Source organism: Cryptomeria japonica, chromosome 1, assembly GCF_030272615.1.
Source record: "Cryptomeria japonica chromosome 1, Sugi_1.0, whole genome shotgun sequence".
NCBI lineage: Eukaryota > Viridiplantae > Streptophyta > Pinopsida > Cupressales > Cupressaceae > Cryptomeria > Cryptomeria japonica.
Window position 1 is genome coordinate 565,582,715 of NC_081405.1, and position 144,179 is coordinate 565,726,893.

Sequence of the window (144,179 nt, forward strand, 5' to 3'; positions counted from 1 at the left end):
GAAGTCCAAACTATATTTGTTCGGGAATGTTTTTAGCCTCACATGTACTGAACCCATAGTTAGCAATGTTGACCTTAAAGGGGAAAATCTTGAGGTTTTAAAAGAGAGGGTGTTCAAGGGAAATGAAAAATATTTTGGTGTGGAGATTTTGAGTAACAGCCTCATAGAAGTGACAGCTTTTCCCCCAGCCATTCCTTGCCCAGAATTGATTCGGGAATGTATCGCTAGATACGACCTAGTCTCTGAGACCATTAGGAGAGACAATGGTGAAACCCTTCTGGCCATAAATCATGAAGTAATTTCCTCCATCTTCAAGATACCTGATTACCAGTTCTCCAACTTTTCCCCTGCTCAGTCAATCATCGAGTTCAACGCAGATAGAACTGGACACTGTAATAATGTAGCAAAATTCTAGTTGAAGGTCCCTCAAAGAGGTGGTTTCAGGTTACCCAAGAATCCTGATAAGAATCACATGTTGCCTCACATTCATGATGTTATTCTTTTGTTGCACCAGGGCAGAGGGTTTGCTGAAGCTTATAGCTTTGACAACTGGATTTATTGCTATGTGCAGCTGGTTTTGGAAGGGAAGCAATATCTTGATTGGGCTAAATTGATTGTTGATTCAATGAGAGAACAACTGAGTATGGCTAAACAGTTCAAGCAGAACTTCTTTATGTCTTCATATCTCTTGTATTATTTGGTGTGTGTTAAGGAGTTAGTTGGAATACTAAAACAACTCACTAAGGAGGATGTTCCCATGTATGAGTTCTATCCCATGCTACAAAAGGATAAGGCCTTGCAGGATTTCAGAAGGGTGCACAATGCTTTTCTGGGTGACTTGCACCATGAATTGAAGAATATGAAAGCCAAAATGATCTATGAGGATGCGCAGACATTGATAAAGAGGTTTGGTAGTTTCTATATCCAATTTCCACGCTTTTGTTACGTAAGGATAGGCAGTTTTGAAGAGGAGCCTTTCAAGCTCCCTCATTTTTGTTCAGATTGCTTTATTCTGGTAGAGATATGTAGGCAGCTGACTTTTGTAATAAAAAAGGCACAACCCAGGGATAAATGGGAGGGTCATTTTCCCATCCAATTGGGCATGTTGTCCTACAGTTAGATGTCTGACACTCTGAGTATTGGAGCAGATCTTAGGAATTTCAACTTTTCCTTGTATCCTGAAAGGAAAGGTTTTGATAATAAGGGTTTTTCCCAAAGTCTTGGTCTAATTCCATACCTCCCAATGCCACAATTGGAAGACTTTTGGGAAGACTGTAGCGATGAGCTTGAGGTTTTCAAAAAGGAAAAATATGAGGATGGTGTTAGAACAAGTTGTTTCATTACAGGTAAAGTTGGACACTAAGGGGCTCGAAGAGGACTATCTAGAGCTATTCAAACTAGGATACTTAGCCCATGCAAAAATTGAAATGCCTCCAATTGACTGGGATGATGAAGCAAAAGATGATATATAGTTAAGGACCAAAGGAGTTTTGGAAAGGATCGTAGCATGGGTTGCCAGGAAGAAAGCAGCAAAATTAGGCATTAAGTCTAATTTTGCGAGAAGTAATGAGCTCCCTCTACGTTCACCAAAGCGTCTTTCTAGCAATGATTCTATGCCTGTTCATGCAGGTAAAGATAACAAGCCATCCCAACTTAGACATAGGTCTAATTTAGCTTTGGATTTCTATACTCCTCGGCATACCCGGTCCTGAAGTGTCACTCAAAGAAAGATGGATCAAGCAAAGGATATAGGGGTGAAAGATATGATTCTTCATGCCCAAATATTTGAAGTTGAAGTCTTGGATAGCAATGTTGCTAATGCCCTAGATTCTCATACGGTGACCATGGCTATGACACCACCTTCCAAAGTGATCGAAGGAACAACCAGTTCCAGTGCAACTCCTAAGTGGTTGACCACTTTGGTCAACAGAAATCAAAATTTTCTTCTTGTGACTATTCCAATTCAAGAAATGGTCGTTAAGTACAGAGAGAAAAGCCCCAAGCCAAAAAGGTTCAAAACCGCCGCCCGCCTGGACAATGATGAAGGAACTAGAAAATGGGTCACTGAAATCACCTCATACAAACCCAAGGATGAAAATAAGGAAGCTAGCCCCGATGATTTTGAGATCACGAAGGTGGAACTAGGAAATATGAGTAGAGACTCAGATAATCATTTCTTCCAGGAATCAGCAAAGAAAATGCTCACTAGATCGGAGAAAGATGGGCAGGAAAAGAGAGAGCTAAAGCGACACATAAATGTTCTTGCCCAGTTCATCGACAGTATTGGTTGCTTTGGGGCACTCCTAATATCTCATGCTACAGAGAACTTTGACCCAACTTTACCAGAAAATAAAAAGTTAATGAGTCAAGTTCAACGGGCCAAGAGTATTGCAGAAGCCGTGGAGAAATGGATTGAGGGAATAATCAAGGACAAGGAGAAGTATATCATCGACTCTAGGAAATTATGTGACGAGATACAGAGTCTTATTGCCGAAGTTCAAAATCAGCTTATGTCGTGGGAGAAAGAGGAACACAAGTGGCAGAATATCTTGCCTTTGTTTGCCAAAATAGAAGAATATGGAGTTACCAGGTTTCTGATGGAACACTTAATCAAACTGGTAGCGGATCAATGTCAACTCTTTGTGCTGAAGAAAACCATAATGTGGCGGGTGCTTACCTTCAAGTCTGTGATCTTTGATGCTAAGACCTCTGTTTATGAGCTCTAGGATCTCTAGTGTAGTATAGTTAATGATAACAAGGTGGTTAACCCTGACCATGATTGGCGATTGGGAATTTGCGGGTTGAACACACAGGATGCAATCAGGGCTTTCCGGATAAAAATGGAGAAAATCAAAGCCAAGGGTAATTTCACTCCGAAAGATATAACAAGGGTGGCTAAGATTGAGTCCATGACCTTCATTGGAAATGATCAGTTGCCGAAGCATGCTGAAAAGATGGTGAAGCACCAGTGGAATAAGGAGGCGGCGAAGGCAAAGCTCAATGCGATGAAGGTTCTGAACCAATCTATTATTCAAGAACTCACAACCGCCCACGACACCCGTGAAAGCGGAGAGGATTATGATGATGGGAAAGTGACATAATACATTGATCTAGGCTCGGTTTCCTTTATTTTTTATAATTTCTCATGTTTATGCAAAGACTTCGAGACATCTGTCCCAAAAATACATCTCATTGGTTTCATAACTGTTCTGGGGGAGGTCGTGTTTTTAGGGAGACCTCCCCTGTTCTAAAAACTATAAATTAAGGAAAGATAGATAGAATAGGGGTTAGATTTGGTGACAAATTTTGGGTTAGATTTTGTTTTTCCTCTATTTTTGTAAAGTTTCTATTTTGTGGAAGGAAGAATCAGACTTTAAATCTGGAATTGAAAAGGATTTATAGATGCATTATCATGCCTTTGTCGCATAAGAATATATATAAAGATCATACTATTTTTGGGAGAAGGAAAATCTGTGGGTTTTGAATCTGTGTAGACACATATCTTTGCATATGCTTATCTAATCAAATAATAGTAATGACCTTTCTATTGTAGAAAATTATTATTTTTCTAGTACTCCTTCCTTTGAATGTTTGTTTTCTTTTAGAAAAGATTTGTGTTTGAGAATAGATTCGGTTTCTCTTATCTGTTCGTTCCTTATTGAAATTGTGGAAATGGTGTTCTGAACTTTGATTCAGTTAGTTTCATCTCTTGTATTGAAAAGATTGGAAAGATTGTTTTTCTTAGAAATATGTGTGAAATATTGGCCTCTCATCCAAGAATGAAGTAGGCAGCCTTACATGCTTTCAGGTCAAAAGCTACTACTCAAATAAAATTAGTTAAATTATTCCTTGAATAACTGAAATAGGGAGCTGTACCTATGGAAAATTCAGAGGGAAGTGGTTTATACAACACTTACCCAGCTGTTTAGTCGAACACTTGTCTTTAAAAGAAGGCGACAAGGTTTAAAATTGATCATTTTAAGAAAGGACAAATTTGTTCACTAACAGATATTAATGTAGTCGTTAAGTTATTTGATGGATTTTCTTGTGCTACTATTGCTTCTATCACACTTCCTATTGAGGTTGATACTAAATCTATAGATGTCAACTTTTTTATCATTCCTTAATCTGAACAATTCGATGTGAAGTTAGGCTACCCTTGGCCATCTTCAATGAAGGCTATTGCTTCTTCAATCCATAAATGTTTGAAATTTCCCCACAATGGAGAAATCATAACTATTACCCATATCTTATTTTGACCAACCAAAAGAAGTCCAGATGTTCCTATTGATTACTTTTATCTTCAACAATTTGGATCCCTTCCACCAAGAAGTGATGATCTCTTTCAATCTTATAAAAAATGGAAGAAAGATATGATCTTGTCCTTAAGCCAACCTAGAACTCCAAAACTTGATATTCCTATTATTTTTGAAGATGAAGTTCTTCCCCTAATGGATAGGACTAATCTTACTCCTAAGGAAGATATCCAACCTATTCATATGGATGAGACTATGCCTTCTCCTACTAAAAATAATAATATTCCTCCAAAGGTTAGACCTAGTCTCCTTCCTACACCAAACATTCCTCCTTTATATGGTGTAGTTTAGCCTCCTTTCTCTTATAGAGAGAAGAGACCCGCCTCTCCTATTTTTCAACCTAAAATAACTCAACCTAACCATCCAATTACCAATGATTAAAATGTTCCTCCTTCAACAAATATACCTCAGCCTTATCATCCTTCCGCTAAGACTCAATGGAATCGTTGTGCAAGAGAACACCGATGAAAATCTCGTGCTAGAGCTCATGAAGTTGTTTCTCAAACAATTCAATGTCCCAAAACACCAATAGTTGACATGATTCCATTTTCTCCTCAACAAGATGTTTAACCTAAATATCCAAATAATAAGTTGAAAAAACATGTGATGGTTCTACTTCTATTCATGTTAGAGCTCCTCTTTTTTATAAATCTTGATGAAGAAATGGGTGAAAATGTTATTCATGATGGCACTACAACTCCTAATGCTTCTGATAGTTGTATTGAGTAGTCGGATCATAGTCTCTTACCATAAAAATAGTTGCATGTGCAGCAGTGCCAACTATGAGAAATCCACCAATCCACATATGGTGCGTGAACAGAGACAGTTGGGTACCATAGTCAATAGCTAGATATGGATAGGGAGGTATAGAATACATATGGTGAGCTATGAAAATAGTTAAAAACCCTAACATAGCTAGGTTAAGAGCTAATTGAGCATGCCATGAAGTAGTTAAGATCTCGTAAGGACCTTTATGTCCTTCCCCTGTAAATGGACCTTTATGAGCTTCCAAAATATCCTTGAGGTTATGACCAATAACCCAATTGGTTCTATACATATGACTAGCGATTAGAAAAAGAACTACAATAGCTAAATGGTGGTGTGCAGTATCGGTTAGCCATAGAACCCCTGTTACTGGGTTGAGTCCTCCGCAAAAAGTCAAAAAATCTGAATATTCCAACCAATTCAGGGTGAAAAATGGGGTCAATCCCTTAGCGGGGATAAAGTTGAGCTAAAAGCTCATGATTTAAAATAAACTCATGAGGAAGTGGTATCTCTTTAGGGTCCACTCCAGCATCTAAGAGTTGATTAATAGGTAAAGAAACATGTATTTGGTGTCCTGCCCAAGATAGAGAGCCAAGTCCTAGTAACCCTGCTAAATGGTATAGGGAGTCACTGTTTATGATACTATGCAATACATAACAGGGGATGTATTTACAATAGGCGTTGGGTTAAATGCTTCAATGGGAGCTTTCCTTCTACACAGGGGGACGTTTACTAAATGGGTAATGACCCAAAACACATCAATTATGATCCACCAACCCCATATGTCTCCTTATGATCATCGTGCCACTTCAATAGAATCAAGCTTCGATTCAGAGTATCTAGGCCTTTTGCGTTCGTATGTTGCACGAACTTATTTAAGAAGAACAAAGCAAGATTTTGAACTAATTTGTTATCTATTAGAATGAGATATTTATATGACACCAGAGCAAGCAGTAGAGTTTGGTCGATAAATATGAATATGTTGATGTTGACAAACATTTATCTACAAAAATTTCAAAAGCCTTAATCCTAGCTCCTAGAAACGAACAAAGTGACTTAGCACATGAGCATAGTCCTTGTTTGGATCTTGTGATATCTCCATCTATTATGCTCAATGTCACTCCTCTGGTGTGTTTCAAGCCTTCCCAAAATAGTGGTTAGCAAGATCGAGAGGTGGATGTTGTGCTAGACTAGCTACATTGGAACCATGGATCCTCTACCTCTCTCCTTTCTTTCTCTTTTGTGACCACTATTCTATGTGTATCCCTATACTTATATTTTTTTTCCCTAGTAATGTCTACTTGAGGATGATGCAAAGCATTAAGATCTCTTTTGGTCTCTTTCATGTTGACTCAAAAGACACACGTGTTCCCTTTCTTCCAAGGTGGTTTCCTTTCTTTGAGAAATGAGGAATATTCTATGCATATATATACATGATATACATGTGTTATCATATAGCATACTGACCTTGAGGAAAGTGAAGCCACCTTGTGCTTTGTGTTTTGTGTTCATTATCCTTGGGTTTATTCCTCGATTGGGGGATAAATCCTTGTGATAACGTTCTTCCTCTCTTTCTTTCTAGGTGTATCTTACATTAAAGCAACCACTCCCGATAAGGCATGCATGATCACTTTAACATGGGGGCATACACTTCACTCATATTTTCCTTCTTGATAGTTTAAGTTACTTGGCGAACTTTGGCTTTGATTTGTAGTTTTTTGGTATCCTTTCTTTTCATGACTCATGGTGAAGGAAACTTTACTACTTGTACACATGGTTCTCCCTCTTGATCTTCCCTTTTACTTTGTCAATTAAATTCATAAGATCCTTAGTCCACTAGGGGCTTGGTGTATCTTGCCTCCTTGATGTGGTGAAAATATTTTAATCTTGTCTCCTTGTACTTTACCGATAGTATTGGTGCATGCTTATACTCCCACTAAAGTGGGATCTAAATGTAGTGTTATAAAATTGTGACCCTTGCAATTTTAGACCACATTTGGGTCTTTTCATACTGGACGAATCCCTAAGCCTAAATGGAGACTTGAGACATTCTCAAAACATCCAAAACTTGCATTTTTTACCATTATGCACTTCCTATTATCATTGTTTGTCCTAAATTAGGGCAAGATAGGGGCATGGAGGCCCTATCCCCCCTAGGATAAGGGTGTGTCACCCCTGTCCTCCTAGGATAGGGGAATGATGCTCTTGTCCTAGCCCTATTTCGGGCCTCCTTTGGTCCTATCTTGCATTGGGCTTGTCAATTACTGAGTGGGAAAAGTTTTCCTATGTTGGCGTAAGATGGAAAATTAGCTAAACACCCCTACTTGGCACTTATATAAAGAGCACTTCCCCTCCCATTTGCATAAGTTGATCATAAAGTTTGATAAGTGATGACAAGATGATCATAAAGCATAATCAAGTGCAAACATTCAAACATCCAACCATTCTTTCAAGCATTTAGCATTTCAAGTCTCCTTTCAAGGCTAGGTGTTGCATTCAAGTCAAGGATTCAACTATTGGAGAGGAGATCTCTATCAACACTCAAGATATCCTATTTCACATATCCTTATCAACATTTCAATTACATCCCCTTCTTGAGGTGGATTTTACTTTAGACATTTCCTTTCATTTACTTGCAAGTATTTTTCAACCACTTGGTTAATTCCAAACCGGGGTTTGACCTAAAGGAAAATCCCCAATCCCAACAATATTTTCCTCTCTTTTATGTGTGTAGGTTGTAGGTTTAGGCTTTATTTTCAGAGATGGAAAACCCTTTTTGGCGCATGGATTTTTCGAAGGACCGAGTGCAACTTCAACCCTGTCTCTGCAATTTTTGCTCAGATTTTCAAGGAAGCTTCATCTCAACATTTTACACCTAATTCTAGGTGCATAGTGATGGTATGATTAAAGAACAAGGATCTGGTATCTCTGAAATAGCCTCTCAAGTAAACTTAGAACTATCAATGCAATATCTCTATCAGAATAAAAGTGTCAAGATAAACCAGTTGATTGTTTACAACAAAAAACAGTAAACAACTTGTAACTCACAAACTTCCAAATACTTTTACTGACATAAGTAAAACTTCATTCCATATTGTTGTTACTGGTTATGATAACTTATCAAAGTGAATTAAGTACTTAAGAAATTCAATCATAGAAACATAACCATAAAAAACATTTACCACTTGACACAATATTTTTGACGTGGAAACCCAAATGGGAAAAACCATGGTGAGATGAGACTCACAAGATAACTTGTTGGCATTATGTGAGCCGGTATGAGGACATAATGACATTGTATGTTGTCATTGATGTCAATATGTTGAAGAGGTGTGAACCGGCATATGTGAGAATCGGTATAACACTGTGAACCAACATTTGTGCCAAAGTGAAGCGGTGTGCTTGTTCATGATGAACCGACATATAGTTATGGGAATTGACATATGGAAGTATTGTATGACTACTAGTTGGTAGTCTCAACTTTAGGGTTTCTGGTTGATGTGCTTCAAGCCTATGTGGCTCAACCGATGATATTGTGTGATGAGTTAGCATTGTAAAGAAGAATAGATCGTGTTGCCACGTAAGCTTATGTGTGTGAAGGATCTTGCATGAGGGAGATTGTTCCTATCTACCTCGAGAATGTGTGAAGTCTGTAAAATGGTGATAACTTGTGATGGGTTATCAGCCGCCATAAAATCGGTGGAAATGGACGATGGAGAATGTCTTGAGTTTGGATCAAGATCTGTTGCATTTAATGCAGTGTGCTCAATGGTCAGGATTGAACCGTTTGAATTCCTTAACCTAACAGGTTTAGGGTTTAGGGTTTATGCTACCAACCTATCTATTTTCCTATAAGGTTGATGTTGTGTCTCTTTCTGAGGTTGTTGGCAAAAGTTGTGTGTGTGTATCCAAGAGAAGGGATATGTGACTCTTGCCAGACCAAAAGGAGAGAAGTGATACTTGCAGAGTGTAAGCGTAGAAGGTGAAGAGGAGCTTAAGTGGATCTGCATTGGCATTGAGTGTTGTTACTAGATCATTGTAATACCTGTTGATCACTAACCACCTCAACAGCTAGAAAATCCCTTAATAGGGTAGCCTTAGCTAGCTTGCTGAAAATCCTTTAACAGGGTAATTCAAAGCTACTGAGTTTAGAATCCTTTAGCTATTGAGTTCTTGAAATCCTCTAACAAGGTAACCTTTAATAGGGTTTAACCCTTAACTGGGTATTGTAGCCATCCCTTAATAGGGTGATCCCTAATAGGATCGGTTCCTAACAGAACCTGTTGTAATGTCTCTAACTAGACAAGGCTTCTAACAAAACGGACTTCTAAAGAGTTCAAAAATAGCTTGTTGGTATTCATCCCCACCGTGGTTTTTCCCAGTTGGGTTTCCACATGAAAAATATGTGTCGTGTGTGATGCTTTTATCTTGTGATGCTTTGCTATTATCTGTCAAGCATATGATGGATCTATTTTTATGCATGTCAATAAAACATGTTGAACTAGCTGTTATTGTGGTCTGATGATAGATTACCTATTTATGCATAAGGGTGAAATGGTAGTGTAGTCTCGAGTTGAGTGAAAAGCTAAGTGAGTAACCGGTTAATGCTTGACTCAGACATTCTTAGATTTATCGGTCGCACTTCATTTCAAACTGGTATCATTGTCTACCAGTCATTTGAAGTGTTTGTTGTCAAACCGGTTTTGGACTGTATTTTTGCCTGTACTAATTCACCCCCCCCCCTCTCAATGCCGGTTTGGTACTATTCGCTCATCATTGAGTTATCATAACTATCTGAACTCTTTTGAAGTTTGCCTTGTTAAAGCTTTTAGAAAAAGTCTTGTTAAGAACAGATCCTGTTAGGGACCACCCGATTAAGGGATTGACTATAATGCCTTGTTAGAAGAAATACCCCGTGAAGAGTAACCTTTGTAAAGGATTTAGAATCCAAACTAATGGATCACTTTGTTAGAGGATTTGAATAACACCAAGCTTGTTAGAGATTACCCAGTTAGGGGATTTAACTATTGTAATTTTTAGAAAACAATAGGAGTTTGTTGATCTGTTTGAATAGCACTTCACTTGCTTGTTCAGATCATTTTCATGCTCCTATCTACCTTTACTCAAACTATAGGTACATCATGTGGTTCAGAAATCACACACTCACTACAAATTTTCCAACCCATAAACTAAAACCACTCATCAACCTTAATTTACAACTCAATTAGGTCAGTAACACAACAAAAACCTAATTCTCATAGATATTACAAGCAAGTTGGTTCAGCTATGACCATTGGATTACATAACAATCTCTACACATAATTCAAGAAAGCCTCAACCACTCCTTGATCACCACTTCATTGAACTTAGTAACTCATCACGCGCTTTTCTTGCATGCAATATACTTGCTCATTCCCTAGGCAAAAATCTTTAACTCAATGTGCCAAAAACCTCTTTGAAACTCTCTTCCTACATTATGCATACGTGTCATAATCATTTCCGCTCATTACCAGATCATAAACCAATATAACAAATTCACCAAACTTGATCAGTTAGGGTTTATCAAAACAACAGGTAGGGTTTACTGGTTCAACTCTCCAAACTTAGCAATATCGGTTCACTCCACAAACTTACCTACCGGTTACAACTTCCTTTCACTTAGCTCTACCTACTGGCTACAAGACATTATTACAACAATAATATTGTTGGCATCTTGAGTTTCTTCACATTTTGCATAGAGATTGCATTAATGATATGTTGTCATTGATGTCAATTGAACCGGTAATGGTATTCATGCTATTGTTGATATTGTCTAGTAACTGGTAAGAAGAGCTTTCTGGAAAATGTTGTAAACCAATATGTAAAGTTTGTGAGTTGAACAGGTAAACTGGTATAAAGGGTTAAACCTTTCTATGCAATGTAACCGATAAACCCTTTCAGTTGTTAAACCCTAACCGATCAAGTTTGTTGGTTTATTATCTGATGAGCGGTAATGATGGAGATAATTGTGATCATTGTATGAGGATAATTTTTGGCGTGTTTGAATATTGTCTAGGGAAGGATAAAAGTGGATTGCATCTAATGCACAACACGTGATGAGTTACAAAATCTGATGAAGAGTTCAGATAGCTATCCTTGTGAGTCTCATCTCACCGTGGTTTTTATCTATTTAGGTTTTTCATGTATAAATATTGTTTATGGTGAAAATGGATACAACAATGATGAAAGACTAAATGAATTCAACCACAAAACCCTAGCCTAACAACAACAAAGATCCACCATAACATATGAAGATTACCTAAGACAATGCAAATAAGATGAAATCACAAAGTTTATACCATCACATGTCCAATAGGGTTTTGGATCTCCATTCTTCCTATCTCCATTGATCTTGCTTGATACATTTGCTCTCAGATTTTATGTGCACAAGAGGTCAACAAAGAATGGAAATGTGGTTGCAAATAGGATCTCATATGAAAAGCGTAGTGTAGTCAAGTACATAATTGATTATCTAGTTAGGGTTTTATAATAAAGGAAGCATCTCCTTATATAGAAGACACTATATGAAATGGAGGGATAAGATTGAGAGGTGTAAAAGAGGTCAGCTATGATTAGAGGGTAGGTAGAAGAAATAATAAAATAATGAGAGGGGTAGGTAGTGTAGGAATTAAGAGATGAATGACATGTGTCATGGGTAGAAAAGGCTAATGAATTAATTAAATAAATAAAGATTTATTTAATTAATAGAAGAAGTGGGATAATTAAATAAATAAGATATTTATTTAATTTAGGAAAAGGGGAATTTAAATAAATAAATGTATTTATTTAAATGAGAAATAAGGCTAGAAGAGGATAAATGAATTAATTAAATAAATACAGATTTATTTAATGAATAGATGAATTAGGCTAAAATAATTAAATAAATAAAATATTTATTTAATTAGACATGACAATTTTAGGTGTCTACATTTTGCCCCTCTTTGAGACAATGCAGCTTGTTGCGATGTTTCAAAGAAGATAATATGAACTGATACAAAGCTGGCCCAAGATGGGAATGATATGCCCCCTCGAGAGATTGGATGAATATGTCTGGAAAGATCGTAGACAATCTCTCAATAAGAAATAAAGGCTAGAATGGACTGACAGGATAAGATAGAGTGACAGAGTCACGGGATAAAGAAAACTGACTTGGGAGACTAGGACTAGGGCTAGGGCGAGGGAAATCTATAAAATAGACCACAAGGGGAATACATCCTCATTGTCATCCACACATCCAAGAGATCAAAGTGCAGAGAGAGAATAGAGCAGCAGTAGTCAGCAGTGATGGCATTGGTTCATAGATTTGATTGCATTCATTGATTTCAGAGGCCAATAGATGCAGGAGAGCCGGTAAGTACCATAAAACCTCCTTGTACTTTGTAGCAATAAATATTGTCATTAATGCATGTCAAGTAGAGAAATAAATGCACTTTAGGATAATGTCAAAAACATGGAGGCGTGTCTGCATAGGTGCCAGGTGCGTCTGGGTTGTCTAGGTGTGTCTGCTTTTGTGCTAGGCACGTCTGTGCCGATAAAGGCGTCTGTGCAGGATGCGATCGTGTCTGCATTGTGCAGGCACGTTTGTGCTAGGCAGACCCATTTGTGTCTTTCAGGTGCGTTTGTGTAGAGCATAGACACGTCTGTGTCTTTCAGGCACGTTTATGCAGAGCATACACGTTTGTGCAATATGTAAGTGCGTTTATGCAATGAAAGCGTGTTTATGTCTTGCAGGTCAAATCGGTAGTTCTGTGATGAACATACGCTATCGATTGGATAAGCTGCTAAGAGGATTCACTCAAGCAAGTCCTCTAGGGAAGATTTAGGATAGGTTGAGGCACTTTGTGATGAACAGTGAGTACCAAGATAGAGTACTTTGTGATGAATAGTGAGTACCAATATGAGCAGCACTTTGTGATGAACAGTGAGTGCAAATGTGAGTAGCACTTTGTGATGAACAATGAGTACCACTAGGATAAAAGCAACACTTTGTGATGAACAGTGAGTGTCACTAGACGTAGTACTTTCTGATGAATAGTGAGTGTCACTAGACGTAGTACTTTGTGATGAATAGGGAGTATCACTAGGATAGAAGCAATACTTTGTGATGAACAGTGAGTGTCACTAGACATAGTACTTTGTGATGAACAAAGAGTACCACTAGGATAGAAGAAACACTTCGTGATGAACAGTGAGTGTCACTATAACTGACATGATTGATTTGCATTTTTGCAAGAGTACTTGCCTATGCTGGAGTCATGGGAGAGATTCCCATCGACTCAGAGATTGCGAGTTGAGCTAACAATTGATGAGAGAGCTGCTATTGGTGCTATGGGCTTACGCCACATTTTGTATGTGCCTGAGTTTCAGATGAACATGGGTTTGCTGATTGCATTAGCTGAGAGGTGGCACTCTGAGACTTGTACTTTCCATTTGCCGATGGGTGAGATGATAGTCACCTTGGAGGGTGTATACAAGATTTTGAGGATATCGATCGATGGGGAGTTGATTCCTTATGATTGAGAGGGAGATAGGGAGGCCCTGAGATGAGTGTTTCAGGATCCCGGACTAGAGATGAGAGTTGGACATGTGGCATGGGATACCATGACACAGACTAGACTAGCACTACCAGTAGTGCTAGAAGGAGTGATCAGTGGGTTCCTATGTCCAGAAAGGGCGACACAAGGATTGGTTGTGGGCTAGGGGAGCACCTTGGAGACACTAGTTACACAACACACCAGATATGCCTGGGGACCATGTGTGCTGGCACACTTGTATTACGAGCTGCATCAGTTTGTTTATCATGGATCTGTGGGATTGGGCTATGGAGTTACATTACTATAGGTTTGGGGCTATGAGCATTTTCCGGTTACCCGATTGAAACACTTCAGGGGCAGGGGTCATGGATACAGTTTTGTGCATTTATATGATATGATTACCTCACAGCCACGGATTGACAGGTTGGAGTACTGGCGTCGAGTCTTGGATGAGATCAACACTATGATATGGAGGTCATACCTTGGGTGCGAGTAATGGAAGGATGATGCAGTAGAGTTACCATACACCTTCCAAAGCCAATATCTGATTGGGCGGATGCCCTATGTATTGGAGAGGCAGCTGGTAGACAGAGTGGGCAGATAGTTTGGCAGGATTTAGTGGATGCCACGGGGTTCTGGGATGTATGCTCGGATAGTCAGGGATCAGGAACACTTTGAGCCACTATTGTCGTATGATCAGGCCATGATGCAGCTAGTGGAGATGGTTCCCTTGCCATGGGATATGTGGCCAAATATTGAGGATGCAGGTATGGATGCAGAGTACACTGCATATTGGGCTGAGCATCCATTCCCACGAATGATAGACCTAAGGGAGGTGATAGATGGAGATGGTGGGGGGGATGGAGATGATGATGGAGATGGTGGAGGTAGAGGTCGACGGAGGAGGTGGGGTGCAGTTGGAGAGAGGGTGGGGAGGAGAGACAGGCTCGGGTGGTGAGGGGTCATGGTGGATTGCCACTATAGGTGCCAGTAGCACAGGGTCCTAGATAGGTTTAGGGATAGGGGCAGAGGCAGGTACAGGTATAGGCACAGGCACCAGTACAGGGGGAGCCACAGGCAGAGGCACAGGGGGCCGAGGAGGAGGAGGATGAGCTGCTTGAGCTGAGGGAGATCTGTCAAGGATAGGCAGATGAGATTGAGGACCTGAAGAGGGAGACAGCTAGGCTCAGGAGGCAACTGAGGGAGATAGAGCATGAGCAGGATCAGGCTATCCAGTGCTATACTAAGGCTAAGACAACACTGAGGACTAGGAGGCAGGCAGAAGAGGATATAGGGGCTGGATATGCCTATGTTCTATGGGCAGGGGAGGAGATAGGTTACTGGCGAGACCTATATTATGGGGCAGTGCCACCAGAGCAGTAGGCGAGGAGCTTCCACAGACCATCGCGGACAATGACAGCTATAGGAGGGAGCCAAAGGAGACAGGCGTCCAACGGTGGGGTTATGGGTCCTCCACCACCACCAGATAGAGGGGACAGGAGAGATGATCCTGGGGCGGGTCCTTCTAGGGCTCAAACTCTGTCGAGGCTAGGTGGCTCCGAGGGAGGGAGTTCATCATAGCCATAGAGGGCTCCCTATGTATCAGTGTGTTGTACCATTTTGTATTATGATGTAGACACCTTCGAGTGACTTTGTAGCCATATGATTTTGACATCATTGTATCATGACACTTTATATATATATATGAGATGATTCATCTTTGCGGCAGCTATATGCATGTGTACCTATGTGATGAGATGTTTCTATGTGATGCTTATGATATGGATGCAAATATGTACATAATGAAATGCAATATTTTTATTCTTTTATGTTTTATATGTTATGCCAATGCAAATGTGAATGTATGAAATGCAAATGAATATGATGAGGATGTAAAATATGCTAATATGTGTTGTGTGCAGGATGTGATGCAATTGTGATATCTATATGTATGTATAAAATGCTTATATGTGATAATGCAGGTGCAACTACATGAGATGCAAATGTTTTTGGCATATCATTATACTCAGTCATGTGATAAAAGGCTACACAAACTCAAGAAGGATGATGGAAGTTGTGTGGGGGAAAAAGCGAGACTAGGTTAATCATGCCCTAATCCTACCTTTTGACACACATTACGGAATACGAAAGAGCCTAGAGATATCGCACAATTGGCTACTTCTTTTTGTGAAAGAGAGAGCCATGGGATATCTATTAGGATTTCTATTCCCTTGTTGAAATTGTAAGATCAAGTAATGCAAGTTCAAACCCTAATCCCAAAATGCAAGTATGAACTAATAACAAGATTGCAGAATTGAGATTAAACAATGAACAGCTGTAAATACAAGGATGAAATAAGAATGCAGATGTGTACCCGGAGTCAAAATCAGACTGAAAATGTGCGGGACGGGGGTGCGGGCGCCACTGTCCTGAAAACTACACCGGAAACTGTCGTTCTGCACTCTGAAACACTGTCGGGAAGCTGTCTGAAAGCTATCTGTCCGGAGGACCAGGGCACCCAGCGCCTCTGTCCCAGGGACCAGGGCACCCAGTGCCCCTGTCCTAGTAGGACCAAGGTGCCCAGCGCCCCTATCCCAGTCTTCTGCTCTGCAATTTGATACAGAGTGCTGTCTCGACCTTCTCTCTCCGGATCTGTATCCCGCGGCGTCGTCTAAATCCCGAAACCTGTAATGATATCTGAAAAAGGGGGTATGGGTGGCTATATAGGGTTTTGCCTTAGTCAAACCCCCACTTCGGTGATTTCCACCTCCATGAATAGCCAAGTTGTTTTGTAAAATGTATTGTGTGTGCAGACCTAGTGTGTGTGCAAGGTCCTAAAATGCAAGAAAGCAAACTAGAGCAACCTAGAAAGTAAACCCTAATTGCTTGTAAATGATAATGTAAATGCTCTAAATCAAGATGCAAAGTGATCTAAAGCATGAATGAAGGATATATTGAAGCTTTATGCAAAGAAATGAAAACAACATGAAATCATACCCAACCCTCAAGGGAGAGGTACAAGCCAATCTTCAGTCGGTAATCTCCTATTGTTCTTCAATGTCTTCCAAGCCCTAAATGGATGAATGAAATTGATGAATGCTTGATAGAGGGATGTTGTAAGAAGTTGAAGTCTTCAAAGATCTGCTCTTTCGCTGCATATGAAGTTCCTGGAAACAAAAATCCGATCCCTTCAAATGAAGAAAGAGAGCTCTTATGTATGAAACCCTAGGTCGCAATTTCATCTTTTGGCCGACCTAGAGATTGAAAATCCCACCAATTTCTTGGGGTTAAGCTTTATTTTATGATTGGATCGCGCTCCTAAAATTTTGGGAAAAATGTCCGGGACCGTGTGCACTCCGGGCGCCACGGTCCCGACAACTTTTCACCAAATTTTCAGGGCCGTTAGATATGATGATTTTAGAGAGAATCCCGAAGTTACAGGTGATTTCGAGATGTTTTGACCCCCGAAATCAAGCCCCCAAGCTCAGAATAGGGCCTAATTAGGGTTTTTGATTAAGTGATGTATTGGAGGAATAAAATGAAAGGGGCATGCTTTAACGAAAGGGCCCGACTTTGTGATGGTGGAAAATGGTGAAATAGAACCTTTAGACCTAATTAATTCGATTAATTAAGTGCTAAAGGGGAAATGCAATGCAAAGTGCAACTGCGCCAAGGTGGGTGCTAAACTAGGTGTTAAATTCTACTGCTTTAGCAAGTGCGTACAATTTATGACGTTACATTTAGCCCCCACTTTAGTGGTCATATGAGTACTACGTGCATATGCAAGCTAAAGTACAGAAAGTAAACATTAGTTGAAAAAGGATATATCCATAAGTTGTCGGACGAAGCCCCCAGCGGCATCTGTAGTACACAGTTAGGAACCGCACCCTACAAAACACACGTTAGATCACAAAAATCACCTAATGCTTACTAAGGAAAGTGATGAAATTTGTGAGTAGCTGTATGCCCCCCCTGTTTTGACTTTCTTATTAGGGAGGTGAAATAGGGTAGCATGTTTACTTACAACAAATTGTGTAAGAGAGTATTGATGAGAGATGTTCCCTGAAAAGGCTTCATCAGAGCACTTTTTGGAACATCCCGAGAGTAGGGGAATGAAAATACGATTCCTGCACAACAAACGGTTTGGAAATCGCATCTCCCAAACTCAAGTTATGATGAAATGAGTGAAAGAGGAAAATTAGGGTTTTGAAAATAAAGGTATAGGAATGAACGTATATACCTTGAAAGAGACACTTGCATTTGTCACTTTGTTGATTCTGAGTACTGTTCATTGTAGCAGAGCCCACATAGCTATCATCATGCCTTCACAATGACCGGAGCGTCCCACGAGGGTTGAGATCCTGCACCAGGCCGTGATTGACGATGAGCCACTGGACAAGGTGAGTTGACTGAACTTTGACTTTTGATTTTCTGCATTTTGACTTTTCTGTGATCGTATGCGGGCCCTGAAGGCTGACCCGGGGCCCACCCAGGGTGCCATGGTCCCTGTGGGGCGCCTTGGTCCCCCCAGGGCGCCATGGTCCCTGACAAGGGCGCCATGGTCCCTGACAATGCGCCATGGTCCCCTCAGGGCTCCATGGTCCTTGACAAGGCGCCATGGTCCCTAACAGGACACTATGGTCCCCAATCAGGGCTTCGCGAGGGGTTTCAGGACTAGCACACGATGTTCGACAGTTTGCATTAGCGATTTTGATGATCGAGTACTGATTACGGTTATGTTTTTGTGTTGCAGGGCCTTCCGTACATGAGAGAGCATATGGCGGGACATATTCTTCGCAGTTTGCGAGTTCAGATTCCGCGGCTTACTCAGTCAGAGAGAGACACACTGTCGATAGTAGGATTATGGTATGTGATCCTCATGCCAGCCATTCGGTTCCATCCTGCGATGCTGATGGCATTGATGGAGCGATGGAATCCTGACACATGCACATTTCATCTTCTAGTAGGGGAGTTGACGGTCACACTCAAGGATGTGTACCGTATACTTCGTCTTCCTATCAGAGGAGCGACTGTTACATACGCGACCGATCGGTCTGCGGAGGATCATCAGAGGGAGCAGGTGTATTGCATAGGGAGAGTCATGCCGAGCGAGACGAGAGGTCGCATCATGGTCAGCTGGCTCTTACATCCTACAGGGGAGGTACCCCTTCTGAGACGCCTTATGATAGCCATCATAGCACTAGCCGTCTGCCCTAATGGGTGAGGGACGCACATGCATGGGGGTCTCACATGGTGTATCAGAGCGATGGAGAGACATAGGAGAGTGTATGCTTGGGGTTGGAGTATGCTTGCACATCTCTATCACGACCTTGAGGAGTATGTATTTGGACAGGGGTTCAGTTTGATGACATGCACACTTCTGCAGGTGTGGATTTTAGAGCACTTCACATGCACCAGGCCCGTCGGCTTTCCAGTGAGTACAGTGAGTGAGCGACCTAGGGTGTTCGCTTATCCACTTACCAGCGAGTGGAGATTTGGAGATTTGTTATATTGGAGAGTGATTTTTGATAGACTGACAGCCGAGGTGACAGTGTGGAGACCTTACCTACGGATGCACAGATGGGATGGTATGGAGAGACAGTTAGCATGCCTATAGAGGAACTGCCTACTGCGACGACGATATTCACACATCATAGTCCCTTTCTACTTTGACCGAGTACGGAGGCAGTTCGGGCTAGAGCAGTGTGTTCCAGCCGATGTGCCCATCTATACTCGACACTCACGGGTCCTTCCCAGACCTAGAGCAGTAGCGAGACTGACGATAGATGACATCGAGACTACGGATATAGAGGGATCTGATCAGGATGTAGTCACTGATTATTCTACAGAGCCTGGAGCACAGCGTAGGTATGTCTCATGGTTTATGAGATCATATCCAGGTCCTATCTTTCCACCAGTTCACCCGACAGGCCATCCAGGCCCATGGAGACATGGAGACCGAGATGAGGACCAGGGATCCAGGTCAGAGGAGCCAGAGGAGGGAGAGGGTCATGAGGAGGCGGGAGATCCTGATCCACCTACAGGTGATCGGCCCAGCGCCGAGGAGGAGGAGGACACAGATGGAGATGAGGATGAGGAGGAGAGAACTGATGATGAGGAGGAGTCAGATGCAGATGAGGATAGAGATGATGAGGAGGAGTCAGATGCAGATGAGGATAGAGATGATGAGGAGGAGTCAGATGCAGCTCCTCACCATTCAGGGGATGATACCATAGCTCTGGATCCTCCTCATATTTCCCAACAGGGGGAACATGAGGCGATACGGAGACCTGTTCCTAGTACCGCCCAGCCTACACCCATCATGCACAGATTAGTCGAGCGAGGGGAGCCTAGTAGATCCCAATCATAGATGCTACCGTATCATGATCCCTACTGGCGCGAGGGAGACCCAGGTATAGTAGGTTTAAATTGATTATTAATGTTTTGATGATATAGAATGGTACTAATACAAAAAATCTATTCTACTGCCACAGCTAATGTGCAGGAGTGGCATTCCTTGATTCAGCAGGCAGTGACAGACATTTCCACGATAGCACAGATCCCCAGTTCCTCACAGATTGCCTATAGGCCTCAGGGGAACGCGGGTCGGCATGAGGACTTGTTTTCCCCATTCCGAGTTCAGGTAGACATATGGAGGGAGAGAGAGAGAGTCCTATCAGAGGACCTTTAGCGGGCGCGGCGAGATCTAGTAGCAGCTCAGGCCGAGGCTACCACCTATCATGCAATCCTTATGGATAGGGATCGTAGGAGTTCCTCTCGGAGTCACTCACGGTCTGTATCGCGCTACACACCCATGGGTCCACCTTCACGGCCAGATCAGGAGGGAGCATCCAGTTGACACTCTCCAGCCACTAGTCCTAGGGATAGGAGATGATTTTATGATGTAAAAGAGAGGTCACATTTTGGATATACAGTGACCTATATTTGTATACGATCCACACATATATATATGTATATATACATGCTTCTCTTTTGTCTCAAATGTGTTATCTTTAATGCTTAAATGTATATTTTGTTTTGATTAAATCTAATACATTTGGTAAATGTACATGTATGTTCAGAATTTAATTTCCATGTGATTGATTTCTCAATGCTCCATGATTAAATTGATACATGTGTGACTTAATTAAATATTTAATCAAGTACTACATTGATGATAAGCAAGACATATGCATTAAGTCTAAGAATCATATAACTAATGTGATTTAATTCTGAACTTAAACACAACATGATACGATTCTACTTAACACATAAAGACACTGTATAATATGCTAGCATAATGGAATGTAAATCTTTCACAATTTACATAAATGAATTCAAGACAAAACCATAAAGTAAGAAGACACGCTTGTCAGGAACGAAGCAATATAGATTAAACAACATAACATTTAATTCTATTTTTCTTTAATTAAGAGACACTAACATATTATCCAATGTTTGAAGAATTGAAAAGAAGATAGATGAAGAACGAAGAATTAAGCATAATATCTACGCAAGTGCATAGAATTGATAGGTTCTTTAAGAGGCGTACCATCTACATCTGCTATTTTGTAAGCACCTGATCCATAATCCTCAATAACGATATATGGTCCAAGCCAATTAGGACTAAATTTTCCCTTTTCTGTAGGTAAGGCATTCACATTGCGCTAATTCTCATAGAGGACTAAGTCACCTACTGAGAAGGAACGTTGAATAACCTTATCATTATAGCTTCATTGTAGAGTTTTGTGATACGCTTGAATATGCTCAAGAGCGTTTATACACTGTTCATCAAGCATCTCAAGCTGTTGAAGTCGTTGTTCTGTATAAGAGTCATCATCTACTATACCTTTGAGAGAAACCCTAAGTGATGGAATCTCTAGCTCTAAAGGCATAATAGCGTCAGCACCATAAACAAGATTATAAGGAGTAGTTCCTGTGGCAATTCGTACACTCATTCGGTAAGCCCAAAGAGCATAGATTAGCTGGTTACTCCAATCCTTACCATGCTTATTCACGGTTTTGCGAAGAATTTGTTCAATTATCTTATTGGATGATTCGGCTTGACCATTTGACTGAGGATAGTATGGTGTAGAAAATCGATGTTTGATATGATACTTCTCGAGGAATTTCTTCACGTCCTTATTCTTAAATGATGTCCCATTATCTGAGATTATAGTAGAAGGTATCTCGAATCGAGAAATGATGTTTTCTAGAAGAAATTGACAAATCACTTCAGCAGTAGTAGAGCGAAGGGGAATAGCCTCTACCCACTTCGTAAAGTAATCTGTTGCGGTTATAATGAAGGTGTTTTCTTGAGATGAAGGAGGAGATATTTTTCCAATGAGATCCAAACCCCATGCGGAGAAAGGCCAAGAAGCTACTTGAGAACAAAGTTCTTGGGCAGGAGCATGAATCAGGTTATTATGTTGTTGACATTGATGACATTTTTTAACAAATGAAAAGGAATCCTTCTGCATAGTTTGCCAATAGTATCCCATATGAAGCAATCTATGAACCAAGGATTTGCCCCCAAAATTCCCCCCACAGGCACCTGAATGTGCCTCTTCAAGAGCAATAGGGATTTCCGACTTGTTAAGACAATGAAGGAGAAGACCATCATAACCCCTTCGGTAAAGGACATTAGAAAGAATGATATACCTAGCAAACAGCTTGCGGATTCTAGCCCTAGTGTTCCTATTAGCGGAATCAGGAAAGGTACCATCGATCAAATATCTTACGATATGCGAGTACCATTCATCTGAGTCTATAAAATCACAACATTTTACCAAGCTAGAATCGTCTACAATAGCTGGAGAAATAAGGTTGTGAATAATGAATTTAAGATCGACCACAGGGTCCTCTAAAGATACCAAAGAAGCCACACATGCCATTGCATCCGCATGTCGATTATCTTTTCGAGGAACGGGTTCCATAGTATAAGAATCGAAATTTTGTAATAAAGAGATAGCAAGGTCTTTATATTGTGATAATTTGTCTTGTTTTGCTTGATATATTCCTGTTACTTGTCTTATAATCAATTGCGAATCTCCATAGATATGTATGTGTTTTATGTTCAGAGCTAAGGCTGCTTTTATTCCCGCTATAAGAGCCTCATACTCAGCAATGTTATTGGTACACAGGAGATTTAGATGATAGGATAAGGGAATGGGTTTCTTTGTAGGAGAAATCAGAACAACACCTACCCCCGATCCCGTACGACACTTAGAGCCATCAAAGTATAACTCCCAAGTTTCATCTTTCTCTATAGAAAGAATGAAGTCGTCAGGAAAGGACTCAGGGTTAGGGAAGGAGAAAGGTGAAGGGGCCTCAGCTAGGTGATCGGTCAATGCTTTCCCTTTAATTGCTCTTTGTGAAACAAATTTAAGGTCAAATTCAGTTAACATCATAACCCACTTAGCTAGGCATCCTGATAAATCAGTTTTAGAGAAAAGATGCTTCAACGGATCAAACTTTACCATGACGTGGACTTCTGAGTTTAAGAGATAATGTCTCAATTTCTGAGTCACAAACACCAAGGCCAAGCATTGTTTTTCTATTGCAGAATATCGGGTCTCATAATCGAGTAAGGTACGACTTATATAATAAACCAGACACTCCTTACCATCTTTATCATGTTGTGCCAATAATGCTGCGAGAGCATGAGAGGAAGCAGATGTATACAGAAGGAAGGGTTTAGAAGGTTCGGCAGGTTGAAGAATAGGAGGACTAGCCAAATACACTTTTAAATCTTCAAGTGCTTGCTGACAATCCTCATTCCATTGAAAAGTGATATCCTTTTTAAGAAGTTGAGTAAAAGGAAAGGTACGATCCGCAAGCTGAGACACGAACCTACGAATAGCTTGAATCTTTCCTTGTAAGCTTTTAAGTTGAGACACATTTCTAGGAGGTGGCATGTTGACAATAGCATCTATTTTCTTAGTGTCCACCTCAATCCCACGATGCGAAACTATGAATCCTAATAGTTTTCCACTATCCACACCAAAAACACATTTTCGGGGATTCAAGCGCATGTGATATTTATGAATCCTTTCAAAGATTTGATGAAGGATTTTAATATGATCCATGCGAAGAAAGGATTTGGCTAAAATGTCATCAACATAATCCTCTAAAATCTTATGCATATAATCATGAAAGATAAGGGTCATCGCTCGTTGATAAGTTGCACCGGCATTTTTAAGTCCAAAAGGCATCATTATCCAACAAAACGTACCCCAAGGAGTAGTGAAAGCGGTTTTGAATTGATCTTGAGGGTTAATAAAGATTTGATTGTATCCTGAAAAACCATCCATGAAGGATAACAAGGCATGTCCTGCCGTAGAATCAACTATCATGTCAATGTTTGGAAGAGGAAAATCATCTTTTAAAGAAGCCTTATTTAGATCCCGAAAGTCGGTACACATTCTTATTTTGTTATCTGGTTTAGCCACAGCGACAATATTTGAAATCCATGGGGAATAGTCAATAGGGCGGATAAATCCAGCCTCCAATAAATTTTCAATCTCAGCCTTAACAAGCAAAGCTACCTTAGGATTCATTTTTTGAATCTTTTGTTTCACGGGCTTAGCATCAGGAACTAAGACAATGTTATGAGTAACAATCTTAGGATCTATACCAAGCATGTCAGAGTATGTCCAAGCAAAGATCTCGGGGAATTCATGCAATAAATCTTCATATTGTTTTTGTTCCTCTTCATCCAAACATTTTCCAATTTTAATAACTTTCTCTTTATTGCAAAGGTCTATCTTAACATCAGTGGTATCACTTATGAGAAGATTACTTTGTTGAGGAGTATCCTTTAACTGAGGGAATTCTTTCACAATCTCATCGTTATCAATCTCTTTTCCAAAATAGGCTTCAGTGTTCAAACAATAAGGGAGTCCCCCATTGTGATGATAACGAGGAAGAGTGTCATATGCTCCTAAAAATTCAGCTAAAGCGTCATCGGTAGGGAAAACGTCAAAAGCACAAGCACACGAAGGATCCCCATCAATGTACTCAGGGTATTGATAGAGATGTAGAGATAGCATTAACACTAATGCATGGTCTTTTAGAAGCTTTAGTACGTCTGCAGGGATTATAGCCAAGTCCAAAGGCATAATTGTGAAAATTAGTCTCTAGAGGAACTCTTATCCCTTGTTCATGAGCACCACAACCTTTTCCATGATACCCATGCTTAGCAAAAATGCGAAAACCACGACCATAATGATCAGCCATTTCAGGAAGAGAAGGTGGTTTTTCATAAGACAAAGAATCAAACTCTTCATAATTAGAGATGTGAGGAGAAGAAGTTTGAGAGGCGGCCACAAAATTATTACTCATAGATTCAGGTAAGGTTGATTGATTTTTAGCTTCTTCCTTCTTTTCAGCTTTAAGCTCTCTAGAAGGAACCTTATATTCACCCACAAAGGTAGGATTAAAATCAAGGGATCCCCAATCGTCGTCTTCGAGGATCTTCCCAGGATCAAAATCCTTCTTATGTGTAGTTTCAAGTCGAGAAGAATCTTCTCCAAGAGCTCTAGACTCATCCAAAGAATTTTGATCATCGGCGAGTGGGGATTCATTGATAGGTATCTTGTTTAAAGAGTCATCACTAGACGAGGAAGGCTTAGAAGAACCCCCTTTGGAAGTAGATGTTTGCAAACAAGCTTGAAAATTGGTATCACCTATCAAGGTATATGTCTTATTGTTGTAGATAAACTTAACTTGTCTGTGCAATGTAGAGGGGATAGCTTGCATACTGTGAATCCAAGGTCTCCCTAATAGCAAGTTGTATGTTATATTTCCTGACATAACATGGATAGGTGTAGGCAAAGTAACAGGCCCCACTGTGATGGGTAAGCTGATAGTACCTAATGAAGTTTTAGCCACATTATCAAAGCCTCGAATAGGATGAGAATCCGGTTCAATTAAGGATGTATCCACATTCATCTTATGCAAAAGATTAATGCTACACACATTAAGACTGGAGCCATTATCTACTAGTGTTCGCCTTATAGAAGTGTCTTTCATGATAACCACAATCATCAAGGGATCATATTGTTGTTGAATTTCACTAGTAGGCAACTCATCTTGGGTAAACACAATTTGAGCTTTAGGATTCATCACAGAGTTAACCAAAGATGCTATATTACTAGATGTATTCGGTGGAGGAACATTCAAATCTCTCAAGGCATCTTGTAACATTCCATGATGAGCGGAAGAAGTTTGAATCAAATCCCAAAGGGATATCTTAGCAGGGGTAGCTTTAAGTTGTTCTATGAGATCATATTCCTTACTAAGAACTTGCGAAATACGGGGAGCTTGTGGAAGAATTGGTTGAGGATTCGGAAGGGAAACTGGGATAACAGGAGGAGGACTAGGTTGCCTATTATTTCTGGTATGATAAGTATGGGCAACCTCATGATAACTCTCTCTAGTTATTTGCTTGGCATAATTATAAGGACTTATAGGTTTTCTTCCTTGCACCGTGATGATTGGTTTATTCGGAGTACAAAAGGAATCATGATCATACCCTACTTGGACAGTAAGGAGAGGTGTCTTAGGACCTTGAAAGGTGGGAGAAGGATAAGCTCCTTGGACTTCAAAGAGAGGCTTTTTATGCTCATTCAAGTTTATCATGTTAACTAATTTAGAAGTTTTGTTTTTGTTTCGAGATTTCGATAAAGCCACAAAGTCATCAAGAGCATCATCCAACAAAGCATGATCATATCTATTAAAAGGTTTATCTTTTGATTCAAAAGGAGACATCTCCTCATAGAGGGGATTGTTGAAAACAACCATGTTACTAGATTTAGTGGAAGAGTTGATAGGAATGTACCCTTGAGAGGACTCATTCAACTTATCTTTCTCATCACAACGAAATGGCATAGTAACAAGGTTTATGAGTTTTTGGTAAAATGAAGGTTTCGCATCTTTAGGGTTCAAAAACTCATCTAAAGCTTCATCTAATTCATCTTGGCTATACTCATAATAATCATCGAAAGCATGAACATTTTGCAAATAAAAATCTGACATTTTGAAATAAAAAGTGCATGAAATTTAAACACACAATGCAAAGAAACACACTCTTTTTTTTTTTCTTTTTAATGAAAATGAAATGAAAACACACTAAATCTGGAAGCAATGATAGATTCACGTCGGGTTCACCAAAATGTGTGGGGGAAAAAGCGAGACTAGGTTAATCATGCCCTAATCCTACCTTTTGACACACATTACGGAATACGAAAGAACCTAGAGATATCGCACAATTGGCTACTTCTTTTTGTGAAAGAGAGAGCCATGGGATATCTATTAGGATTTCTATTCCCTTGTTGAATTTGTAAGATCAAGTAATGCAAGTTCAAACCCTAATCCCAAAATGCAAGTATGAACTAATAACAAGATTGCAGAATTGAGATTAAACAATGAACAACTGTAAATACAAGGATGAAATAAGAATGCAGATGTGTACCCGGAGTCAAAATCGGACTGAAAATGTGCAGGATGGGGGCGCGGGCGCCACTGTCCTAAAAACTGCACCGGAAACTATCGTTCTGCACTCTGAAACACTATCGGGAAGCTGTCTGAAAGCTGTCTGTCCGAAGGACCAGGGCGCCCAGCGCCTCTGTCCCAGGGACCAGGGCACCTAGCACCCCTGTCCTGGCAGGACCAGGGCACCCAGCACCCCTGTCCCAGTCTTCTGCTCTACAATTTGATACAGAGTGCTGTCTCGACCTTCTCTCTCCGGATCTGTATCCCACGGCATCGTCCGAATCCCGAAACCTGCAATGATATCTGAAAAAGGGGGTATGGGCGGCTATATAGGGTTTTGCCTTAGTCAAACCCCCGCTTCGGTGATTTCCACCTCCACGAATAGCCAAGTTGTTTTGTAAAATGTATTGTGTGTGCAAGGTCCTAAAATGCAAGAAAGCAAACTAGAGCAACCTAGAAAGTAAACCCTAATTGCTTGTAAATGATAATGTAAATGCTCTAAATCAAGATGAAAAGTGATCTAAAGCATGAATGAAGGATATATTGAAGCTTTATGCAAAGAAATGAAAACAACATGAAATCATACCCAACCCTCAAGGGAGAGGTACAAGCCAATCTTCAGTCGGTAATCTCCTATTGTTCTTCAATGTCTTCCAAGCCCTAAATGGATGAATGAAATTGATGAATGTTTGATAGAGGGATGTTGTAAGATGTTGAAGTCTTCAAAGATCTGCTCTTTCGCTGCATATGAAGTTCCTGGAAACAAAAATCCGATCCCTTCAAATGAAGAAAGAGAGCTCTTATGTATGAAACCCTAGGTCGCAATTTCATCTTTTGGCCGACCTAGAGATTGAATATCCCACCAATTTCTTGGGGTTAAGCTTTATTTTATGATTGGATCGCACTCCTAAAATTTTGGGAAAAATGTCCGGGACCGTGTGCACTCCGGGCGCCACGGTCCCGACAACTTTTCACCAAATTTTCAGGGCCATCAGATATGATGATTTTAGAGAGAATCCCGAAGTTACAGGTGATTTCGAGATGTTTTGACCCCCGAAATCAAGCCCCCAAGCTCAGAATAGGGCCTAATTAGGGTTTTTGATTAAGTGATGTATTGGAGGAATAAAATGAAAGGGGCACGCTTTAATGAAAGGGCCCGACTTTGTGATGGTGGAAAATGGTGAAATAGAACCTTTAGACCTAATTAATTCGATTAATTAAGTGCTAAAGGGGAAATGCAATGCAAAGTGCAACTGCGCCAAGGCGGGTGCTAAACTAGGTGTTAAATTGTACTGCTTTAGCAAGTGCGTACAATTTATGATGTTACAGAAGTCAATCAAGAAAGGGGATGGAAGATAGAAGATATGAAAGTGAAAGAGCTTCTTGTGCGTTATCATCATTGAGCTTTATTATGGCAAGTAGGTTATGACAATTGAGGCCTATGTTCAACCTAGAAAGTCATTGTACTTGTTTGCATGGAGATAAGACAATTGCAAACAAGGAATGCCCTAGTTCATACTAGACTCTCAATGTCCTCATATCCTTGGACAAGTCATAGAATTACTAAGAGACAATCCATAGACAACAAATACAAATAGGTTACGATACCCCATCCTCGCCTTTCTAGTCAAAGACATCCTGGAGATAGAATCTCTAGTCAAAGACATCCCAGAAAAGCTAAAAGACATGTCACCAAAAGATAAAATCAAAAGAAAACCAAGACTTGACACCAACATCCACTGTAGTCCTCAAGTTTAGTGTCTCTTGTCACTTGTATAAGTCTTATTTGATTGTGGTCACAGTGTTTACTTTCACAAAAAGGATAGATCACACTGAACCATAATGTTGTCTAAGTCTATTGAAAGATTTGATTTGTTAAAGCCCATTGTTGCTGATGTGTCTCATCTAAAACTGACCGAATCCATGAAATCAATACTTTATTGTAGAGAAGACGAAACTTTATTGTGGATCGATGATGCAAGTGTTGTTTTATTGCGGATTGTGCACGGATAGACTGAAGAAAACTAGAAGAAACTATACTTCTCACAACGTGTGATGCTCTTAGTTCCACACCCATCACTAGATGTAGGATTTGCCTTAGCCACAGATAGGAGCGGATTTATTATGGATGGAAAAAGGGGTGAAAATGAATGTTTATTATGAATGACTAACCAATCTTGGGTAGATCAATAACAAGCCATGATGGGAATGTGTAAGTTTTATTATGGATGGATAGGTTGTGAGTGTGTGCAAAGTGAAAGGATGAAAGTGAATCCTGAAGGAGGGAGGAGCAATGTCTCTACACATGGCGTTGGTGACCCATTTTTCACCATGGTACTTGCCCAAGGCGCCACTAAAGTGGTTTTCACCATTGGACGAGTTTTCTTATTTTTTAATTTTTTTACTTTTTTTTTTTGTTGTTTCACAAGGTGCCTGTTTGCCAGGTTTTCACCAAGTAATGATTTTTTATGTTTTTACGATTTTTTTTTTTTTTTGACTTTTTTTGATTTTTTTGTATTTTTGAATTAGGATACTCTAAAGAGATATGTGTAAAACCTGCGAAGGTGCATGTTGTTGATAGGATCCTCTAAAGGTTCACCCTCTATAGTTGAGAGCTGATATGCACTAGATCCATATGCTGTTGTGATGATGTAATGACCAAGCCAGTTTGGTTCGAATTTTCCCTTCTTCTCTTTGTCTTGTTGTTTTTAGGATTTTCTCTAAGAACCAAGTCACCTACCTCAAATGTGCAAGGCTTGACTTTATGATTGTAACTGCATTGTTCCTTGACTGAGTGATATGTAGCTCGAGTGACTATCTTCCTTGATGAAGGAACTGAGATAGAATTGCTAGTGTGTGGACTACATAGTCCCATATGTGTGTCACCTAAAGAAGTTTGGGAATCGCTGATAACAAAGTCCCTTGAGGAAGCTCCATTAAAGGTCCATGATGTATCGCCAGAAGGGAAATGATGTGCAGAACAAGTGGATGAGTGATGGAGGCTTATGATTGGGAAAAGAAGTGAAAGTAGGATAGCATGATGGAGACTTAAGATCAACAAGTATGCTTTTTGACTTGAAATTTTAGAACTTTTGCCCCCAGTTATTTTGGTATTAGGGGAGATCATCTCTTGTTCTTTTTTCTTCATGGGATTTTTATCCTTGACCTTGATTTTTGCAGAGTCCAATAGCTTTTGATTTTGATTTAGACTAAAGGACTTTTCTTTATTTTTTACTTTTGGATTTTTCTTTTCAAAACTTGATTTTTGATCCCCAATGAGTAAGGGCTTTTGTAATTCTTGTTGATCCAAGTCTAGAAGTGGAGTGGAAATGGAATGAATGGATGAAATGGTAAGGCTATGTAAGTTATCAAGAGGGCTAGTGATATGCTCAATAGATTCTTTGTTGGATCCACTCTTGGGACTATTGATATGAAGAGTTGATTGCACCACTAGAGGAGATTTGCATTCAAACTTAGTAGCCACAACACTAGGTGGTTCATACCCAATTCCTTGCAAATTGTTTATAGATTATTCTGATCAATTGAATACCTTAGGAGATAGTGGGAGTTGATCAACATGAAAGATATACTCACCACATCCCATATCTTTAAACTTGAACTTTTCTTTGATCTCTGCCTGTTTTGATGTAGAAGCTTTTAAGGATTCTGGATCAACATATGCTGATGAAGGAACAACTTCTCAATTGACTGGTATTGTTATTTCTGATCCAGGTCGCAAATTGTTGCAATATATGAATGGATTTGGGTCAGCTTTCACGGTCACTTCAACTCCATTGTGTGGAAACTTGATACATCAATGATATGTAGATGGTACTGCGTTCATCTCATGAATCCAAGGATGTCCTAGTAATATATTGTATGTGAGATCGAGGTATAGGACTTGACAAACCACATCTTTTTTAACAAGCCCAACTCTGAGAGGTAAGGTGACTGTGCCCTTGGATGAATGCTCTTCATCATCATATGCTTTGATGGTAATTTTGTTTGCAACATTCACAGCTTTGTCTGAATATCCCAATTGTTTAATAGTGCTCAATGTACATATGTTAAGACCACCTCCTCCATCTATTAGGACTCATTTTATTCGATGTTTGTGTATGAAGGCTTCAATGTGTAATGGTGCATTATGTGGCTAACTTACAGAGGCATCATTAGCTTCTGTGAATGTAAGGGAGTGTGGAATGGAAAGGTATCCCACCATGGCTTGAAACTAGTCCACATTTAGATCAGTAGGAACAGAAGTATCTCTCAAAATTTTGCCAATAATAGCTTTATGTGCGAGGGATATGAGTAAGAGCTCTAGGATGGAGATGAGCGCGGGTGTCTTCCCTAACTGTTCTACAAGGTCATACTCAGGCTTAGTTGATGAGGAAGCTGTGTTTTTAGCTGGAGCTCCTTGCAAAGTGAATTTACCACAATGAGTTGTGACATTACATTCGGAGGTAGGTTTGGAAGAAGATCCGACGCCTTTTAGGACAATCTTGGGTCTCTAGGTAGAATTCTCAGGGGTTTTGTCCTTGATTATAATAGTAGCGACATAATTATCCATTGAAATGTGATTGATAGTTGAATCATAGTTATAGGATGCTCTGGTATAGTTGGTTTGGTCATCTGTGGCTGCAACTTTTCCCTTGTCATGCTTTGGGAATGGTTCCTTAAACATTTCATGTTCTTGATTGGATGAGTGTCCTTCAATCTCAATGTCACCTCTATCAATGAGATCTTGTATGATATTCTTTAGTCGATGACAATTTCCTATTTTATGACCCTTGCTCTTGTGAAATTTGCAATACTCATCATCATTCCACCAATTTGGTTTAACCTTTGGTTCATATGGAGGCAAATCTGGAATAGTGATTACTTTGTTTGCCATTAGCTTCTTGAAAACTAACTCAAGTGGTTCTCCCAATGGGGTGTACTTCCTTCATGATCTAGAAGTTGTTTGAGTATTCACTTGATTGTTTGTAGAGCTTGATCCTAAAAAAACAATTTTGGGTCGCACTGTATTGGCATCAACAACACCATCATTGACTATGTTCTTGTTTTTATTCCAAAATCTTGGCTTGTCTTTTCCTTTAAAGTCATCTTTGTTTTCCTTGAATATCTTAATGACTCCTTGTTCAATTAGGACCTTTTCTATCGCTAAGCCTTTTTCAATGACATCCTTGAAGGTGGACAAACAAGCTTTCCTTAGATCATAGCCAATATCTTTGTTAACATTCTGGGTGAACATCTCTACCATTTTTTTTTGTGGAATTTCACAAGAGCATCTGCTGGCTAGATTTCTCCATCTTTGTAAAAATGATGAAAAAGACTCTCCATCCTTTTGCTTGGTGTTGCACAAAGTAGTGACTAATATGTCTATCTCTATGTTGTAGGAGAAATGTTGAATAAATGCCTTTGCTAAGTCACCCCATGACTTAATACCAGGTGGAAGTTGGGAGAAGCATTCCATAGCTTGATCACCTAGGCTTTGTGGGAATAATCTCATTAAATATGTCTCTTCTGAAGCTACCTCAATGCAAGCTATGAAAAACTATCTTATGTGTGCCTTAGGATCTCCTTTTCCTCTATACTTATCAAACTTAGGCGTCACAAAGTGTGTAGGAAATGGAGGCATTGGAATGCTCTTGTCAAATGGATAAGGACATATGTCCCTCATTGTGTATGTTGGCTTCGGTGTATTTATGTCCTCCATTTTCTTTTGTAAGTCCCTGATTTGTTGCTCCAAATTGTTCTTCGGTGGAGACCGATTTCTTGGACCATACCCCATGTTTGAGGCACCAATTGGAGGAGGAGCATGTTGCATATATGGATGATATTGATCATACACATGTTCATATGGAGGAGGTCTATAATGATGCTGCATATATGGACCACTTGGTATAGAGTCATGGTGAGGGATGGAATATCTACTTTGTCCATGTATACCATACTCTATAGGCATGTCATGAGTTTGTTCTAGTGTGTTGCCCCCAAATTTGACACGGGGTTTCCTTGTGTCCAAATTTTGAGCATGCCTTTGAGTATCCAATTGCTTTGGTGGTTGATCCTTAGCATTGGTATGTGTTTGAGCATATTTTTTTGTATAAGACTTCCATAATGGTCTGCGAAGGTGAGTATCATATTCTTGACCATGTGTGTATGGGACCTCTGGTTTTTGAAACAAAGATGATGGTGATTCAAGTACAATATGTGGTCCTCTATTGCCTCTACTATTAGGCCTCCTTTGATCCATGTTGAGGTGAGTTTGTTGCAAAGGTCGATTTTCCATTATTTGAGACATGTCAAAATCATGAGGGATCTTGGCTCCACTTTGTGCCATCACTTGTAGAAAGTATTGCCTATCTCTCCTCATTATTTCCTCAATCAATCGATTGAAATGAGGATTCATAATGGTGTCTTCCACTTCCACTGAATGTATGGAAAAGATGTCCATATTGTCATTGTGTGTATCATTGTTGTTTGTAGTGTCCATGTTCTCAACATTTGGAATGTTTCTATAAGCATACATGTCAGGTAATGTAGTATGATCTGAATTGAAAAAGATATCATTGTCATACTCATAGGAACTCATGTTTGCGGACTCTTGAGCCTCTTTAGCTTCTCTCCTAGATTTTTGGGAACGAGTTTTAACCATGACCTAGGTATTGACCAAGATGTGTGAGATTAGATGAAAATGGAAAGAGTATGGAAGACCAAGAGTTGGATGAAATGTAAATGAATCTGAGGTGTACTTGTAATGTCCAAAATGTAAGACCAAGTATGTATGTAGTAGAGTAGGTGTGACTTCCAAAGAGAGGATAGTTTCTCTTAATGAGGTAAGTTGACCTTGACTCTAAGTAAGACCAAATGAGACCCAAAGGTGATAGACCTTGATGAGGGACCACTTAGCAAAATGTTGTTGTGTGTAGTGTGTTGACAAAGTATGATGAGGACAAGAAAGTGACCTTTTAACTCAAGTTTAGACAAATGTGAATGTAATGTAAGGTGTAAAGCAATGATGGACTTTGTGAGACCCAAAGATAGGTTGAATGCTAGATGAAAATATGAAGAGATAACCTAGGAAGCTCAATAAGTCTGAAACTGACTATTCCTATTTGTTGAATTATGAAAGTTTTCAACCTTGAACACAGACATGCCTATATACTTCACAGACGTGCTTAAAGGACACAGATGTGTTTCTGAGATGTTTTAATGTTTCTCAAGAGACACAGACATGTTTCTGCCCTTCACATACACAGTTATATGACAGAGATGGTATTCTGTCAGACACAGATGTGCTTCTGCAAACTTTGTGCAATTTTTCCTATCTATGAAGTTTTTGTTGTGACCAAATCTGAATGTTTGACTATTTTTTGTGACAAGAGGACACAATGTTAATGAAGACTCAATGTTTGCAAGTGTTTAGACTCCCAAAATGACTAAAAAACAAGTGTGTTGTTTGATGTAAAAATGTTTTGCATACACTTGAAGACACAAAAGACACAATGTTTGTTGTTTGGTCTTGAATGTTTGATTGTTCAAAATAAGTCAAGCACAATTCTTATAGCTAGCCAAGACAATAGTTGTTGATCCCACATGGAGTTTCCCCCCAGGCTACGCTATTCAGAGTGGATACTTAGATGCTTGACCCCATTGGCTCCACCCTCGGCACTCACTTCTTGGGGTAGCCAAGCATTAGTCCCCACAAAAACTCCTTGTGGTGAACTTTGTATCTCTACTAAGAACCGTATGTGTGTGGGCTACTACCAGAGGTTCAACCTCCTGCCCCAACAACTAGAAGGATTTGGGCTTCTAAAACAAAAAGGTGCTAGTAAGGGCATCCACTCGTGTGGCCATACATGTGGCACTTTCAGCTCTATAAATACAGAAGGCTCCCAGCCGGTAAGGGTTATGCCCTACAAATGATCAAATAAATATGATCAAATGGGTTTATGGGGAGACATAGTGTCGGTATGAACTAATCAGCACATGTTATTCATAGTTTTCACCATGAATACAGTTATTTATAGTGGTTTGGAAGAAGATGGCTTTTCTTTTGCTACCACTTGGGTTGTTCTCTCCTCACTAGTAGTCCTAATGACCACACGGGGAGACAGGGCCTCTAAAGATTAAACAAAAAGAGCCTATTGCTCAAGACACAAAAGACAATGGTTCAATTTTAGTGCACCAATTGAAGTTTTTGCTAAACTATGAAAACAAGGCACACAATAAAAATCAAAAACCCTTGCCAATGTCCTGCAACAAAGATCTATTAGTAGTTTGGATTGTTTCAAATGATCACCCCTTCCTGCAAGCACACAAGTTAGGTAAATTTTAGATCCAAAAGGCTTTGTGAAAATAGGGGCCTTCAACAAAATGTTTTTTCTTTCAAGACAAGCTGCACCAATTTCGTTAGCTAGATCTGAAAATGTTAGCTCGAAATAAACCAGATCTGAAAAACTGAATGACTAAAAACTGAATCAATGAAAACCCCAAAACAAAATTAGTGCACACAGACGCAGTTACCATAAACACAGACACTACTTCTAGATGTAGATGCACTTCTATGAAACACAGATGTGGCTCCAGAACGTAGATGCGGCTTCTGGATGCAGATGCGCCTGAAAACCCCACATACGAGATTAGGGAACACATACGCGATTTCCGGAATCTGCAAAAAAATAAAATACTGTCGAGGGTGTGGACATGATCCTAGATGTCGTAGATGCAGCAGAAAACCAAAAACGTGATCTGAAAGTACGCAAACGCGAAAATACCAAAATACTGTTGAAAATGTCAGATCTGCAACTTCAAAACACAAAGTCTGGAACAAGGATGTTAAATGAAAAAGGGACAAGAGTCCCACCGGGTGTGCCAAAATGTTTATGGTGAAAATGGATACAACAATGATGAAAGACTAAATGAATTCAACCACAAAACCCTAGCCTAACAACAACAAAGATCCACCATAACATATGAAGATTACCTAAGACAATGCAAATCAAATGAAATCACAAAGATTATACCATCACATGTCCAATAGGGTTTTGGATGTCCATTCTTCCTATCTCCATTGATCTTGCTTGATATATTTGCTCTCAGATTTTATGTGCACAAGAGCTCAACAAAGAATGGAAATATGGTTGCAAGTAGGATCTCATATGAAAAGCGCAGTGTAGTCAAGTGCATAATTAATTATCTAGTTAGGGTTTTATAATAAAGGAAGCATCTCCTTATATAGAAGACACTATATGAAATGGAGGGATAAGATTGAGAGGTGTAAAAGAGGTCAGCTATGATTAGAGGGTAGGTAGAAGAAATAATAAAATAATGAGAGGGGTAGGTAGTGTAGGAATTAAGAGATGAATGACATGTGTCATGGGTAGAAAAGGCTAATGAATTAATTAAATAAATAAAGATTTATTTAATTAATAGAAGAAGTGGGATAATTAAATAAATAAGATATTTATTTAATTTAGGAAAAGGGGAATTTAAATAAATAAATGTATTTATTTAAATGAGAAATGAGGCTAGAAGAGGATAAATGAATTAATTAAATAAATAAAGATTTATTTAATTAATAGATGAATTAGGCTAAAATAATTAAATAAATAAAATATTTATTTAATTAGACATGACAATTTTAGGTGTCTACAAATATTTGTGTCAAGTGGTGAATATTTTTGTGGTTATGATCTTATTAGTTGATTTGATTAACTTTTGATAAGGCATGATAACTAGAAGCATTGAGAGATGAATATGTTGAGTTATGATTAAGCATTGTTCATGTTTACAAGATTGAAGTTGTTTACTGCTAAGTAGTCATAACAGTAAAACTGGTTGATGTCAAGTATTCTTGTGAATATTGATCTTGACTGAGATATGTCTACTTTGTGTGACTCAGTTTGAGTTTGGGAACTTTGTATTATTTTTTGAATATACTGATTCACCCCCCCTCTCTCAATATTCTATTGGATACTTATTCTTTCATCATACCATCAATTGGTTTCAGAGCGTCTCAGGTCCTTTTAAACTAAAATCCTAACAACTTGATGAAAAGATCTTATAGATCATGATGAAGAAAGAAGGTTCATAGTTCAACAAAGATAATTATAGAATATGGAGTGATAGAATGAAGATTTACATTAAGAGTCTTGGTAGTCAGTATTGGGATCATATAAGAACTAAGTATATTACACCTACTGGAATCCTGACTGATGATCAGAAGAAAGAACAACAAGAAAATCACCAAACATTAGACGCTATTATCAGTTCTCTGTCTGATGCTGAATATGTAGATGTTCATGTTCTTGGAACTACATATGAAGTGTTGCACAAAATTGAAGAGATTTATAGCAATGATGAACATGTTAAGATTGCCAAAGAGGGGAGTTTAAGAGGAAAGTTTGATGACATGAGAATGTCTGAAGGTGAGAATATCTAGCAGTATGGTCAAAGGATTAAAGAGATAGTTGGTGAGATAAAGAGTGCAAGAAGGAAAGAGGAAGATGCCATAGTAATTAGTAAGGTACTGAGAACCCTACTACTAGTCTATGATATCCGAGTTGCAGCTATTCAGGAGCTAAAATCCATTGACAAGACAAAGGTAACTCTTGAATCTATTATTGGCAAACTTACTACTTTTGAACTAAATGGCTATGATGGTAGTGTACAGAAATTAGAATCTGCATTCAGAGCTTATGTCTCTAACCCATCTGTGAGAAGAAGTAGAGATACCAGTCATAGCTATGAATCTAGATTTAGCAGAGATGCTGAAGATGAAGACAACTTAGTGGAACTTGAAGCATTGTTGGAAAAATGACTAGCTAGAGGCACTGGTAAATAGAGGTAAGCTACCTTTAAAAATTTTTGCATGCAACAAGATTGGTCATATAGTAGCTAATTGTCCTAATAGTGAAAATGAATACAAGAGAGACAAAGCTAAGAAGTATAAGGGTAAAGGCAAGAGAGATTGTCTTGTAGCTATTAATAGTGGTATTACTGATGAAGAATCTCATGATGATGTTAGTGAAGATATTGTGTTTGTAGCTATTAAGCAAGAAATATCAGATTAGAAAGCACTAGTATCGAAAATGGATAACTCTGATGATTGGATCATTGATAGTGGTTGTTCACATCACATGATCGGTGATCGGAGCAAATTTATTTCCCTAAAGGAATTTGATGGTGGCGTTGTCAGATTTGGCAATGACTCACCCTGTATGGTTAAAGATAAGGGAGTTATTTCTCTTAATGGGAAGAGTAGTGTTGATGGTGTCTATTAGGTTGAAGGCCTAAAGCACAATCTTTTTGTAGCATCCTAAAATTGTGACACTTGCAATTTTGACCGCATTTGGGTCTTCACGATGGCGACACAACACCGAACCTGAATGGAGACCCCGAAACTTGCTCATGACACCAAAAACTGCATTTTTCCAGCACCCTGCCTGATCCCTCCTTGCACCCTGCTGTCCCGGGAGGTGGGACCAGAGCGCCCAGCGCCCTGGTCCCCCAAGACCATGGCGCCCAGCGCCCTGGTCCCTGGCCCTATTTTGGGCCCGGTCTCCTATGGGACTTCGGGTCTTTTTGTTTGCAACTTGGAAAATAACATTTCCTGGTCGGCCTAAGGTCAGGAAAATCAGTCTATCAACCCTAATTGACAAGTATATAAACTACATTTTCCTCTCCCATTGGGGTAGATGAAAGGAGGAGGAAGGACATATGTGTACAAGACGCGAAAATGATATTCAAGCATTCAAGCATTCCTTCAAGCAATTGATCATTCTAAGTCTCCATTCAAGGCTAGGTGTTGCATTCAAGACAAGGATTCAACCATTGAAGAGGAGATCACATATTACAACATACAACATACAACATACAACATAGAACAACATCTATACCTTCGCATATAAGGATACAAACATCCTTACAACAAGGTATTAGTACTTGTTTTACATTACATTTACAAGCATTTCTCATTTCTTGGTTAATTCCAAAACTGGGGTTTGACCTAAGAGCAAACCCCTAATCCCTAACCCCCCAATCGTCTTCGCTTTTCTGTGTGTAGGTTGTAGGTACGCGGCTAAAATTGAAGATCTGGAATCCTTGTGCAGAGACGAACAGATCCCCCTTCGTTTCGCGGATTTTTCGGAGGACTGTGTGCACGTCGGGCGCCATCGTCCCGTCAACTTTTGCTCAAATTTGTAGGACAGTGCCGTCTCGACATTTTACTACTAATTCCAGGTCCACAGCTTCATATCATATCCCTATCTCTATTTATAAGTGAATCTTTCTCACTTTCTATGCATTCCTAGCTCAATCTTTCTATCTACATTCTTTACAAAAGAGGGTATCCTTGCTATCACAACCCTTGAAACTCATATAGAATCCAATCTTGCATTGCGTGGGATTGGATCTTGTGGGTTTCAACCCCTCTTTTGAATGTAAAGTCCCTCCTAAGTGAAAACCATCAACCCTAGTGACTCTCCCTTCTCTCTCCTCGGAGTTGGGGAGGGGAGAACGTCTAGGGTTCGATTTTTTCGCTTTACATTTTGGTGAACCCGACGTGAACATCCTTTCTGATTATTCATAGTTAGATCTGAAAATTGGATTCCTTGGTTACATTTCCATGTTTGATCTTTTGCGAAATTTTAGAGGTTAATTGCATAAAAACCCTAAATTTTCTTTTTAAGTAATTAAACTTGTGAAATGTTTAATTGTTGATGCTTGTTTCAGATCTGACCTTCTATTACAAATTATCAATTCATATTTGTGCTTTAATTTTGAAAATTAAGTGGTTAAGTGTCAAAACCCTAATTTTTGAAACCCTCTTGATTCAACCTTTGTCCGACAATTTCACTGATCAAAACATCTCCAAATCGGCTGTAACTTTGGATTCCGCAATAAAATCACAATATCTTTCATCCTTGAAAATTTGGAAAAAAGTTGCGAGGACCGTGTGCACCCCGAGCGCCATCGTCCCCGACATTTTTTCCGAAATTTCGGGAGCTAGATCTTACTATATTTTTCTGCTAAAATCCAGAATTTTGGCTGATTTTATCAATTTTAACACCTTCAAAATTACAGTCAAAGTTGGTCTAGTGATTGCTTGGATTGAGGCTTCTAATCATTCAAAAATTGTTGAAATTGAAATTTGTGTCAAAATTGTGTTTCTTACAGTCCTAAATCTGAAAAGTGTGTTATCATTCATTCGAAATTTCAGTAATTTATTCAAATTTTTGCAATTTGTGACTTTTGAAATTAAGTGCTTAATTACAACAACTTTGATTTCCGCTTTCAGAATTGAATTTTGCGTGAAATTGAGTCAACTTTCAAATTTCAAAACTTGCATTGCTTTTGGTATTCCCTCTAAAATCATAAAATTCAAAATTTCAGGTTCCCTCTCTTTTTCAAAATTCAAATTTCTGCATTTTTCGACAATCTTGGTAGGGTTCAATTTTGAGATTGCAACTTTAATTTGGCCTATCTACAGATCGTAAAATCACTCAATTTTTTCAGGTTAGCTGTAAAATCATCATAACTTTCATCCCTGCAAATTTCGAAAAAAGTTATGAGGACCGTGTGCACTCCGAGTGCCACAATCCCGGACATTTTTTTCGAAATTTCGGGAGATTGTCATGATTGTATTTAACAGTTTAAATCTAGAAGATTGGCTGGTTTTACTAAAATTTGCTACCTCTAAAATTCAAAATCTTCTCTCTTTCTTTAGTGCATGAGTTTTACAACAATAAGCCCTACTTACACTATTCCTGTTAGACGAAGCCTTAGAATTAAGTCCTCCCAAGGTTTAATTACTGAGGAGATGGAACCTAATTTGAATGGTCTTTTTAACGAGGACATGGGTAATCCCTCTAATCCTCTTAATGATGAAGAAGCTCTCCATGAGGTTTCTGTAGAACAACTTTCAAAATTGGATAACCAATTTGATGATTTTCGACAATGGATGTCTCAAGAATACCCTGATAGTCAAGCTCTTCCTTTAATTGAGGGTCTAAAACGTATGCTTCAAAGTGATAATAATGGAATTGATATTTTGCGTGGTATTGCACACATTGTGGATTCAAATGTGATGCCTATGAAAAGTTGTGCCGAAACCTTAGGTTATACACAACCTCCTACTCAAGACAATCATTCTATTCCTTTGACGACTTCTATTGCTAGTATACCTACTTTTACATCAAACATAATGACTACTTCAACACAAGACATTCCTCCTATGATCACCAGTCATGGGGGCAATCCCTCTTCTTCAATCAACCCTCTTCCTTCATTCAATCCAACTTCTTCATTCATTCCTTCAGTGAGTGTTCCTCTTATATCTCCACAAATGAACATGACACAAGGGGGCAATTCATTTAACCCTTCCATTCCTCCTTGTAGTGTTCCTCCTTTCCAATCATCTCCTATGACTAACTATCATAGTGTCCCACCACCTTACTCTCTACCCTCTTTCAATAACATAACACCTCCATCACAATCTAACACGTCTAATATGAACTCTTCGACTGAAGCGACCATTAACAATCTTGCACAAACTGTCTCTTCTTTACAGCAACAAATTGCCTCTATGAATCAATCTAAGTTTAGTGTGCCCACATTTGATGTTGCGAGCCCACTTTCTCTTGACATTGTCCGAGCTATTCCCCCTAAACATGTTGAAATTCCGCATTTGGAGCTTTATAATGGTAAGGGTGATCCTCTAACACATGTTAAGACCTTTCAAACAATATGTATCGATTTTGCTTATGACCAAAGGTTGCTTGCAAAACTGTTTACTAGAACATTAAGAGACAAAGCCCTACAATGGTATTGCTCGTTGCCTTCCTATTCTATTACTTCTTTCGAACAACTTGCAAATGCTTTCATTCAACAGTTTCAAAACAATATAAGTCCTAAAGTTACTTTGATTGATTTAATGCATTGTAAACAAGGTGTTAAAGAAAAAGTGACTGATTTCATTGGTAGATATAAGCATTTGTATGCTCAAATTTCTTTTCCAGTGCCTGACAATGATATTCAAAGAATCTTTATTTCTAATTTACAAAAAGACATTAGAGAAAAACTCTTGTTTTCTGAGTTTACTTCTTTCCAACAGTTGTGCGCAACTCTTCACAATTATCAACTGACTGTGAGTCAGATGGAACAATCACATCCTATGGCTCCGAGTGATAAGGGTGATAGTAGTCAACAACCATTTGGGAACTTTAAACCAAACAGAGAGTCCATTAAATTCAATGAAAACATCATCAACAACAATGTGCTTACTCTTCCTCCTATAAGGCAAATTGATCCTGCAAAAATTAATTCACCCTATTTTGATAACAAATCTTTTTGTCAATTTCATCGTCAACCTGGGCATGATACTGAAAAATGTTTTGCTTTAAAGGGGAAAATTCAAGATTTGATTGATAATAATACTATCTCTGTTTCTGGTGTGAATGATAAAGGCAACACATCTGTAGCTCCTCCTAACCAAAATCTTCAGATTTTTACTGATCCATTGCCTTCTCATACCTCTAATGCGATTGATACTACTGATTCCTCTGTCTCACCTGATGATCTCGTGTCTATGACTCCGAATGTGATTAACTTTGTGGAGCAACAGAAAATCCCTAAAGAACCTTCCATCACATTTGATTCCAGTGAAACTATCAGGGCACCTGATGGTCCTTTATATATAGTTGCAAAAGTCAAGAATACACCTTGTCGTGGAGTGCTTATTGATCCTTCTTGTATGGTTAATGTCATTACTGAAGAATTTCTTTTTACTTTGCAATTGAATCAAGTGATCTATGATGAAACAAATGTGGTTGTGAAACTATTTGATGCATTTTCTTCTCCTGCAATTGGTTCTATTACATTACCTATTGAGGTCCATAACAAATCCCTTGATGTGGACTTTGCTATTATTCCATCATCCGAACAATTTCGTGTGAAGCTAGGCTATCCTTGGCTATCTTTCATGAAAGCTATTGCTTCTCCTATTCACAAGTGTTTGAAATTTTCCCATAATGGTGAAGTTGTTACTGTCAATCATAGTCTCTTTAAACCAGCTGAAAGAACTTCTAGTGTTCCTATTGATTACTTTTGGCCTAAACAATTCCAATCTCTTCCTCCGCGAAGTGATCATCTTTTCAAATCTTATCAAAAGTGGAAAAAAGACATGATCCTATCTCTAAGTGAACCTAGAACACCCAAACTTGACATTCCTATCATTCTTGAGAAGGAAGTTCTTCCTTTGAAAGATAAAACTAATGTCTTTCCTCAAGAAGATTCCCAACGCATCCCTATGGATGTGACTATGCCTATGCCGAATAAACTTTCTAAGAGTAGACCTATACCTCCTCGTCATGATGGACTTGGTCTCCTTCCTAAACCAAATATTCCTCCCTTATATGGAGCAGTTCCTCCTCCTTCCTCTTATGGAGAGAAGAGACTTTCCTCTTCTCCTAGTATTCAACCTAAGAGACCACAACCTAAACACCCAAGTGATAAGGATGAGAACATTCCTCCTCCTCAATCTTCGCAACTTCCTACTAAGACTCGACGGAATCGTTCTGCACGTGAACGCCGACAAAAGCATCGTCTTAGAGCTTAGGTAGCTACTTCTCAAACTTTGCAATCCCCAAAAACACCTTCAACAAGCATTATTCCATTTTCTCCTCAGCCGACGATTGAGCCGAAATCTCCTAAACATAAGATGCATGATGGTCTTGATCTTGTGCGGGTTAAAGATCCTATTTTTATAAATCTTGATGATGATATAGATGAAAATGTTATTCATGATGCAAATGTTACTCTTGTTCATTTTGATAGTGAATATGAACTTGTTGATATTGATAACCATTTATCTAATGAATTTTCTAAAGCACTTATCCTAGCTCCTAGACAAGAACACCGTGGCTTGGGATATGAACATAGCCCTTGTTTGGATCTTGTGATAGCTCCATCTGCTGTGTTGGATGTTCCTCCTCTAGCGTGTTTCCTACCTTCTCGAAACATTGATCAGCAAGATCGGGGGGTAGATGATGTGCTAGACTAGTTTCATTAGCATAGCAGATTCTCTCCTCCTCTATTTCTTTTGTTACTTCTTCTATGTGTTATTCTCATTCTTCTATTTGTTGTCCTTGGTGTTGTCTACTTGAGGACGATGCAAAACATTGAGATCTCTTTTGGTCTCTCTCATGTTGACTCAAAAGACACATGTGTTCCCTTCTTCTAGGTGACCTTCCTTGATTGGGGAATGAAGAACAATTATGCATACATACATATGATATACATGAATTATCATACAGCATACTGACCCCGAGGAAAGCGAAGTCACATTGTGCTTTGTGTTTTGTGTCTATTATCCTTGGGCTTATCTCACACTTGGGGGCTAAATCCTTGTGATAACGTGCTCCTTTCCCTTTTTCATTTCTTATATGTATCACTACCTTAAAGAAATCACCCTCGGTGAGGCGTGTGCGATCGCTTTAACGTTGGGGGGCATACATCCCATCCATATCTTTTCAAGATACTTGACAAATTTAGCTTTGCCTTGAAAATTTTTGATATCTTTCTTGCATGACTCATAGTGAGGGAACCTTACTACTGACAGTCATGGTTCTCCCTCGTGATCTTCCCTTTTACTTTGTCAATCAAAGTCATAAGATCCTTAGTCCACTGGGGGCTTGGTGTATCTTGCCTCCTTGACGTGGTGAAAGTTTTTCAATGTTGTTTCCTTGTACTTTACCAGAAGTATGAGCGTACGCTTATACTCCTGCTAAAGTGGGGGCTAAATGTAGCATCCTAAAATTGCGACACTTGCAATTTTGACCGTATTTGGGTCTTCACGATGGTGACGCAACACCGAACCTGAATGGAGACCCTGAAACTTGCTCATGACACCAAAAACTGCATTTTTCCAGCACCCTGCTTGATCCCTCCTTGCACCCTGCTGTCCCGGGAGGTGCGACCAAAGCGCCCAGCGCCCTGGTCCCCCAGGACCATGGTGCCCAGTGCCCTGGTCCCCCAGGACCATGGCGCCCAGCACCCTAGTCCCCCAGGACCATGGCGCCCAGCGCCCTGGTCCCCCAAGACCATGGTGCCCAGCGCCCTGGTCCCTGGCCCTATTTTGGGCCCAGTCTCCTATGGGACTTTGGGTTTTTTTGTTTGCAATTTGGAAAATAACATTTCCTGGTCGGCCTAAGGTCAGGAAAATCAGTTTATCAACCCTAATTGACAAGTATATAAACTACATTTTCCTCTCCCATTGGGGTAGATGAAAGGAGGAGGAAGGACATATGTGTACAAGACGTGAAAACGATATTCAAGCATTCAAGCATTCCTTCAAGCAATTGATCATTCTAAGTCTCCATTCAAGGCTAGGTGTTGCATTCAAGACAAGGATTCAACCATTGAAGAGGAGATCACATATTACAACATACAACATACAACATACAACATAGAACAACATCTATACCTTCGCATATAAGGATACAAACATCCTTACAACAAGGTATTAGTACTTGTTTTACATTACATTTACAAGCATTTCTCATTTCTTGGTTAATTCCAAAACTGGGGTTTGACCTAAGAGCAAACCCCTAATCCCTCACCCCCCAATCGTCTTCGCTTTTCTGTGTGTAGGTTGCAGGTACGTGGCTGAAATTGAAGATTTGGAATCCTTGTGCAGAGACGAACAAATCCCCCTTCGTTTCGCGGATTTTTCGGAGGACCGTGTGCACGCCGGGCGCCATCGTCCCGTCAACTTTTGCTCAAATTTGCAGGATAGCGCCGTCTCAACATTTTACTGCTAATTCCAGGTCCGCAGCTTCATATCATATCCCTATCTCTATTTATAAGTGAATCTTTCTCACTTTCTATGCATTCCTAGCTCAATCTTTCTATCTACATTCTTTACAAAAGAGGGTATCCTTGCTATCACAACCCTTGAAACTCATATAGAATCCAATCTTGCATTGCGTGGGATTGGATCTTGTGGGTTTCAACCCCTCTTTTGAATGTAAAGTCCCTCCTAAGTGAAAACCATCAACCCTAGTGACTCTCCCTTCTCTCTCCTTGGAGTTGGGGAGGGGAGAACGTCTAGGGTTCGATTTTTCCGCTTTACACTTTTAAGTGTGGCACAACTTAATGACAGAGGATACCCACTGGAGTTTAAAAATGGAATGTGCAAAATCTTTGACAACAAAGGTGAATTGATTGCAACTGAGAAACATACCATAGGTAATCTATTTCATCGCAATCCTAAAGTTAGCAACTATTTGATTGCAAAAATAGATGATAGTTGGCTTTGGCATAGGATATTTTGTCATATAAATTTTGACAATACTGTTAAAGTAAGAAAGTCTAAGATAGTAAGAGGTCTACCTCAACTAGACAAACCGGTTAATGCTCTTTGTAAATAATGTCAACTAGGAAAGATGACTATTTCAACTTTCAATAGAAAGTCCTTCTCAGCAGAGCACTTGTTAGATTTGGTTCATACAGATCTATGTGGACCAATAAGAATAAGAAGCATTCAAGGTGATAGATATTTCATGATCTTCATTGATGACTGTTCAAGGATGATGTGGGTCACATTCTTGAAGGATAAGAATGAAGCTTTTGGTAAATTCAAGGCATTCATAGCCTTAGCTGAGAAAGAGAGTGGAAAAAAGATAAAATGTCTAAGAATAGATCATGGCGGTGAATTCACTTCTTTGGAGCTCACTAAGTATTGTGATGATAATGGTACCAAGCGGCAACTTTCTGCACCAAGGACACCATAGCAGAATGGTATAGTAGAGAGAAACAACCGATCAATGGTTGAAGCTGCTAGGACTATGTTGATACAAGGAGGTGTAGTAAAAACATTTTGGAAAGAATCTATAAGTACAATTATCTACACAATGAACTGAGTTCTGGTGAAAAGAGGTAAGGACAAGACCCCTTATGAATAATGGTATGTGAGATCACCTGATGTTAGCTATTTTATGACATTTAGAAGCAAATGTTTTATTAAAAGAGGTGATTACATAAGTAAGTTTGAAGCTAAGAGTGATGAAGGCATATTTCTTGGCTATTCCACCAAGAGTAAGGCCTATAAATGCTTCAACAATCGGACACAGAGAATTCTTGAGAGTGTTGATGTTCGTGTAGATGAATGTCCTGAAGTTTCAGAAGGAACCAGTTCTGAGAAGAAGGATGAAGATCCTTGCATTTTTCATTTGGAACCTAAAACTATTAAATCAGAAATCGGTAAAGCAAATCCTAATGTACTTGTTCAATCGAAACAAATAAATTCAGAAGAAAATGATAATGAAGAAGCTTAACCTAAAGAGAATGATCATGTTATTCCTAGGTATGTGAGACTAAATCACAATCCTAAACATATAATTAGAGGTGAGGATGTCGGTGTACTAACTAGAAGGATAATAAGAGAGAACTCTTGCATGATATCCACCTTTGAACCTAGAAGTGCTAAGGAGGCATTCGGTGATGATCATTAGGTGAAAGCTATGGAGGAGGAGTTGGAGCAAATTGAGAAGAACACTTGGACCCTAGTATCCCGACCAGTAAACAAGAATGTTATAGGTACTAAATGGGTGTTCAAAAAAAAATTAAATGAATATGGTGTTGTAGTTCACAACAAGGCAAGATTAGTATGCAAAGGTCATGTGCAAGAAGAAGGAGAAGATTATGGAGAAAATTTTGCACAAGTAGAAAGACTGGAAGGTGTCAGAACATTACTTACATTTGAAGCTCATAAGAAGTTCAAGGTATACCAGATGGATGTTAAGTCTGCATTCTTGAATGGGATACTAGAAGAAGAGGTCTATATAGAGCAACTTGATGGTTATGCATTGATAGATAAGGAAGACATGGTATGCAAATTGCATAAAGCTTTGTATGGATTAAAGTAGGCACCAAAAGCATGGTATGAATGACTTCATACTCATCTGATGAAGATAGGCCTTACTAGAACCAGTGATGACAACAACATTTATCTCAAGTCTGAAGGAGATGAAATACTAGTCAGTGAAGTATTTGTTGATGACATTATATTTGGAGGTAATGATGACATGAGTAATTGTTTTGTAGATGAAATGAAGAATGAATTTGAGATGTCATTAGTAGGGGAAGTAAAAAATTTCATAGGCTTATAGATACAACAGATGAAGAATGGTATTTTCATTACTCAATCCAAGTATGTGAAAGAGGTTTTGAAGATTTTTGGTATGAGTGACTATAAACCAGTTGGAACCCCAATGGTTATAGGTTGTAAATTGTCCAAGGAAGGTGCATCTAAGTCTATAGATGAAAAGGAATACAGGTCAATGATTGGCAAATTACACTATGTTGTTCATAGTCGACCGGATATTGCCCATGTAGTTGGTATTGTTGCTAGATTTCAGAAGAATCCAAAGGAGGCACATCTAATGGCAACCAAGAGAATTTTTAGATATCTAAAAGGTACTATTGACTATGGGTTATGGTATTCATATGGTGGAAATTTTGATTTGAAAGCATACACAGTTGCTGATTGGGCAGGAAATATTGATGACCAAAATAGTACTACCAGTGGAGCATTCTTTCTAGGAGGAAGGCTAGTCTCATGGAGTAGTAAAAAGCAGAGTTGTACTTCACAATCTACTATTGAAGCTGAGTATGTAGCAACTTATATGAATTGCACACAAGCTATGTGGATGAGGCACATTTTGGAAGGTTTGAAGATGGAAATATCAGAACCAATAAAGATTTTGTGTGATAATACAAGTGCAATAAACATTTCTAAAAATCATATTGCACGCAAGGACTAAGCACATTGAATTGAAATATTACTTCTTGAGGGAAAAAGTTCAAAGTAAAGATATTATCTTGGAGCATGTTTCTACCAAGGAGCAGATTACAGATATCTTTACCAAACCTCTACCTAAGACCACTTTCGAGTATCTTAGAAGTCAATTGGGGGTTGTCCCTCTTCATGAAATTAGTTGAGCATGATGCTGATTACATCAATCCCTGAACCACTTGCATAATTTTACATGGATTGATGAAGAAGTGGACATATTCCATAGGGGGAGCATCAAGTTGCAGTATGATGTTGATGCACAATGAGAGCAGAATTACATGTTTTTTATTTTCACTTTGGCATTTCTCTCAAAGGGGGAGAAGAATTATGTGTCTGATTAGGTGAACCAACACTAGGCTGAAGACAAACAGAGCACGGTGAGTACTTGGTAATGTAAACCAGGATTCCTATTCACCAATCTCAGCAACAATCACAGGCATTGATATTTGTATTACCATCAATGCCAAAGGGGGAGATTGTTGGCATTTTGCATAGAGATTGCATTGATGATATGTTGTGATTGATGTCAATTGAAGCAGTAATGGTATTCATGTTATTGTTGATATTGGTGTTTTTGATATTGGCTAATAACTGATAAGAAGAGATTTATGGAAAATAGTATAAACCGATATGTAAAGTTTATGAGCTGAACCGGTAAATCGGTGTAAAGGGTTAAACATTTCTATGCAATGTAACCGGTAAACCCTATCAGCTATTAAACCCTAACTGATCAAGTTTGTTGGTTTATTATCTGATGAACGGTAATGATGGAGACATGTGTGATCATTGTATGAGGATAAGTTCAAATTGTTTTGGTGTGTTTGGTTATTGTCTAGGGAAGGAGAAAAGTGGATTGCATCTAATGCACATGGCGTGATGAGTTACAAAGTCCGATGAAGTAGTGATCATGGAGCAGTTAGAATTGTCTTGAAGAATGTGAAGAGATTGTCATGATTTCTAATGGTCAAGGTTGTATCAACTTTTTTGTAATCTCGATGATGAGAATTAGGTTGTTGTTGTGTTACTGACCTAATTGATTTGTATTTAAGGTCGATGAAGTTGTTTGTAAAGGTTGTTAGCAAGATTGGCAGAAAACCTGTTGAGTGTGTAGTTGCCTAACCAGTGAATAGATCTGTACTTTGAGTGAAGGGAGATTGAAGCTTAGAAGGATCTGATCAAGCAAATGTAGTTCTATTCAAACAGATCAAGAAAACTGTTGTTTTCTAACAATTATAGCAGAAGTGAAATCCCTTAACTAGGTAAGCTCTAACAAGCTTGGTTACTCATTAAGTCATCTAACAAGGCGGTCCATTAGATTGGATTCTTAAATCCTCCAGTGAGGTTACTCCTAACATGGTATTGTGCTTTTCATCAAGGCATATTTATAAATCCCTTAACCGGGTGATTCCTAACTGGAATTAGTTCTTAACAAGACTTATTATAAAGCTTTAACAGGCTTGGCTCCTAACAGGGCAAACTTTAGAAGAGTTCAGATAGCTATCCTTGTGAGTCTCATCTCACCGTGGTTTTTACCTATTTGGGTTTTCCACATATAAACATTTGTGTCAAGTGGTGAATGTTTTTGTGGTTATGATCTTATTTATTGATTTGATTAACTTCTAATAAGACATGATAACTAGAAGCATTGAGAGATGAATATATTGAGTTATGATTAAGTATTGTTGATGTTTACAAGATTGAAGTTGTTTACTATTAAGTTGTCATAACAGTTAAACCGGTTGATGTCAAGTATTATTATAAATATTGATCTTGATTGAGATATGTTTACTTTATGTGACTGAGTTTGAGTTTGGAAACTTTGTATCATTTTTTCAATATACTAATTCATCCCCCCCTCTCAGTATTCTATAGGATACTTATTCTTTCATCATACCATCAAACATTATCGATGAATTGACATCAATGATAACATAACATATTATTAATGTAATCCACAAGCAACAATCTCCCCCTTTGGCATTGATGGCAATACAAATATCAATACCATTGATTGCTGTCATTGTGAATAGGAATCTTGGTTTACATTTCACCATGTACTCTCATTCTCTTCAACTTGTCTCTGGTTCTTCTCCTTGTAATCACATAGTTATTCTCCCTCTTTGACAACAATGACAAATTGAAATTAAAACATGCAAAAAATTCACTGTTTAGCATCAATAACATGCAACTTGATGCTCCCCCTGTGGAATAACTCCACTCCTACATCAATCCTAAAAAAAAATTTTGCAAGTAGCTCTGAGATTGATTTAATCTACATCATGATTAATTTACCTCATGAATGGGTACAACCCATAGCTGACTTCTAGGATACTCAAAATTAGTCTTAGGCAAAGGTTTAGTAATATATCCACAAGTTGCTCCTTTGTAGAAACATTCTCTAAGATCACATTTTTACTCTACACTTTTTCCCTCAAGAAATGATACTTCAATTCAATGTGCTTGGTTTGTGAGTGCAAGATAGGGTTTTTTGAAATATTTATGGACACGTTATTGTGACATAAGATCTTTACAGGTTCTGTAAACTTTATCTTAAAACCTTCCAAAATGTGTCTCATCCAGATAGCCTGGGTACAATTCATATAAGCAGCCACATACTCAGCTTCAATCGTAGACTATGAAATACAACTCTTCTTTTTTCTACTCCATGAAACAAGTCTTCCTCCAAGAAAGAATGCTCCACCGATTGTGCTTTTTCAGTCATTATCATTACCTGCCTATTATGCATCTGTGTACACCTTCAAATAAAAGTTTCCATCATATGGATACCATAATCCATAGTCAACAATACCTTTTAAATATCTGAAAATCCTCTTGGTTGCTATCCAATTTGTTTCCTTTGGATTCTTCTAGAATCTAGCAACTAGACCAACTGTATGAGCTATATCTGGTCTATTGTGAACAACATAGTGCAATTTTTCAATCATTGACTTGTATTCCTTCTCATCAATAGATGTGGCCTTGTCCTCCTTAGATAATTTACAACCTGTAACCATTGGTGTCCCAACTGGTTTATAGTCACTCATACCAAATGTCTTTAATACCTCCTTAACATACTTAGATTGTGTGATGAAAATACCACTCTTCATTTGTTGTATTTGCAAGCCTATGAAATTTTTTATCTCTCCAACTAGAGACATTTCAAACTCACTTTTCATTTCATTTGCAAAGTCATTGCTCATGTCATCATTTCCTCCAAATATGATATCATCTACAAACTCTTCACTAACCAATATCTTGTCTCCTTCAGATTTGAAATATACGTTACTATCTTCATTGGTTCTCTGAAAACCTATCTTCATTAGGTGTGAGTGAAGCCTTTCATACCATGCTCTTGGTGCCTGCTTTAATCCATATAGTTCTTTATAAAACTTACATATCATGTCTTTCTTATCAGTCAAAGCATAACCATTTGGCTACTCAATGTATACTTCTTCTTCTAGTATTCCATTCAAAAATGCAGATTTCACATCCATTTAATATACTTTGAATCCTTTATGAGCTGCAAAAGCCAATAAGGTTCTGATACCTTCTAGTCTGGCCATTGGTGCAAAAGTCTTTCCATAATCTTCTCCTTCTTCTTGTGCATAACCTTTGCAAACCAATCTATCTTTGTTGTGAAGTACAACACCATCTTCATTCAACTTGTTCCTGAAAACCCACTTAGTACCTATAACATTTTTATTTACTAGTTGGGGTACTAGGGTCCATGTGTTGTTCTTCTCAATTTGTTCAAGCTCCTCCTCCATAGCTTTAACCCAATGATCATCACCAAATGCTTCCTTAGCAGTTCTAGGCTCAATAGTGGAGATCATGCAAGAATTTTCTTTGATTCTTCTTTTGGTTAGCACTCCAACATCCTTATCTCCAATAATTTGTTCATGATTGTGATTGAGTCTCACATACCTTGGAATAACATGACCATTATCATCAAGTTCATTTTCTTCATTATCATCATCCTCTTCTGATTCTACATGTTCTGGTTGAACTGGTACATCAGTATTTGCTTTACCAGTTTCAAGTTTCACAGGTTCTTGTTCCAAGAATAAAAAGCAAGGATCTTCATCATTTTTATCCACACTGGATTCTCCTGAGACTTCAGGATACTCATCCACTCGAACATCAACACTCAGAATGATTTTTTGTGTCTAGTTGTTAAAACATTTGTAGGCCTTACTCTTGGTGGAATAGCCAAGAAATATACCTTCATCACTTTTAGCTTCAAACTTGCTAATATAGTCACCTCTCTTAATAAAACATTTGTTGCCAAATATCTTGAAATAACTAACATTAGGTAATCTACCATACTAGTATTCATAAGTGGTCTTGTCCTTACCTCTTTTTACCAAAATATTGTTCATTTTGTAGATAGTTGTGTTGACAACTTCTCTCTAGAAAGTCTTTGGTACACCTCCTTGTATCAACATTGTCCTAGCAGCTTCAACAACTGACCGGTTGTTTCTCTCTACACTACCATTATGTTGTTGTGTCCTTGGTGCAGAAAGATGTCATTTGATACCATTCTCTTCACAATATCTAATGAATTGTTCAGAAGTGAATTCTCCTTTTTGATCAGTCCTCAAACACTTGATCTTCTTTCAACTCTCCTTTTTAGCTAAGACCCTAAATGCCTTGAACTTACTAAATGCCTTTTTTTAATCTTTCAAAAATGTGACCCACATCATCCTTGAGCAATCATCAGTGAATATCATGAAATATCTATCACCATGAATAATTTTAGTTCTTATTGGTCCACATAGGTCAGCATGAACCAAATCTAATAGATGCTCCACTGAAAAACATTTGCTCTTGAAAGTTGAGGATGTCATCTTTCCCAATTGACATTACTTGCATAGAGCATTAACCGGTTTGTCCAATTGAGGCAGACTTCTCACTGACTTAAACTTACTCACATTAACTATGTTATCAAAATTTATATGACAAAATCTCCTATGCCAAAGAATAATATCATCTATTTTAGCAATTAAATAGTTATTGACTTTAGGATTCGGGTGAAATAGGTTACCTTTAGTCTGTTTGTCGATTGCAATTAGTTCATCTTTGCTCCCATAGATTTTGCACATGCCATTTTGTAACTCCAATGGGTATCCTCTATCATTGAGTCGGGCAACACTCAAAAGATTGTACTTTAGACCTTCAACCTAGTAGATATCATCTGCACTGCTCTTTCCATTAAGAGAAATAGTTCCCTTACCTTTAACCATGTAGGCTGAGTCATTACCAAATCTTACAAATCCGCCATCAAATTTCTTCAAAGAAAGAAATTTTCTCCAGTCACTGATCATGTGATGTGAAAACCCACTATCAATCCAATCATCATAATTACCCATGCAAGAAACTAAAGCTTTCTCATCATATGTCTCATATTTGATGGATACAAACACAATGTCTTTATTAGCATCACCATCAGATTCCTCATCAATGACACCACCATCAACTGCAATAAGAGAATCTCTTTTTCCTTTTCCCTTGTACTTCTTGAACTTGTCTCACTTGTACTCATTATCACCATTAGGACAGTTAGCAGCTATGTGTCCAATCTTGTTGCAATCAAAACATTTCAAAGGTAATTTACCACTATATTTACCAATACCTCTAGACAACCGCTTAGCCAACAATGCTTCAAGCTTGACTAAACTGTCTTCATCATCAATTTCTCTATTGGATCTAGATTCATGACAATGACTAACATCTATGCTTTTCCTTATAGATGGGTTAGAAACAGAAGCTCTAAATGTTGATTCAGATTTCTAAACACTACCATCATAACCATTTAGTTCAAAAGTAGTAATCTTACCAATGATGGAGTCAAGAGTTACCTTAGTTTCGTCGATATATTTCAGCTCCTGAATAGCTGTAACTCAGATAGCATAGACTGATAGAAGGGTTCTCAACACCTTACTAACTACTATGGCATCATCAATTTCACCACCAACACTCTTGATCTTTCCCACTATCTCTTTTATCCTCTGACCATACTATTGGATATTCTCACCTTCAGCCATCCGCATGTCATCAAACTTCCCTCTTAGACTCTCTTCCTTGGCAATCTTCACATGTTCATCACCACTATAAATCTCTTCAAGTTTGTTCCATACCTCATGTGCAGTTTCTAAACCATGAACATTAACATATTCAGTATCAGACAAAGAATTGATAATAGCCTCCAGTGCTAGGTTGTTTTCTTGTTGCTCTTTCTTCTGATTATCAATCATAGTCCCACTAGGTGCAACATATTGAGTATTAACATGTTCCCAATATTGATTTCCAAGACTCTTGATGTAAATTTTCATTCTATCACTCCATATCCTATATTTCTCTCTATAAAAATTTGGACCATCCTTCTTCATCATGATCTACAAGATCTTTACCTCAAGTTGTTAGGCTTAGAACTTGGAGGACCTGACAAGCGCTCTGATACCAATTGATGATATGATGAAAGAAAAAGGATTCGGTCAACTATTGAGAGGGAGGGGTTGAATCAGTAGATGGAAAAACTGATATTAACTTCACAAATCTCATAAATAACCTCTCAAGTAAACTTATAACTATCAATCCAATATCTCTATTAGAATAAAATTGTCAAGATAAACCAGTTGATTGTTTACAACAAATAATAGTAAACAACTTGTAATTCACAAACTTCCAGATACTTTTACTAACATAAGTAAAACTTCATTCCATATTGTTATTACCAGTTATCATAACTTATCAAAGTTAAATAAGTAGTTAAGCAATTCAATCATAAAAACATAACCACAAAAACATTCACCACTTGACACAATATTTTTGACTTGGAAACCCAAATGGGAAACACCACGGTGAGATGAGACTCACAAGATAACTATCTGAACTCTTCTAAAGTTTTCCCTATTAGGAGCCAAGCCTGTTAAAGCTTTTACAAAAAGTCTTGTTAAGAACAGATCCTGTTAGGGATGACCCATTTAAGGGACTAACTATAATGCCTTGTTATAAGCAATACCCTATGAAGAGTAACCTTTGTAAATGATTTAGAATCGAAACTAATGGATCACCTTGCTAGAAGATTTGAATAACACCAAGCTTGTTAGAGCTTACCCGGTTAGGGGATTTCACTATTGTAATTGTTAGAAAACAATAGGAGTTTTCTGATCTATTCGAATAGCACTTCACTTGCTTGTTCAAATCCTTTTCATGCTCCTATCTTCCTTTACTCAAATTGCAAATACATCATCTGGTTCGACAATCACACACTCACTTCAACTTTGCCAACACATAAACTAAAAAAACTCATTGACCTTATATACAACTCAATTAGGTCAGTAACACAACAAAAACTTAATTCAAATAGAGATTACAAGCAAGTCGGTTCAGGTATGACCATTGGATTAGATAACAATCTCTACACATCATTCAAGAAAGTCTCAACCACTCCTTGATCACCGCTGCATAGAACTTAGTAACTCATCATGCACTTTGCATTACATGAAATATACTTGCTCATTCCCTAGATAAAAATCTTTAACTCAACGCACCAAAAACCTCTTTGAAACTCTCTTCATACATTATGCATACATGTCATAATTATTTCTGCTCATTACCAAATCATAAACCAATATAAAAAATTCACAAAACTTGATCAGTTAGGGTTTATCAAAACAATAGGTAGCGTTTACTAGTTCAACTCTCCAAACTTAGCAAGTCCACAAACTTACCTACCCATTATAGTTTCCTTTCACTTAGCTCTACCTACCAGTTACAAGACATTATTAAAACAATAACATTACTGGTTAATTGACATCAATGACAACATATATCATTAATGTAATCTTCAGCCAACACATAGCTGTATCCCACATCTCTATCTCAAGACATAATTGCTTCTTTGTTATTTCTACACTTAGTCTCAATTTGCTTGATTCAACCTATCTATTTTAAAAGAGGGTTAAATTATTTTCCTTATATATTCCAAATTTCCTACAATTCACTTATTATTCAATCTCTTTCCATTGGGATTGGATCTAGTGAATTCAACCGCTCTTTTAATGTAATGTGTGTGAAAATTTGAAGGGAATCCTTTGTGAAACTTTCATCCCTTGTTTATGGGGAGTAAAGCTTTTCATTTGATCTCCCCTCATCGATTTTCACCATATTACATTTTGGTCTCTTTCATGTTCACTCAAAAGACACATATGTTCCCTTTCTTCCAAGGTGGTTTTCTTTCTTTGGGGAATGAGGACTATTCTATACATATATATATGATATACATGAGTTATCATATAGCATACTGACCTCAAGGAAAGCAAAGCCACCTTAGGCTTTGTCTTTTGTGTTCATTATCATTGGGTTTATTCCTTGATTGGGGGCTAAATCCTTGAAATAACATGCTCCCTATCTTTCTTTCTAGGTGTATCCTACCTTAAAGTAGCTGCTCTGAATAATGTGTGCATGATCTCTTTAACGTGGGGGCATACACTCTGCTCATATTTTCCTTCTTGATACTTAAAGTTGCTTGGCAAACTTTGGATTTTCTTTGTAATTTTTTTGTATCTTTTATTTACATGGCTCATAGTGAGGGAAACTTTACTACTTGCAGTCATGGTTCTCCCTCTTGATCTTCCCTTTTAATTTTTCAATCAAAGTCGTAAGATCCTTAGTGCACTAGGGGCTTGATGTATCTTGCCTCCTTAACATGGTTAAAATCTTTGAATCTTGCCTCCTTGTACTTTACCAACAATATTTGTGTACTCTTATACTCCCGCTAAAGTGGGGGCTAAATGTAGCATGTAAAATTGAGACCCTTGCAATTTTGGACTGCATTTGGGTCTTTGCATTAGTAGATGAGTCCGTAAGCCTAATCGGAGACCCGAGACATGCTCAAAACATCAAAAAAATTTATTTTCCACCATTCTACACTGCATATCCTAAATTAGGGTAGGATAGGGGTGTGGTGCCCTTTTCCTAGCCCTATTTTGGGCCTCCTTTGGTCCTATCTTTCATTGTTCTTGTCAATTGTTGAGTAGGAAAAATTTTCCTATGTCGGCCTAAGACAGAAAATTAGCTAAACACCCTTAATTGGAAAGTATATAAGGAGCACTTCCCCTTATATTTGCATAAGTTGATCATAAGTTTGATAAGAAAAGTGATGATAAACAACAACAAGTTGATCATAAAGTGAAATCAAGTGCAAGCATTCATACATCCAAGCATTCATTCAAGCATTGAGCATTTCAACTCTCCTTTCAAGGCTAGGTGTTGCATTCAAGTCAAGGATTCAACCATTGAAGAGGATATCTCTATCAAAACTCAAGATATCCTATTTCACATATCATTTCAATAAAATTCATCAACTTTTTAGCTACATCCCCTTCCTGAGATGGATTTTACTTCAAACATTTCCTTTCATTTACTTACAAGCATTTTTCAACCACTTGGTTAATTCCAAAATGAGGTTTGACCTAAAGGAAAATCCCCAATCCCAACAACATTTTTCTCTCTTCTCTATATGTAGGTTGTAGGTTTAGGCTTCATTTTTAGAGATGTAAAAACCCCATTTGACGCATGGATTTTTTGGAGGAACAAGTGCGACTTCAACCCGGTTCCTGCAACTTTTTCTTAGATTTTGAGGGAAGCTTCGTCTCTACATTTTACTGCTAATTTCAAGTGCACAGCTTCATCCCGCACCTCTATCTCAAGATATAATTGCTGCTTTGTCATTTCTATACTTAGTTTCAATTTTCTTGATTCAACTTGTTTATTTTAAAAGAGGGTTAATTTACTCTCCTAATACATTCCAAATTTCCTACAATTCACTTAGTATTCAATCTCTTTCTATTGGGATTGGATCTAGTGAATTCAACCACTCTTTTAATGTAATGTGTGTTAAAAGCTGAAGGGAATCCTTTGTGAAACTTTCCTCCCTCCTTTGAGGGGAGTAAATATTTCCACTTGATCTCCCCTTGTCACTTTTCACCATATCACACTACCATTCTACCTCCTCCATCTCAGGATCCATTATCATAGACCATCATCCACATCATGATCCTACCATACCATCTCCTCCATCACATGACATCTTATCATACTTCCATCCAAATAAAGATCCTCCTATCCCATTAAACCTATTGCATGATCCTTCACCATTTTCTCTTCAAATCATGCCACCACATTCACTCTATCCCCTTTATTCACTTTGTTAGTCCCAACCGATGTTGAGAGGGGAGGGATGAATTAGTAACTGACCGGTTTTGTCCAATTAAAAATTTTTAACTCAAGTTTTTACTAACTTAACATTCATTAATATAAGTAATTACTGTAGAAGAATATGCATGCATGAAAAGATACACAGTGACACCAAGATTTATCTCATGGAAACCCAAATGGGAGAAAACCACGATGTGAGTAGGAACTCACAAAATTTGTACTCTTCTAGAGTATGCCCTATAAAGAGCCATCCCTATTAGGAGATTAGAAAGACACTATAAGGTGCCACCCGGTTAAGGGATTTTGTTTAAGGCCTGTCAATGTCTTTACTTTGTTAAAGATATCCTTGTTAAAGGTCTTAGGATCATCAATTAAGATGACACCTTGTTAAGGGATTTTTACAATGGGACCTGTTAAAGTCCACCCTAATAAGGGAATTTAGTTGCAATGGTTAGAAAGAAACATAAAGATGATCTACTATAGTAGCTACTGATATCTTGATCAGATCACACTTGAAAATCAAACTCTATCTAGACCGGTTGTATCTTCTCTGCATAACACCAGTTTTCTGCCTATACCTTTAGCTCTACACTCTGTTAGTTCTCTAACCCTTGGCTCTGCACTCTACCAGTTTTCTGATCCTCGGCTTTGCACTTTGTTCTACTCTCCTTGTGTTCACACTTTCACAAATCTCTTTTCACAGTGATAACATCCTCATCACAAATGAGTTATGTGAATTTATTACACTTTAGATCTATTGCAAACTTTCCCTCCAAAACATCAAATTCAAAATTTTTGTTACCACGCCATAAATCACTCTCCATAAATCATTGTAGGAAACTCTATCAAAATAATCGTTCATGCCGATAAGTCTACCAGTTGACTAGAGAAAATTGTCGATTTAACTGGATGTTAACTGAAAGTTACCAAGTATGTCGGTTACGGACTCTACTGGTGTACCAATCAAAATGAACTTAGTCGGTTACCTCCTATATACCAATTTAATAACCACTTAGCTGATTATACCATTTTGTCTGTTGCTTATCTAGTTTACCTCTTCTATGCTAGTCTACTCACTACTTATAGGTTGGCCTCCTGTGTGTCAATCTACTCACTACTTACCGATTGGACTCCTGTGTGTCATTCTACTCATTGTCGATAGACTATGAAGAATTGGAAGATGATGTTGCCAACAATGACAACCATATAATTTACCGGTCATACAAAATGCACCAAAATTCCAACAAACTCCCCCTTTGGCATTGGTGGAAAACATTACAAAAAGTGATATTACAAAAATGTGCAGCAATTCTCCAAAACTCCCTCTTTCCCATCAATGACAAAGAATATATAGCATAATTTGTCAAAGTAAAGAAAAAATCTCTTTGAAATTTTCTTCAGCTATTTTCAAAGAGGATTCCTATGAATATTTTACCTGTTTCATGGTGGTGAAATGTCCATGCAAACTACAATAAAAACCTCCATGTCATCAACTGTCTTGCAGTTAGGTTCACCTATGAGGTGTTTTGCTTCTTTAATATTCCTTTGCATGAAAAAAATAATTGGTGTCAGATAGCACTATAGCTCTAACAGACTAAGGCCTCATTTTTCATTTTCTTCTTTCAACATTTTGATTTTGTAATTAAGTTGTTTGACCTTGCCAGTAAAAGTTGATGCTAAACTGGTAAGAGGATCAAAAGAACTTATCAGATCTTGAATTTCTTTTTGAGTCTGATTTCTTTTGTCTTCTAGATCTTTTATTAAGTTGGTATAACTTGAAGATTTGACCAGTAATTGACCAACTTCCTATAGTATATTTTTTACTTGTTTTGTTTGAGTGGAGAGGGCCACTTTTCCAACTGATATTTGTTCCATTATATTTTCTTCTCTCTTTGATTCATATTGCCTCACTACAACCTTATCCAGATCGGTTGCCTCTGAACCAATTATTGTTACAAGAGTAATCAACTGGTCAATGATGGGTGCAGTATCATCAACAACAATGTCAGGAATTAGGTCAGAGAGAATTGTCTTGGTAGAATTGAGAATTCTTGCCTTCTTTTTCTTTCCTTTTAGTTTGGCCTTTTCAACTTGAATTCTCAGTTTTTATGAGACTTTCATCAATTGCTTGGGAGTTAATTTCTTTATATCAATTGCAGATTCTCCCTCTTCCTCCTTCTCTATTTCATCTTCCTTTTCTGTAGTCTCAACCTCTGAACTCGCTATGGTGGAGGGTTTTACTCTCTTCTTTTCACTTTCCCTTTCCAAGACTAACTTCCTCTTTGTTGGAGGAGTATCCATCACTGCACTCTTATTTTCTTCTTTCTTCTCTTCCTCTTTTCTCTTATTGAACAAAATAGTATTTGGTGCCACTAAGTTTCTGTGAGGTGTATCCTCATAAGGAATGTCTTCAACTATCACTTCATCTTTACCAGTATGCTTAGTATGTTCAGTTTTCTTCACTGGTGTAGTATGAACCAGTTGTTTGACACCTTTTGTCCAATTGGGAATATCTGACACAACATTTCCTATGGTGTCCTCAACTGAGAAGACATCAAAATCTTCAGTGGAGTCTTTTTCTTTACATTTTCCTTTATCAAGAGCAACTACACCTTGGTCCTATTTAATTCCCTTTTCTATTTCTTCTTTAGCTTCCTTTTGTCGATTCATAATTTTATTCCACAGGCAACACCTTCTTTGTGCACTGCTTCAACTTCACCTACTGCCACTCTCATAGTTCTATTTCTTATTTTGAAATATTGAATGCATGCTTCAGCCACTAGTGAAGCTTGATCAAAGTCTAAATCATGTTGCACTTCCATGAGTGCTTTTTTCTGTGTTCCTTTTTAGTAGCCAGAGCCATTTACCATCTTCCTTTAATTTGATCTTGCAAATCTGATGGGATTATACCATATAACTTACTGAGATTCCTACAAAATGTGTGCAAGTTCTAGATCAAAGCTTCATCAATTTTCCTTTTGTCTTCTTCATTACTGAGGGAATATTTTTTCCCAACACCAGATAGACCTCCAAATTCTTTGATCCCATGGACCAATTCATCTACTGTTGGGGCTTTGTTTCTTCCACTTTTTTTAACCTCCTTAATTTCCACATTTGATTGCATGTCAGTGATATCACCCTCTTTTTCATCCTTTTTGAGCTTTGTATCGACTTTACCTTCATTCTTGTTTATTTTATAAGTCACTCCTACCGGTCTACCTTTACTCAGAGAAGATACATGAGTACCTAAATCCTTTTCTTTTGTATATGTTACAAGCTTGGTTGTTGTAGTCCCCTTAGGCCTTGTCTTTGACACTTTCTTCTTTTCACCTGTTAATTCTTCATATTTATTATGGTTGACCCTTGATTGTTCACTAACATTGGTGGAGGTAGTGGCACCCGATGCTTCACCTCCATACTTTTTATCAAGAGTATCAATCATTCTTCTTACTTTTCTTTTCATGATTGGCACTGGTAGTTCCTATTTTATTTTGGATCTTGCCTCCTCACAGGTTCCAAATCTCTTTGCCTTTGGGTCTACCGGTTTGGATAGTAGCATGATAACATGTATCTTAACAATGTCTACTGCAACCTCATAGCCCATAGGAGGAACCCAAAAGGTTTTGGATTGAACTGCTTGCAAAATACAACAATCTATGTCTACAAGAGAGAAAATCTTGTCTTTGTATTTATGCACTATACCGATTGGAATTATTTCCCTCTTGTGCATCCTAATTTGAAATTACTTAAAGTATCCCCACATTGTTTCACCAAACCTATCTCCCAAATCTCTAATCATTTCTCCTATCTGAACCATGATAGGTTTTTCTTCAGACTATACTTCATTACCCTTGCACATAGAAAAATATGCATACCAGTAGTGACCCATATTTGAAATATTACTTCTTGTCCTTCTTGATTCTCTCCATGTTCACCATAAATTGGCTTCTAATCATCTCATAAATATCATAGGTTGCATCTTCCTTGATAATTCAATATGCAACATGTATGGCACCGGTCGACACACTATTCATCTGGCTTGATTGATATACCCAATAACCCAACACTATAGAGGCAAATTTTACTTCAACATCCTCAATATGAGTGATTCTCATTTCTCTACTATCACAATGGGATTTGGTTAATTGGGTGACTTCAGTTGATGAAATTGTTCTTCGGGTTAATGCTTGATTGGTTGCACTAAACCCTGTAAGTCTTCGATTCACTTTGTTTGAGATCTTGATCGATGCTTGAGTTTCCAGCCACAAGAATTGATCATGAACTCTGCTTAGTACATACCTAATCCAATCGGCATGAAACTAATTAGGAAAATTGATAGCATTAGATAAACCCTTGGTCTTTAGAGGTAGATATTTTGTCTTCAAATAGTCGTTAACACAAAACCCTTTAAATTCATTATGAATGAATTTGTCGACAAGTTCTTCCAATTTGCAATGGATGTAGGAGATAATATCCACAACCAATAATACATCGGAGGGCATAGATGATAAGGCTCCAATCATGTCGATCTCACCAGTTTTTAGCGGATGCAGCTTGAACTTGGGTTGGGGTTCTTTGATAGCTTCAACCAACACAGGAGTTGATTTAGGTGTTGCCATGATCACCTTCAAACAAAATTTTGTCAGACGAGGTTGAATACCTTCTCCTTAGAAATACCAAACACCACTATTGCTTTGCTTGAACTTTCCACACAAATATTACTAGCAAGATTCCAATCGCCTTTGATCACACAAGAGCTCGAGAGATTTCACAAGAAAATAGGATAAATGAGAATGTGTTGATATTTCCTTATTTATTGATTAAGATTTATTGGTGTTATAATACAACGGTTAGATTTGAAACTTGCAACTTAAAGTACACCGATTTTCCTTTTACCAGTTGATTATTACTGATACCAATACACAAACAATTAACTCACAAGATATTTCCCAAACAAGAACTTTAGGCTAAATTTTATGCATCTCAACTATGTAGATAGACATAACCTTATACAGGTAACAGGGTATTTAAAACTAAGCTTACTATATGTGCTCCCCCTGAGCATTAGTATGCCTAGTTTGAAGAGGAACTGCCATCACCGGTGGATGGTGACTTAGTTTTTGGTGGACTTTCTCCTTCTTTGCTTTCTTCTCTCTTAATCCATGTCTTTTTCATTTTGTTCTTTACCTCTTCAATTGTCTTCTTTCCTTTCAATTCACTTTGTCCTTTCTTCTTGCTACATTGGTTCTTGTCTCCATATCAGTTATATGATTGGTTACTACACTCTCTGGCTAAGTGACCGATCTTATGACAATTGAAACATGCCATACCAGTTTTCCTCCATAGTCCTACATTATTTCTCTTCCCCAATATTACTTTGCAATTTGCTGCAACATGACCAAAATTACCACAAGTAGAACATGTGACATTGAACTAGTTATTCCTTTTATTAGGACTAACCGGTTTGAATGGTGATCTTGATACATTTGACTTGAGCCTGCATTCTTCAGATTTGTGTCCCAGCTTATTGCAAGTAAAACAATGTCCATTGAATCTTCTTCTATTTGACATACTGCTAGATTGAGATCTACACTCATAAGCAGTATGACCATACTTATGACAGTTATGGTAGTAACCATCAAAGTTGAAATCTTCTTTTGATTAATTGGTTTGTTTCTACAGACATTAGACTTATGACCCAGTTTACCACAATGATTACAAGAAGATTTGGGAAACTTCATACCTTTCTCTTCTGAATGTTTCCTTCTATCATCTTTTATCCTTTTGGATTTAGATGATTCTCCAGTTTCCATAGGACCTGTACCAGAGTAACCAAGATCGGTTGTTTCCTTTGTTCTTCTCTGAGCCTTCAACTATTTATCTATCTTCTCAGAGCTTTCATTGAATTTACTCAACTTCTCATTTCTCTCATTTACAGATTTGAACTTACTCTTGAGTTGTTCAATCTATTTCACCATCTTTTCCTTTTCTTTTGTGTTGTCATGTAGTTGCTTATGTATGTATTCATTCTCTTGAGTGAGAATTCAGATTTCTTCATCTTTTTTAACCATGATTGCATCATTTTCTCTTAGAGCATCTTTAGCAATCCTTTTCACTCTTTCATCTTTTGACAAAGCTTCTTCTGCATCTCTTTTTCCTTCATCAACACTCATGCTGGATTCTAGTAACTTAGTCATCCTTAGGGCCTAACTTTCATGTTCTCTTTTGAGATGTGTAATTTCTTTAGTCAGCTTCTTCAGATCCACTCTATTTAGAGAGTTGATCTATGATGTCCTGACTCTCATTTAACTACTAATCTAGTTCCTTTCTATTTGTAAGAGATTTTATCAGTCTCTCTTTCAACTGAGCAACAATTTCATTTGATTCATCAATCTACTTCTGATATTGATATTCTTCCATGATCTTTACCTCAAGTTGTCGAGCTTCACTTCAGAGGACCAGAGCTCTGATACCAATTGTTAGACCCAACTGGTGCTGACAAGGGAGGGGTGGATCAGCACCTGACTGGTTTTGTCCAATTAAAGGTTTTTAACTCGAGTTTGTACTAACTTAACATTCATCAATATAAGTAATTACTACAGAAGAATATGCATACATGAAAAGATACACAGTGACACCAAGATTTATCTTATGGAAACACAAATGGGAGAAAAGCATGGTGTGAGTAGGAACTCACAAAATTTGTACACTTCTAGAGTACGCCCTATAAAGAGCCATCCTTATTAGGAGATTACAAAGGCACTATTAGGTGCCACCCTATTAAGGGATTTTATTTAAGGCTTGTCAATGCCTTTACCCTATTAATGGTAGCCTTGTTAAAGGTCTTAGGATCATTTGTAAGATCGTAGAAAAGAGAATGCGAAAAGGATTGCAATAAGGTATATGCGAAAATAAACAGAGCTATACACATAAACATCATTTGAAGGTTGAAGGAAGGATTTTGTGAAGGAAATCAAAACTAAACCGGTACTAAATTCAGCATATGAAGATGCTATTTTGAGAAGTACATTATCTTTGGATTTAACCATCCAATTGTAGTCAATGTGACTCTCATTTTGTGATTGAGCAGTGAACTCTAGGCAAGTGGCCTTTTTGCATGTGCATAATACATATTGTACACACATACTATCTATAGTAGTATCATTTGATTGTGGGTAAGGCTTCCCACCATGGTTTTTCCCCTTATAGGGTATCCACGTACAAACATTTGTGTTATGTGTTGTGGATGTTATTGTCTTTTTGTTTTATGCATTAATCTTTATCGGTATTGCAATTAACTATTAAGACTGTCTGTCGGCATAAAGTTTGGTTTACCGATATTAAGAATTAAGTTTTGGTTAAGTTAATTTTGGTTGAACTTATTGGACAACTGATTAACACCCCCCCCCCTCCCCCCCCCCCCCTCTCAGTTGTCTCTGGGACCTAACAAAAAATACACAAAAACCTAAAGATTACCATGTTCCCTCAAAGACACAAGCTCAAACAAAGAAAAAATTTATCAAAAAATGCAATAAATCCCAAAGGTCACAAAGCCCCACCAAATAAAAAGTAAATTCAATGTGGACCCCATAGAAAAAAGAAGCAGTGCATTCAAAAGTAAAATTTCCCATGGTATCCAAAGATACTAATCCACAAGTTAATCATTCCTCCCCTCCATCTCCTAAATCTATTTTGGGTCTCTATGTCCCAAAATAACCCATCATAGCTCCTTCATCAGATCCATTTCCTCCTCCACTCTGTTAACACCTACCACAATATGTACCAATATTGGTCTTGACAATATCCTCCCATCAAATTTACTTTCCATCATTCCTTCCCAACACTTCCCACTACCATATCCCTTACATCACATATATCCACCATCAAAACCATCTAATCAATTCCTTTTCATAATCCACTAACCCTAATAAGGTTGTTCCAACATCTAATGCTCACTCAAAATGGGCTCCTATTACCTTGATTTGGAGCTTGATGCTTGAGTCCTCCATCCATTGCCTCATATTCAAAACTCATTTATCCACATCCATCACCATCCGTAAACTTTTTCCCACAGATTTAAAAAATTCCAAAGTAAATTCGAATGGTGAAAACCTATCAAATAGGTGCCTTGGACAATTATGAAAACTTGGCAAAGAGGCATCATGTCTAATCCCTCCATCCTTTTTCTCTCCACACTCAGGAGCAAGTTCTTCTAGCTACCCATCTGTTGTTTCATCCATCCATCCTACCTACCATACCCATCATATCTCATCAATTTCACTTCCTCCATCCCCTTTTAGATCCTTATATACTTAAAGGTCACCATGTATAAATGATTTGGACACCTCTTGGCTTCCTTTTCTCCATCACACTTTTTATCCATTTAACACCCTAGCTACCCATCTTTCCTCTTATCTATATAATCCTTCCACATACCTTCATAGTCCTTATCCACCCATCATCCTATCTTCCATCTACAAACCTCATTCTCCTATCACACTATAACCCACTCTATCATATCCCTTCTAGTGCCTCATCACGAAAAACATATACTAAGTGGGGGCATATTATTTTCCTTTGTCTTGTAGTCCTTCGAAACCCTATCACACCCACCAACCATCTACTGATCTCATCATCCATTATCTTTTCATCTCCCAATCCTTCTTAGCTACCATCCATCCACTAATCCCTTCATCCTAATACTTTCATCTCCCATCCAAATTCATAATGCTTCTCGTATACGGTGAAAATGGATTAATGGAAACAACAATATTGAAAGACTAACAAGGATCAATCACAAAAACCCTAGCCTAACAATGAAAAGAATCCACCATAGACAAATGAAGATACCTAATACCATAAAAATCAACAAAATAAACCAAGATATGCCATTCACACATCTAGAAGGGTTTCAATCTCCATTTATTCCTATCTCCATTGATCTTGTTTGATATATTTGCTCTCAGATTTTATGTGTGCACAAGAGCTCAACAAAGAATAGAAATGTGGTTGATAGCTTGATTGCAAGAAGGACTAATTGTATAGTGGATTTGACAATTAGATGATTAGGGTGGATAATGAAGGAGAATATCCTCTTATATAGAGACTATAGGAAATGGAGGAATAAGATTGAGAGGTGTAAAGATAAATGGTCGGCTAGGATACAAGGATAGGTAGATGAAATAATTAATTGATAAAGGGGGTAGGTAAAAGAAGGATTAAGAGATGAATGACATGTGTCATGGGTAGAAAAGGATAATAAATTAATTAAATAAATAAAGAATTATTTAATTAATAGAGGAAGTGGGATCAATTAAATAAATTAAATATTTATTTAATTTAGGAAAAGGATAATTTAAATAAATAAAATTATTTATTTAAATGAGGAAAGGTTTAGAACAATATTAATGAATTAATTAAATAAATAATTAATTATTTAATTAATGGAAGACTTAGGATAAAATATTTATTCAATTAGAGAGGACAATTTTAGGTGTCTATATTTTCCCTCTTTGAGATAATGCAACTTGTTGTGTTGGCTCAAAGAAAATAAGATAAATAGATAGAAATTTGCCCCAAGACAGGAATGATATGCCCCCTCTAGAAATTGGAAGAATATGCTTGAAAATATCACAGACAATATCTCGATAAGAAATAAAGGCTAGAAAGGATTGAGAAGATAGGGTGACAAGGTCACACAGGAAAAAGACTAATACAAGAGACTAGGGTTAAGTAGCCTCTAAGATAGGGCCACAAGGAAAAACATCCCCATTTGCATCCTTACACTTAAAAGATCAGATTGCAGAGAGAGAGCTTAGAGCAGTCAAAGTAGTCAATGACGATGGAGAGAATTCACAAGTTCAAATGAGTTTGACGATATTAGAGACCAGATGACATGGGTGAGCCAGTAAGTACCTTGAAGCCTCTTTGAATTTTTTTTCATTTATTGTTGTCATTAATTCATTTTATAGTAGATAAGTAAAACCAAAAAATTGGTATTTTTCACTAGGAACATGTCTAGGTCAGTGCCAGGCAATTCTAGGTAGGATAAATATGTTTAGGTCAGGTTTGGTCGCGTATGTGAATGTAATCATGTCTATGTTTAATAGGAATGTGTCTATGTGCAAAGGGAAGGTCTATGTCATAAAGGTGTGTTTGCGAAAGAAAAGTATGTTTATGTGAGACAACAGTGTGTCTATGATATATAGGTGCATCTAGGGAAAGCAAAAATGTTTGGGTTGATAAAAACCACGTCTACATTGTAAAAACATGTGTGTGTCTAAGGAGGCTCAAATCTGTAGTTATGTGGTGAACATACACTCTTGATTGGATAAGTTGCTGAGAGGATACACTCAAGCAGGACCTCTAGGGAGATAAATTGAGAGATAGGCTAAAATTAACAATTATGTGATGAACATATGTTGCCAATTGGATAAGCTACTAAGAGGATACACTCAAGAAGGGCCTCTAGATAGGATCAAGTGCAATTTGATGAACAAAGACACTAGGATGCAATGCCATGTGATAGACATAAGAACTAGGATTGAAGTAGCACTATGTGATAGATATAAGTAGCACTATGTGATAGACATAAGCACTAGGATAGAAGTAGAAATATTTGATAGAGCTGAGTAACACTAGGATTGACATGATTGGTTTTCTTGAATGCAAGAGTACTTGCCCTAGATAGAGTTGCAGGAGAGATTCCCTATGACATAGAGGTTATGACTAGAGTTGACCTTTGAGGAGTGATCAATTGTCGAGGGTATGGGACTGAGATACAACATGTAGTTGCCTAAGATTCAGGTGAACAAAGGATTTCTAACTTTTCTAGTAGAGAGATGGCACTTTGAGACCTATTCATTTCATTTGTTTGCTGGTGAAATGTCAGTCATGTTAGAGGATGTTTACAGGATCTTGAAGGTACTGATTCATGGCGAGCTGGTGCCATATGATCGAGAGGGAGACAAGGATGCACTGAGATGAGTCTTTGGTGACCCAGACCTAGAGATGAGATTAGGTCATGTCAGCTAGGATGTTATGCTAGCTACTAGACATAGACTGCAAGAAGTAGTTGGAGGAATGATTAGTGGTTACCTTTGTCCAGATAGGGTGACATGAGGTATGGTTGTTGACTGGGGGAGGACTCTAGAGACACTCGTGTTACAATACATTAGATATACATGGGTCCATGTGTACTTTCACATTTATATCATGAGCTTCATCAGTTTGTATATCTTAGTGGTTGTGGGTTAGGATGTGTAGTGAATTTTTTACATGTGTGGTCATATGAGAAGATTATTGTGACTAGACTATTGGCATATGATGAAGTGGTGATAGTGTATGTTGTCATTGATGTCAATAAGTGAACCGGTAGATGATGCTCAAGTAGGTGAACCATATGAACTTGTGTAAAGAGTGGAAGTAGCTATAGTCAACTAGGATGGTGTGAACTGGTGTCGGGGTTCGGTGTGACTATCGGTTTCTAGTCTCAGTTCAGCTCGAGGGTTTCCGATTTGGCAATCTAACTTGTGTGGTGAAACTGATGACATTCTATGATGAGTTAGTTAAGAGATAAGGATGAGATCGAGGTGCCACATAACCTATGTGCATGTGAAGAATCTCTTTGAGGATCTTGCGGGTGAAGATCAAATGCATTGAATGTCTACCTCAGGAATGTGCATTTTTCTTAGAGGTACAAGAAAAGCACGTGATGGGTTACTATTTTTCAGAAGCGGTGAAGATTGAACAATGCAGAATGACTTGAGATCTATTTTAGATCGTTTCACTCTATACAATATGTTTGGATGGTCAAGATTGGACCACTTGTAATTGTAAACCTAAAATTCTTAAGGTTTAGGGTTTATGCTACCGACCTAATTGTTGTCTATAAGGTTGATGATGTTTGTTATTGTTTGTGTTGGCAAAAGTTGTGTTTGTGTCCGTGTGTTGAGATACTTGCCAAACCAGAGTGTGGAATCTGCAAAGTGTGAGTGTAGAGGAGAGGAACTGAAAAGGATCTACCTTAGCAAGTAGTGTTATTATTAGATCGAAGCTTTACCTATTGACTTCTAACCATCTCAACCAAAGGAAAATCCCTTGATCGGGTAGCTTTAACAGGCTTGTTGCAAATCCTCTAACCATGTGACTCAAGTTCATTGAGTTCTTTAAATCCTCTAGCGAGGTAACCTTTAATAAGGTTTATAGCCATCCCTTAGCTGGGTGATCCCTAAAAGGATTGGTTCCTAACAGAACCTTATTGTAAATTCTTTAACCGGTCTAGGCTCCTAACAAAGTGGACTTCAAAAGAGCTCAAAATAATCTTGTGGGTATTCATCCCCACCGTGGTTTTCCCCATTTGGGTTGCCACATGAAAAATCTTTGTGTCATGGGTTGTGTATTTTTCATGTGATGATTGAGAAGTTTTTGTTCAGTTGAATATGCATGCAAAGCTAATGGTGGTGGTATTACTAATGCAACTCATGCATGATCAAACTGGTAAAATAGCTATCTAGATTTGAGACTTGTTGTATGCTATTTGAAGTAATCTTGTTTAACCAGTTTAGCTATCTAAATTATTTCTGTTAACTAGTATTGCTATAGTTAAGTACAGTGGTATAGCAAACCAGATTATTAGTGTTCTAAACTGTTAGAGCACTGAAGTGAGTTTTTGTGTGTACTGATTCACCCCCCCCTCTCAGTACTGATTAGGATCTTAGAGATTCATCATTATTCATCAATTGGTATCAAAGCAACTCTAGGTCCTTGGTGATATAAGCTTAATCGCTTGAGACAAAAGATCATGCTTTAATGATGAAGAGGGAAGGTCCTAAGTTCAATAGGGATAACTTCAAAATATGGAAGGACAAAATGAATATTTATATCAAGAGTTTGGGTTCTCAACACTGGAGCTATGTTGAAAATGCCTATGTAATTCCCATTAGCACTCTAACCGATGATCAGAAAAGAGAGATTCAAGAAAATAGACAAGTCACGGAAGCCCTTATTAGCAACTTGTTTGATATTGAGTTCATTGATGTACAAGATAAGGACAATCCTAAGGATGTATGGGATAAACTAGAAACCATTTATGGCAGTGATGAGCATATCAAGCAGGCTAAGGAAGAAAGCCTCAGAGGAAAATTTGAAGACATGAGGATGGTTGAAGGAGAGACCATTCAACAATATGGCATACGGATCAAGACTATGGTTGGAGATATCAAGAGCACTGGTGGAATAATTGATGATGCCACCATTGTCAATAAAGTTATGAGATCACTGTTACCGGTCTAGGCAATTAGGGTTGCCACTATTCAGGAGTTAAGGTCTATTGACAAAACAAAGGTATCATTAGACTCTATTATTGCAAAGTTGACTGCATATGAATTGAATAGCTATGATGGTAGTGTTCAAAAGATAGAGTCAGCCTTTAGAGTGTCTGTTTCCTCTACACCAACTAGAAAAGGAAAAGAGGTCAGCACCAGTTATGAATCTAGGCCAAACAAAGATATGGACGATGAGGAGATTTTGATGGAGTTTGAAGCTCTTCTTGCCAAGAGACTTCCAAAAGGCATCAGAAAATACAGAGGTAATCTTCCTCTAAGATGTTTTTCCTACAATAAGATAGGACATATAGTTGTTAACTGTCCTAATAATGACAATAAGGATAAACTAGAAAGGTTTAGAAAGTATAAAGGAGGGGGTAGGAGAAATTATTTTGTTGTAGTGGATGAAGGTGTTACTGATGAAGAATCTAAGGATGAAGAAAATGAGGACATAGTGTTTGTAGCTGTAAAGGAAGAGATGTTTGATTACAAATCCCTTGTCTCTCGCATTGACAACTCTAATGAGTGGATCATTAATAGCGGGTATTCTCACCAAATGACTAGTGACTGGAGAAAGTTTCTGAATCTGGAAGAATATGATGGAGGTGTTGTCTGGTTTGGCAACTATACAACTTGCATGGTGAAAGGAAAATGATCCATCTCACTAAATGGAAATAGCAGTGCAAATGATGTCTATTGGGTAGAAGGCCTTAAGAACAACCTTTTGAGTGTTGCTCAGCTGAACGACAAAGGACTTATTCTGGAGTTCAAAGGTGGGGTCTACAAACTAATCGGAAAGAGTGGTGAACTTATTGCCACTAGTAAGTAGACCAAAGGAAACCTGTTTCAGCTAAATGCCAAGATTAGTCAATGTTTGATGGTGAAATTTGATGATAGTTGGATATGGCATAGGAGACTCTGTCATATGAATTTTGATAATATTTTAAAAGCTAGTAAGATCAAGGCAGTAAGAGGATTGCCTTTGCTGAACAAACTAGAGAATTCTTTATGCAGAGAATGTCAGTTGGGGAAGATGTCTTCCTCAACATTCAAAGGTAAGTCTTTTTTAGTAGAGAGATTACTTGATCTAGTGCACATAGATCTGTGTGGTCCGATGAAAACTAGAAGCATTCAAGGAGATCAGTATTTCATGATTCTTACCGATGACTACTCAAGAATGATGTGGGTCACATTCTTGAAAGACAAGTCTAAGGTGTTTGGAAAGTTCAAAGCCTTTAGAGCATTGGTGGAGAAGGAGAGAGGTAGAAGAATAAAAAACCTAAGAACCGATTAGTGAGGTGAATTCACTTCTGATGAATTCAAAAAGTACTGTGAAGAGAATGACATCAAGGGGCAGTTGTCTACCCCAAGAAAACCATAGCAGAAAGGAATAACATGGTTGTAGTTGAAGCGGCAAGAAATATGTTGATCCAAGGAAATGTAGCTCACACATTTTGGAGAGAAGCGGTGAGCTCTGCAGTCTATACTATGAACTAGGTACTTATCAAGAAAGGTAAAGATAAAACCCGCTATGATTATTGGAACGGGAGAACTCCTAATGTGAGTTATTTTAAAGTGTCTGGCAGTAAGTTCTATATCAGGAGAGGTGAGCATTTGAGCAAGTTTGATGCTAAATGTGATGAAGGAATATTTTTGGGATATTCCACTAAAAGAAAAGCTCTCAAATGCTACAACAATAGGACTCGAAAAATTGTTGAGAGTATCAATGTCAGGGTTGATGAATCCCTCGAGGATCTTGGGGAAACCAGTAGCAAGCAAGCAGAAGATGAACCGGGTGTAGCCTTTTGGGAACCAGTTAAGAAGGAAAAAAGTTGCAAACACCAGAAAGACCTCAGTTTTCCTATACTGGTAGAAGTTGCAGTAGGTGAAGAAGAAGAGGGAAAGCAAGCAGAACCAACTAGGGTCATTCCTAGGTATATGAAACTACATCATGATCCAAAGAAGATCATAGGAGACAAAGATGTAGGGATACTCACAAGGAGAAAGGTGAAAGAAACCTCTTGCATGATTTTAGAATTTGAGTCTAAGACCACTAGAGAGGTACTTACCAATTAAGACCAGATAAAGGCAATGGAAGAGGAGCTGGACCAAATAGAAAAGAATGCAACATGGTCCTTTGTGCCTAGACTGGAACATACGAATGTCATAGGTACCAAATGGGTCTTCAGTAATAAGCTGAATGAATAAGGCATAGTGGTAAGGAACAAGGCAAGACTTGTATGCAAGGGATATGCTCAGGAAGAGGGAGAAGCCTATGGAGAAACCTTTTCCCTAGTGGTGAGATTGGAAGGTGTCCAAATGCTACTTGTGTTTGCAACAATCAAGGGATTCAAGGTATACGAAATGGATGTGAAGTCTGTATTCTTGAATGGAATCCTAGAAGAAGAAGTGTATATTGAGCAACCAGATGGGTTTGCTTTGTCAGAAGATAGTGACATGGTGTGTAGGTTACACAAGGTCATGTATGGATTGAAACAAGCATCAAGGGCATGGTATGAACTGTTACACTCTCATGTTGTGAAGATAGGATTTCAGAGAACAAGTGAGGATAACAACATCTACCTAAAATATGAAGGTGATCAGATTCTGATCTATGAAGTATTTGTAGATGACATAATCTTCAGAGGAGATGATGAAATGAGTCATGCATTGATTGATGAAATGAAGAAAGACTTTGAAATGTCTCTGATTGGAGAGATAAATTTCTTCATTGGTCTACAAATTTAGCAAATGAAGGAGGGTATCTTCATTACCTAGTCCAAGTATATCAAAGAGGTATTGAAGATCTTTGGCATGGAGGAGAGCAAACCAATTGGAACACCGATGGTGACTGGCTACAAACTAACAAAGGAGGATGATACAACATTGGTGGATGAGGAGTACTAGCCAATGATCGATAAGTTGCACTATGTGGTGCATAACAGACCGGATATTGCTCATGCAGTGGGCATAGTGGCCCATTTTCAAAAGAGTCTAGGAGAATCCCACTTGGTAGCGGTAAAGAGGATTCTTAGATATCTGAAAGGGATAGTTGATTATGGATTTTGGTATCCATACAATGGTGACTTTGATCTCAAAGTGTTTACTGATGCAGATTGCGCAGGTAATGTGGACGACCAGAAGAGCACAACTGGTGGAGCGTTCTTCGTTGGTGGAAGACTAGTCTCTTGGACGAGCAAGAAGCAGAGCTGTATTTTCCAGTCTATAGCTAAAGTAGAGTATGTTGTAGCATTTATGAACTGCACTCAAGCAATCTAGATGAAGCATGTACTGGATAGCTTCAAAGTGACTATATCTAAACCGGTGAGTATTTTGTGTGATAATACTAGTGCAATAAATATTTCCAAAAATCCGATATTTCATGCTTGGACCAAGAATATTGAGCTCAAGTATCATTTTTTGAGAGAAAAGGTTTAGAATAAAGAATTTGTATTAGAAAATGTTTCTAGTAAGGAGAAACTAGCAGACATATTCACTAAGCCGTTACCGAAGACTACATTTACCTATTTGAGAGGTGAATTAGGGGTTCTACCCCTTCATGAAATACATTAAAGATGTGTGCTCCACATCACTTAGGTACTATAGTGACAAATCTTATAGGATTGATGTGTTGAAGGATGCTACTCCATAGGGGAAGCAACATAGTGGAGCTTGGAAGCTTATGCCTCCACTTTGGCATTGTTGTCAAAGGGGGAGAAGATATTGAGCATGTACACACTGACCAATCCAGGTAGTGGTGATCCTTTTAGTTGCATAGGTATAGTGTCAACTGGTATATATTTTACTGAGCAATGATGCACTGAGTATTGCCATCAATGCCAAAGGGGGAGATTGTTGGCCTATGATGAAGCAGTGATAGTGTATGTTGTCATTGATGTTAATAAGTGAACTGGTATATGATACTCAAGAAGGTGAACTGGTATGAACTGGTGTTAAGATTGGAAGTGGCTATAGTCAATTGGGATGGTGTGAACTAGTGTCGGGGTTCAATGTGACTACCAATTTGTAGTCTCAGTTTAGCTCAAGGGTTTTTTGGTTTGGCGATCTGACTTGTGCGGTGCAATCGATGATATTCTGTGATGAGTTAGTTAAGAGATAAGGATGAGATCGAGGTGCCCTATCAGCTATGTGCATGTGAAGAATCTCTTTGAAGATCTTGCACATGAAGATCAAATGCATTGAATGTCTACCTTAGGAATGTGCATTTTTCTTAGAGGTATGAGAAAAGCGCATGATGGGTTACTATTTTCCAGAAGCGATGAAGATCCAATAATGCAAAATGACTTGAGATCTATTTTAGATCATTTCACTCTATACAATATGTTTGGATGGTCAGGATTGGACCGCTTGTAATTGTAAACCTAAAATTCTTAGCGTTTAGGGTTTATGCTACCGACCTAATTGTTGTCTATAAGGTTGATGATGTTTGTTATTGTTTGCGTTGGAAAAAGTTGTGTTTGTGTCCACGTGTTGAGATACTTGCCAAACTAGGGTATGGAATCTATAGAGTGTTATTGCAGATGAGATGAACTAAAAAGGATTTGCCTTAGAAAGTAGTGTTGTTATCAGATTGGAGCTTTACCTGTTGACTTCTAAACATCTCAACAGAAGGAAAATCCCTTGACCAGGTAGCTTTAACAGGCTTGTTGAAAATCCTCTAACTAGGTGACTCAAGTTCATTGAGTTCTTTAAATCCTCTAGCGAGGTAAGCTTTAACAGGGTTTCAACCTTTAATAGGGTTTCAACCTTTAACAAGGTTTATAGCCATCCCTTAATAGGGTGATCCCTAAGAGGATCGGTTCCTAATAGAACCTTATTGTAAAGTCTTTAATTGGACTAGGCTCCTAACAGAGCTGACTTCAAAAGAGTTCAAAACAATCTTGTGGGTATTCATCCCCACCGTGGTTTTTCCCATTTGGGTTTCAACATAAAAAATTTGTGTGTCATGGGTTGTGTATTTTTCATGTGATGATTGAGAATTTTTTGTTCAATTGAATATGCATGCAAAGCTAATAGTGGTGGTATTACTGATGCAACTCATGCATGATCAAACTGGTAAAATAACTATCTATATTTGAGACTTGTTGTATGCTATTTCAAGTACTCTTGTTTAACCGGTTTAGCTATCTGAAGTATTTCTATTAACTGGTATTGGTATAGTTAAGTTCAATGGTATAGTAAACCGGATTATTAGTGTTCTAAATTGTCAGAGAATTGAAGTGAGTTTTTGTGTGTACTAATTCACCCTCCCCCTCTCAGTACCGATTAGGATCTTAGAGATTTGTCATTATTCACCATAGACTGGTTCACTTCAGAGGGAGAGGGCATGGATAGGGATAGGTTAGGCAAGAGGTAGGTGCTTAGGGTGGAGATGAGGAGGAGGATGAGGTAATAGCACTACAAGAGATTGCAACAGGATAGGCCAATGAGATCGAGAATCTCAAGAGAGACGTGACCTAATTTATGTGATAGTTAGAAAAGATCCAGAGATAGAGGGATCGGGCCATCCAGAGGTATACTGAGGCTAAGGAGGCATTGAGGGAAGATAGGAGAGTAGTCGAGGACACAGGGCTGAATATGCATATGTCCTATGGGCAAGAGAGGAGATAGCCTATTGGAGAGATCTTTACTATGTAGTAGTTCCTCTAGAGCTGAGGGCTAGGATCTTCAAGAGAGATTCTAGGATGATTGACACAAGGGGAAGAGACAAACGATAGGCATCTAGTGGTGGGGTTATGGGTCCATCCACACCACTAAGCAGAGACAAAGGTAGTGATCTTGGAGCTGGGACTTTGAGAGTTTAGAATCCTTCGAGGCCAGCTAGCTCAATGGGAGGGAGTTAATCATAGCTCTCTTGGATCCATTTTGTATATGTATTTTGTATGATGATGTAGACATATTCAGGTGATTTTGTAGCCTTATAAGATATTGACATCATTGTATCATGACACATTATTTTTTGATATATATATGAGATGACTCATTCCTTTTGGCAGCTATATGCATGTGTTCTTATGTGATGTTTCTATATGTTGATGCGGTTTATGTATGTGTGTTCTTATAATGATTCTATGATTCTCATGACAATTTTATGATACTTATGGATGAAAAATATGTACATGATGATATATAATATGTTTTTGTTCTTTCTTTTTTCATATTCTTATGCAAATGTGGATGTACTATATGTGGATGGATGTATGATTATTAACATGCTATGATTGTTTACATGATATGGATGGATGTATGATTATCAACATGCTATGATTGTTTACAGGATGAGAATGCAAATGTATATATGATATACTAATCAGCGATGTGTGTAGGAAGTGATGTAATTATGGTTTCTAAATGTATAAAATGAGATATGCTAACATGTGATGATGCAAGCGCAAACTATATGAAATACATATATTATTTTTGGAGTGTCATTATACTTAGTCATGTGATAACATGTTACATGGACTTAGAGAAGGATTAGGGAGGTGAATCAAGAAAGGGGGATTGAAGATAGAAGATATGGAAGTGATAGAGATTCTTGTGCTTTATCATCATTGACCTTTATTATGGAAAATAGGTTATGACAATCGAGGTATAAGTTCGACCTAGAAAGTCATTGTACTCGTTTGCATGGAGATCAGATAGTTGCAAATAAGGAATGCCCCAATTCATACTATAATCACAGTGTCTTCATATCCTTGGACAAGTCATAGAATTACTAAGAGATAATACATAGACAACAAAAAAGTAGGTGAACATATCCCATCCTTGCCTTTCTAGTCAAAGACATCATGGAAAAGCTAAAAGACATGTCACCAAAAGATAAAATCAAAAGAAAACCAAGACTTGGCACCAACACACAGTGAAATCTTTAAGTTATTTGTGTTTCTTGCCACATATGTTAACATGTTTGATTTGGTCACATTGTTGTCATCCTAATAAAGGATAGATCATGATGAAAACTATGTTGTTGCCAAAGTCTATTGAAAGATTTGATTTGTTCAAAGCCCAGTGCTGCTTGTGTCTCATTTGAAACTGACTGAATCCATGAAACTAATATTTTGTTGTGAAGAAGAACACATTTTTATTGTGGATTAGTGATGCAAGTGATCTTTTTATTACAGATTGTGTGTGAAAAGGAGGAATGAAAAGATGATGCTCCTCAAAATACATAATGCTCAGGGTACCACTTCCATCACTAGATTTAGGATTTTTGCCCTAGTTGCAGATAGATTGGACCTGATTTGTTATAGAAGGAAAGGGGTGAAAAGGGAGGTTTATTGTGAATGGATAACCAATCTTAGGTAGATCAATAACAAGCCATGAGGCGAATGGGTAAATTTACTATGGATGGATAGGTTGTGAGTGTGTGCAAAGTGAAAGGACGAGATTGAATCTTGAAGGAGGAAGGAGAAATGTCTCCACACGTGGTGTTGGTAACTCGGTTTTCACCATCGTAATTGCCCAGGGTGCCACCAAAGTGGTTTTCACCATTGGACAAAGTTTTTATTGCAATTTTTTGAATTTTTCCATTTTTTTTTATATATTTTTTATTTTTTGTATTTTTAACATTTTTTTTTATATTTTTGAATTAGGATATTTTGAAAAGTTGTGTAAAACTTGAGAAGGTGCATGCTATTGATAGGATATTCCAAAGGTTCTCCATCTGGTATCGAGAGTTGTTATACACCTGATCTATAGATTGTTGTGATGACATAAGGACCAATCCAATTTGGTTCAAACTTACCCTTCTTTTCTTGGTCTTGCTAATTTTTAGGATTCTCCCTCAGTACAAAGTCACGCACCTCAAATGTCCGAGGATTTACCTTATGGTTGTAGATGCAACTCATTATCTGTTGATAAGCCTTAAGATGATTAAAAGTAGTTTGTCTTCACTCATCCAATAGTTTTAATTCTTGTAAGAAGGAGACCCTGTAATCTTCATCACTGATTATATCATGCAAAGAGTCTCGTAAGGATGGAAACTCGACCTCAATAGGAAGATAGATTTAGTACCACAGACAAGATAATAAGGAGCAGCTCCACTAGGTGTACATACACTTGTGTGGGAAGCCCAAAGTGCGAGATTGAGCTGGATGTGTCAATTTCGGCCATCGTCATCATTTGTCTTTCTGAGAATTCTGAGAATGGTTTTATTAGATGCCTTAGCTTGACCATTATCTTGGGGATAGTATGGAGTGGAAAGGTGATGGTTAGTATGAAAGTGATCACAAATTTCATGAACATCCTAATTTCTGAAGGGACGTCCATTATCTGTGATAATGGAAAGGGGAACACCATAGTGGCAGATAATATAGTTAAGGATGAATGTAGTCATGAGGAAGGGTATTATTGCAAAAGTATGTAAAAATAACACTGTACCAAGGGGAATCGGGACCAATGACACATATCATCTTGAAATAAGTGATCTCATATGAGGGAATCAAAAGTTTGTCCACCAAGAACTCTTAACGGGTCTCATTTTGTCGTAGATCAATCATCTCGACATAAGTGATCTCATATGAGGGAATCAAAATGTTGTCCACCAAGAACTCTTAATCGGTCTCATTTTGCGATAGATCAATCAATGAAGCAATAGTAGCCATGGCATCTGCAACTCGCTTATTTTCCCTTGAAATCTTCTCAAAGCTTATCTCTGTGAAGTATTGTTTGAAATTACCATTTTCTTATAAGGAAATAATTTTTTATCTTTTTTCTCGTAATCATCATTTTTGTGACGAATTACAAGTCGAGAGTCCCTACAAATATGAAGTTCCTAGATCTTCCACTGAGCCGCAATTTGTAAACCCATTGTTAATATCTCATATTCTTCTATGTTATTAGTGCAGGGAAATGACAATCGATAGGATTTAGGAATGGAATCCCCTTGAGGTGTGATAAAAAGGATGCCAAATTTTGTGCTATGTTGTGTGTATTATCCATCAAAGTATAATTGCCAAGGCTTTGTGTGTGTCATGGTTAGAATGGATTCATCTAGAAACTCTGAAGTTATAGGAGTATCATCAATCATGGGTGCATCTACCAATTGATCTAAAATAGCTTGTCCTTTGATTTGTTTTCTATCCACATATTAAATGTTGAATTCACTTAGAATCATAAACCATTTAGCTAATCTTCTAGTGAGTGTTTCCTTATTGAGAAGATATTTTAGTGGATCTATCCTTACAACGAGATTGGTTTTATGAGTTAGCTTGTAATGTCAGAATTTCTATGACACAAAAACCACAACAAGACATGCATACTCAAGAAGTGTGTAGTTAAGCTCATAGCCAAATAAATTATGACTGATGTAATATACTGCTCTTTCTTTGCCTTCATTGTCCTACTATGCCAAGAGTGCCCCCAGGGTTGTTTGTGTAGTTGATATGTAGAGTAACAAAGGCTTTGTTGGAATTGGCGGCATCAAAACTAGCGGATTTTTTGAAAAAAAACTTTGAGTATCTTAAAAATCTTATTGAAATTTATCATCCCACTTGAATTTGATGTTTTTGTGGAGTAGATGTTGAAAAGGATGAAATTTATATACAAGTTGAGCAATTAATCTTCGTATAGACTGGAGTCTTCCTTGCAAAGATCGAATTTTATTGATATTCTTTGGTGGTGGAATTTCTAATATAGCTCTGACTTTTGTTGGATCGGCTTCAATCCCTCTCTTTGAGATGATGTATCCAAGGATATTTCTGATGGTTACTCCAAAGACACACTTCTTAGGATTTAATCTCTTTGTATTTTTCTAACCAATCAAAGACCACTGAAAGGATGTCCAAATGTGTTTCTCTTTCTAATGATTTACCCAAGAGTTCGTCAATGTAATATTCGACGGTAACATGCATAAGATCATGGAAAATTGTAGTCATAGATCTTTGGTATGTGGCACTTGCGCTCTTTAGTCCGAAGGGCATGACATTCCAGCACAACGTTCTCCAAGGACAAGTAAATTTTGTTTTGTGTTGATCCTTAAATGCAATTTTTATCTGGTTCTAGCTGGAAAATCCATCCATTAAAGATAACATTGCATAACTAGTTGTAAGATCCTCTATCAAGTCTATATTTGGAAATGAAAAATCATCTTTAGGATAAGATTTCTTTATGTCGCTGAAATCTATACATATTCTGATGCTACGATCTGTCTTAGACATTGGATTCATAAGACCAATTGATTACCTTGAATATATTTCTAACTTACTACCTATTAGCAAGACTAATTTATTTGGCTATGAGCTTAACTACACACTGCTTGAGTATGCATGTCTTGTTGTGGTTTTTGTGTCATAGAAATTATGACATTATAAGCTAACTCATAAAACCAATCTCATGCACTATACTGGTCTTTCTTTGCCTTCATTGACCTACTATGCCAAGAGTGCCCCCAGGGTTGTTTGTGTAGTTGATATGTAGAGTAACAGAGGCTTTCTTGGAATTGGCGGCATCAAAACTAGCTGATTTTTTGAAAAAAAACTTTGAGTATCTGAAAAATCTTATTGAAATTTATCATCCCACTTGAATTTGATGTTTTTGTGGAGTAGATGTTGAAAAGGATGAAATTTATATACAAGTTGAGCAATTAATCTTCGCATAGACTGGAGTCTTCCTTGCAAAGATCGAATTTTATTGATATTCTTTGGTGGTGGAATTTCTAATATAGCTCTGACTTTTGTTGGATCGGCTTCAATCCATCTCTTTGAGATGATGTATCCAAGGATATTTCTGATGGTTACTCCAAAGACACACTTCTTAGGATTTAATCTCTTTGTATTTTTCTAACCAATCAAAGACCACTGAAAGGATGTCCAAATGTGTTTCTCTTTCTAATGATTTACCCAAGAGTTCGTCAATGTAATATTCCACGGTAACATGCATAAGATCATGGAAAATTGTAGTCATAGATCTTTGGTATGTGGCACTTGCACTCTTTAGTCCGAAGGGCATGACATTCCAGCACAACGTTCTCCAAGGACAAGTAAATTTTGTTTTGTGTTGATCCTTAAATGCAATTTTTATTTGGTTCTAGCTGGAAAATCCATCCATTAAAGATAACATTGCATAACCAGTTGTAAGATCCTCTATCAAGTCAATATTTGGAAATGAAAAATCATCTTTAGGATAAGATTTCTTTATGTTGCTGAAATCTATACATATTTTGATGCTACGATCTATCTTGGATGTTGGATTCATAAGACCAATTGATTACCTTGAATATATTTCTAACTTAGTACCTATTAGCAAGACTAATTTATTTGGCTATGAGCTTAACTACACACTGCTTGAGTATGCATGTCTTGTTGTGGTTTTTGTGTCATAGAAATTATGACATTACAAGCTAACTCATAAAACCAATCTCATGCACTATAATGCTCTTTCTTTGCCTTCATTGTCCTACTATGCCAAGAGTGCCCCCAGGGTTGTTTGTGTAGATGATATGTAGAGTAACAGAGGCTTTCTTGGAATTGGCGGCATCAAAACTAGCTGATTTTTTGAAAAAAAACTTTGAGTATCTGAAAAATCTTATTGAAATTTATCATCCCACTTGAATTTTATGTTTTTGTGGAGTAGATGTTGAAAAGGATGAAATTTATATACAAGTTGAGCAATTAATCTTCGTATAGACTGGAGTCTTCCTTGCAAAGATCGAATTTTATTGATATTCTTTGGTGGTGGAATTTCTAATATAGCTCTGACTTTTGTTGGATCGGCTTCAATCCATCTCTTTGAGATGATGTATCCAAGGATATTTCTGATGGTTACTCCAAAGACACACTTCTTAGGATTTAATCTCTTTGTATTTTTCTAACCAATCAAAGACCACTGAAAGGATGTCCAAATGTGTTTCTCTTTCTAATGATTTACCCAAGAGTTCGTCAATGTAATATTCCACAGTAACATGCATAAGATCATGGAAAATTGTAGTCATAGATCTTTGGTATGTGGCACTTGCACTCTTTAGTCTGAAGGGCATGACATTCCAGCACAACGTTCTCCAAGGACAATTAAATTTTGTTTTGTGTTGATCCTTAAATGCAATTTTTATCTGGTTCTAGCTAGAAAATCCATCCATTAAAGATAACATTGCATAACCAGTTGTAAGATCCTCTATCAAGTCAATATTTGGAAATGAAAAATCATCTTTAGGATAAGATTTCTTGATGTCGCTGAAATCTATACATATTCTGATGCTACGATCTATCTTGCTAATAGGTACTAAGTTAGAAATCTATTCAAGGTAATCAATTGGTCTTATGAATCCAACGTCCAATAGTTTCTCAAGTTCTACCTTTACTAATAGTGCCACTTGTGGATACATTTTCCTCAATTTTTTTTCACTGGCTTTTCTCCTGGTGCAACTATCAAATGGTACATAACAAAATCAAGATCTAGTCTAGGCATATCCGCATATTACCATGCAAAATTAATTTTTCTTTCTATAAAGAAGCTTATGAATTTTAGTCTTTCTTTTTCTATCAGGGATTGTGCTAAAAATATATTTTGCAAAGTCTCTTTTGTGCCAATGTTTGTCTTGATGGTTTCCTCAACCAACATGGATGATTTCTCTTCATATGATGCCATCAGGAGAATGTTAATCATTCCATCTTCAAGCACCTTAGAGAGGTTTTCACCCTTAGATACGTCCTTTCTTTTTACATTTTAGAGTCAAACAATGCGAAAGTGTGGTTTTCACCATAAGACCCATGCTTTGTTTTTGTTTTTTCATATTTTTGTGACTAGAAGGCCCAACACCCTCATTGAAGTATGTCATGCTATTGAGTTCTATAGTGTACCTCGCTTTATGATCTCCAAGCAGAAGATCATCTTATATACCCAAGTAGTCTATGAAAGCATCATCATTTTCAAATGTGTCTAGTTAAAAAGGTCCTTCTTGGTCCTAATCAATGAGTTATGTGTGAACAAGTGGAAGGCCATTAGTCTTTTCAAAGTAAATGAGAGTAAGGGTAAAGACAAAATTATCTTCAGGTATGCCAAGTTAACTATCTAGGTCATCACTGGAACTCTCCTCGTCTATCTCAATCATAAACAAATCTAAATTGACATCACTAGAAGCGCATTCAGCTATAGGAGTCCTCACTCTACAAGATTTCATCCTAGATCCTAGAAATGGAGACTGTTTGGAATCCTCATAGTTTTTTTCTTTTTTGTCTTCTTGCAATATAGACTCTACTTCTTTTGTCATGTTTGTTTGACCAGCTCTAAATTTCCCATTGAAATCTTCTTCCTGTGTGAGTTCACCTGGTTCACTAAATGTTTCAGTGAGTTCATAATCACTAGATCACTTATCTGAACCCATTCCCATTTATTAGAGTTTGTGGAATAGCATTTTTTTTTCTGTTGGTCATTAGAGTCCATGATTTGTAATGCTTATTTAATTTGTGTATACCTAACTTAAAGGGTATAAAACCAAGTCCTTCGGAGTGCTTCTTTTTCAATGTTAACTCTGGTTGCAATGGTTCAATTCTTCCCTTCTTTTATAATCCATGATGGATCTTTCCATCATATCCAATTTTTTGCAAGAATATGAATCCTTTACCATACTTTTCACATGGTATCTTGATGTTATCTTGTGTATGCTTTTGAGGTTCTTTGTAAAGCATTTTTTATAAGTCCTCTTCTTCCATCTCACCCCAATTTTGGAATATAGTAGGATCCCATTTAGTGTAATGATAGATACCTTCTTAGCATGATGTGGTCATCCATACTCATTAGGAGAGTCGATTACTTGTCTTAGGTACATAGTTTGATTTAGAGTGTATTCGCCCGTACCTTTGTCCTGATATTTTCCTTTAAGTTCACCTTGTTTTGATGTTGAAGGTTTTCATGATTTAGGATCAACAGAAGCGGATGATGGATTTTCTTCTCTACTAATTGGTATTATTGTTTCCAATTTTTTTGGTAGCTTATTGCAATATATGAATGGATTTGGATCATCATTAATGGTCACATCAACTCCATTGTGTGGAAACTTGATACACTAATGATATGTAGAAGGAATGACTCTCATTTTATGAATCCATGGACATCCCAAGAGTATATTATATGTGATCTCTAGATAAAAGACTTGATATACCACATCCTTCATAGCTGGCCCCTCTAAGAGGTAAGGTGACTTTGAACTTGGATGAGCGCTCTTCATCATATGCATTAATGGTGATTACATGCATAGAATTCACAAACTTTTTAGAATATCTCAATTGTTTAATAGTATTCAATGTACAAATGTTCAAACCTACTCCTCCATCTATCAAGACTCATTTTATTTGGTTTTTATAGATAAAGGCTTCAATATGTAAAAGTGCATTATGAGGATGTGTTATGGATGCATCACCAACCTCTATGAATGTGAGGCTATGCAGAACAAAAAGGTATCCCACCATGGCTTGAAACTAGTCCATGTTTAGATTAGTGGGTACAGAGGTCTCTCTCAAAGTCTTGTCGAGGATAGCCTTATGTGTAGGAGATATGCTTAAAAGATCAAGGATGGAAATGAGGGCGGGTGTTTTCCCTAGCTAATCTACAAGGTCATACTCATTCTTGGTGGATGAAGAGGCTGTGGTCTTGGATGTGAGAACTTGCAAGGTGACTTTACCTTGATGAGTTGTGACATTACATTCAGAGGTCTTATGTTTGGAAGATGAAGAAGATGGTCCAATTCCTTTCAAAACAAATTTACTCCTTTGGGAGGAATCTTTGGGAATTTTGTCCTTTATGATTATAGTGGTGTAGTGTTGTAAATTGTACACCCTTGCTAGAGAGGTACAATTTCACACTTAGGTTAGCATCTTCCTTAGTGTGTCTTACATCTTGCATTTCTAATTCCCCCTTAAGCATTTAATTAAATCTAAGGTCATGTCTTATCACTTTACATATTATAGAGTTGGGCCCTTTACCATAAGTTTTCCCCTTTTCATATTATTCCTCCAATGAATCATTTAATAATAAACCCTAATTATGTCTTATTTTGACTGCTTAGGCCCAATTTTGCATATCAAAACATCTCAAAATTAGTTGTAACTTTGGGATGCGATTTATTATCATCATATCTAACTGCCCTTACAATTTGGTGAAAAGTTGGTCAGACCATGGCGGGAATGCACATGGTCCACAGATTTTCCCCAAAATTTTGGGAGCACAATCCTATGATATAATAATGCTTAACCCCAAAATATCAGCGAGAAATTAAAATCCTAGATTGGCCTAAACATGAAATTAAGATCTAGGGTTTCATACTTAAGAGCTCTTTTTCTTCATTTGAAGGGGTCTTCTTCTAAGAATCAAAGAATAGGTTTTTGGAGCATTAGAGCCTTCTTTGCAGTGAAAGAGTAGATCGTTGAAGTCTTCAACAACATTCAACATTCATCCATCAAACATTCATCAAGCATCATTTTATCAATTGGGGGCTTTTGAAGATGTAGAAGAACAATAGGAAATCGCCGACTGACGATTGGCTTGTAGCTCTCCCTTAGGGTTGGGTATGGTTTCATGTTATTTTCATGTCTTTGCATAAGCTTCATTTTGATTCATATTCATGCTTTAGATCACTTTGCATTGTGAATTTAGAGCATTTACTTTGTCAATTATAAGCAATTAGGGTTATTGTTTAGGGTTGTTCTAGGTTGTTTACTTTCATTCTTAGGATCTTGCACATACAAAAAGGTTCTTGTGCACACATTTTTAGTACATTATCGACTATTCGTGAAGGTAGAAATCAACAACATAGGGGTTTGACTAAGGAAAAACCCTCTTTTTCAACTTCAGGTATAGGTTCAGATCCGAGTGTCGCTGGAAATTTCAAGAATGGAAAAGCACACAAGGACAATTCTGGGTTGCAGATCTTGGAAAAAACCCCAAGGATAAGGTTTTGGCACCTTGTTCCTTCCCAGGATAGTTGCGTGGTGGTATGGTCCTACACTTTGTCAATAGGACTTAGCAGAATAGCAGTTTGTGGGCTTCAAAATCTCTCTTGTCAGTTGTAGCTCCCAAAGTGCAGAATAAGGATAGTGGCACAAAACACTGGTCCCAGATGTTTCTGCTCAAATTTCAGACATAGATGCACCTTTGGTTTTTCCTTTTGATCTATACTTTTTAGCAGTGTATCAGTTGTTCTTTGATTTGCATTCTTAGATTAGGGTTTTCTTACTTACTTGCATTCTAGGTTAGATGCATTTTGCATCATTCCTCTCTCTCATTTACAAAAAGGAATAGAAAACCTAAGATGTAATCCATGGCTCTCTCTTTATCATAAGAAGTAGCTAATGTGTATTACCTCTCAAGGCTCTTTTGTATTCCATGAGTGTGTATGAGAATGGGATTAGGGTTTCCATACTTAGTCTCACTTTTTCCCCTACACATCTTTGGTGAACTAGACGTGAATCCAATTTCATTTTCATTGCATTACATTTGTTAGATCTAGATATAGTTTGTTTCATTTTCTTTCGAAACATTAAAAAAAAATGAAGAGATATGTTTCTTTCATTTTTCTTGCATTGTGTGTTTAAGTCTCATGCAATTTTTATTTGAAAATGTCAGATTTCTATTTGCAAGATGTTCATACCTTTGATGATGTATGGAATTTTGTCTATTATGAGTTTATTAAGGATGAATTATATGAAACTCTAGATGAGTTTTTGAGCCCTAAGCCTTCAACACCCTCATTTTTCCAAAAAATAATCAACCTTGTTACTATGCCATTTCGTGGTGATGAGAAAGATAAGTTGAATGATTCCTCTCATGGGTACATTCTTATCAACTCCTCCACTAGATCTAGCAACATGGTTGACTCCCATGATTCCCTCTGTGATGTTATGTCTCCTTTTGAGTCCAAAGATAAACCTTTTAATCACTATGATCGTGCTTTTTTGGATGATGCCCTTGATGACTTTATGTCTTTGCCTAACATTTCAAACAAGAATAATACATCCAACAGGTTAATCAATATGATCAATATGAATGAACATAGAAAACCTCTTTTTATTGTCCAAGGTGCTTGTCCTTCTCCAACTTCACCTCTTCCTAATCAACCTCTTTTCACATTTCAAGGTAGATATAGTCATGATTCCTTTAATACTCCAAACAAACCTATCATTATAGTTCAAGGAAGGAATCCCACTAAGATTCCTTATAGCTATGCTAGACAACTAACTAAGGAGAGTTATAATGCAATAGCCCATACCTGTAACATGAGAAAAAATAGGCAACCTAACCCTCCCCCAGTTGTTCTAGATCCTCTACCCGATCCTCAACCTATTCTTCCTCAAGCACCTCGCATTTCACAAACACTTAGTAAGGAATATGATCTTGTCGAACAACTTAAAGCTAATTCTACCAAGATATCCCTTTGGGATTTGCTTCAAACTTCCTCGAGTCATCATGGAATGCTACAAGATGTGTTGAAAATATTGAATGTCCCACCTACAATGACTGTTGTCATGATTGGCATAACTGATGCATATGATTTGATGACTATACCGATAGAGAAATGATGATGACATGATCAACTATTAGTGTTGTCATTGATGGAAACCTATGTCATTTAATGTTTGATGATGGTTATGGATGAAATTTGATGTCTAACTTGTTGCATAAGTAATTTGGTCTACTGGATTTAGAATTTGTAAGCCTGACAGGGTTTACCGGCAGGACTGAGAATTAGGACTTCAACCAGTAAAAGCAAAGATTTTGATGGAATCAGTAAATCGGTGATGGTTTGAAACTTGTGGCTTGAGACATAAGATTTTATGATGGATTTTCATAGACCTATAAACCACTCAGAGGGGGGGTGAATCAGTGACTGTAAAAAAAATAACACTTTAAATACTGACTAGCTGAGATACTTAACAAGTTTATTAAACACTATGCATGCAATCCAAAATGATATTGAAGCATCCACAATAAGTAAAGCATACACCATAACACAAGTTTTTATACATGGAAAACCCAAATGGGAAAAACCACGGTGAGATGGGACTCACAAGTTAACTATCTGCAGTAATAGATAACTGATCAATTAGGGTCTACAAAAATTGTTGTGCTAGGAGTCAATCCTATTAAAGATCCCAAAGCTTTATTAGGAGCTATACCTTGTTAAAGGTAGTACCCTGTTAGGAGTAATCTCGGTAGATGATTTGTGAATCCAAACTAATGGATCACCTGGTTAGAGGATTTTTATAATGAAGTTTGTTAGAGCTTACTCGGTTAGGGGATTTGATTGTTGTAGTGATTAGAAAACAAGAGGTGGTGTGATCTAATAGTAGCACAACTTGCTTGAATAGATCCTCTTCTACTCGCTCAAAACTGCATCAACAATATCATCACTAACATATTCTACAATGCCTTCAACTTCTATCCTACACCATATCATCTTATGTTCTTATGTAAATTGTTCATCATAATGTCGTTATATAGATACTAGATTTCATGTTGGCTTAGAAATCATATCACAATTACCTAGGTAGCTCATCATGACCAATGATAACTCATCACATAACTAATGAATACCAGTTGGAACACTGATACTAGTTTGGAGTTAACCACTATCAACATATAAACTGATTGCCCTTTATTCACTTCTTTGATGGTTTCCATTGAATCTCCAAGTGAGTGTCATGCCATTTCTACATATACCGGTTGTCTGCACATACTGGTTAGACAACTTCTAAACCATCTTAACAATACCAGTTGCAATACAAGTAACTTTGAAAGTAATACCAGTTTGTCTAAACTAATGTGAACATATGTTTGTGTATACATGTTCCATCAATGACAACAGATTAAGTCATTCATTACAATCATCATCAAGCCAATAGATTTGTGTATGTGACTAGAACCACATCCTATGTTAATTATTGTAAGGCTGAAATTCTGATGGAGTTGTGCTAGGGTATTAGTAGGTTTTTGGGACTGATGATGAATTCACTCAACTGATATTGATTTTTGATTTGATGGTGATTGGCTGCAAATCTACATGAAGAAGATAACATGACACAAACCCACGTGAATGATTTGTAAAGTGTTTTGGAGAAAAAGATGGTAGAATTTCTTGGGACTGTGCAAAGTGCTTAGCAGAATGTTATAAGTGTTTGACTTCTGTACAAATCAGATTTTTATGATGGGTTATGAATAATCAACGACTGATATTGCATTGTAATTTTTTGTAATGACTTGTATATTGATCCCTTATGATCTGTATTGTAAATTCAAGATGTAATTAGGTTTTATGGTTGACTTAGTTGTTATGGCTATTTAGGGTGACACAACTGATGTTTTATGTGTCGATGGCATTTGGAGAATGAGTTAAGTTTTCCCAGAGAAGATAGAGATCTTCCTAAGCATTGCAAATTGTGATGCAAAACTGGATCTAATTTAGCAAGCTAAAAGTGCAAACTTATAGATCATTTTTCACTGTTGTTCCCTAATAGTTACAACAACATAAATAGCTTAACTGAGTAGGTCCTAATAGGCCTTTGTCATCTAAGTCCAGTATCAAGGCAGCTCACAAAAGAGTGTTTAAATCCTCTAACCAAGTTTATCCTAACAAATCATTAAGCTCCTAGCTAGAGTGATAAGCAAATCCCTTAACCAAGTGACTCCTAATAGGGTCTGCTCCTAACTGGGCATATTGTAAGCTCTTATCGGGCTAAGATCCTAATAGGACGTACTTCAAAAGAGTACAAATTATTATGAGTACCAATTCTCACTGTGCTTTTTCCCATTTGGGTTTCCACATCAAAAATCTTGGTGTTTATGTGTGGAATTTATTTTTTATGATGTTTAAGTTTACATGCATTATTTATGAGATACTGGTTATGATATGTCATTTATAGTTTATCAAAGATTACCAATATTGATATAAAATGATTAAGGACTTGATCAGATTGATAAGATTGATTAGTTGAATGATCAAATTGGTCTGACTAATTAAGAGATAAAGATGTTGGTAATTATGATAGATGGTTTTTTCAAATCTAAATAAAAAGTTGTTAGATCTGATTGTAGAAGTGAAGATATCTGTTAAGAAGTTTCAGATCTGATTTTAGTTGGATTTGGATTCAAAGTTTAAGTTATTGTTAATACTGATTCAACCCCCCCCTCTCAGTATTAACCAGATATTCATAAGATTAACAATTGGTATCAAAGTTTTGGTCCTCTATGTATAGAAAAGCTTAACTGCTTGAGGAAAAGATTCTGAGGAAGACAAGATGATGAAGAAAGAGGGTCTAAAATTCAACAAGGATAACTATAAGATCTGGAAAGACAAAATGAAGATATATCTCAAAGGTCTTGGTGCTCAGTACTAGAAACATGTTGAAACAACATATGTGGCTCCTACTACTACTCCCTTGATACCGGATGAACTTAATGATCAACAGGATAACATGCAAGCCCTTGAAGTTGTTATAAGTACTTTATCTAATTCTGAATATATTGATGTTCAAGGATTGGAAACAGTACATTAGGTTTGGGAAAAATTAGAAACAATTCATGGAGGAGATGAGCATGTACAAAGAGAAAAATAGAAAAGCTTGAGAGGAAAATTTGATGATATGAAAATGCAAGAAGGAGAAAATATTGCATAGTATGGTCAGAGAATTAAAGAAGTTGTTGGTGGTAAAATTGATGATGATGTGGTGGTAAGTAAAATTCTTAGAAATCTCCAACCTTAGTATACTATTAGAGTATCGGGAATCCAAGAACTGAGATCCATTTCAAAGGATAAGGTAATTGTTAACTCTTTGATTGGTAAGCTTACAACCTTTGAGCTAAATAGTTTTGATAATAGTGTGATAAAATATATTGAATCTTCTTTTAAAGCTTTTGTTACTAGTTCATCTACTAGAAAAGGAAATAATGTATGTCTAAGGCATGAGTGTAGATCTAGTCATGGAGGTAACTGGGAGAGTGAAGACAGTGAAGATCAAGTAATGGAACTTGAAGCACTGCTAGCCAAGAGATTTCCAAGAGGTACTGGTAAGTATAAAGGAAAGCTACCTTTAAAGTGTTTCTCTTGTAGTAAGATTGGTCATATTGCTGCTAACTGACCTAACACCGAAAAGAAATATAAGTTCAAGAAATTCAAAGAAGGGAAAGGCAAAAAACACTATTATGTTGTAGTGGATGAAGGGGTGACTGATGAAGAATCTAAAGATGAAGATGACAATCAAGAGATTGTGTTTGTAGCTATAAAGGAGGAATTGTCTGATGAGAAGGTACTAGTTTCTCATGTATAAAGCAATAATGAATGGATTATAGATAGTGGTTGTTCACATCATATGACCGGAGATAAGAGTAAGTTCTTAACTCTTAATGAATTTGATGAAGGTGTTGTTAGATTTGAAAATGAGTCTCCTTGCATGGTGAAAGGTAAATGTTTTATTTCTTTGAATGGGAAGAATAATACTGATGATGTATTTTGGGTTGATGGTCTCAAAAATAATCTGTTAAGTGTTGGACAACTCAATGATAAAGGTTATTTTCTTGAGTTTAACAGTGGAATCTACAGAATTCTTGGAGAAAATGGTGAACTGATTGCTACAGGAAAACAAATAAGGGGTAACTTATTTCATTTAAATGCTAATGTATCTAGTTATATAGTTGCAAAAATGGAAGATAACTGGTTATGCCATAAGAGATGTTGTCATATGAATTTTGATAACTTGGTGAAGGTAAGCAAGTCTAGTGTTGTGAGAGGATTACCACATATTGTTAAATTGGATAGTGTGATATGTAAAGACTATCAAATTGGTAAGATGACCTCTATTTCATTTAAGAGAAAGAAATGTTCATTTGAAAAATATTTTGGATTTGGTTTATATCAATCTCTATGGTCCTATGAGAACAAAAAGCTATTTTGGTGATAGATATTTCATTCTTTTTACCAATGATTATTCTAAGATGATGTGGGTTACATTCCTAAAAGACAAATCTGAAGCCTTTAGTAAATTTAAAGCATTTAAAGCTCTAGTTGAAATTGAGACTGGTAAAAACTTGAAATGTTTAAGATCTGATCGAGGAGGAGAATTCACATCTAATGAATTTGTCAAGTATTGTGATGAACATGGTATCAAGAGATAGATGTCTGCTCCAAGGACACCACAACAAAATAGTGTAGAAGGGAGGATGAATAGAACAATTGTTGATGCTGCTACAACAATGTTCTTACAAGGTAATATGCCTAAGATTTCTTGGAGAGAAGCAGTCAGTGCTGCAGTCTACACATTAAATCAAATACTTATAAAGAAAGGCAACAATAAGACACCTTATGAGCTATGGTATGGTAAAACTCCTTGTGTTACTTATTTCAAAATATTTGGAAGTCAATGTTTTATTAAAAAGGATAACTACATTTGAAAGTTTGATGTGAAATTCGATGAAGGAATATTTCTTGGTTATTCTTCTAAGAGCAAAGCATATAAATGCTATAAGAAGAGAACTAAGAAAACTGTTGAAAGTGTTAATGTGAAGGTGAATGATTTATCAAATAAATCTAAAGGATCAAGTAGGTCTCAACCTAAAAAAGATGACAATGAAGAAAGACTGGTGATCTTTGAACTAGAAGCACAAAATAATGATCAATCAAAAAATGCAGTATTAGGTACTAAACCAATAAGCGAGGATAGTGATGAAGGAAGTAGTGAATTGACTAGTGAATCGGATGAGGAAGATGCAAAACTGACACAGACTATACCTAGATATGTGAGATTAAATCACTCTCAGGACTAGATAATTGGTGATAAGAATGCAGGTGTGTAGACCAGGAGGAAAATTAGAGAAAAAACATGTTTGATCTCTACAGTGGAACCTAAAATAGTTAAGGAAGCACTCAAAGATGATGACTAGGTGAAATAAATGAATGAGGAATTAGATCAAATAGAGAAAAATCAGACATGGTCACTTGTTCCTAGACTGGAAGACAAGAATGTGATAGGAACTAAATGGGCCTTTAGGAATAAGTTAAATGAAGATAGTCTACAAAGGATATGTTCAGGAAGAAGGTGAAGACTATGGTGAAACTTTTTGCACCGGTTGCAAGATTGGAAGGAGTAAGGATGTTGTTGGCATTTGCTACATATAAGGGATTAAGATTCTACCAAATGGATGCCAAGTCAGCCTTTTTGAATGGAATTCTTGAAGCGTAAGTATATATTGAACAACCAAATGGTTTTTCCTTGACTGATGATAAGGACATGGTATGTAAATTGCATAAAGATTTTTTATGGTCTAAAATAGACACCGAGAGCATGGTATGAGAGATTACATGCACATTTGATCAAGATTGGAGTCCACCATACTAGTGAGGATAGTAATATTTATCTAAAAACTGATGGAGACAAGATGCTAATAGTTGAAGTATTTGTAGATGACATAATTTTTGGTGGAAATGATAATATGAGTACGGATTTTACTGATGAGATGAAAAAGGAATTTGAGATATCTCTAATCAGTGAAATAAAGTTCTTTATTGGATTATAGATCCAACAACTGGATGGTGGTATCTTTATCTATCAAAAAAAGTATATTAAAGAGGTGCTAAATACTTTTGGCACAGAAGACTGCAAACTGGTAGGAACACCAATGGTAACAGGATGCAAGTTGACAAAGCAAGATGATACACCCGATGTTAGTGAAAAAGAATACAGGTCTATGATTGGTAAACTAAATTATGTTGTACATAGCAGACCGTGCATTGCTCATGTTGTTGGGTTAGTTGCAAGATTCCAAAAAGAGCCCAAAGAAAGTCACTTGATGGCTGTTAAGAGGATTTTCCAATATCTTAAAAGAACATTAGACTATTGATTATGGTATCGCTACAAAGGAGATTTCACTTTAGATGTTTTTACTGATGCAGATTAGGTAGGTAATGTGGATGATAGGAAAAGCACAACCGGTGGAGATTTTCTACTTGGAGGAAGACTTATAGCATGGACAAGAAAGAAACAAACTTGTGTTTCTCAATCTACAACTGATGCTGAGTATGTTGCTACATCCATGAATTTCACATAGGCCATATGGATGAGACATGTGCTAGAAGGATTCAAGATAGATATGTCTGAACCATTGACTAGTATCTATTCTGGCAATACGAGTGCAATAAATAGTTTCAATAATCCTATTCTTCATGCAAGAACCAAGCATATAGAGTTGAAGTATCATTTATTAAGGGAAAGAGTTTAGGAGAACCAGGTAAAGATGGATTATGTGAAAAGTAAAGATCAGTTAGCTGATATCTTTACTTAACCCTTGCCAAATACTACTTTTGAGTTTCTTAGAAGTAAATTAGGGGTTAGGCCCCTGCATGGGAAGAACTAAGATGTTGAAGTTGCATCAATCTTATGGATTTCATGTTTATTCTTCACTAAGGATTGATGAAGATGTGGGCTAATCCGTAGGGGGAGTGGCTTTGATATAGTATGATATGAATTACAACTTTGATCAGATTGAAGTCAGGTGATGCATTTTTGTTTGGCATTATTGTCAAATGGGGAGAAGAAAAATAAATCAGATAATCAGTTATGGGAGAAGAAAAGGAAATCTAATGATCAGGCTCGAGGAAAAGAGAGAGAAGACTGACAGATGTAGAGACCGATAGTTAATGTGCTAAGATGCAAATGATTGGCATATATGATCTCATATATGATGATTGTATATCTAATTGGTATTTCCATCAATGCGAAAGGGGGAGATTGTTGGCATGATTGGCATAACTGATGCATATGAGTTGATGAATGTACTGGTAGAGGAATGATGATGACATGATCAGTTATTAGTGTTGTCATTGATGGCAACCTATGTCGTTTAATGTTTGATGATGGTTACATATGAGCTTTGATATCTGACTTATTGGATAAGTAATTTGGTATACTGGATTTAGAATTTGTAAGTCTGATAGAGTTTACTGGCAGGACTAAGAATTAGGACTTCAATCGGTAAAAGAAAATATTTTCATGGAATCAGTAAATTGGTGATGGTTGGAAACTTGTAGTTTGAGACAAGATTTTATGATGGCTTTGCGTATGTGACCAAAACTGCATCTTATGTTGATTACTGGAAGGCATGTTTTAAAATTTTGATGGAGTTGTGCTGGGGTTTTAGTAAGGTTTTAGGACCAGTGATGAATTCTCTCAAATGATAATGATTTTTAATTTGACGATGATTGGTGGCGAATCTACATGAAGAAGATAACACGAAACACCCTGCATGAATGATTTGTAATGTGTTTTGGTGTGAAAGGTGGTAGAATTTCTTGGGAATGTACAAAGTGATTAGTGGAATGTTCTAAGGGTTTGACTTCTGTATAGATCAGATTTTTATGATGGGTTATGATTAATCAGTAGTTGATATTGCATTGTAATTTGTTGTAATGATCTATATTATAAATTCAAGATGTAATTAGGTTTTATGGTCAAATTAGTTTTTATGTCTATTTAGGGAGACACAACTGATATTTTATGTGTTAGTGCCATTTGGAGAATCAATTAAGACATCCCAGAGAAGAAAAAGATATTCCTAAGTATTGCAAATTGTGAAGCAAAACTGGATCTGATTTAGCAAGCTGAAAGTGAAAAGTTACATATCATTTTTCATTGTTGTTCCCTAATAGTTACAACAACATAAATCCCTTAACTGGGTAGGTCCTAAAAGGCCTTTGTCATATAAGTCCCCTAACAAGGAAGCTCACAAAAGAGTGTTTAAATCCTCTAACCAGGTTGATCCTAACAAATCATTAAGCTCATAGCTGGAGTGATAGGCAAATCCATTAACTGGGAGACTCCTAACATGGCATATTGTAAGCTCTTAACCAGGCTAAGCTCGTAATAGGGCATACTTCAAAAGAGTTCAAATTATTGTGGGTACCAATTCCAATCGTGGATTTTCCCATTTGGGTTTCTATGTCAAAAATCTTGGTGCTTATGTGTGGAATGTCTTTTTATGATGTTTATGTTTACATGCATTATTTCTAAGATACCGGTTATGATATGTCATTTATAGTTTATAAGAGATTATCAGTACTGATATGAAATAATTAAGGGCCTGATCAAATTGATAAGATTTATTAGTTGAATGATCAAATTGGTGTGACTGATTAAGAGATAAAGATGTTGATAATTATGATAGATGGTTTTTGCAATCTAATTAAAAGTTTGTTGGATCTGATTGTAGAAGTGAAGATATATGTTAACAAGTTTTACATCTGATTTTAGATGGATTTGGATTCAAAGTTGAAGTTATTGTTAATACTGATTCATCCCCACTCTCAATATTAATCGGATCTTCATAAGATTAACAGTGATATCTATCAATATGGCTTCCTTGATTAACTCTATTATAGCACCTAGGGCTCAGATTGTGTTTACACATGATGAGCTACGGTCTAGTGAAATTCAACAATAATTTTATCCCTTAATGATTACATGGTTATCATAAATGATAGTGCAATAAGATGAAAACTAGTGGACAATGTTAATGGCCTTAATGTTTGTAGCATTAACTTGTTGCATAAGATCAATGTTGATAAATCTCTCATTAAGCCTGATTCCCTCACCATATGTGGCTTTGATAATGTTGTTAAATCTTCACTAGTTATCATCACCTTGCCTGTTAAGGTAGTTCATGTTAGTTTACCCATTCATATCCATGTCATGTCTAGAGAGTTTACATACAACTTTTTGCTAGGGAGACCTTGAATTCATAGCATGCGATTTGTTCCCTCTACATTGCATAGGCAAATCAAATTCATTCACAACAATACAACTTACACCTTGTTAGGTGACACAAGATTTCAGGCTTGTTTACAAACTTCAAGTTCTAAATCCTCTTCAATCAATTCTTCCCCAACCATCTTGGATAATTACTCTAAAGCTTCTACTCCGATTAGTGTGACTATTTCATCAAATATCTAAATCTATTCCCAATACTTCCTCAAGTGAGCCTAAGGTTCTTAAGGAAGAGTCTTCTCAACCCGACTCTATGATTGAGAACAATTTCTCTCCTGAAAGGATTCTTGCAGAAGATGATTGGGGATCCCTTGATTTCAATCCTATTTTCATAGGGGAATACAAAATTCTCCCTAGATAATCTAAGGTCAAAAAGAAGAAAGAAGAAGAAGAACCTAAAAAGCAATCTACTTTATCTGGGCCATTGCATATTAACTTTATGGCAGCTTCTCATACTTCATCTCCCTTAGTTTCTTGTCTAGAGGACTTTTATCCTTCACTTTTTGAAAATCCTCCTTCTTCTTCACAAATGACTAACCTTTATGGTCTTGGTTATCACATCTTAGCTAGGTGTGGATATAATGAAAATAAATGTGGTGCTCAAGAACAAGGGATATGGCATCTGGGCTTGGTTATGATCCTTCCAAGCATACTAAAGCCTCTAAGAGACCATCTATTAGTGTTAATGTTATTTCTTCTTCTCTCTCGCTAAACTATCTAGAATATATTGACTATGACCCTTCTTGTATATATTCTTTGGATGTTTTTTCTACCGATGATTCCTTAGCTGAATTTTTTGGAGCTTAAGACAACCTTCCTCATTATCACCATAACCGCAGTTTTCCCTATTGTCTAAATGTGAAAGCTTATGTTGGGAAAGAAAGAGATAACAATGAGATAGTTAAATAATATCCTCAATTAAAAGATGCTCCTCAACAAAGAAACCTCCTAATAAATGGCACCATTGATATCAAGATGGATCCTTGTGCTTAAGATAAAATCATTAAGATAGGGAAATGTCTTGATGAAGAAGAGCAAAAACAATATTTTGAGTTGTTACATGAATTCCCTGAGATCTTTTCTTGGATATATTATGACGTGCATGGAGTAGATCCTAATATTGTCACTCATAACATTGTCATAGTTCACAATGCTAAACCTGTGAAGCAAAAGATTTGAAAGATTCACCCTAAAGTGGCATTACTTGTTAAAGTTGAGATTGAAAAACTGTTGGATGCAGGATTAATTCATCCTATCGATTATTCCCCATGGATTTCAAACATTTTGGTCATGGCTAAAGATGAAAACAAGATTAGGATGTGTATGGATTTTTCGTGAATTAAACAAGGCCTCTTTAAAAGATGACTTTTCCCTCCCAAATATTGATATGATAGTGGATTCGATAGAAGGGCATGCTTTATTATCCTTTATGGATAGTTTCTCAGGATATAATCAAATCTGCATTAATCCTCAAGATAAATATAAAACTACTTTTACCACCCCTTGGGGTACATTTTGTTGGATTATGATTCCTTTTGGATTAAAAAATGCAGGCGCAACCTATCAGCGTGCTATGACTCTCATCTTCCATGACTATATGCATAAAATCTTAGAAGATTACGTTGATGACATCTTAACCAAATCCATTCTTTATACAAATCATGTTGAGATCCTTCATCAAATCTTTGAGAGAATTCATAAGTATAACATGCGCTTGAATCCCCAAAAGCGTGTTTTGGGTGTGGATAGTGGAAAATTAGGATTCATAGTTTCAAATTGTGGTGTTGAGGTGGATATGAAGAATATAGATGCTATTGTTAACATTCCACCTCCTAAGAATGCCTCCTAACTAAAAATTTTGCAAGGGAAGATCCAAGCTATTCATAGGTTCGTCTCTCAACTTGCGGATCGTACCTTTCCCTTGACACAATTGCTTACAAAGAATATCACTTTCCAATAGAATGAGGATTGTCATCGAGCATTTGAAGACCTTAAAAACCTATTTGGCCAATCCTCCTATTCTTCAACTTGCTAATACTACTAAACATTTTCTTCTATACACCGTTGCTTCCCCTCAAGCTCTTGCAGGCTTATTGGCACAATATGATAAGGATAGTAGAGAATGTCCAGTTTATTACATATGTCCCACTCTACTCAATTACGAAGTCTGATATTTTATGATAGAAAGATATTGCCTTTCTTTAGTATTTGTAACTCAAAAGTTGAGGCATTATCTCTTGAATGTTGAGATCCATGTTATCATTAAATTTGATCCTCTTAAATATCTTTTCTTTAAAATTGACCTTTCTGGATGCTTAGTTAAGTGGGTTATGATGTTGACCAAGTTTGATATTAAGTTTGTCTCACAAAAGGTAATAAAGGGTCAAGCATTGACTAATCACTTAGTTGATGCTCCTTCACCCTTCTCCCTACCTAATTTGTGTAATACCCTAAAAATGGTCATCTAAACCATGGGCCCCTAATCTCAACAACGTCACCAAGGTCCTAACCAAAGGCAATTAAATAAATATTAAGCACACAATTAATTCTTTAATCATCAAATGTCACATGGAAAAATTAGTCAACCAATATTAATTAAATCATTCCAAGTAAATCATTTTAAACAATTATCTTATTTATTTAATTAAATATCTTTTGCATATTTAATTAAATAAATCAATTTGCCATTAAATCATCAAAAAGAGGAATTAATTTGAAAAATAAATAAAAATTGCCATAAATCTTCAAAAAAGGAAACAAATCAAAAAAGGAATTAATTAACCAAAAAATAATTAAAATTTGAGAATAGAAATCAATTGGAGATAATCTTGAAAAAAACAAATTAAAAATTGATAAATAATCTCAAAGAAAACAATTAAAACAATTAAATCTTAAAATTGAATGAAATTGAGAATAAATCAGTTTTTTCTTGATTTTATCTTAATTTTAGTTCAATTTCATTTTAAACTGAGAAAAGCATCCAATCACATCAATTCACCTAGATTGTGCTTCCTCTTGGAAAATCTTGACCGCTCATCATCATTTGATCTTAGCTTTTGGTTTCTTTTTGAATTTTCTATAAATTCAGGCTCTCATCTCTCATTCCAAAAAAATCTTGGAGAATGTATTGTTATTATGTTGTTTTTGCTCTAGGTTCATTGAGAATTTTTATTGAGATATTGCATATTAGTTATTTCATATTTCTTAAATCATTTAACTTAAATATTCCTATATTGCTTATATCATGTTAGATTAATCTTGCATATCTAGCTTAAATCTTGCATCCATCTAGCTTAAATGCATGCTCATATAGATTTTAAAAATCCTTTGTTTAGGTGTTGTCTAGTCACTGGATAGCTTAGCAATCTGAGAGCAATCTAAATTCGCATCTACTAGAAGGCAATGGGTCACTTTGTAATGGTTTATTATTCATTGATTATTGATTTACTAACCACGCATCTAATGACTTAATTGAAGTGTTGTGTTTTCCAGATACAGATACAGGTCCACTTTTCACACACACATTTCTGGCGCCCACCGTGGGGCAGGAAACTACTTTTTCGGCCTCAAAATTATTCTTTTTATCCTGCAAGTTTCGTCTATACAGTCTCTGCAAAATATCGTACGAGCAGTTTCACTGCATCATGCGACATTATATTAAAGCCTGTAGTTTATCGTACGACACAATATTATATCCTCTAAATTGTCGTACGAATTAGAATATGGACTCATATGACATACTGTTTCTGTTATCCTCTATCATTCTGTGTTAATTTTTGAATCGTATGATAAAAGTTTATTGTTGTTCCATTTTATGAGAATTGTCATACGATTCTGTTTTCTATTAGATTAAAAACAAATTACTTTTCAGGGTTTTTTTTTAATTAAATTTTGATTACACTAACGCTAACCCTGAATTGTCTTCTATCTGCCTGATATTTTCATAGCCTAACTAGTTTCTTGCAGAATGCTTGTCAAAAAATTCATCAATCAAGCGTACGCCTGTCAAAGAATGAAAACAATATGACTACTGATGTGTTGGTTTTATAGGTTGCCTAAAGAAAATTGACCAAACATCATGTATTCTTGAAACATTTTTTTTTTAGGCACCTAACTTGCTATCTGGTTAATGAACAAATCTGTCTTTTGTGTTTTCAGAAAAATTTGAGAGGTAGGAGAGTATGCTCTTGTCTTTTATAGACAATCAGAAATCTAGACCCTCGAAGCTTTTTTCTAAAGTTTTGAGATTTGTGTACCTTTAGTGGGCTTGTCACAGTGGGAAAAAGTAATCACCTTGTGAGAATGATCCAAGTGAGTACAGCTAGACCTGAGCATTCCAACTCATTATAATAAATAGGCCTCTAGTGATTAAAGTCTCAGAGGATGGGATTATTTGAGTTTTCTCTTTGAGATCTCTCATATTGAGCATTTTTTAGGGCCTCACGGTCTCAATCATGTTTACGTGACTACAACTTGTTTCAGTACCTTGTCGGGCTATAGGCCTCAATCATGCTTGCGTGACTTCAAGGGGTAATTTCAAACATAATTCCTGACTAAGAACTATAAGATTAGAAGCTACCTAATTCACCTCCGAAAGGTTGATAATCTTTATGCAAGAGACATAGTAACTCTCCCAAGACACTTGTCATATCGTGCCCCCATTAGTGTTTGGAGTCAGCTAATATGATGTTGAGAATCCATTGCGTGAGACTCAACAGCTATATTTTGATTAGCTATTGGGTGTGTACCTAAGTCAGCAAGCAAAGGTTTTCTTCTCTAAGCCAACTTCCATAGGGTAGCGTGTTGTGATTGGAGTTACTATTCATACTGTGTGTTTTCTGTGTTTTCATCCCTGAAACTAAAAATGAAATACTAAAACTAGAGAAAACAAATCAAACAAATTAGCAACTCAGTGATAAAACTTTGTTCGTGTCGAAGCTATTCTACCCTGGTCAAAAATCAGTCCACCTCAGAATTGGTTATACTCAGTTGTCATACTCAGCAATCGAAAAACTCGGAATTTTTAGTCCCTACTCTGTGAATAGTCGTATGAGTCTGGTAAATTGTCATCCTACACCATATCCTATGTCGTACAAGTCTACTAATTTTTTCATCCAAAGCTCAATTCTCTATCGTACAAAACCCAGCAGTCTGTCATTTCAACTAAATCCTATGTCGTACGAGATAGAACTACACTTAATCTTTTGTCATTTGGGACCTACCCATTTGTTGTACGGTAATAGGCAGCAACTCGTACGAAACATAACTGTTGTCATCCTGAAGCTGTTATACTATAGTATAGTCTTAGAAATTATGTCATATAAGTCTCTAATTTTGTCAATCCTGAATAGTTAAACATGTCTAAAATAGTTTACAGCAAGCCTAAAACTGGTTGTTGTCCTTCGGAGCATAAACAAATTTGATAGTGTACCTCTACCATTGCGTTGCACAATTTTGTCGATCATCTTTAAGCTAGTTCAAACAACATCTTATCAAACCTAAGTTAAATTAGATAATGTCTTACACATGATAGATCATTCCTGAAACCAAACCAGATCTTAGTTACTTCTCTTAAATCACTACGTTAAACAAACTACTAGCTACAATTTGATCTTGACTTCTGCAAAACATTTGGCTCTCGGTCCTGTCGGTTACAAATGCTTGTTCAAACCAAAAATTCTCATAGCAAAAGAGACAAAGAAAAAGAAACCCCCTTTTTGTCAAAAGACAATCCATTCTTCATGGAAAACCCTTTTTTACAATAAACCATCCTCGTCACAGATACTAGTTTACGATCTACCAATCTTTGGTCAGCCCTTATCTCCCACCATGTCTGGGGAAAAACAAGAAAGAGAAGCTAGTACAAAGACACTCACGATGACTCTAGCTATCATTCCACTGATAGATATTCCTAAACCTCCCAAAGCTGAGGTACATAGATGTGAGAATGATAAAGAGTTCCAGAAAATGATGAAGGTCATCATGGCTAGGGAAAAAGAAGACTATTTCCTAGAATTAGAAAAGCAAGGTGCCAAAATCCCTATTGGTTATAATGTGGAAGACCTTGTTGCTAAAGAGGAAGAAACACCACGGGGACAGATAAGCAAACAAATGCAAACATTACAAACCACGGTCACAAAACTACAAAACATAGATAAAACGCTAAAACAATATTCTCCAGACACAATATGCCCATTCCCATTTGGCAAAAACCTTTACATGTCTCCATTTCCTTCAAGAGTTGAGATCCCAAAATTTAACAAATACGATGGTACCTCAAATCCTCAAGATCATGTCAGAGATTTTTGTGCCACTTGTATGGAGTTCATGCACAATCAAACATACCTCATGTGCCTTTTCCCAAGGAGTTTAGGGGGTCAAGCAATGGAATGGTTCTCAAGCAAACCTAAAGGGATTAAAATGTTTGAAGAACTAATCCAACTATTTTTACAACAATACTCATACAACATTCATTACCTGGTCACCATGATAGAACTTTGCAATACCAAACAAAAGACAAGAGAACCCTTTCTCACTTTTCTCCAACGATGGAGAAAGATGTTCTCTAGATATTCACAGACTATCCCAGATCTTGAGAAAATGGATATTTTTGTCAGCAACTTAATCCTTGAATTGAAGTACAGTGTCCAGATGCAAGTACATCCTTCATTCAACAAAATGGTAGATAATGCCCTCAGAATGGAAGATGTGCTTATCAAAAAGGGAGATATATTGCTTTGGAAAGAAACATCACAAGGTTCTAGCTCTAAAGAAAAGAGCAAGTACTGAAAATATGACAAAGATAGCAACAGAAACATTGTTAGTGATGGAGTAGTAGATACTGTCCAAGAAAAAACAAAATCCACAATATTTAATTTGGTCAGTGGCATGCAAGCACTCAAGGTAGCTGGAACTGCAGCAGAAAATCCTCTAAAGAAAACAAGAAAATGGTTTAAAGAAAAGCCTTGCCTCTCAAAGCCTAAGCATGATTTTACTTCTCTAGATGAGTCATATGAATCAGCTTTTAAAACCTTATTAGCAAATAATCTAATAAGATTACCACATAACTATAGACCATATGACCCAAAAATTAGACCCAAATGGTGGAGAGAAAATGAATACTACGATTACCATTCAAACAAGGGACATAACATAAACAATTGCATGAAACTCTGACATGAAATCCAAGATCTCATTGACGCAAGCAAGATCTTTGTTGGAAATCATGCGACTAATGTTGATCATAAGGCCTTTAAAGATCCCTTACCGATTTATGAACAAGGAGATTTCTCAAAATCCAAGGGAGGAGCTCGAATCAATTACACCTACACTAACAACAATAATGTGATCAACATGATTGAATCTGTTCAACCTGAACATTGCAATGTGATCATAGTTTAGGATGACCAAAGTCAAGCACAAGCTTCTAATACCGTGACTCGCGCTCAAAGGAAGATTACTCTCCCAACAGCTAGTTCCTCAACTTTCAATCAAATAACATCAAATCTACCAAATAGACAAATATACACAATCATGGCCAAATCAAAACAATTGGCTTCATCGTCTTTTCCTGGTTATAGTATTGTCGAACAATTAAAGAGAACCAATGCTCAAATCTCCATTTTGGAACTTCTTAAGATCTCTTTTTCTCATAGAGAGGCCCTAGACAAGGCTTTACTTACCACCCATGTCCCTAAAGATTTAGACATAGATAAGTTTCAATCTATGGTAGGTCACCTGACTTCACCTCATTACCTTACTTTCTCTGAAGAAGATGATAACTCACTAAGTCACCCACATAACCAATTGTTACACATTGAAGCCATGATCCATAAACACCGAGTTAAACATGTTTTGATAGATGGAGGCGTTAGGTTGAATATTTGTACCTATAATCTTTTGACATAGTTGGGATTCTCTAAAAATGTTATTGATCCAACAAAGAAAATAACAATGAAGGCTTATGATAAAGAAGAAAGAAACTTCTAAGGGTCTGGTACTATTACCAATCAAGGTAGGACCTATAGAAAGAGATGTCATTTTTCAGGTCCTTGATCTTCATCTTTCATACAACATCTTACTAGGTAGGCCATGGATTCATGAAATGAAAGCAATACCATCTACGTATCATTAGTTCTTAAAGTTTCCTTATAATAGAATTGAAGTTAGTATTCCCGCTGATGCAAGATATACCTGCAATGCATTAACACAAAGTGTTGATGCCTTTGTTCCTCATAATAGAGAAGCCTCTATAGCTGAAAGTTTAGAATCTTTGCTGAAAGATTTACAAAAGAAATTGAAAATCACAAACACTGGCATAGATGGCTACAAGATAGAGCCTATACTCTCACTAATGTCTCTTCCTCCATCACCAAGACAGTTAGGAAAATCATCAGAGGTTATGAAGCCACAAACTTCAACTCCAAAAGTCATGTATGATGGTCTCTTTATACAGTCCTCTACTTCTCTTGCAGGTGAAGTAGAAGAGGATGATGTTCTCAAATCACTTTTCAAAGAAGACAGTGCAAACAAAGAAATATGACATTGTGATATTTCCTCGACACAATATGGTCCAAGCTATAAGATGCTTCAACGCATGGGATATTCAGGTATTGGTCCTTTAGGTAAATGTCAAAAAGGTATTGTTGAACCTATTCAGTTATAAACTAAGTCTACCAATGATAAAGCTGGACTAGGATATGATCCAAGAAAGCAATCAGATCAGAAACACATGTCCCACCATCAACGTAAGTGGAAGAAAAAGGTACTACCTTTAACAACACAAGAAATTAATACTCAACAAACTCAGGAAGAGTGTGATGATGAACAAAAGGAATTACCCACCCAGAAAGAGGAAATAGGTGGTAATCAAGTTCCAATTATATCAGCTATAGTATCACACGAAGTAGAAGTCCTAGAAGATATGAGAGACAAAGTCTACAGGATTAGAGAATTGTTTGCACCACTAAAATTTCCAGTCATATATACTGGTAGACAACAAGTAGATGATTTAGAAACTGATTCAAATGAATAAGAATGGTGTCCTAACCATCTCTTAGATACATCTACTATAGAAACCCCTGAAAAATCCAATGATATCACATATAATGCACAAGAGCTGATATGCCTAAAAATGCAAAAGGAAATGGAAGAAATCAGACTAAAAAGACAAGAATACTATGAGTGACAATTGAAGAAAGAACAGACATAAGAAATTTCTTGACCTACCAACCCTCTTAATGAGATAAGACAAATCAGGTATGGAAATACAAAAGAACAACTAGAAGCTACAGAAATAGAACCAGTCATCAGTCCAAAGGAAGCTGAGTGGAAGAGATGACAGGGATTAACAGAGCCATCAAATTCATGTCCACAAGTGTGTCAAATACAAGCAATCAATGAACCAAATCATGAAGGAACTTGCAATATCAAAGATGTGGGTGTTGATACTATATATACTTTTACTAAGCCACTTGAAGATGAGTCAGCAACTTCATCCTATGACTCCAATGACTCAGATAGGAGCTCTATTTATAACAACAACTATTCAACAACGCATTATGACTACTCTATCATGAATGAAGAGATACTGTCTACTATCACACCATGGTATGTAGTCCAGTCTGAAGTAGGTGATGATGCTAGAAGTAGGTCGGTTGGGTTAGGTCCAATAAATAATAACATAAATTTTGATAATCATGTCATGACTCTTCCTGGTCTCGAGACACATACGCAAGGTAGTCTTTTGGAACTCGACTCATTGGTCCAAAGCCATGATGATATTACCGTGAACTCCCTTGATCCTATTCCAACCTTATCCTTAATACATCCTGAACTGATTGATTGTACTCTTTATAATCAACCCTTGAATGTACATACTTTTTCCAATGACTATACGTTATCCTATTATCTCAATGCAGTTGAACCATGTACTCTTCCACTAGTGAACAAAGTGAAAACATGACTGAAACATGTATCAAGTATCTTAGTCACAAAAATAAGAAAAATAAAAATAAAAGACCTGATGGCGAAAACCATATTGTGGCAGTATCAGAATCTAAAAAATAGAAAATAAAGGATGTACCTAAGGGTGAAAACCTCTCTGAGGTGCTTGAAGGTGAGATACTTGATATACTGCCAAGTCATTTTCAGGAGAGATCTTCCATATTGATCGAGCCAACTCAGCTAGTGAACATTGGGAGTCAAGAGACACCACACATCATCCATTTAGCTCAATCACTATCAGCAGAAGAGTTAAAATATTTCAGCAACCTTTTTTTAGAAAAGAAGATCAACTTTGCATGGATATACTCAAATATGCCAGGACTAGATCCTGATCTCATCATGCATCATATCTCTATTACACCAGGAGTTAAACCAGTCAAGTAAAAACTCTGTAAGATGCATCCTCATGTGGCACTGCTAGTCAAGGCTGAACTAGAGAAATTGCTAAAAGTTGGATTTATCAGAGCTATAGACTATGCAGAATGGATATCAAACATAGTACCTGTATCAAAGGTAGACAAATCCATTAGAGTTTGCACAGACTTCAGGGATCTCAACAAAGCATGTCCGAAAGACAATTTTCCATTGCCCAACATTGACATGATAGTAGATATAACTATTGGATATGAGATGTATTCATTAATGGATGAATTCTTTGGTTACAATCAAATCAAGATAGCTCCTGAAGATCAAGAAAAGATAGCTTTCACATGTGCATGGGGAACCTTCTGTTGGAATGTTATGCCATTTGGGCTAAAGAACACGGGAGCAACTTACCAAAGAGCGGTAACCACTATCTTCCATGATATGATGCATAAAAACATGGAAGATTATGTTGATGACACCTAGGTAAAAACCATGAAGAGATCTACGCATATTTAAGAACTAGGCCTCATACTAGATAGAATGGAAAGATTCAAGCTCCGGTTAAATCCTAAAAAGTGTGCATTTGGGGTCACGTAAGGAAAATTTCTTGGTTACATAATTTCAAAAAAAGGAATTGAGGTTGACCCTAAAAAGGTCTAAGCTATAATGGAAATGCCTCCACTCAAGAATATCAGTCAAATGAGAAGTTTATAGGGTCATCTTCAGTCAATGAGGCATTTTATATCTCAGCTAGCAAACAAAGCTCAACCCTTCACAAAGGTATTAAGGAAAGGCATTCAATACAATTGGGATAAAGGTTGTGAACAACATTTACAGTAAATCAAAGAATATCTTTCTAATACACACATATTAATGCCACTGATTCAAGATAAGCCACTAATCTTGTACATATCAGCTACAGATACTTCACTAGGGGCACTTCTAGCACAACAAGATGATAATAAAAAGGAACGAGCTATCTATTACATCAGCAGAACATTGGTGTTATATGAAATGAACTACACTATAATAGAGAAATCATGATTGGCATTGGTCTTTACATCACAAAAATTAAGGCGCTATATGCTAGTACACTCCATTAAGCTAGTAGCCAAGATTGATCTGCTCAAATATCTTCTCAGTAAAGCAACGCTTACAGGGAGATTGGCCAAATGGTTCATGGTTCTTACAGAATTTTTGATATTGAATATGTGGAATGTAAAGCCATCAAAGGATAGGTTATTGCAAACCAACTTGTTGAGGCTCCACTTGAAGACAAACAACCTCTGCATATAGAATTCCCAGATGAATCAATCATGCACCTTACTGAACAATCATGGAAGATGTTCTTTGATGGGTCTTTCACTCAACATGGTTCTGGTGCTAGAATACTTTTTATTACTCCTAAAAAATACTCAATCCCAAAAGCTTACAAAATTCTCTTCCCGTGCACAAACAACATTGCAGAATATGAAGCTTTGGTAAACGGGATCAAGCTGGCCATCGAGTGGAAGATTGTTGAATTACACATCTATGGAGATTCTTAACTCATTATCAATGAAATCAATGATCTATATCAAACAAGAGATGAGAAACTGATGCCTTATAAGAGAATGGTGGATGATCTCAAGAAATGCTTTGCCTTTGTATCATTTCAGCAGATCCCCAAAACAACAAATAGAGGAATGGATGCAATTGCCACTTTGGCATCTATACCATAGCTACAAGAGTCTAATTTTTGCTTTGAATTCTTGGTGGAAGAGTTACATTACCCTACCTATGATTCCCCTGAATCGCATATGGTTTGTTCTATTATTGGACATGACTCATCTCGTTATAGCCACATTTACTCTTACCTGCATGACCAGGTTGTCCCTGTTAATCTTTCCCAAAATGAAAAAAAGGAACCTAGTCCGACATGCATCACAGTACGTTATCATTTCTAATGACCTATTCAGGCAAGGTTTAGATAATACTTTGCTTAGATGTCTAGAAACTAAAGAGTCCCAATGCACATTATCTGAGGTTCATGAAGGTGTTTGTGGATCCCACTCAAACGGTCTAACTTTAGCATGAAAACTACTAAGGGATGGCTACTACTGGCCAGACATGGAGAAAGAAGCTATAAGATTTTCTAAAACCTATGAAAAGTGTCAACTGTATGGGCACCTTATCCATGCTCCAGCAAGGGATCTCATACTCTTTGTGACACATTGGCCCTTCCAACAGTGGGTATTTGATCTGACTGGCCAAACATATCCTGCATCATCTAATGGACAAAAATTTATTATCACTACCACTAAGTACTTCACTAAGTGGGTAGAAGAGGTTTTGCTCATCAAGGTAACTGGCAAACAAGTAGCTCTCTTTATTCTTAATTATATCATCTGCAGGTATGGTATACCTTCATCCATTATAACTGACAATGGAGGATAGTTCAAGAACAAATATCTAGATGAACTCTGTGAGAGATTCAAAATAAAACAACACTGGTCATCAGAATATTACCCTCAAGGTAATGGACAAGCAGAGACATCTAATAAAAACTTACTGACTATCTTGCACAGAATAGTGAACAAATCTGGGAAGGATTGGTATCTACAACTCAATCCTGCATTATGGGCTTATAGAACAAGTATCAGAACACCTACTAGGGCTACACCTTTCTCTTTGGTATATGGGTCCAAAGCAATATTACCTATTGAAGTAGAAATACCATCTCTAAGAGTTTCCTTGCAAGGTCTTGTTACTTATGAAGACTATAGAATATCTAGATCACAAGAGCTTGAATTGCTAGATGAGTGTTGGTAAGTGGCATTTGATCATCTAAGAGTGTATCAAAAAAGAATGTCCAGAGGATATAACAAAAAGGTTCGATACCAAGAATTTCAGGTTGGTGACCTAGTTCTAAGAGAAAATCCTAAAAATCAGTAGTTTTGAGACAACAAAGGGAACTTTGAACCCAACTGGCTGGGTCCCTATATCGTTACTGTAGCTTTTGGCTCTAGTGCCTATCAACTCTCAACATCAAAAGGAGAACAGCTCTACGAACCGATCAACACCATCCATTTGAAGAAATTCTTCACCTAAATAATCTCTACTCCAACAGCCTGCATGACTAAAAATGTCCTGGAAAAATCCTAAAAATCAGAAAAAGTCCTAAAAAAATCAGAAAAAGTCCTGAAGAAATTCAAAAAAAGAAAAAAGAAAAAGAAAAATAGAAGAAAAAAAGGAAAAAAGAGAGAAAATGCCTTGGTGAAAACCTGTTAAACAGGTACCTTGGTAAAAAAATATATGAATCTCTACCAAGTAGGTGAAAACCTAGTAAATAGGCACCTCTTGTACCCAAGCACTCCATCTATCAACGCAATGTTGGCATTCCCGCTTTCATGTATCTTTGCTTTCGCTTGTACATATTTCAGTCACTTTTGTGACATCTTGGTTCGTTGGAACCCTCATGGATTGAAACTAATCAATGTCCTTGTATTAGGTTAATCAATTGAGCACATTACATGTCCTAAGCAGTATCAACCAAGTCAACTTTACATAAGTGAAACCCGGTCATCCACTCCGAGTCAGTCACTTGTTTCTTGACTACTAAAAAGTTTTATCATTGAGTACACAAGCAAAACAAGACTACTAAAAACAATCACTAAATTGTTTGAGATATGCATGAAATTTTCTTTGTGTGTTGTCTTTTACATTGGCCTTCGCTTATTATTCCCTTTGAGTAACTCGAGGAATTCTATCTTGACTAAGAGGAGCAAGGATTGGGGGCATAATATCTTCATTGTTTTTTGCTTGTAGGAATGATTCCCAATGATCTAGAAACATCTAAATTAGTTGGGTGTCTGTGATAAGAGCCTTCACATCAAGGTGAAATCACCTCACATACCTCGACTCCACTTATTTGAATGCTATAGGGAGGTTCTCATAATTTCTTTGTCTGTTTTGAAGGAATTTCTTTCTTGTGCAATCCCAATCCCTACGAAATCTGTCCAAGGATATGAAGAAAAAAAGGATCATTGCAGACAAGATAATTAATATTGCACATGCAAAGAAAGGAACTCTCCTCTACCTGCTATAATTGTACAATTCTCAATGATGAAAATTAAGTTGTTCAAATCCAGTGACTAGGTTTAGGTTGCATTTTGCATCTCATCTTGCATTTCATTTTGGATTTTGTGAATTTAGAGTGATTTCGGCATAATAACAATGATCTCTTTATTTTTTGAATGAGAATTGGAAGCATCATCATTTCTTATCTAAGTGGTCTATTTTCATCATTTCTCCGATCGAGTACATGTGTTTTGAGATGATTAGCTGCATACATAAGCATCTTATATAGATTCATACTTTTCACTATCACTCATTTGCATTCATCTTATTGCATAGAAAAATGAAAAAAATTGCATTACTCATTCATATTTATTTATTTGCATATGAAAGGAAAAAAATAGACATTTCATAATCATTTGCATTACATACATTCATGCTAAATCAGAAATGCATACATGTGGAGTAAAGCATATCGAATGCATCTCATAAGTGAATCAACACAAGTATAATGAAATCAAATCAAATCTTGTATATATTGTTTATGGTGAAAATGGATAACAATAATAATAATATTGAAAGGCTAAATGAATTGAACCACAAAACCCTAGCCTGACAACAACAAAGATCCACCATAACATATGAAGATTACCTAAGACAATGAAATCAAATGAAATCACAAAGATTATACCATCACATGTCCAATAGGGTTTGGATCTCCATTCTTCCTATCTCCATTGATCTTGCTTGATATATTTGCTCTCAGATAATGTGCACAAGAGCTCAACAAAGAACGGAATGTGGTTGCAAGTAGGATCACATATGAAAAGCATAGTGTAGTCAAGTGCATAAATTGATTAGATGATTGATTAGGGTTTGATAATGAAGGAAGTATCTCCTTATATAGAAGACACTATATGAAATGGAGGGATAAGATTGAGAGGTGTAAAAGGAGGTCGGCTATGATTAGAGGGTAGGTAAAAGAAATAATAAAATAATGAAAGAGGTAGGTAGTGTATGAATTAAGAGATGAATGACATGTGTCATGCGTAGAAAAGGCTAATGAATTAATTAAATAAATAAAGATTTATTTAAATAGAAGGAGTGAGATCAATTAAATAAATAAGATATTTATTTAATTTAGGGAAAATGGATAATTTAAATAAATAAATGTATTTATTTAAATGAGAAATAAGGCTAAAAGAGGATAAATGAATTAATTAAATAAATAAAGATTTATTTAATTAATAGAAGAATTAGGCTTAGATAATTAAATAAATAAAAATATTTATTTAATTAGACATGACAATTTTAGGTGTCTACATTTTGCCCCTCTTTGAGACAATGCGGCTTGTCATGTTGTTTCAAAGAAGATAATATGAACTGATACAAAGCTTACCCAAGATGGAAATGATATGTCCCCTCAAGAGATTGGATGAAAGTTCTTGAAAAGATCATAGACAATCCCTTGATAAGAAAGATGGGATAGAATGGACTAACCGGATAAAGTGACAGAGTCACGGGATAAAGAAGACTGACTCGGGAGACAAGGGCTAGGGTTAGGGTAGTCTATAAAATAGACCACGAGGGAAATACATCCACATTATCATCCACACATCCACGAGATCAGAGTGCAGAGCGAAATAGAGCAGCAGAAATCAGCAGCGATGGCATTGGTTCATAGATTCGATCGCGTTCGTCGATATCAAAGGCCAGCAGAGGCAGGAGAGTCGGTAAGTACCACAAAACCTCCTTGTACTTTGTTGCATTTATTGCTATCATTAATGCATGCTAGGTAATGTAATAAATGCATTCTAGGATAGGGTCCAAAAAATGTCAAAAATGTCCAGGCACGTCTGCGTTGGTGCCAGGCGCGTCTATGCTGGATGGACACGTCTGTGTTTGTGCCAAGTGCATCTGTGCTGGAAAAGGCATCTGTGCAGAATGCAATCATGTCTGCGCTATGTAGGCACGTCTGTGCTAGGCAGACACGTTTGTGTCTTACAGATACATCTATACAGAGCATAGGCAAATCTGTGTAAAACAGGTGCGTTTATGTCATGAAGGCACGTTTATGTCTTCAAGGTCAAATCGATAGTTCTGTGATGAACATACACCGTCGATTGGATAAGCTGTTGAGAGGATACACTCAAGCAGGTCCTCTAGGGAAGACTAGAATTGCAAATAGGGCTAGGATTGACAATTATGTGATAGAACATTTGTTGCCAATTAGGAAACTACTCAAGAGGATTCACTCAAGCAGAGGCCCTTGGATAGGATAGATCAAGGCACTTTGTGATGAACAGTGAGTACCAAAATATGAGCAACACTTTGTGATGAACAGTGCGTGTAAATGTGAGGAGCACTTTGTGATGAACAGGGAGTGCAAAACACGTAGTACTTTGTGATAAACAGGGAGTAGCACTAGGATAGAAGCAACACTTTGTGATGAATAGTGAGTGTCACTAGGATAGAAGCAACAGTTTGTGACAAACAATGAGTGTTACTAGGATAGAGTAACATATGCACTTAGATAAAAAGTAGCATTTTGTGATGAACAGTGAATGCCACTATGACTGACATGATTGATTTTCTTGACTGTAGGAGTATTTGCCTATGCTGGAGTCACGGGAGAGATTCCCATCGACTCAGAGGTTGCAACTTGAGTTGATAGCTGAGGACCGAGCTACGATTGAGGCTATGGGATTGAGACATATTCTATATGTGCTTGAGTTTCAGGTGAACATGGGATCGCTGACTGCACTGGCGGAGAGGTGGCACTCTAAGATTTGCACTTTTCATTTGTCGATGGGGGAGATGACAGTCACCTTGGAGGATGTATACCGGATTCTGAGGATATTAATCGATGGGGAGCTGATACCCTACGATCGAGATGGAGATAGGGATGCCCTGAGATGAGTGTTTTGGGATCCAAGATTGGAGATGAGGGCAAGGCATGTGGCGTGGGATACCATGACACAGACAAGATTGGCACTACCAGTAGTAGTAGGAGGAGCGATCAGTGGGTTCTTGTGTCCAGATAGAGTGACATGAGGGTTGGTTGTGGGTTGGGGGAGCACATTGGAGACACTAGTGACACAGTACACTAGATATGCCTAGGGATTGTACATGCTGGTACACCTATATTATGAGCTTCATCAGTTTGTGTTCCATGGATTAGTGGGATTGAGCTGCAAGGTCACATTGTTACAGGTGTGGGCCTATGAGCATCTACTGGTGACATGACCTATACATTTTAGGGGTAGAGGTCACGGACGTAGTTTCATGCATTTGTACGATATGATCACCTCACAGCCACGGATTGGCAGGTTGGAGTACTAGTAGCGGGCTATCGATGAGATTGATATGGTTATATGGAGGTCATACTTGGGATGCGAGCAGTGGGAGGATGATGCAGTAGAGCTACCCTACACCTTCTGGAGTAGGTATCTGATTGGGCAGACACCCTATGTACTGGAGAGGCAGCTGGTTGATAGGGTGGGCAAGCAGTTTGGCAGGATCTAGTGGATCCCATGGGGTTCAGGCATGTACGCACGGACGGTCAGGGATCAGGTGCAGTTTGGGCCATTGCTATCATATGACTAGGCTGTTACACAGCTAGTGGAGATGATGCCCCTACCTTGGGATATATGGCTAGAGATTGAGGATGTTGGCATGGATGCAGAGTACACAGCATATTGGACCAAGAATCCATTCCCACACCTGACAGATCCAGGAGAGTCACTAGATGGAGATGGTGCTGGGGATGGTGATGATGATGGAGATGATGGGGGTAGAGGCCGATGGAGGAGGCGGGGTACAGTTGGAGAGAGGAGGGTGGCACCACAGAGGGAGGGTGGAGAGGATAGATAGGTTCGAATTGTGAGGGGTCACGGTGGATTACTGCTATAGGTGCAGGGACAGGGGCAGAGGTAGGTACAGGTATAGGTATAGCCATTGGTACAGGCACAGGCACAGGGACAGACACCCATACAAGGGGAGCCACAGGCAGAGGTATAGGGGGCCGAGGCAGAGGAGGATGAGCTGATTGAGTTGAGGGAGATCTGTCAGGGACAGGCAGATGAGATTCAGGACCTGGAGAGGGAGAGGGATAGACTCAGGAAGCGGCTCAGAGATACTGAGCGGGAGTGAGACCAGGATATTCAGTGCTACATAGAGGCTGAGACAACACTAAGGGCTGGGAGGCAGGCGACAGAGGATACATGAGTTGGATATGCTTATGTCCTATGGGCAGGAGGGGAGATAGGCTATTGGTGGGATTTATATTATGGTACAGTGCCACCAAATTAGTGGGCGAGGAGCTTTTGCAAACCATCGTGGACAACGACAGCTACGGGAGGGAGCCAGAGGAGACAAGCATCCAGCAGTGGGGTTATGGGTCCTCCACCACCACTAGATAGAGGGGACAGGAGAGATGATCCTGAGGCAGGTCCTTCCAGGGCTCAGATTCCATCGAGGCCAGGTGGCTCTGAGGGAGGGAGTTCATCATAGCTATAGAGGGCTCCCTATGTATCAGTATTGTACCATTTTGTATTATGATGTAGACACCTACGGGTGATTGTAGCCATATGATTTTGACATCATTGTATCAGGACACTTTTGATTTATATATATGAGATGATTCATCTTTGTGGCAGCTATATGCATGTGTACCTATGTGATGTATGTTTCTATGTGATGCTTATGATATGGATGCAAATATGTATATGATGCAATGCAATATATTTTTTTGTTCTTTTGTGTTTTATATGTGTATGCATGATGCAAATGTGAATGTATGTAATGTAGATGAATATGATAATGCAAATGTAAATTGTGCTAATAGGTGTTGTGTGTAGGATGTGATGCAGTTGTGATATCTATATGTATGTATGAAATGCTTGTATGTGATAATGTAGGTGCAACTACATGAAATGAAAATATTTTTGGTGTGTCATTATACTCAGTCATGTGATAGCAAGCTACACGGACTCAAGAAGGACGATGGAAGTCAATCAAGAAAGGGGGATGGAAGACAAAAGATATGAAAGTGAAAGAGCTTCTTGTGCATTATCATCATTGAGCTTTATTATGGCAAGTAGGTTATGACAATCAAGACATATGTTCAACCCAAAAAGTCATTGTACCTGTTTGCATGGAGATAAGACAATTACAAACAAAGAATGCCCTAGTTCATACTAGACTCACAGTGTCCTCATATCCTTGGACAAGTCATAGCATTGCTAAAAAAAAATCCATAAACAACAAATACAAATAGGTGATGATACCCCATCCTCGCCTTTCTAGTCAAAGACATCCTGGAGATAAAATCTCTAGTCAGAGACATCCTGGAAAAGCTAAAAGATATGTCACCAAAAGATAAAATCAAAAGAAAACCAAGACTCGACATCAACATCCACTATAGTCCTCAAATTTAGTGTCACTTGTCACTTGTATAAGTCTTATTTGATTGTGGTCACAATGTTTACTTTCACAGAAAGGATAGATAGCACTGAACCATATGTTGTCTGAGTCTGTTGAAAGATTTGATTTGTTGAAGCCCATTATTGCTGTTGTGTCTCATCTGAAACTGACTGAATCCATGAAACTGATACTTTATTACGGAGAAGATGAAAGTTTATTGTGGATCTGTGATGCAAATGCTACTTTATTGTGGATTGTGCACAGATAGACTGAAGAAAACTGGAAGAAACTGTACTCCTAAGAACGTGCGATACTCTCAGTTCCACACCCATCACTAGACATAGGATTTGCCTTAGCCACAGATAGGAGCTGATTTATTATGGATGGAAAAGGGGAAAAAAGGAATGTTTATTATAATGACTAACCAATCTTGGGTAGATCAATAACAAGCCATGATGGGAATGGGTAAGTTTATTGTGGATGAATAGGCTATGAGTGTGTGCAAAGTGAAGGATGAAATGGAATCCTGAAGGAGGGAGGAGTAATGTCTCTACGCATGGCGCTGGTGACCCAGTTTTCACCATGGTACTTGCCCAGGGTGCCACCGAAGTGGTTTTCACCATTGGACGAAATATTTTTCTCTACCTTTTTTGATTTTTTGATTTTTTTTGTTGTCACAAGGCGCCTGTTTGCCAGGTTTTCACCAAGTAATGATTTTTTTTTTTTTTTGTATTTTTGAATTTTTTGATTTTTTTGTATTTTTTGAATTAGGAGACTCTAAAGAGCTATGTGTAAAACTTGTGAAGGTGCATGCTGTTGATAGGATCCTCTAAAGGTTCACCCTCTGTAGTTGAGAGCTGATATGCACCAGATCCATATGCTGTTGTAATGATGTAAGGACCAAGCTAGTTTGGTTTGAACTTGCCCTTGTTCTCTCGATCTTGTTGATTTTTGGGGTTTTCTCTGAGAACCAAATCACCTACCTCAAATATGCGAGGCTTGACCTTGTGATTGTAGCTATGACTCATTCATTGTTGATAAGCCTTGAGATGATTAAAAGCAATTTGTCTTCGTTCATCCAATAGTTCAAGTTCTTGTAAGTGAGAGACCCTATAGTCTTCATCATTGATAATGTTTTGCAAAGAGACTCGTAAAGAGGGTACTCGACCTCAATAGGCAAGATGGCTTAGCGCAATAGACAAGTGAATAGGGTGTAGCTCCTGTAGGTGTGTGGACACTTGTGCGGTATGCCCAAAGTGCAGGATTAAGTCAGATATGCCAATTACAGCCAACATTGTCGACTGTCTTTTTTAGGATTTTAAGGATTGTCTTATTAGACGCCTCAGCCTGACCATTACCTTGGGGGTAATATGGCATGGAGAAATGATGGGAAATATGGAAGTGGTCACAGAGTTCATGAACATCCTGATTTTTGAAGGGACGCCCGTTATCAGTGATAATGGAAACAGGAATATCGTATCGACAAATGATATAGTTGAGGATGAATGTAGCAATCTGTTTTCCAGTGACTTGTGTAAGAGGCATGGCTTCAATCCATTTTGTGAAATACTCTATGGCAATGATAATGAATTAATGACCATTGGAAGAAGGAGGGTGAATCTTGCCTATGAGATCGAGTCCCCATTGACAAAAGGGCCAAGGAGACACAATTGGTTGAAGTTCTTATGTTGGCACATGGATGAGGTCTCCATGAATTTGACATTGCTTACATTTCTTGATAAACTGATATGAGTCTTTTTCCATATTGGGCCAGTAATATCCAGTCCTGATGAGTTTCTTGGCTAAGATAGGACCACTAGCATGTGGACCACATATCCCTTCATGTACTTCACATAATGCAATCTGAGCTTTGTCACTTTCTGAACATCTAAGAAGAGTGCCATCTAGACCTTGTCGGTATAGGATATTAGCTAAAATGATGTATCGAGAAGATTGGTGAATGAAAGTGCGACGTTGGTTATTGGATAGATCAGGAGGTAGGGTATTGTCATGAAGGTATGTGAAGATGGAACCATATAACTAGGACTCAGGACTAACGACACATATCATCTCAGTAGGAGTGATTTCATATGAAGGAACCAAAAGGTTATCCACCAAGAACTCATAGCGGGTCTCATTCGGAGGTAGATCGACCAGTGAAGCAATTGTAGCCATGGCATCTGCGGCTCGATTATGCTCAAAGTCTATCTTTGTAAAATATTGTTTCAGGTCATCCACCATTTTTTTGTAAGGCATTAATTTTTCATCCTTTATTTGGTAATCATCAGTTGCTTGATAGATTACAAGTTGAGAGTCCCCAAAAACATGAAGTTCCTGGATCTTCCACTGAACTGCAATCCATAATCCAGTTATTAATGCCTCATATTCCGCTATATTATTAGTGCAAGGAAATGATAAGTGGTATGATTTTGGTATAGAATCCCCTTGAGGAGTTATAAAGAGGATGCTAGCTCCTGCCCCATGCTGTGTGTATGAGCCGTCGAAGTACAGTTGCCATGGCTTTGCATGTGACATTGTTAAAATGGATTCATCTAGAAATTCTGAACTTAGAGGAACATCATCGATCATGGGAGCATCTGCTAACTAATCTATGATAGCTTGTCCTTTTATTGCTTTTCTATCCACATACTCAATGTCGAATTCACTCAGGATCATTACCCATTTAGCTAGTCGCCCAGTAAGTGTTGTTTTATTGAGAAGGTATTTCAATGGATCGATCCTTGCAACCAACTTAGTCTTATGAGTTAGCATTTAATGTCATAATTTCTATGAAACGAAGACCATGGCAAGACATGCACGCTCAATTGGTGTGTAGTTTAGCTCATATCCCACCAATGTGTGACTGATATAGTATACTGCTTTTTCTTTGCCCTAGCAATTTGTTGTGCTAAGAGTGTCCCCAGTGTTGTTGGAGTAGCTGATATGTATAGTAAAAGAGGCTGATCTAGAACTGGTGGCATCAAAACTAGCAGATTCAAAAGATAATATTTGAGTGTCTGGAAAGCATGTTGACAGTTATCATCCCATTTGAATTTGATGTTTTTATGTAGCAAGTGCTGAAAAGGATTACACTTATCTGCAAGTTGTGCTATGAATCTTCATATGGACTGGAGTCTCCCTCGTAAAGACCAAAGTTGACTGATATTTCTTGGTGGTTTCATCTCTAGGATAGCCTTGACTTTTGCTGGATCAGCTTCGATTCCTCTTTTTGACACAATGAATCCTAGGAGCTTCCCGGAGGTTACTCCAAAGACAAATTTCTTGGGGTTTAATCTTACTTTGTATTTTTTCAACCGATCAAAGACAATTGAAAGTATGTCCAAATGTGTATTTCTGTCTATTGATTTTCCCAAGAGGTCAATGACATAATCTTCCATAGTTATGTGCATGAGATTGTGAAAGATAGTAGTCATGGCTCTTTGATATGTAGCACCTGCATTTTTTAGCCCAAAGGGCATGACATTCTAATAGAAAGTTCCCTAAGGACAGGTGAATGATGTTTTGTGTTGATCCTCAGACACGATCTTTATTTGATTATAACCAAAGAATCCATCCATCAACGATAACATTTCATGACCTGCTATGAGATCTACAATCAAATCTATGTTTGGTAATGGGAAGTCATCCTTAGGACAAGCTTTGTTGATGTCTCTAAAATCTATACATATTTTGATGCTGCGATCTGGTTTACTGAGAGGCACTAAGTTGGAGATCCATTCAGGATAATCAATTGGGCGTCTGAATCCGACATCCAATAATTTCTCAAGTTCTACTTTGACTAGTAATGCCACTTGTGGATGCATATTTCTTAATTTCTGTTTCACTGGTTTTGCCCCCAATTTAACTGTCAAATGATGCATTACCAAATCTAGATCTAATCTAGGCATATCAGCGTATGACCATGCAAAGTTGATTTGTTGTTCTTTGAAGAAACTTATGAATTTTGACCTTTCTGACTCCGTCAATGATTGAGCTAGGCATATGTTGTGTGGAACCTCTTCTGTACCAATGTTTGTTTTGATAGTCTCCTCTACCAACATGGATGACTTTTCCTCATATGATGCTAGGAGAATGTCAAGCCTTCCATCTTTGGGTGCCTCAGAGAGGTTTTCACCCTTAGATACATCCTTTCTTTTTACTTTTTTGGGGTCAGACAATGCCATAGTGTGGTTTTCACCATAAGACCCTTGGTTTGTTCTTATTTTCACATTTTTGTGACTGGAAGGTCTGACGCCCTCACCAAAACATGCCATGCTATTGAGTTCTATAGTGTATCCCACTTTATGGTCCCCAGGGGGAAGATCATCTCGTATGCCAAGATAGTCAATAAAAGCTTCATCATTTTGGAATGTGTCAAACTATGCAGGTCCTTCATGATCCCAGTCAATGAGTTGGTGGTGAACAAGGGGAAGGCCTTTAATGTCTTTGAAGTTAGCGGGGCTAAGAGTGAAGATGCAGTTATATTCGGGTATGTCAAGGTAATTATCAAGGTCATCGATGGCACTCTCCTCATCAGTCTCGATCATGAACGAATCCAAATTATCATCACTAGTAGCGCATTCTGGGACAGGTGTTCTCATCCTATGTGATTTCAACCTAGGACCTTGAGACAAGGACTATGTGGAATCCTCATGGGTTATTTCTTGATCAACTTTGAATCTTTTATAAAATTCCTCTTCTTCTATGGGTTCATCTAGCTCTCTGAATGTCTCGTTGAGCTCGTAGTCACTGGAAGATTTGTCTGAACCCCATTCCCATTCATTGGAGTCTGTGGAATAGCGATCCTCTTGTTGAATTTTGGCAGCTTTGATTTGTAAGGCTTCTTCTGTCCTTTGAGTGTGGACCTTGGAAGTTAGGAAACCAAGTCCCTTCGAGCATTCCTCTTTGAATGTCATTTCAGGTTGTAAAGGTTCAATGATTCCTTCCTTTTGTAACCTAAGAGGGCTTTTTCCATCATACCCAAATTTTTGTAGGATCTTGAAACCTTTGCCATATTTCTCACATGGTAGACTGATGTGATCTTGTGTATCATCTTCAAGGTCTTTGTAAAGCATTTTGTATAAGTCTTCCTCTTCCAGTTCACCCCATCTTTGAAAGGTAGTAGGGTCCCATCTGAGTACAATGATGGATACTTGCTTGTTAGGATGTGGTCTTCCATATTCTTTTGGTGAACTCATGACTTGTTGTAAGTACATGGTCTGATTTAAAGTGTATTCCCCCATGCCCTTGTCCTGAAATTTGCCTTTAAAATCACCTTGTTTTGATGTCGAAGGTTTTAATGACTCAGGATCAATGTATGCCGAAGAAGGAATAGCTTCATGATTACTGGGAATGATGGTCTCGATTTTTTATCTTAGGTTATTGCAGTATATGAACAGATTAGGATCACCGTTAACTATTACCTACACTCCATTGTGAGGAAACTTAATGCATTGGTGATATGTAGATGGGACTGCCCTCATTTCATGAATCCAAGGATGCCCTAACAATATGTTGTAAGTGAGATCTAGGTCTAGGACTTGACAAATGACATCCTTCGTAACTAGCCCAACTCTGAGAGGTAAGGTGATTGTTCCCTTGGATGAACACTCTTCATCATCATATGCCTTGATGGTGATTTTATTTGTAGAATTCACAACTTTATCAGAATATCCCAATTGTTTAATTGTGCTCAATGTACAAATGTTTAGACCAGCTCCTCCATCTATCAGGACTCATTTTATTTGATGTTTGTGTATGAAGGCTTAAATGTGTAGTGGTGCATTATGTGGTTGGCTCACAGAGGCATCATTGGCTTCTGTGAATGTAAGAGAGTGTGGAACCGAAAGGTATCCCACCATGGCTTGAAACTGGTCCATGTTTAGATCAGTAGGAACGGTAGTGTCTCTCAAGATTTTGTCAAGAATAGCTTTATGTGTGGGGGATATGCGTAAGAGCTCAAGGATGGAGATGAGCGTGGGTCTCTTCCCTAACTGTTCTACAAGGTCATACTTAGGTTTGGTTGATGAAGAAGTGGTGTTTTTAGTTGGATCACCTTACAAAGTGATTTTACCTTGACAAGTTGTGACATGACATTCAGAGGTAGGTTCGAAAGAAGATCCAACACCTTTTAGGACAATCTTGGGTCTCTGGGTAGAATTCTCAGGGTTTTTGTCCTTGATGATAATGGTAGAGACATAATTGTCCATCGAAATGTGATTGATAGTTGAATCATAGTTATAGGTTGCTCTGGTATAGTTGGCTTGGTCATCTGTGGCTTTAGCTTCTCCCTTGTCATGTTTTGGGAATGGTTCTTTAAACATTTCATGTTCTTGATTGGATGAGTGTCCTTCAATCTCAATGTCACCTCTATCAATGAGATCTTGTATGATGTTCTTCAATCGATGACAATTTCCTATTGTAGCATCCTAAAATTGCGACACTTGCAATTTCAACTACATTTGGGTCTTCATGATGGCGATGCAACACAGAACCTGAATGGAGACCCCAAAACTTGTTCATGACACCAAAAACTACATTTTTCAGCACCCTAGCCTGATCCTCCTTGCACCCTGCTATCCCTGGAGGTGGGACCATGGTGCCCAGCACCCTGGTCCTTCAGGACTAGGGCGTCCAGCGCCCTGGTCCCCCAGGACCATGGCGCCCAGCGCCCTGGTCCCTGGCCCTATTTTGGGCCCGGTCTCTTATGGGGCTTCAGGTCTTTAAGTTTGCAAATTGGAAAATAACATTTCTTGGTCAGCCTAAGGTTGGGAAAATCAGTCTTTCAACCCTAATTGACAAGTATATAAACTACATTTCCTCTCCCACTTTGGGGGAGGACATATGTGTGCAAAAGGCGAAAGCGATATTCAAACATTCAAGCATTCAAGCATTCAAGCATTCCTTCAAGCAATTGATCATTCTATGTCTCCATTCAAGGCTAAGTGTTGCATTCAAGACAAGTATTCAACCATTGAAGAGGAGATCACATACAACACATTACATACTACATACATTACACCTTCGCATGTAAGAATACAAACATTCTTACAACAAGGTATCAGTACTTGTTTACATTACAAACATTTACATTTATAGCATTCTCATTTCTTGGTTAATTCCAAAACTGGGGTTTGACCTAAAGGCAAACCCCTCATCCCTAACCCCCCAATCATCCTCTCTTTTCTGTGTGTAGGTTGCAGGTACGCGGGTGTAATTGAAGATCTGGAATCCTTGTGCAGAGACGAATAGATCCCCCTTCGTTTCGCGGATTTTTCGGAGGACTGTGTGCACGCCGGGCGCCATCGTCCCGTCAACTTTCGCTCAAATTTACAGAACAGCACCGTCTCGACATTTTACTGCTAATTCTAGGTCCGCAGCTTCATCCCATATCCCTATCTCTGTTTATAAGTGAATCTTTCTTGCTTCTACATGCATTCCTAATTCAATCATTCTTTCCACATTTCTTTACAAAAGAGGGTATCCTTGATATCTTAACCCTTGAAACTCATTTAAAATCCAATCTTGCATTGCATGGGATTGGATCTTGTGGGTTTCAACCCCTCTTTTGAATGTAAAGTCTCCCCTAAGTGAAAACCATCAACCCTAGTGACTCTCCCTTCTCTCTCCTTGGAGTTGGGGAGGGGAGAACGACTAGGGTTTGATTTTTCCGCTTTACACCTATCTTATGACCCTTGCTCTTATGAAATTCACAATACTCATCATCATTCCACCAATTTGGTTTAACCTTTGGTTCATATGGAGGAAAATCTGGAATAGTGATTACCTTGTTAGCCACTAGCTTTTTGAAAACTGACTCAAGTGGTTCTCCCAATGGAGTGTACTTCCTTCGTGATTTAGAAGTTGTTTGAGTATTCACCTAATTTGATCTAGAAAAAACAAATTTGGGTCACACTGTATTGGCATCAACAACACCATCATTGACTGTGTTCTTGTTTTTATTCCAAAATCTTGGCTTGTCCTTTCCTTTAAAGTCATCTTTGTTTTCCTTGAATATCTTAATGACTCCTTGTTCAATTAGGACCTTTTATGTCGCTAAGCCTTTTTCAATGACATCCTTGAAGGTGGAAAAACAAGCTTTCCTTAGATCATAGCCAATGTCTTTGTTAACATTCTGGGTGAACATCTCCACCATTTGTTTTTGTGGAATTTCACAAGAGCATCTGCTAGCTAGATTTCTCCATCTTTGTAAAAATGATGAAAAAGATTCTCCATCCTTTTGCTTAGTGTTGCACAAAGTAGTGACTGATATGTCTATCTCTATGTTGTAGGAGAAATGTTGAATAAATGCCTCTACTAAGTCCCCCCATGACTTAATACCAGGTGGAGGTTGGGAGAACCATTCCATAGCTTGATCACCTAAGCTTTGTGGGAATAATCTCATCAAATATGTCTCTTCTGAAGCTACCTCAATGTAGGCTGTGAAAAATTGTCTTATGTGTGCCTTAGGATCCCCTTTGCCTCTGTACTTATCAAACTTAGGTGTCACAAAGTGTGTAGGAAATGGAGGCATTGGAATGCTCTTGTCAAATGGATAAGGACATATGTCTCTCATTGTGTATGTTGGCTTCAGTGTATTTATGTCCTCCATTTTCTTTTGTAAGTCCTTGATTTGTTGCTCCAAATTGTTTTTAGGTGGAGATCGACTTCTTGGACCATACCCTATGCTTGAGGCACCAATTGGAGGAGGAGCATGTTGCATATATGGATGATATTGATCATACACATGTTCATAACGAGGAGGTTTATAGTGATGCTCCATATATGGACCACTTGGTATATATTCATGTTGAGGAACAAAATATCTATTTTGTCCATGTATACCATACTCTATAGGCATGTCATGTTCTAATGTGTTGCCCCCAAATTTGACATGGGGTTTCCTTGTGTCCAAATTTTGAGCATGCCTTTGAATATCCAATTGCTTTGGTGGTTGATCCGTAGCATTGATATGTGATTGAGTATATTTTTCTGAATAAGACTTCCATAATGGTCTGTGAAGGTGAGTATCATATGCTTTACCATGTGTGTATGGGACCTTTGGTTTTTGAAACAAAGATGATGGTGATTTAGGCACAAGATGGTCCTCTATTGCCTCCACTATTAGGCCTCCTTTGATCCATGTTGGAGTGAGGTTGTTGCAAAGGTCGATTTTCCATTATTTGAGACATGTCAAAATCATGAGGTATCTTGGCTCCACTTTGTGCCATCATTTGTAAGAAGTATTGTCTATCCCTCCTCATTACTTCCTCAACCAATCGATTGAAACGGGGATCCATAATGGATTCTTCCACATCTGTTGAATGTACTGAAAAGTTGTTCATATCATCATTGTGTGTATCATTGTTGTTTGTAGTGTCCATGTTCTCAACATTTGGAATGTTTCTATAAGCATCCATCTCAGGTAATGTAGTATGATTAGAATTGAAAAATATATCATTGTCATACTCATAAGAACTCATGTTTGTGGACTCTTGAGCCTCTTTAGTTTCTCTCCTAGATTTTTGAAGACAGGTTTCAACCATGAACTAGGTATTGACCGAGATGTGTGAGACTAGATGAAAAAGGAAAAAGTATGGAAGACCAAGGGTTGGATGGAATGTAAATGAATCTGAAGTGTACTTGCAATGTCCAAAGTGTAAGACCAAGTATGTATGTAGTAGAGTAGGCATGACTTCCAAAGAGAGGATAGTTTCTCTTGATGAGGTAAGTTGACCTTGACTCTAAGTAAGACCAAATGAGACCCAAAGGTGATAGACCTTGATGAGGGACCACTTAGCAAAATGTTGTTGTATGTAGTGTGTTGTCAAAGTATGATGAGGACAAGCAAGTGACCTTTTGACTCAAGTTTAGATAAATGTGAATGTAATGCAAGGTGCAAAGCAATGATGGACTATGTGAGACCCAAAGACAGGTTGACTGCTAGATGAAAACCTGGAGAAATAACCTAGGAGGCTCATGAATTCTGAAACTAACTATGTTTGTTTGCTGGACTATAACAGTTTTTCAATTATGAACATAGACGTGCCTGTATACTACACAGATGCAATTTCCTAACACAGACGTGGTTCTATTTAACACAGACATGTTTCTGAGATTTTTTGTAAATTGCAATGTTGATTCTGGAAACACAGACATGTTTTTGCCCTTCACAGATGTGGTTATACAACACAGACTCTATTACATCAGACACAGACGTGTTTCTGCAAAATTTGTGCAATTTTTTCCAATCTGTGAAGTTGTTTTGTTGTGACCAAATCTAACTGTTTGACTGTTTTTCATGACAAGAGGACACAATGTTGATGAAGACTCAATGTTTGCAAGTGTCTAGACTCCAAAAGAAAATGACTCAAAGAAAGTGTGTTGTTTGATGTAAAATTGTTTTGCATGCACTTGAAGACACAAAAGACACAATGTTTTGCTGTTTCATCTTGAATGTTTGAATGTTTAAAATAAGTCAAGCATAATTCTTATGGCTGGCCTAGACAATAGTTGTTGATCCCACATGGGGTTTTACCCCTGAGGCTATGCTATTTAGAGTGGATACTTAGATGCTTGACCTCACTGGCTCCACCCTCAGCACTCACTTCTCGGGTCAGCCAAGCATCAGTCCCCATGAAAACTCCCTGTGGAAAACTTTGTATCTCTACTGAGAACCGTATGTGTGTGGGCCGCTACCAGAGGTCCAACCTCCTGCCCCAACAACTAGAAGGATTTGGGCTTCTAAAACAAAAAGGTGCTAGTAAGGGCATCCGCTCGTGTGGCCATACATGTGGCACTTTCAACTCTATAAATACAGAAGGCTCCCAGCCGGTAGGGGTTACACCCTACAACTGATCAAATAAATTTGATCAAACAGGTTTATGGGGAGACATAGTGTCAGTATGAACTAATCAGGACACGTTATTCATAGTTTTCACCATGAATATAGTTATTTATAGTGGTTTGGAAGAAGATGGCTTTTCTTTTGCTACCACTTGGGTCATTCTCTTCTCACTAGTAGTCCTAATGACCACACAGGAAGACAGGCCCTCTAAAGATTAAACAAAAAGAGCCTATTGCTCAAGACACAAAAGACAATGGTTCAATTTTAGTGCACCAATTGAAGTGTTTGCTAGTCTATTGAAAACAAAACACACAATAAAAAAATAAAAAACCCTTGCCAAGGACCTGCAACAAAGATTTATTAGTAGTTTGGATTGTTTGAAATAATCACCCCTTCCTGCAAGCACACAAGTTACGTAAATTTTAAATCCAAAAGACTTTGTGAAAATAGGGGCCTTCAACCAAACGATTTTGCTTTCAAGACAAGCTGCACCAATTTTGTTAGCTAGATCTGAAGATGTTAGCTCAAATAAAACCGGATCTGGAATATTAAATGACCAAAAACTGAATCAATAAAACTCCAAAAAAAAAAGAAATCAACACACACAGACGCGGCTACCCGAAACACAGACACGACTCTCTGATGCAGATGCACTTTTGCGAGACACTGACGTGGTTATAGAACCCAAACACAACTTTTGGACATAGATGCATCTAAAAACACCACAGACGCGACTGAGGAATACAGACGCGATTTCAGAATCTGCAAAAAAAAAAAAAAAAAATACTGTCGAGGATGCAGACGTGGTTCTAGATGTCACAGACGTGGCAGAAAATCAAAAACGCGATCCGAAAGTGCCCAGATGCGAAGATATCAAAATGTTGTCAAAAATGTCAAATCTGCAACTTCAAACACAAAATCTACAACAAAAATGTTAAATGCAAAAGGCACAAGAGTCCCACAGGGCATGCCAAAATGTATATGGTAAAAATGGATAACAATAATAATAATATTGAAAGGCTAAATGAATTCAACCACAAAACCCTAGCCTAACAACAACAAAGATCCACCATAGCATATGAAGATTACCTAAAACAATGCAAATCAAATGAAATCACAAAGATTATATCATCACATGTCCAATAGTGTTTGGATCTCCATTCTTCCTATCTCCATTGATCTTGCTTGATATATTTGCTCTCAGATTTTATGTACACAAGAGCTCAACAAAGAACGGAATGTGGTTGCAAGTAGGATTGCATATGAAAAGCGTAGTGTAGTCAAGTGCATAAATTGATTAGAATGATTGATTAGGGTTTGATAATGAAGGAAGTATCTCCTTATATAGAAGACACTATATGAAATGGAGGGATAAGATTGAGAGGTGTAAAAGGAGGTCGGCTATGATTAGAGGGTAGGTAAAAGAAATAAGAAAATAATGAAAGGGGTAGGTAGTGTATGAATTAAGAGATGAATGACATGTGTCATGTGTAGAAAAGGCTAATGAATTAATTAAATAAATAAAGATTTATTTAAATAGGAGTGAGATCAATTAAATAAATAAGATATTTATTTAATTTAGGGAAAAGGGATAATTTAAATAAATAAATGTATTTATTTAAATGAGAAATAAGGCTAGAAGAAGATAAATGAATTAATTAAATAAATAAAGATTTATTTAATTAATAGAAGAATTAGGCTTAGATAATTAAATAAATAAAAATATTTATTTAATTAGACATGACAATTTTAGGTGTCTACATAGATATATCGTATCAAGTCTAAGAGTACAAAATGATGTCCAATGACATGTACAAACTCCCATCAGAGCAAGAATCATATGGCTACAAAAATGGGTGTGTCTACAAAAATATCCAAGCTACAAAAAAGAAATATCTAGCTGGCACCCTCTCCCTAATCGCTAGGTGGAGGAGGAGGAGCTTGGTGCTTGGGATCCTGACAAGGTGCCCAAGCTCCCTCTGACCATGCCATATACTATGAGTAGGGTATCACCTACTGCGCAACAGGAACTGGAACACTATATGCTACAACATAGTAGGCTGCACTACTAGTCTGGTGAAGTACCTGCTATCGCAAAGGCTCTATCTCTGCCCTCATCTCTGTTCTCAGTGCTGCGATCTGGCAATCACTCTCTGCCCTCACCTCAGTAAGCTATCAGTCTCACTCCGCCAGCTGAGTCTAGGCCACTATCAACTATGACTGCAGCTTTGCAAGACTTGCTCTCATCGACCGCCCTACATCTATCCCCTACTCTCTCGTAGGCTCCTCTCCCCCACCTCCACCTCCAGCTCCACCCTAATCCTCTCTCCGCTATTGTGCCTATCTCGGTGCTGCTCACTCCTCCTCAGTCTCGCCCAATCTCACACCCACATGCCCTAGGGATTCACCCTCACCCCTCAAATGTCCAACTCTAGCTGGATTCACCACCTACCTACCTCGAAGCCTCGACTCTCTGTCCCTGTCCCTACCTCTATCCCTGTCCCTATCCTTGTGTCAGTGTGGGAGCATCATTCTCAACATCCTCAATATGAGGAGCCTGCTCTACTAGATCTATGAATCGAGGGAATGGATGTTGCTGAAACCAATCGTTGAACTGAGGCAATACCCCTACATCTGCCACATCGTCTATATTGTCCCATCTAAGTCACTCGAGACCAGTCAACTCCTACATAGCTAAGGTATAGGATAACCATGGCGACCATCCCTATCTCTCCTCATCTACATAATGCGCATAAGTTGTATACTCCTGGGATACCCCCTGCGAATGACCATACTGCCTCATCACCCGTGAAATGATAAATCGCTCAACAATAGTCTGTGACCTCCTGAAGAAAGGGCATGTGACAAAAAGGTCCCTGCGCACCAATCATCAGTCATCCCACACCTCTAAGCCCCTATATGGTCTCCATACTACAGCTATCAGGTCATCAAGTTGCCATCTCCAAAAATCTGTCTGGCCCAGATGGGGTTGAGTGATATAATCGACATACCTGTATATGATCAGCTGCCCAAGCTCTCTACTATCATCTACCATTGGCCAACAAATGGGAAGGTTCTCCCAAACCCAAACCTATAGGATATATACACCCATAGCCATGCTCCTACCATCTTTGTAAACAATCTCATGCATCTCTCGATACATGTGAGTCAGTATGCAAGAACCCCAGCCAAGCCTTTGAGGGGTCTCCACCAACCTCATCAGCATCTTGCTCCATCCACACTGGAAACCCTGCTGCCCTCTATCTTGCATCAAAAAACAACCAATGAAACCTGCTAGAACACACGCCAACGGAAACTCCTCATTGTATCTGCAAATCAATATGTCCCAACTGATGGAATGGGTCAAAATGTCTGGATCACTAAAGACATGTCTAACTGCCTATAATCCAGGTAACAGTGCGGTATCATAATCTACCTTATCCCTAGCAAAAGGGATACGAAGGATCCTGTACACATCTTTGGGAGTGATAGTCAACTCCCCCACTGGCAAATGAAACATGTTATGCTCTGAGTGAAAATGCTCAACCAATGTTGTGAGCATACTGTAATTAACACGGATATCAAGTAATCTCTAAAGATGAGTCAAACCACATAAATCAACTTGAGCCTGCTCAACCTCAGATAAATGTCGTACTAATGCCATGGTGGGAGGATATACCCATGTGAAGTGCATGAGAAATAAAACATTCCAAATAAGCCAAGACGAGAAATAAAACATCACACAAATCCAACTAAGTCAAGTGCAAAATCAAATTTTCAAGTTTAGACCTTCAAAAATGCTCACTATTTCCTGAACGATAAAACATAGAGGGGAAGCATCTCGTACAAGTCAAGAACAACTCTCGTACAATAAAACATTCCAAAATGACAAATTATAAGACCTCATACAACAAAATGGTCTTTTTACAGACATGTCGTACGACACAATGGTGGGGACCGAACAATAAATCTAATGGGTTCAAACAACAAAAGACAATTTACCAGTTACTTGTATAAGACAGGATCTTGTCTCGCATAATAAAATGTAAAACCTGACCCCACACATACGAAAAACTTGAAAAATGAACACAAAAATTCAAAATTGGAAACATAAAGAGGCTTAAGATAGATCACTTACCACTGGCTCATAGTTTTGAGGTCAATTATAATGTCTTTGGTGCTCAAATCGATGCTGACGAGTAGGGACCACCATTTTTCTTACAGAAGGCTTTTTTGAATTTTCAAACTTTGGAGGGTTCAAATGAATTGAAAATGACACTTTTGTTCCATATATAGCCAAAAACCCTAATTTTTTCAATGCACTCCAATGGACAGGAAAATTGTACCCTTAGCTAAATGGGTTGTCCTGAGTCCATTTTCAAGATCGAAATCAAAATTTGAGATCATTTTGCTAGTCAATTTCACAGTTTGGCCCACTTAGCGCTCTTTTCATCAAAAGCTCAGTCTCTCTTCTAATTGCACTCAATTTCTCATGAATCAACATTGAATCTCAATTTAATTTCTCTTCTTCAAATTTACGCCCAATTTCTTATCAATCAAACGCCAAAATTTCAAAAAATTCCTCTGAATCATTTATGCTTAAATAAATTATCATCGCTAAAAATTGCCTATCATCATGTACCCTCGCTATCTTTTAATTTCTCTCCCGAGGGGGCATACTCATGACCTTATGATATCACATCTTCAAATGTCGAGAAAATTTTCAAATCTTAATCAAAAGTTGAGAAAAAATCTTTTTCAAATCAATCAAATAAAACCTCATCACTAGGGGCATCTCAACTTCATCGCTTTATATCAAGTTGAGATTTCTGAATCAAGTCAATCGCTAGGGGCATATCAGTTTCATCATTTCTTGATCAAGCTAGATAGTTTATCTTCATCGTATCTTGATCAATCAAGTTCAAGATTGATTTTTATCATCACAAAGTGTATCTAAGCTCAATCAAGTTCTAGATTAGTAAGATCCGCTTCTTGATCAATCAAGTTCAAGTTTGGTATCTTTTGTTTTCTATCATTCCTAAGTTCAATCAAGTTCGGGAATGGTATCTCTTTAATCAGACTTCATTCAGCTTCGTCACTTCGAAACAAGCTAAACACCTCTCTTTCATCTAGTTCATGATCAATCAAGTTCAGAACTGGTATCTCCTAGACATCAAATTTTCTTTGAACCAACGCACTGCTTGCACATTAAATCAAAGAGGGACAAATATAATACCCTAAAAATAGTCATCTAAACCATGGGTTCCTAATCTCGACAACATCACCAAGGTCCTAACCAAAGGCAATTAAATAAATCTTGAGCACACAATTAATTCTTTAATCATCAAATGTCACACGGCAAAATTAGTCAACCAATATTAATTAAATATTTAGTTAATTAATTAAATCATTCCAAGTAAATCATTTTAAACAATTATCTTATTTATTTAATTGAATATCTTTTGCATATTTAATTAAATAAATCAATTTGCCATTAAATCATCAAAAAGAGGAATTAATTTGAAAAATAAATAAAAATTGCCATAAATCTTCAAAAAAGGAAACAAATCAAAAAAGGAATTAATTGACCAAAAAAGAATTAAAAATTGAGAAAATAAATCAATTGGAGATAATCTTGATAAAAACAAATAAAAAATTGATAAATAATCTCAAAGAAAACAATTAAAACAATTAAATCTTAAAATTGAATGAAATAGAGAATAAATCAGTTTTTTCCTGATTTTATCTTAATTTTAGTTCAATTTCCTTTAAAACTGAGAAAAGCATCCAATCACATCAATTCACCTAGATTGTGCTTCCTCTTGGAAAATCTTGACCACTCATCATCATTTGATCTCAGCCTTTGGTTTCTTTCTGAATTTTTTATAAATTCGGACTCTCATCTCTCATTCAAAAAAAATCTTGGAGAATGTATTGTTATTATGTTGTTTTTGCTCTAGGTTCATTGAGAATTTTCATTGAGATATTGCATATTAGTTATTTCATATTTCTTAAATCATGTTAGATTAATCTTGCATATCTAGCTTAAATCTTGCATCCATCTAGCTTAAATTCATGCTCATATAGATTTTAAAAATCCTTCGTTTAGGTGTTGTCTAGTCACTGGATAGCTTAGCAATTTGAGAGCAATCTAAACTTTCATCTACTAGAAGGCAATGGGTCACTTTGTAATGGTTTATTATTTATTGATTATTGATTTACTAACCATGCATGTAATGACTTAATTGAAGTGTTGTGTATTCCAAATATAGATACAAGTCCACTTTTCACACACATAATTTGGAGTCCTTTCTTGATGAATAAATCTTTTTCACTAAGGTTGATGAGACTTGGGAATTGTACTTTGATGGTTCTAAGTGTCATACAAGATCAAGGGCAGGGGTGGTCTTAATCTCTCCTAAAAAGAAGCCTATTTCTTTATCATATCGTCTCAATTTTTTATGTACCAACAACATTGTTGAATATGAGGCTCTTATAGCTGTAATTAAAGAATCCTTGGCATTGAATGTGAAATATCTACATATCTATGGAGATTTTCAACTAATCTAAAGACAAGTGACAAGGGTTTATCAAGCTAAGCAAGACAAATTATCACAATATATAGATCTAGATATATCCTAGTTGCAAAATTTTTTATTCTTATACTATGAAGCCCATTCATCGAAAAGATAATCGACATATTGATGCAATGGCATGTGTCTCTAGAGGAACCCTTGGTAGATTTTAAATTCACTATTCACAACCTAACTACCCTAACTATTGTTGATAATCCTAGTGATGTGGTATTTTGTTGCATTATAGATTCTAATGAATGGTGCTCGCATATCATGATATATTTGAGTGGTGGTACCTTTCTTGACTCTGCACATAAGAATACTAGGGATAGGATTCACAAATTGGCTGCTAGATACATTATCCTTTCTAATGTTCTTTATAGGAGGGGTTATAATGGTCTTCTCCTTCAATTCTTAAACAAATCTCAAATCCCTATTTCTCTTAAGGAAGCACATTCAGGTGCTTGTGGGGGGCATTTTGGGGGTAGATCTTTAGTTCAGAGATTGCTCTAAATGGGATATTATTGGAAAACCATAGAGAAGGATTCCTTTGCGTTTGTTAAAAGATGTCATCAGTGTCAGCAATATAGCAATTTGATCCATGCCCCTACCCAAGAACTTCGATCACAGGTAGCATCTTGGCCCTTTTCTACATGGGGTTTGGATCTTGTTGGTAAAATATTTGCTCCTTCATCTCAAGGACATACCTTCATCATAACTACTACTCCTTACTTTTGTAGCATCCTAAAATTGTGACACTTGCAATTTCGACTACATTTGGGTCTTTACAATGGCGGTGCAACATTGAACCTGAATGGAGACCCCGAAACTTGCTTGTGCCATAAAAAACTGCATATTTCTGCACCTTGGCCTGATCCTTCCTTGCACCCTGCTGTCCCGGGAGGTGGGACCATGGCGCCCAGCGCCCTAGTCCCTGGCCCTATTTTCGGCAAATAGTGACACTTGCAATTTCGACTGCATTTGGGTCTTCACGATGGTGGCGCAACGTTGAACCTGAATGGAGACCCTGAAACTTGCTTGCGACATCAAAAACTGCATATTTCTGCACCTTGGCCTAATCCTTCCTTGCACCCTGTTGTCCCGGGAGGTGGGACCATGGCACCCAGCACCCTGGTCCTTCAAGACCATGGCGCCTAGCACCCTGGTCCCCCAGGACCATGGCGCCCAGCACCCTGGTCTCTAGCCCTATTTTGGGCCCGGTCTCTTGTTGGGCATTGGGTCTTTAAGTTTGCAATTCAGAAAATAATGCTTCTAGGTCGGCCTAAGGTCAGAAAAATCAGTCTCTCAACCCTAATTGACAAGTATATAAACTACTTTTCCTCTCCTAGAAAGGGAGGAAGGAAATAAGCAAGGGAAAGAGGCGGAAGCGCTAGGCAAACATTCAAACATTCAAGCATTCAAGCATTCCTTCAAGCAATTAAGCATTCTAAGTCTCCATTCAAGGCTAGGTGTTGCATTCAAAGACAAGGATTCAACCATTGAAGAGGAGATCACTTACAACATACAACATACAACATCATTACACCTTCGAATGTAAGAATACAAACATTCTTACAACAAGGTATCAGTACTTGTTTACATTACAAACATTTGCATTTACATCATTCTCATTTCTTGGTTAATTCCAAAATCGGGGTTTGACCTAAAGGAAAACCCCTAATCCCTAACCCCCCAATCGTCCCCTCTTTTCTGTGTGTAGGTTGTAGGTACGCGGCTATAATTGAAGATCTAAAATCCTTGTGCAGAGATGAACAGATCCCCCTTCGTTTCGCAGATTTTTTGGAGGACCATGTGCACTCCGGGCACCATCGTCCCATCAACTTTCACTCAAATTTGTAGAACAGCATTGTCTCGACATTTTACTTCTAATTTCAGGTCCGCAGCTTCATCCCATGTTCCTATCTCTGTTTATAAGCAAATCTTTCCTACTTTACATGCATTCCTAGTTCAATAATTCTATCTACATTCTTTACAAAAGAGGGTATCCTTGATGTCTTAACCCTTGAAACTCATTTAGAATCCAATCTTGCATTGTGTGGGATTGGATCTTGTGGGTTTCAACCCCTCTTTTGAATGTAAAGTCTCTCCTAAGTGAAAACCGTCAACCCTAGTGACCCTCCTTTCTCTCTCCTTGGAGTGGGGGGGGGAACACCTAGGGTTTGATTTTTTCACTTTACATTTTGGTGAACCCGATGTGAACATCCTAATTTTGATTATTCATGGTTAGATCTAAAAAATTTGCTTCCTTAATTACATTTCCATGTTTGATCTTTTGCAAATTTTAGAGGTTAATTGCATAAAAACCCTAAAATTTTCTTTTTGTGAAACGTTTAATTGTTAACGCTTGTTTCAGATCTACCCTTCCATTGCAAATTGTCAATTCATATTTGTGCTCTAATTCTGAAAATTAAGTGGTTAAGTGTCAAAACCCTAATTTTTAAAGCCCTCTTGATTCAACCTTTGACCGATGATTTCACTGATCAAAACACCTCCAAATCAGCTATAACTTTGGATTCCACGACAAAATCACAATATCTCTCATCCCTGAAAATTTTGAAAAAAGTTGCGAGTACCGTGTGCACCCCAAGCGTCATTGTCCCCGACATTTTTTCTGAAATTTCGGGAGCTAGATCTTACTGTATTTTTCTGCTAAAATCCATAATCTTGGCTAATTTTATCAATTCTAACACTTTCAAAATTAAAGTCAAAGTTGGTCTAGTGATTGCTTGGATTAGGGCCTATAATCATTCAAAAATTGTTGAAATTGAAATTTGTGTTAAAATTGTGTTTCTTATAGTCCTAAATCTGAAAAGTGTGTTGGCATTCATTCAAAATTTCAGTGTTTTATTCAAATTCTTGCAGTTTGTGACTTTTGAAATTAAGTGTTTGATTGCAACAACTTTGATTTCTGCTTTCAAATTTGAATTTTGCATAAAATTGAGTCAACTTTTAAATTTCAAAGCTTGCATTGCTTTCAGTATTCCCTCTAAAATCATAAAATTCAAAATTTCAGTTTCCCTCTCTTTTTCAAAATTCAAATTTTGCATTTTTTTACAATCTTGGTAGGGTTCAATTTTGAGATTGCAACTTTAATTTGGCCTATATACAGATCGTAAAATCACTCAATTTTTTTCAGATTAGCTTTAAAATCATCACAACTTTCATCCCTAAAAATTTCAAAAAAAGTTGCGAGGACCGTGTGCACTCCGTTCGCCACGATCCCTAACATTTTTTCCGAAATTTCGGGAGATTGTCCTGATTGTATTTAACAGCTTAAATCTAGGAGATTGGCCGATTTTATTGAAATTTGCTACCTCTAAAATTCAAAATCTTCTCTCTCTCTTTAGTGCATGAGTTTTACAACAATAAGCCCTACTTACACTATTCCCGTTAGACGAAGCCTTAGAATTAAGTCTTTCCAAGGTGTAATTACTGAGGAGATGGAACCTAATTTGAATGGCCTTTTTAATGAGGACATGGGTAATTCCTCTAATCCTCTTAATGATGAAGAAGCTTTCCATGAGGTTTCTGTAGAACAACTTTCAAAATTGGATAACCAATTTGATGATTTTCGACAATGGATGTCTCAAGAATACCCCGATAGTGAAGCTCTTTCATTAATTGAGGGTCTAAAATGTATGGTTCAAAGTGATAAGAATGGAATTGATATTTTGCGTAGTATTGCACACATTGTGGATTCGAATGTGATGCCTATGAAAAGTTGTGCCGAAACTTTAGGTTATACACAACCTCCTACTCAAGTTAATCATTCTATTCCTTTGACAACTCCTATTGCTAGTATACCTACTTTTACATCAAACATAATGACTACTTCAATACAAGACATTCCACCTATGATCACCAGTCATGGGGGCAATCCTTCTTCTTCAATCAACCCTCTTCCTTCATTCAATCCAACTTCTTCATTCATTCCTTCAATGAGTGTTCCTATTTCATCTCCACAAATGAACATGATGCAAGGGGGCAATTCATTTAACCATTCCATTCCTCCTTGTAGTGTTCCTTCTTTCCAATCATCTCCTATGACTAACTATCATAGTGTCCCACAACCTTATTCTCAATCAATACCTTCTTTCAATAACATAATACCTCCATCACAATCTAACACGTCTAATATGAACTCTTCGACTGAAGTGACCATTAACAATCTTGCACAAACTGTCTCTTCTTTATAGCAACAAATTGCCTCTATGAATCAATCTAAGTCTAGTGTGCCCACATTTGATGTTGCGAACCCACTTTCTCTTGACATTGTTTGAGCTATCCCCCCTAAACATGTTGAAATCCTGCAGTTGGAGCTTTATAATGGTAAGGGTGATCCTCTAACACATGTTAAGACCTTTCAAACAATATGTACCGATTTTTCTTATGACCAAAGGTTGCTTGCAAAACTATTTACTAGAACATTAAGAGAGAAAGCCCTACAATGGTATTTCTCACTGCCTTCCTATTCTATTACTTCTTTCGAACAACTTGCAAATGCTTTTATTCAACAATTTCAAAACAATATAAGTCCTAAAGTTACTTTGATTGATTTAATGCATTGTAAACATGGTGTTAAAGAAAAAGTGACTGATTTCATTGGTAGATATAAGCATTTGTATGCTCAAATTTCTTTTCCAGTACCTGACAATGATATTCAAAGAATCTTTATTTCTAATTTACAAAAAGATATTAGAGAAAAACTTCTATTTTCTGAGTTTACTTCTTTCCAACAGTTGTGCGTAACTCTTCACAATTATCAACTGACTGTGAGTCAAATGGAACAAGCAAATCCTATGGCTCTGAGTGATAAGGGTGATAGTAGTCAACAACCATTTGGGAAGTTTAAACTGAACAAAGAGTCCATTAAATTCAATGAAAACATCATCAATAACAATGTGAATGCAGCATCAGGTGTGCCTCCTATTTCTAAGTTTTTCAAGAAAGAAAGAAAGTTTACTCCTTTGAATGAATCATTGCATAGTATTATGAATAAGTTATTGGAACAAAATGTGCTTACTCTCCCTCCTATAAAGCAAATAGATCCTACAAAGATTAATTCGCCCTATTTTGATAACAAATCTTTTTGTCAATTTCATCATCAACCTGGGCATGATACTAAAAAATGTTTTGCTTTAAAGGGTAAAATTCAAGATTTGATTGATAATAATACTATCTCTGTTTCTGGTGTGAATGATAAAGGCAACACATCTGTAGCTCCTCCTAACCAAAATCTTGAGATTTTTACTGATCAATTACCTTCTCATACCTCTAATGTGATTGAGACTAATGATTCCTCTTTCTCACCTAATAGTCTTGTGTCTATGACTCTGAATGTAATTAACTTTGTAGAGCAGTAGAAAATCCCTAAAGAACCTTCCATCACATTTGATTCCAGTGAAACTATTAGGGCACTTGATGGTCCTTTATATATAGTTGCAAAAGTCAAGAATACACCTTGTCGTGGAGTGCTTATTGATCCTTCTTGCATGGTTAATGTCATTACTGAAGAATTTATTTTTACTTTGCAATTGAATCAAGTGATCTATGACAAAACAAATATGGTTGTGAAATTGTTTGATGCATTTTCTTCTCTTGCAATTGGTTCTATTACATTACCTATTGAGGTCCATAACAAATCTCTTGATGTGAGTTTTGCTATTATTCCATCATCCGAACAATTTTGTGTGAAGCTAGGCTATCCTTGGCTATCTTCCATGAAAGCTATTGCTTCTCCTATTCACAAGTTTTTGAAATTTCCTCATAATGGTGAAGTTGTTACTATCAATCATAGTCTCTTTAAACCAGCTGAAAGAACTTCTAGCATTCCTATTGATTATTTTTGGCCTAAACAATTCCAATCTCTTCCACTGCGAAGTGATCATCTTTTCAAATCTTATCAAAAGTGGAAAAAAGATATGATCCTATCTCTAAGTGAACCTAGAACACCCAAACTTGATATTCCTATCATTCTTGAGAAGGAAGTTCTTCCTTTGAAAGATAAAACTAATGTCTTTCCTCAAGAAGATTCCCAACCCATCCCTATGAATGTGACTATACCTATGTCTAATAAACTTCCTAAAAGTAGACCTATACCTCCTCGTCATGATGGACTTGGTCTCCTTCCTAAACCAAATATTCCTCCTTTATATGGAGCAGTTCCTCCTCCTTCCTCTTATAGAGAGAAGAGACCTTCCTCTTCTCCTATTGTTCAACCTAAGAGACCACAACCTAAACACCCAAGTGATAAGGATGAGAACATTCCTCCTCCTCAATCTTCTCAACTTCCTACTAAGACTAGATGAAATCGTTCTGCACGTGAACGCTGACGAAAGCGTTGTCTTAGAGCTCAGACAGCTGCTTCTCAAACTTTGTAATCCCCAAAAACACCTTCAGCTAGTATTATTCCATTTTCTCCTTAGCCGAAAATTGAGCCAAAATCTCCTAAACATAAGATGCATGATGGTCTTGATCCTGTGCGAGTTAAAGATCCTATTTTTATAAATCTTGATGATGATATAGATGAAAATGTTATTCAGGATGAAAATGTTACTCCTCTTTCTTCTGACAGTGAATATGAATATGTTGATGTTGATTACCATTTATCTAACGAATTTTCTAAAGCACTTATCCTAGATCCTAGACAAGAACAACGTGGCTCAGAAGATGAACATAGCCCTTGTTTGGATCTTGTGATAGCTCCATCTGCTGTGTTGGATGTTCCTCCTCTTGTATGTTTCCTGCCTTCCTAAAATGTTGATCAGTAAGATCGGGGGGTGGATGACGTGCTAGACTAGTAACATTAGCATAGCAGACTCTCTCCTCCTCTCTTGATCTCTTTTGTTACTTCTTCTATGTGTTATTCTCACTCTTCTATTTGTTGTCCTTAGTGTTGTCTACTTGAGGATGATGCAAAGCATTGAGATCTCTCTTGGTCTCTCTCCTCTTGACTCAAAAGACACATGTGTTCCCTTCTTCTAGGTGACCTTCCTTGATTGGGGAATGAAGAACAATTATGCATACATACATATGATATACATGAATTATCATACAACATACTGACCCCAAGGAAAGCAAAGTCACCTTGTGTTTTGTGTTTTTTGTTTTGTGTCTATTATCCTTGGGCTTATCTCACACTTGGGGGCTAAATCCTTGTGATAACGTGCTCCTTTCCCTTCTCATTTCTTATATGTATCACTAACTTAAAGCAATCACCCCCGATGAGGCATGTGCGATCGCTTTAACATAGGGGGGCATACACCCCGTTCATATCTTTTCAAGATACTTGAAAATTTCTTGGCGAATTTAGCTTTGCCTTGAAAATTTTTGGTATTTTTCTTGCATGACTCATAGTGAGGGAACCTTACTACTGACAGTCATGGTTCTCCCTCGTGATCTTCCCTTTTACTTTGTCAATCGAAGTCGTAAGATCCTTAGTCCACTGGGGGCTTGGTGTATCTTGCCTCCTTGTCATGGTGAAAGTCTTTCAATGTTGTTTCCTTGTACTTTACCAGAAGTATGGGCATACGCTTATAATCCCACTAAAGTGGGGGCTATATGTAGCGTCC